The sequence below is a fragment of the Xenopus tropicalis genome, chromosome 10 (genome assembly GCF_000004195.4).
Source record: "Xenopus tropicalis strain Nigerian chromosome 10, UCB_Xtro_10.0, whole genome shotgun sequence".
Taxonomy (NCBI): Eukaryota; Metazoa; Chordata; class Amphibia; order Anura; family Pipidae; genus Xenopus; species Xenopus tropicalis.
Window position 1 is genome coordinate 3222214 of NC_030686.2, and position 144179 is coordinate 3366392.

The 144179-nt window shown below is 47.3% G+C and overlaps 3 protein-coding genes across 7 annotated transcripts in view; 1 reads left to right on the forward strand and 2 right to left on the reverse strand.

Moving 5' to 3' along the window:
• The first annotated feature begins 19464 nt into the window (after positions 1-19464).
• On the forward strand, positions 19465-79144 carry edn3 (endothelin-3). Of its 2 annotated transcripts, XM_031894663.1 has the most exons (6): positions 19467-19617; positions 22447-22853; positions 26706-27033; positions 73277-73423; positions 76290-76393; positions 77610-79144. In XM_031894663.1, exons 2-5 carry the CDS (start codon positions 22802-22804, stop codon positions 76360-76362), a joined length of 600 nt encoding a protein of 199 aa, XP_031750523.1. In that variant the 5' UTR covers positions 19467-19617; positions 22447-22801; the 3' UTR covers positions 76363-76393; positions 77610-79144. The 2 variants fall into 2 exon arrangements, with proteins under 2 accessions (XP_031750524.1, XP_031750523.1); XM_031894664.1 differs by lacking the exon at positions 76290-76393 and having other exon boundaries at positions 19465-19617.
• On the reverse strand, positions 19746-21721 carry LOC116407987 (involucrin-like; the record flags this gene model as incomplete). Its single annotated transcript, XM_031894590.1, is given in 8 exon segments — positions 19746-19768; positions 19826-19844; positions 20292-20412; positions 20555-20654; positions 20770-20886; positions 21204-21228; positions 21436-21494; positions 21697-21721. Coding segments are annotated over 8 exon segments (489 nt in total), but the record flags the coding sequence as incomplete, so codon positions are not given.
• Positions 79145-87723: 8579 nt separating the features above from the next.
• Positions 87724-144179, reverse strand: part of LOC116407958 (chloride channel CLIC-like protein 1) — a 68538-nt gene continuing 12082 nt past the window's right edge. Inside the window, exons 1-5 of one of the 4 annotated variants that reach the window (XM_031894436.1) lie at positions 144142-144179; positions 124146-124566; positions 102571-102723; positions 88643-88930; positions 87758-88052 (exon numbers count right to left, since the gene is read on the reverse strand). The exon at positions 144142-144179 is cut by the window's right edge and continues 68 nt beyond it. In XM_031894436.1, the coding sequence (XP_031750296.1) occupies positions 88682-88930; positions 102571-102723; positions 124146-124544 (801 nt within the window). In that variant the 5' untranslated portion in view covers positions 124545-124566; positions 144142-144179 and the 3' untranslated portion in view covers positions 87758-88052; positions 88643-88681. Of the gene's footprint in view, positions 88931-102570; positions 102724-124145; positions 124567-144141 lie in introns of all 4 variants that reach the window. The other 3 variants (XM_031894434.1, XR_004220640.1, XM_031894435.1) reach the window with 3 other exon arrangements.

Genomic DNA, 144179 nt, shown 5'->3' on the forward strand with positions numbered 1-144179 from the left:
TGCCTCAGAGGGGAAAAAATTCCTTCCTGACTCCAAGATGGCAATCGGACCAGTCCCTGTATCAACTTGTACTAAGAGCTATCTCCCATACCCCTGTATTCCCTCACTTGCTAAGAATCCATCCAGCCCCTATATAAAGTTATATAATGTATCAGCCAGTACGACTGATTCGGGGAGGGAATTCCACAACTTCACAGCTCTCACTGTAAAAAATCCTTTCCGAATATTTAAATGGAACCTCCCTTCTTCTAAACGGAGTGGGTGCCCTCGTGTCCGTTGGAAGGACCTACTGGTAAATAAAACATTAGAGAGGTTATTATATGATCCCCTTATATATTTATACATAGTTATCATGTCACCTCTTAAGCGCCTCTTCTCCAGTGTAAACAGACCCAACTTGGCCAGTCTTTCTTCATAACCGAGACTTTCCATACCCTTTACCAGCTTAGTTGCCCTTCTCTGGACCCTCTCTAGCTCAATAATGTCCCGTTTGAGCACTGGAGACCAAAACTGAACAGCATATTCTAGATGGGGCCTTACCAGTGCTCTGTAAAGGGGAAGAATAACCCCCTCCTCCCGTGAATCTATACCCCTTTTAATACAGCTCAGAACCTTGTTTGCCCTTGCAGCTGCTGCCTGGCATTGCTTGCTACAGCCAAGTTTATTATCTACAAGGACTCCAAGATCCTTCTCCATTATGGATTTGCCTAGTGCAGTCCCATTAAGGTTATACGGGGCTTGCATATTTTTACATCCCAGGTGCATTACCTTACATTTATCCACATTAAATCTCATCTGCCACTTAGCTGCCCAGATTGCCAGTTGGTCAAGATCCTGCTGCAGGGATGTCACATCCTGGATAGAATTGACTGGTCTGCAGAGTTTTGTGTCATCTGCAAACACTGATACATTACTCATAATACCCTCCCCTAAGTCATTTATGAACAAATTAAACAAAAGTGGACCCAGTACAGAACCCTGAGGGACCCCACTGAGAACCTTACTCCAAGTAGAGAATGTGCCATTAACAACCACCCTCTGTACCCGATCCTGTAGCCAGTTTTCTATCCATGTGCAAACGACTTCACTAAGACCAATAGACCTTAGCTTAGAAAGCAGTCGTTTGTGGGGAACGGTATCAAATGCTTTCGCAAAATCCAAATAGATTATATCTACTGCATCCCCACTGTCCAGCTTCTTACTTACCTCATCATAAAAAGCAATTAAATTGGTCTGACATGACCTGTCCTTCATAAAGCCATGCTGATTACTGCTCATAATGCCATTCTCCACTACATAATTTTGAATGTGATCCCTTAACAAGCCTTCAAATAACTTGCCCACCACGGATGTCAAACTTACAGGCCTATAATTGCCAGGCTGAGATCTTATTCCCTTTTTAAATATGGGAATGACATTCGCCTTCTTCCAATCACTAGGTACCATACCTGATGAAAGAGAGTCTGAGAATATCAGAAACAAGGGCCACTGCAATTCTGCCCCTAGCTCTCTCAGTACCCGAGGGTGTATTCCATCTGGCCCAGGTGCCTTGTTTACATTTATCGTGTGTAACCCTTTAAGCACCATATCCTGTGCCAACCACTGTGTAGTTGGAGCTGAGGCAACAGTGAAGCTATTGGGTGAGACTTGGCCCACTGGCTCCTCTACTGTATACACAGAAGAAAAGAACTGGTTAAGCACATCTGCCTTTTCTGTATCCGCTGTAACCATATTGTTACTATAACTCAATGGGGCCACACCCTCAACCTGCATCTTTTTACTATTAATATACTTAAAAAACTTTTTGGGGTTAGTCTTGGCCTCGGCCGCGATGCGCTCCTCATTTTCTATCTTTGCCTTCCGGATTGCTGTTTTACAACACTTGTTATAGTGTTTATATTCATTAAACGCAGCTACTGTCCCCTCTGACTTATATTTCTTAAAAGCTTTCCTTTTTTTCCCTATTAACTTCTTTACATCATCAAACCAACCCCCTTGCCCAACGTCATTCAAAGCAGATGTGACCAGGTTGATGGGAGGCCGACTACAGCGCAATTTTTCATCCTTTCAATTATCCAGGAGAATGATACTATAGAACATTCCCAGTCCCACCTCTGGCCCATGGTGTATCTCCGTCTCCTTATTATCTGCCGAGGGCCTGGGATGGAATTCAGCAGGCAGAGAGAAGCCATTTCTTTCTGTTTTGTTACTATAATTTACATGTTGAGGCCGAGCCACATGGGGGAGATGGGGCTTTGAGTTTGCCCTTTTCATTATACGCAGGAGGCATGATATATCAGCTCTCCCAATTACCCCTGACCCGGGATCGAGTCTAACGCCTGGAAATGGGGAGGAGAAGTGATGGTGACTGATTCCTATAGGGGTCCTCTCTGACATAAATCTCCCTCTATTTTCTGTTGAATCAGGAATCTGCAAGCTGCTGTTCTGATAAACGACGCATTGTTCTTGTCATTCCAGGATTCCAAAGGGAACAGATGGAACCATTCAGATGAAAGTGTAAATTGACCAGAGCTTGGCCATATTAAGAAATGCTATATCAATATTATTATTATTTATTAATGCACGTCCACCAATCATAATGCTGCTTATTTGTACCTGCTTTCAAAATCTCACAGACCACTTTATTTTTTAACTTTTCTCTGTAAGTGAAGGGATTAAACACTGACTGGGCACACAGGCAGCCAAATACCTGAATCTCCTGAATATTAGGTCTCGTCGCTGTGTGTGAGAGCAGTTTAGTATTCTCAGCGTGAGTCTTAGGTGGGAAAAACACTAATATTACTATAGGGCTCATTGTTAAAGCTACTGAGTAAGTGGTGCAGCTTCTGGCCTTTTTTTAGACTTTGCAAACTGAGTGGGGTATTGAGAATGTGCTGCAGCAAGAAATGATTGCACAGCTCCCTAAAACAGAATCTCATTCATTAACAAAAATAGCCCTACTGGCCATCCAGCCCTATTGACCATGCAGCCTACAGGCCATGCAGTCCTACTGGCCATCCAGCCTACTGAGCTTACAGTCCTATTGACCATGCAACCCTACTGGCCATCCAGCCTACTGAGCTTACAGTCCTATTGACCATGCAACCCTACTGGCCATCCAGCCCTATTGACCATGTAGCCTACTGAGCTTACAGTCCTATTGACCATGCAACCCTACTGGCCATCCAGCCCTATTGACCATGCAACCCTACAGGCCATCCAGCCTACTGAGCTTACAGTCCTATTGACCATGCAACCCTACTGGCCATCCAGCCCTATTGACCATGCAACCCTACAGGCCATCCAGCCTACTGAGCTTACAGTCCTATTGACCATGCAACCCTACTGGCCATCCAGCCCTATTGACCATGCAGCCTACTGAGCTTACAGTCCTATTGACCATGCAACCCTACAGGCCATCCAGCCTACTGAGCTTACAGTCCTATTGACCATGCAACCCTACTGGCCATCCAGCCCTATTGGCCATCCAGCCTACTGAGCTTACAGTCCTATTGACCATGCAACCCTACTGGCCATCCAGCCCTATTGGCCATCCAGCCTACTGAGCTTACAGTCCTATTGACCATGCAACCCTACTGGCCATCCAGCCCTATTGACCATGCAACCCTACAGGCCATCCAGCCTACTGAGCTTACAGTCCTATTGACCATGCAACCCTACTGGCCATCCAGCCCTATTGACCATGCAACCCTACAGGCCATCCAGCCTACTGAGCTTACAGTCCTATTGACCATGCAACCCTACTGGCCATCCAGCCCTATTGACCATGCAGCCTACTGAGCTTACAGTCCTATTGACCATGCAACCCTACAGGCCATCCAGCCTACTGAGCTTACAGTCCTATTGACCATGCAACCCTACTGGCCATCCAGCCCTATTGACCATCCAGCCTACTGAGCTTACAGTCCTATTGACCATGCAACCCTACTGGCCATCCAGCCTACTGAGCTTACAGTCCTATTGACCATGCAACCCTACTGGCCATCCAGCCCTATTGGCCATCCAGCCTACTGAGCTTACAGTCCTATTGACCATGCAACCCTACTGGCCATCCAGCCCTATTGACCATGCAACCCTACAGGCCATCCAGCCTACTGAGCTTACAGTCCTATTGACCATGCAACCCTACTGGCCATCCAGCCCTATTGACCATGCAACCCTACAGGCCATCCAGCCTACTGAGCTTACAGTCCTATTGACCATGCAACCCTACTGGCCATCCAGCCCTATTGACCATGCAGCCTACTGAGCTTACAGTCCTATTGACCATGCAACCCTACAGGCCATCCAGCCTACTGAGCTTACAGTCCTATTGACCATGCAACCCTACTGGCCATCCAGCCTACTGAGCTTACAGTCCTATTGACCATGCAACCCTACTGGCCATCCAGCCTACTGAGCTTACAGTCCTATTGACCATGCAACCCTACAGGCCATCCAGCCTACTGAGCTTACAGTCCTATTGACCATGCAACCCTACAGGCCATCCAGCCTACTGAGCTTACAGTCCTATTGACCATGCAACCCTACTGGCCATCCAGCCTACTGAGCTTACAGTCCTATTGACCATGCAACCCTACTGGCCATCCAGCCCTATTGACCATGCAGCCTACTGTACTGAGTGTACAGCCCTACTGGCCATGCAGTCCCACTGAGCTTAGTTGCAATGATGGGTAAGAGTTGCCAGTGTGAATTAGCCTCAAGCAAACCTAGAGCAGTGCAGAGAAGTCACTGGGGAGTTATCAAATCCTGTATAAACAGAAGCATGGCTAAATTTGGCACTCCCACAGGGACAAAAATCACTGTTGCCATGGTAAGTGACTGCAATTAGGTTCATAAGGGGATTTAAAATAAAAATAATTCCCAAAGAAAGGAATCTTTAACATGTGGTTCCTCTGCTATCACTGAAATGCAGTTCCCACCTTTTTGCTCTAATGGAGAACGTGGCCATTGTGTCAGCATTTCAGCTGCCTGTTTCAAGGCAGTAGCAGGTCATACTTGCCCAGAATATATAAGGACCTAATGAATTTGCCAACCCATCCTGCCAGAGCAGCCTCAGCCCTGTGACTTCTGCTAAACAATCCCCTAAATTCTGCTAAACAATCCCCTAAATTCTGCTAAACAATCATTATAATGTGTGTGCTGAAGATTGGTACTGGGCACACATGGCATGGCGACTCAGCATCTTAATGAATGTTAATCTTAATGGATGCGATTCTGTAGATAAGAAAGGCTGCCTGGAGATAAGTCCATCTTGCCCTACTGTCTCCATCTTGCCCTACTGTCTCCATCTTGCCCTACTGTCTCCATCTTGCCCTACTGTCTCCATCTTGCCCTACTGTCTCCATCTAGCCCCCCTGTCTCCATCTTGTCCCCCTGTCTCCATCTAGCCCCCCTGTCTCCATCTTGCCCCACTGTCTCCATCTTGCCCTACTGTCCCCATCTTGCCCTACTGTCTCCATCTTGCCCTACTGTCTCCATCCTGACCTACTGCCTCCATCTTGCCCTACTGTCCCCATCTTGCCCTACTGTCTCCATCTTGCCCTACTGTCTCCATCTTATCCAGGACCAGTAGGGCAGTCCGGGTCAAAACTGCCTGCCGCTTTTCCCAGTTTGGAAGACCAGGCAGGATTCTTGAAGATTGATGCAGCGATTAGCCAGTCGCCAAATCATAGCCCACCCCTATGACAGCAGCAGCCCGCACCCCTGCCCAGAGTTCCCAGGCACGAGAGGTGGCAACCCTAGGGTATGGAGGTCAGTGGGGAATCCCCCATGGGGATTGGGTCTTGAACGGAGCCCATAAGGGCTGGGGCCCAAAGATTTTCTTCCCCCGTGCCCCACCGGCAAAGTCTGACTCAGCCCAAGCACAACAGTGCCATGGCACCTCCCAAGAACGTCTGGGGAATCAGGTATGTCTGTGTAAAAAAATTAAATTTCTACATACTCCCCCCAACTGACTGAGCTCATGTCACACAGGGGAGGGATATTTCCCCTTTAATAATCACACAGAGTATCATGGTTCCGATCAATCTGAGGAATCAGCTGTGTGTGTGTGTAACAATAATACATGTATATTTACATCTGGCAGGTCAGGCAGTGTTTCTGCCCCTTTTCTACTTACCCCCCCCCCCAACTGACTGAGCTCATGTGACACGGAGGGGGTATTTTCTGTACTAGCGCTGGCGTTTTTCTCGGCGCGGCAGGTTTACTCATTGTAACCAGTATACACAGGGGGGTACACACATACCCCATTCCCGACACGCTTAGACCACCCCCCCCGCATCGATTTTGCTTATTTTTACTTCTGTTGGAAAAAAAACCCTCTGATTGAATGTATTTGTGTTGGATGGAGCTCGCTGAGAGATAGGAACCTGCCGGCCCTTTAATCAGCACAATTACACTCCGTAATTACTCAGCCGCACAATGGCCCCGCTACGTGTAGGCAAGCGTTCCGCCACTTACACTTCTAAACATTTCCAGGGCCCCTGTCATTGGGGGGGGCACATGAGAAACTGCAGTAGATGAAGGCATGTACCCCATGTTGAATGATGATGTTTAGAATAATGCAGTCATGCTTTAAGCCGCACTTTTAAATAATTATATTGTATTGTAAGTGTGTATGTGGGGGGGGGGGGTGAAAGTTCCCTATGCAATTGGTCAGGTTTTTTTTATTTTTTAAATTACTGGCAAGAAATCCAATAGACAGTTCAAACCAAGGACGGACCCTGGACAGTTGGTGACCCTTTAACTACGGGAATAGCGTGGGTTCTACATATCTGACACCATCAATATTTCCAATTTATAAAATATATTAACATTTCTACTTAGCTGACCTGCAGGGGAGCTGGCACTTACAGGGTTAAAACTGGCTATACGTGCCCAGGATTGGTCAGGAAGCTTGATCGCGTGCCAGAAACTGCCCCTTACTCATATAAATCCTAATACAAACTCTTTATATAAATTGTAAGCTCTGCAACACAGAAAAAAAAATGTTCAGTGCTGAATGGTTATATTAGCCAATTGGCAAGTGAATTTCACTCACTCTCTCTTACTCACCCTCTTACACTCTTGCTCTCACTCAATCACTCTCACCCTCTCATTCGCGCGCTCACTCTCTAACTCACCCTCTTACTCTCTCACTCAGGGTCGGACTGGGTCCCAGACTTGATGCCCGCTGGGTGCTCCTCCTGGTCACGGGTCTCGAGGGGTCAAGTGGGTGGTGGGGGCCCCTGCAGGGGGTGTGGAGGCTGTGGTGGGGGCCCCTGGGGAGGCAGCCCTGGTGAGCCCTGCACCCTCCAGTCCAACCCTGCTCTCACTCACCTCTCACTGTGCTCAGTCAAGGGAGAGAAAAACCTCAGCTGCTTAGGGCAAATTAATATATATATATAAATATATATATATATATATATATATATATATATATATATATATATTGTATATGGAACAATGTTATACAGAGGCAGCTGCTTGTATTATAGTTGGTCATGGTAACTCGTATATTGTAATATCCCTGTGATTGTTCTAGTGCTCTGATTGGATACAAATTAGTCCTTTGAATATTCTAAAGCTCCAGTTGGCTACAAGTTGTCCCGTACCTATGAATGGTCTATCAACATTTAGGTCCACCACCTAATTATCCACCGTACTAATTATGTAAATCTTGCCCTGATTGGCCCCAGCCCTGCTGTACAGTAAAGGTGGCCATACACGCTAAAATCCGCTCACTTGGCAACCTACGGGTGGGCGATATCCGGCTAATTCGGTCGTTTGTCCCTGGGGCCAAACAATTGGAATAAAACAATGGATATAGGCGTCCGTCGGTTCGGGGACTGCATCACTGAGCCGATGCGGTCCCTGATCAGACTAATTTTCAAACCTCGATCAAGATCTGCCCGATTTCAGGCCAAATGTCAGTCGGGCAGGCCCGAAGTTAGTGCCCATACACTGGCAGATAAGCTGCTGAATCAGCACCTTAATAGTACAAACATGGCAATAATAAGAATACCGTTGCAGCACTAGTGATAAATATTATTTTACCGAAATTAGCCCGGAATAAAGATCGCATATTTTTCCTCTGTGATCAGTTTTGGCAGAAATATTTCGGAAGCCAAATAAGTAGGTGCCTTTGCGTGTCGATCTCGGGAACAATATTTCTTCGGTTATTGTGCATCACAGGAGAGTTATGTTCTCTACCCTGACAAATTGAATGTTTTCCAGGCTAATACTGACCAGATGGCGACGCTCCCTGCCCAGGTTGGGCAATGTCTGTTTGTGATGATGCTCTTCCCACCTGTTCTCCGAGAACGCGTGTTTTTAAGAGGCTGTGTGTGGTCTGTAGGGTCTGCCCTGTACTAGTACCAACCTTGGGTTCCAGGAACAAGTGGTTTCAGAACCATTTCAGTCATTAGAAGAGTTGTTTTTCTTTGGTTGCCGCAATCTGTTGTCCTAATGATGATGAGAAGAAGTCATTATCAGCAGAGATTTGGAGGTCAGTGTGTAGCCCATAAATCTGTCAGCTCCTTTATCTCCTCTGAACAAGCACATGTTGATAAACCGTCAGATCCATCTGTTTTTGGTTGCCCTCCCTGCCAGACTCATCTTGTACCCAGGCATTATGACTGGACAATATTAATCCCCAGAAGATTCTGTTCTGCCCTAACAAGAGATGGTGTCATTTCCTACATGTTATCCCACACCCCTGTCCTGATAATAAGAGGATCATGGGATGTGCCCACCATATCAGAACATCGGTCTCGCCTCTACATCTCCAGCCTACAGTTGCCTATAGACCCTTTGGGACAATTCATCTGTCCTAAATGGTCAGTCTTAGTCTGTGACTCATCTAGGACCACACAATTTCAGATGATCCATTGCCTTTGGTGACTCTCAGTTTGGTTACTGTTAACCAACTACAATGTCCTCAAAGAGTCATCCATCAATACTCAGTGCGGGCAGCCAGCTAGGCACAGTAGGTCATCATTAGACATGCCCCTTGTCACCCCTCATCCTTCCCAAGTAAATAGGTCTTTACATCCATCACCTATTCTTCCAGACTGGGGCAAATAGTGTGGTGGCACAGGGGAGAAGATCGCCATCTTGGCCTTGGCTGCTGAAGCTACTTGGTCTGCCTCGACTAAAACATTGGATATCTTGCTAGGAAAGAATATATGTGATATGTGTTAATCCATTGCCTTGATGAATCTCAACATGGTTACTGTCAACCAACTACAATGTCCTCAAAGAGTCATCCTACAACACTGAAAGTGCTCAGGGTGGGCAGTCAGCTGGGCACAGTGGTCACAAGTGGGTCATCATTAGACATGCCCCTTGTCACCCCTCATCCTCCCCAAGTAAATTGGTCTTTACATCCAACATTATTCTTCCAGACTGGGGCAAACAGTGTGGTCGGACAGGGGAGAAGATCGCCATCTTGGCCTTGGCTGTTGAAGTTACTTGGTCTGGCTCAGCTAAAGCGAGGAGAGAATGTATTAATGATGTATTAATATATCAATGTACATAATGATACTGTAAGCCGTGTCCCATGACATGTACACAGTCTTTTTTACCCCGTAGTGCTCCATTTGTTGAGTGTGTTGGGCTCATAACTATCTGATAAATATCTGGATCTTCCAGTCGGGAATGCCACCAGTAGCCAATATACCGAGGTTAAATAGTAGACTGTATCCTTGGCTTTAGCCAGCAATACATAGAACCATAGAAGCCACTTCTGCTGACATGTAAAGCCGCATATTATCTACACAGTCATCAGTGTAACGTCCATTTAACATGACACCATTTACTGACAATTAATGGGAGTCCTGTGCCCCACGTGTGGCCAATAAATCAGTGCCAAGGGACTGATTTATCAGCTGCCCGATGGGCATAAATCTTCACAGAAGTCCCTTTCAAAATCTTGTTACATTGTGCATTTGGACCCCCGAGGGACCCAGTGGATCCGCAGGAAAGCAGTTTTACTCATGATAATGTCATTCACATGTTTCCCTCCCCTCACACTTTGAGTTTATAGGAGGAAAGGTTGGAGGTTAAGGATGAGGGCAAGGGGTCTGTTCAACATTACAGCTTTTTGCATCCGACTTAATGGATCCTTGTCGGGTTCTACTGGGTCGGACTGTGCCGGCGCGACACTGAGAAAGAACCTCTGTGGGCCCCATGGCCTCTGTGCCCCTAGGTCCAGAGGGGGTGTAGCAGCCCCGGACTGGGGTGAGGGCCCCCAAGCGGCAGCCCCGGTAAACCGCAGACACCACCAGTCCGACACTGGCCAAGGGCTTTAGATTTACCACTGACAGAAAGCGATGTACAACAAACCTTTATTACAATGTGCGCAATGAGGGTTAGGGCTCTTACACATGGGCGTTAGAGTGGCCACCAACTAGGGCTGGTACCGGTATTACAAATTATCCGGCATAAACAGCCGACGTAACGTTTCGGTCCCCATCGGGACCTTTCTCAGGGCATCCATGCCTTGTAACACACATCTTTAAATCACCAAAAACCAGTAAATCAATAGGAAGTGACCTCACAGTGTACTGTCAAAGTGGCTAAAGCCATAAAGCAAGTGAAAGTGCTGAAAAGTGCTGAAAAGTGTTCAGTGCTAGGCAACATTAGCCTAATAAAGTGTTAAGCAGCATAATAACATAAAGTGACTTAGTGAAGACTGTTAGTCCAAAAATCACAGGTATACATAATATCATATAAAAATTCATATAAAATTCCATACATTAAACATTTACAGTGAGAGGTTAATGTGCAACATAAAGTACTTTTTCAACCATGTATCGACATATATACAGAAAGTGCACGTGCAAAACCTGTTGCTACATTAAAATCCAAAGTTAAATACATCCCTTATTACGCTGCGCAAGCTGATCAACTAACCTCACTATCCTGGCAATTGGGGGCCCCCAATTTTATATAGTTCAACTACTTGTAGTTCAACTACTTAGTCTACACTAGTTGACACATATCTTAATATGCCAGGTACTAAATGACACTTATAAAGCAAGAAAATATTAATACGAAAAAACATACAATGCAAGTAGTTTAAAACAAACAGACCTAAAATCCATGGTCATCTTAAACGTTTGTAGGACAAATTGGTTCACAAAAAACAGCTTAAAGATAATGAGCAATTTAAACCTTTAGGGGCCACACAGTTCAGTTCATATGTCCAAAAGGATTCCTTTTGTAGTAAAATCCGATCTATGTCCCCACCTCTCGGTAGATCTGCAACACAGTCAATAGGCATACACTTAAATGCGGAGGCCGGATGTTTGGCCTGAAGCCAATGTTGTGCAACTGGCTGCTTAGAGATATCTTGTTTACCCTCTTTTTTCTCACTCTTCTTTATATTGGGGTCCAGGGCCGCCCTAATTGTTGCACGATGCATACTGACACTCTCTCTTAATTGCCTGCATGTCTTACCACAGTAGAGCAGTCCACATGGGCATTTGATAATGTACACTATGTTACGGGAGGTACATGTCAGCCTATGTCTAATGGAATAGCTCTTTCCCGTGTGCGGGTGAAAGAACTTGTCCCCAGTAATCAGTGTGTTGCACATGACGCAATTGCCACATTTATAAACCCCCATTTTGTTTACTCTTATCTGTGGGGTATATTTACTCACAGGGTCAGCCGGGGAGAGGAGTTCCTTGAGGTTCCTATTCCTCCTGTAACCAAACTTGATCCTTTTACGATTAATTGCTGTTAACTCAATGTCAGACTTCATGATTGGCCAATGCTGTAATATAGATTTTTTAATCAGCGGAGTACGCACATCATAGGTGGTCATATAAAACACTGTGGAGTCATCATTCCTGCTATCCTGAGCTTTACTTGTATTACTCATCAATGCTTCCCTGTCCAGGGATTTGGCCCAAATTTTAGTATCCGTGATCAGCTTGGTTGGATACCCCCTTTCCAGAAATCGTATTGCCATATTATGTAGAGCTCCCATTCTCTCATCCCTTTCACTTGTTAACCGGACCACCCGAAGCATCTGGGATTTAGGCAAAGAGTCCAACAGGTGCCGGGGATGGCTACTAGTATAGTGCAGCAAGGTATTTCTGTCCGTTGGCTTCTGATAAATCTTTGTGTGCAATTGCTCCAATGTCAAATCCTTATACACTGTGACATCCAGGAAGTTAACACTGTGAAAATCTCTATGTACTGTGAACCTGATCGTGGATGGCAACCTGTTCAGACCACAAAAGCTGTAAGGTCACCCTCAGAGCCATACCACAGATATATATATATATATCAAACTGCACTCACAGGACTTGTATGAAGCAAAAAAAAAAATGGTGTTTAATTCAATGTTTCGGCATATATATATATATATATACTGTATATATATATAACCTCAAGAGAGAAAGGTCCGCATTCAGAGTCGGACTGGCCAACCAGGATACCAGGGAAACTCCCGGTGGGCCCAGGTGTCAGTGGGCCCTCCTGCTCCTGACCATTTGGCCTGTTTCATGCTTATTACCCATTTCTGAATGGGAACAAAGAGGAGAAATAGATGCTAGCATGTAAATTAAAGAGACTTGGAGAATAAAGTGGTTTTAGTGAGGAAAATTAGTTTGGAGAGTGGGCCCATGGTCCGACACTGTCCGCATTTGCAGGTCTTACATAGAAACACTTTCATTTATAAGTGGAAACGGACGTTTCAGCTACAACAATAGCCTTTCTCAAAGTGAACGAACACAAAACAACCCCTGTCTAATAACATTGCAGTTACCCGCATACTGGCCTGCACCCAGTCACCCTACTCTCCAGTATACGTGAATGCCGGCTGCATTGATTGTGAGTTATATATATATGTAATTATGATCTGCAGAAATGTACATTATACACCGTATCAATATACTTAGTAGCTGCAATAAAATGACACCTATTAATGTAACAAAATGCTGCAACATGATAACGCGGAACTGTAGATGTACACATAATATTGATAATTTGTATTGAATTTGCACTGGTTGTTCCACATATTTTAAGTATTAATAATGACCTGTACCTGTGGGGTTGTGACATGTAAACTCACTGCAGAAATGCCAGAATGCATCCAGTAATAACATACTGGTTAGTTACAATATGGCCATAATGATGGACTGCACAAGACACACACTTAACTTACAAACCAAACATAGTAAAGATAATTTTAAGGAACGATACATGTTCCACTTTGTAACATTCCCCATGAGGAGCCTTGGTATTAGTATAATGGCGCAGATGAGGCCAGAGTATTCCAATATCCAGCCCAAGTTGCTTATGTGAGCCGTACAGGCAGCAGCCCAATAAAGCCCCGCAGGCTGTAACGGAGTCAGTAAAACCTCTCCTTGCACTGAGAGTTGTTCTCTGAGAAGCAAAGCATATTTAGCTACTTACCTGATTTTTCCCATCGCCCATGCTTATTGGTATGGCTGGCTATTTATTTGCTATTTCAGCTTGTGTATTTATACAGCCCAAGGGGTTGGGGTACGCACACTTTGTGTATTTATACAGCACAGGGGTTGGGGTACGCACACTTTGTGTATTTATACAGCACAGGGATTGGGGCACGCACACTTTGTGTATTTATACAGCACAGGGGTTGGGGCACCCACACTTTGTGTATTTATAAAGCACAGGGGTTGGGGTACGCACACTTTGTGTATTTATACAGCACAGGGGTTGGGGTACGCACACTTTGTGTATTTATACAGCACAGGTATTGGGGTACGCACACTTTGTGTATTTATACAGCACAGTGGTTGGGGTACGCACACTTTGTGTATTTATACAGCACAGGGATTGGGATACGCACACTTTGTGTATTTATACAGCACAGGGGTTGGGGTACGCACACTTTGTATTTATACAGCACAGGGGTTGGGATATTCACACTTTGTGTATTTATACAGCACAGGGGTTGGGGTACGCACACTTTGTGTATTTATACAGCACAGGGGTTGGGGTACGCACACTTTATACAGCACAGGGGTTGGGATACGCACACTTTGCAGGCTGCAGGTGAATCCAGTGAGGCCACTACAGGCTGAACAATAATTGGGCTGCATAGCCTCACCTTAACCGCATTATTTCTTAGAAAGTGGCTGGTTAGACAATTACTCGTTTTCCTCTTAACTGAAATGACAACTTACCTAATCCTTCTGGCACTTACATTCTTCTTAATGTAGCGAAATAATGTATTTGTTTTCCCAGCTTAAGAATGTCAATCCATAACGTAGCCGTGTCTCCCAGGCCGCAGGGGATCCCAATATAGCGATAACAGGCCGACCAGCAATTAGGCAGCACAGGCTTCACCTTCTATTGGGAACATTCCCCCCTTGCTTTGCTTCAGCCACTCATGCATTGGTTCAGCCCAGGGGTATGGCACGTGGGCCTTTCAACTACAGCCGGGCCCCACAATAATACATAATAAGCTGGGGGAGCCGGGCCCTTATACATAATAAGCTGGGGGAGCCGGGCCCTTATACATAATAAGCTGGGGGAGCCGGGCCCTTATACATAATAAGCTGGGGGAGCCGGGCCTTATACATAATAAGCTGGGGGAGCCGGGCCCTTATACATAATAAGCTGGGGGAGCCGGGCCCTTATACATAATAAGCTGGGGGAGCCGGGCCCTTATACATAATAAGCTGGGGGAGCCGGGCCCTTATACATAATAAGCTGGAGGAGCCGGGCCCTTATACATAATAAGCTGGGGGAGCCGGGCCCTTATACATAATAAGCTGGGGGAGCCGGGCCCTTATACATAATAAGCTGGGGGAGCCGGGCCCTTATACATAATAAGCTGGGGGAGCCGGGCCCTTATACATAATAAGCTGGGGGAGCCGGGCCCTTATACATAATAAGCTGGGGGAGCCGGGCCCTTATACATAATAAGCTGGGGAGCCGGGCCCTTATACATATAAGCTGGGGGAGCCGGGCCCTTATACATAATAAGCTGGGGGAGCCGGGCCCTTATACATAATAAGCTGGGGAGCCGGGCCCTTATACATAATAAGCTGGGGGAGCCGGGCCCTTATACATAATAAGCTGGGGGAGCCGGGCCCTTATACATAATAAGCTGGGGGAGCCGGGCCCTTATACATAATAAGCTGGGGGAGCCGGGCCTTATACATAATAAGCTGGGGGAGCCGGGCCCTTATACATAATAAGCTGGGGGAGCCGGGCCCTTATACATAATAAGCTGGGGAGCCGGGCCTTATACATAATAAGCTGGAGGAGCCGGGCCCTTATACATAATAAGCTGGGGGAGCCGGGCCCTTATACATAATAAGCTGGGGGAGCCGGGCCCTTATACATAATAAGCTGGGGGAGCCGGGCCCTTATACATAATAAGCTGGAGGAGCCGGGCCCTTATACATAATAAGCTGGAGGAGCCGGGCCCTTATACATAATAAGCTGGGGGAGCCGGGCCCTTATACATAATAAGCTGGGGAGCCGGGCCCTTATACATAATAAGCTGGAGGAGCCGGGCCCTTATACATAATAAGCTGGAGGAGCCGGGCCCTTATACATAATAAGCTGGAGGAGCCGGGCCCTTATACATAATAAGCTGGGGGAGCCGGGCCCTTATACATAATAAGCTGGAGGAGCCGGGCCCTTATACATAATAAGCTGGAGGAGCCGGGCCCTTATACATAATAAGCTGGGGGAGCCGGGCCCTTATACATAAGAAGTTGGGGGTTAATTAGACTGTATAAACCCCTTTTTGCATTGAAATAAATATTTAAATAACTTACCTGATCCTTAAGGCTCTTGCAGCTTTCAGTCTGAGCGCATATAACCACCAATACCTGCAGCACAATCTGCACGGCCCAAGCGCCCTGGTTGCGCAGCGCAGCCCTGTATAATACGGGTTGATAGAAAATGAGAGGTTGAACTTACAAACTCCTTTCCAACAGGCTCTGTTGCTCCTTTACTCGCCCACTTCTCCCCGCAGTAGCCATTACCTGAGGAGACAAATAAAGTAAATACACTCTGGGACATCACACACTTGCCCATGGGTAACTGATAGCTCGTGGTTTGTAGGTCACATGTTCAGAAATCCTCTCAGTAAAATGCTACAAAATGGAGGGCGTTGTAGGGAGAGCCCTTATATGTGTTTTTTACCTCATGGATGGAACATTGACTTGCAGGTAAATGTACCTGGAGCTTCAGCAGGTAGAGGCCAGAGACCCTGCTGGTTTTGGGGTGAGGTCACATGACAGGAAATGAGATGGTTTCTTGGGGGGTGTTGAGCCAAATGTATTGTTTACTTGTTAGATTACTGTCACCTGATATGGGGAGAACCATTTGTGCCCACTGACATGGAAAGTAACAGTAAAACCCATTTTCCATAACAAAAAGTAAAAAGGCCACTGTAAAAGCTAATTTTTATATATCTGAAGGGATGGGAGTGGCCTATTTTGAACCTGACACACTGAGAACTTCCTGTATCAAGTCCTGGCGTTGCCCTTACTTCTCTCCTATTGGACCATTTCATTGGTTGCTTGTGTGCTCTAACCAGTTGCATAAACTGATAGGTCATTGGTTAATTTCTCCCTTGCAAAGACATAGGTAAACAGATCTAACTTAATGTTATATTAGATTTACAGGCACCGGAAGCAGAGTCAGACTGACAAGAGGCACAGCCAATAGGAGTTAAGCTGCCAGTACTATGTTTGACATCATATAAGGAAGTAAAAAGCGACTGTAGTGATTATAGGGGTCACTGACCCCCCCAGCAATGGGTCTGGGCAGAAGTAAAGGATCAGCAGAGGGAGGATTCTGAGGGGAATATCTCTCCAGCTGCTCATTTATTGTTAACTATATGTATGGCAAAGATTATTCTATTAATGGGAACTATTAGATTTGTGAATGTTGTACAAGTGGGGGGGGGGGGGGTCACAACAACAACAACAACAACAAGGGTGTTGCTTTGCATTGTCCCTCCTTTATTGTGCCTGGGCCCCTGGTATTACTAGGAACGCCTGTTCATTGGCACCTGAAGTGTTAATTTTGCAGATGTTCCCGGAGCGACTTGGTGGTATGAAAGTATTCAGATAATCCCCCTGGGGGGCAATAAAGAGGCTGCTTTTTGGATATGTGGGGGGGAGTTACATAGGGTCTCAACCTGTGGGTTGCCAAAAAGGGGAATCAACGCTATACACTATGATAGAAAGTATATATCATATTCTAAGCAAGGGTTAACGCCTATCTACATACGCTTTTGCCTTCACCGCTTCAGTTGTACCATGTGACCTTATTCATAAAGCCTGAATGTTAGTGGGGTGCACAGTCAGCAGCGGGCCCCTGGGTGGAAAATGTACTGTATGACATCATCACGTCTGACCCGGTAACATGTGACATCATCAGTTCATCTGTTAATGACTGGCTACGTGTTTGACATGGGAGCTCTGTCAGTGTTTAAAGACACAGATGAAGTGCATCTGGTTGCATCTGCCCCCCCTCCCTTACATGGTACTTCCGTGTTGCTAGGAGCACGGTACCTAGCGTGGGAATAAAGTGGATTCAGTTCATTTTAACTGGAAATGATCCTAAAATACCACTGCTTTCATAATAATAATACAACTACTGCCTCTGGCTGTGGGAGGGGTGCTGGGAGGTGCATATCAAGCAGGTCAGACATATTTGATATCAGATTTTTACCCCATGGAGTCCCTACAATGCTGGGGGATGGGGCACAAATGCCCTCTTTACCCCACCAACCTTTAATGTATTTATAAATATCCATTTTAATGTTACTGCCCAGCAGTCTCCTCCAGCTGGAGAGCAACAACTTACCCTTTAATGCTGGAAACCCTGTGCCCACCCAACAGTGTGTGGCCCATGTGCCTACGACCACGGGTTCTATTGGGTTCTTTGCTTCAGCTGTAGCGCTGGGGTCTGACCCTGAGTGCAAGGAGATTTTAGCCTAAAATGAAGAAAGAACAATACAGAAGGTTGTGCCCCCAATGTGGCAGGGATCATTCCCCGGGGTAAATGGAGGAAGCAATGCCTCTAACAGGAGGGCAACAGGGTCACGGAGTAACAGTGATTGGTGGGTGTCAGGGCAGAACCAGCAAGATAAGAAGAGATAATGGGTCACGGTCATATAAACAGTCAGTCCCATGGAATTCACTGAAATAGCCCCCCAATTGGGTCAGGGAATCTCATTTCTGGGTGACACTATTCCTTATGGGAAATGCACTGTGCAGGGTTGTGCTGAAAGCTATGCCCCCCCCCCCACATTAGGTGTATCCCCCCAACATTCCCCTTTATATAGGGACTTATGGGAAATACACTGTGCAGGGCTGTGCTGAACATTCTGCCCCCCACATTAGGTGTATCCCCCCAACATTCCCCTTTATATAGGGACTTTTAAGAAATGCACTGTGCAGGGTTGTGCTGAAAGCTCTGCCCCCCATATTAGGTGTATCCCCCAACATTCCCCTTTATATAGGGACTTATGAGAAATGCACTGTGCAGGGTTGTGCTGAAAGCTCTGCCCCCCCACATAAGATGTATCCCCCAACATTCCCCTTTATATAGGGACTTATGGGAAATGCACTGTGCAGGGCTGTGCTAAACTCTCTGCCCCCCATATTAGGTGTATCCCCCCAACATTCCCCTTTATATAGGGACTTATGAGAAATGCACTGTGCAGGGCTGCACTGAACTCTCTAACCCCCACATTAGGGGGCTGATTTACTAAGACACGAATTCCGACCGAATTGGAAAAATTCCGATTGGAAAACGAACATTTTGCGTCTTTTTCGTATTTTTTGCGATTTTTTCGGCGCCTTTACGACTTTTCGGAAATTATTGCGACTTTTTCGTTACCAATACGATTTGCGCGAAAAAACGCGAGTTTTTCGTAGCCATTCCGAAAGTTGCGATTTTTTCGTAGCGTTAAAACTTAAAAGGCGCAACGTTTTGCACAAGTTTTAACACTACGAAAAAATCGCAACATTTTGCGCAAGTTTTAACGCTACGAAAAAATCGCAACTTTCGGAATGGCTACGAAAAACTCGCGTTTTTCCGCAAAAATCGTATTGGTAAACGAAAAAGTCGCGATAATTTTCCTGAAAAAATCGCAAAATACCGATCATTACGAAAAAAACGCAATCGGACGCATTCGGCCCGTTCGTGAGTAAGTAAATGGGCCCCTAGGTGTATCCCCCCCCCAACATTCCCCTTTATATAGGGAATTATGGGAAATGCACTGTGCAGGGCTGTGCTGAACTCTCTGCCCCCCACATTGGGTGTATCCCCCCGACATTCCCCTTTATATAGACATTATATAGAGCCTGTGTGTTTGAACATTACCCTACTGGTGCCTGTGTGGTTAGACTGTAAGCTCCTGTGCTTAGCATGTAGTATACTCAGTGCAGGGTGTTTGGGTTAATATAGTCCCAGCTGGAATAGTTTATGTATCAGTCACTGGGCCGGGGCTGTGTTTGTCTGTGAGATTTGTGCCTGGAGCAGCTGAGACTCTGGCAGGGGGCCCTTCCCTTCACACCTGCTCCATGTTCCTTGGCTTGTGCCTCACACCTCCACATTCCTCTTCCCGGAGCCAAGAAGGTGAGTGCGGGATCCTAAACAGCACTGTATCTGCCCTCCTGCTGTTTCTAGTGCTGTATCTGCCCTCCTGCTGTTTCTAGTGCTGTATCTGCCCTCCTGCTGATTCCAGTGCTGTATCTGCCCTCCTGCTGTTTCTAGTGCTGTATCTGCCCTCCTGCTGTTTCTAGTGCTGTATCTGCCCTCCTGCTGTTTCTAGTGCTGTATCTGCCCTCCTGCTGTTTCTAGTGCTGTATCTGCCCTCCTGCTGTTTCTAGTGCTGTATCTGCCCTCCTGCTGATTCCAGTGCTGTATCTGCCCTCCTGCTGTTTCTAGTGCTGTATCTGCCCTCCTGCTGTTTCTAGTGCTGTATCTGCCCTCCTGCTGTTTCTAGTGCTGTATCTGCCCTCCTGCTGTTTCTAGTGCTGTATCTGTCCTTCTGCTGTTTCCAGTGCTGTATCTGCCCTCCTGCTGATTCCAGTGCTGTATTTGCCCTCCTGTTGATTCCAGTGCTGTATTTGCCCCCCCTGCTGATTCCAGTGCTGTATCTGCCCTTCTGCTGTTTCCAGTGCTGTATTTGCCCTCCTGCTGTTTCCAGTGCTGTATTTGCCCTCCTGTTGATTCCAGTGCTGTATTTGCCCCCCCTGCTGATTCCAGTGCTGTATCTGCCCTTCTGCTGTTTCCAGTGCTGTATTTGCCCTCCTGCTGATTCCAGTGATGTATTTGCCCTCCTGCTGTTTCCAGTGCTGTATTTGCCCCCCCTGCTGATTCCAGTGCTGTATCTGCCCTCCTGCTGATTCCAGTGCTGTATTTGCCCTCCTGTTGATTCCAGTGCTGTATTTGCCCCCCCTGCTGATTCCAGTGCTGTATCTGCCCTTCTGCTGTTTCCAGTGCTGTATTTGCCCTCCTGCTGATTCCAGTGCTGTATTTGCCCTCCTGCTGATTTCAGTGCTGTAATTGCCCTCCTGCTGTTTCTAGTTCTGTATCTGCCCTCCTGCTGATTCCAGCGCTGTTTCTAGTGCCGTATTTGCCCTCCTGCTGTTTCTAGTGCTGTATCTGCCCTCCTGCTGTTTCCAGTGTTATATCTGCCCTCCTGCTGTTTCTAGTGCTGTATCTGCCCTCCTGCTGTTTCTAGTGCTGTATCTGCCCTCCTGCTGTTTCTAGTGCTGTATCTGCCCTCCTGCTGTTTCTAGTGCTGTATCTGCCCTCCTGCTGTTTCTAGTGCTGTATCTGCCCTCCTGCTGTTTCTAGTGCTGTATCTGCCCTCCTGCTGTTTCCAGTGTTGTATCTGCCCTCCTGCTGTTTCTAGTGCTGTATCTGCCCTCCTGCTGATTCTAGTGCTGTATCTGCCCTCCTGCTGATTCCAGTACTGTTTCTAGTGCTGTATTTGCCCTCCTGCTGATTCTAGCCCTGTTTCTAGTGCTGTATCTATCTGCCCTCCTGCTGATTCCAGGGCTGTATCTGCCCTCCTGCTGTTTCTAGTGCTGTATCTGCCCTCCTGCTGTTTCCAGTGTTATATCTGCCCTCCTGCTGTTTCCAGTGTTATATCTGCCCTCCTGCTGTTTCCAGTGTTATATCTGCCCTCCTGCTGTTTCCAGTGCTGTATCTGCCCTCCTGCTGTTTCTAGTGCTGTATCTGCCCTCCTGCTGTTTCTAGTGCTGTATCTGCCCTCCTGCTGTTTCTAGTGCTGTATCTGCCCTCCTGCTGTTTCTAGTGCTGTATCTGCCCTCCTGCTGTTTCTAGTGCTGTATCTGCCCTCCTGCTGTTTCTAGTGCTGTATCTGCCCTCCTGCTGTTTCTAGTGCTGTATCTGCCCTCCTGCTGTTTCTAGTGCTGTATCTGCCCTCCTGCTGTTTCCAGTGTTATATCTGCCCTCCTGCTGTTTCTAGAGCTGTATCTGCCCTCCTGCTGTTTCTAGTGCTGTATCTGCCCTCCTGCTGTTTCTAGTGCTGTATCTGCCCCCCTGCTGTTTCTAGTGCTGTATCTGCCCTCCTGCTGTTTCTAGTGCTGTATCTGCCCTCCTGCTGTTTCTAGTGCTGTATCTGCCCTCCTGCTGTTTCTAGTGCTGTATCTGCCCTCCTGCTGTTTCCAGTGTTATATCTGCCCTCCTGCTGTTTCTAGAGCTGTATCTGCCCTCCTGCTGTTTCTAGTGCTGTATCTGCCCTCCTGCTGTTTCCAGTGTTATATCTGCCCTCCTGCTGTTTCTAGAGCTGTATCTGCCCTCCTGCTGTTTCTAGTGCTGTATCTGCCCTCCTGCTGATTCCAGTGCTGTATCTGCCCTCCTGCTGTTTCTAGTGCTGTATCTGCCCTCCTGCTGTTTCTAGTGCTGTATCTGCCCTCCTGCTGTTTCTAGTGCTGTATCTGCCCTCCTGCTGTTTCTAGTGCTGTATCTGCCCTCCTGCTGTTTCTAGTGCTGTATCTGCCCTCCTGCTGTTTCTAGTGTTATATCTGCCCTCCTCATGTTCCCTTATGGCTGTAATACCATAAGGTAGGTAACTGTAGGTAACAGCTGGGGGGAGGGGGGCTCACAGTTGCTATAGGGGGGACTCTGGTATCTGTATAGTTTGGGGAGCTGGGGGTGCAACATGAGATGGGCTTACTAAGTGTAACAGTATTGAGTGGAACTTCTAGTCCCCCCTTTCCCCTTGTATAAAGGGATCTGCCTGCAATAATATTACCCCTATTTAGAGCCAATTGGGCCGGACCGTTCTGACAGAAGCAATTAAGGGCAATAGAATGTTCAGTTTGGGGGGGGGGTACAATGATGGACACTGCAGGGTTAATGGGAGCTGCTGGAGAATTCGGGGGGACAAACACATTTTTTACATATTTTCTCCTTCATTTTTTCCCCCAGAGAGAGAGCCAATCCTGCCCCAGGTGTCGGCCCGCAGTGATAACCCATTCGCCTCCCCGGGGAGGTGCTGAGCGCTCCGGCCGGTGGGTGGCGCCTCATTCCGCTGCGCTGTCACTTTAAAGCGGCCAATTGTGCGAGCGTTTGTCAGTCGGAGCTGCAGGATTATCGCCAAGCGTGTTCCCTCCGCTGCTCCGGGACTGTCAGCCCCAAACTGCCCCACATCGGCACCCCGGCAGGGATGTATCAGCCCTGCACCCCAAGGATTATCTGAGGGAGCCCCTTTATTTATTGGGGGGAAGGAGAAGGAAGTTTCTATTTGTTCTATGCAGAGTTTGCTGCTTCTCATTGGGGGTTCATGGAGCTCAGAGCACTGATTCTGCTGGGGATTATTGTTACATCCAACACAGGTAAGTGGAGCTGGATACCCTGTACCCCAGTACCCCAACTGCCTCTTGGGGGGGCATTCAGTTTTTTCATTCTGCATTATGTTAATCTTGCATGTCATTTTTTTTATTTGAGGGGGGTTAGGAGGTTTTCTTTAGGTGCGGATTAAATCTGGGGGGGACCTCATACTAAACTCTGGGGGGGACCTCATACTAAACTCTATATGTCCACATGATTGTGGGGTCTCCTTATTGTAGGTTGTTGGTCTAGGGGTGGGAAAAGGGGGTTTTGGTAGAAGAATTAGGAGATAAATTATCGTTAGGATAATCTTATCCCGGGGGGCTGTACAGAATAATCATCTGTGAGTAGCCCCCCAATACCAGGGTATGTTTCAGGGCACAGTAGGAAACTCTTGGAATATTACAGGTTGGGTCACTGTGTAGAAGATTTTATACAGGAGATATGGGTGCTGCTCCTACGGGGGGGGTACTTACCTGAGCTCACCCGTCTGATAAAAATAGTAACTTCACTGCTGAATTTGTTCTTTTTGGGGGGCAATATTGTTTATATTGGGAGCCAGCTGTCACATTTTATAAAGGGAAGGGGGCTGTACAGAATAATCATCTGTAAGTAGCCCCCCAATACCAGGGTGCTTACCCTATGGGCATGTTTCAGGGCAACTCTGAGTTGGAATATGACAGGTTGGGTCACTGTGTAGAAGATTTTATACAGGAGATATGGGTGCTGCTCCTACCGCGGGGGGGGGGGGGGTACTTACCTGAGCTCACCCGTCTGATAAAAATAGTAACTTCACTGCTGAATTTGTTCTTTTTGGGGGGCATTATTGTTTATATTGCGTGCCAGCTGCCTGTGTCCGGTCACATTTTATAAAGTAAAGGGGGGCTGTATATTTGGGGTCACTTGGCTTATTGTGAGCCCCCTGGCACGGAACCATGTGACTCTCAAGTAATAGATCCCAGCGTGGAGCCAGCAAGGTGCCGCTCCTGTGCCTTGTCATTCCTGTTTGGCACCCTGTACAGGGCAGGGTCACTTGTATATAAACAAGGGGAACCCGGAAATGAGATTTGGGGGGACCCTGGCGATAGAGACGGTACAGTTGTCAGGCACGTGCCCCTGTGTTTGTCCGGTACATTGGCATTTATATTGGCTGATTTTAGGGTCATACTAAGGAAGGAGGTTGTACCCCATAATTGAAGAGGGCAGAACCCACAAAAACAATAGATTTAATGTCAGCTTTTGCCGTGTATTAGCAGGGGAGGTCCGTGCACCCCAAGTGTAGAGGGGAATGTGGCACCCAAGGGTGCCCTACCTGCAGCAGCTACTCTTAAATAAGTACCTCATATATATCCATCAGTATGTACCCCCATATGCAAAGCACACACCCCCATTCCCAAACATGGGGGTATTTAGTAAAAGACATGAGTCATCAGGGCAATACATGTTGGAATCATGTAAGATCTGCAGGGAAGCGTAACGCATCTACATTTACATACCTCACCCCAATCTATTAGCACCCCTAGTTTTCTGGTCCTGGTTTGGGGTGATTGTGTTCATCTTGATTAATTCACAAGAAGTGAATATGGGGGGGGTAGGAATGTGATCTCCCCGGGGCTGTATATTTGCGTTGCTGGGATAGGTGTGAGGTGTGAGACTGCTAGGACCATAAGGTGTTTTTTTTTTAGACTTGGAATTGGGGTTGATTGAATGATCCGATTGGACGGAAACCCCCCCCTCTTTTTTTTTATATTAAAGTGTAAAATAAAGCCGTGAATGTTCATATGATCCAGAGGGGGCAGAAGCAACTAAACTGCCCCCAGACCCGACATAGTGTTGTTACCTGAGCTCAAAGGGCTTTGAAGACAAATCCAATAATATTCTAGAATAATTTCCGTCTGGAACAAGGGGGGAAAAAATAACATTTCACGTGTCAAAAATCATAACAATTTCTTAGAAGCAAAGTCATGAATTTGTCAAGTTCAGATAAAAGGAACTTTTTCCGAGTGGAGGGGAGTGAATGGGGGGAGAGGGCTCCACTGAGCCATATGGTATCTGTATCTATCCACAGGGGTCCGACACTGTACAAAACCATATACAGCTATGGGATCCCTTATCCGGAAACCCATTATCCAGAAAGCTCCAAATTATGGAAAGCCCGTCTGCCATAGACTCCATTTTAATCAAATAATTTAGAATTTTAAAACTGATTTCCTTTTTCTCTGTAATAATAAAACAGTACCTGTACTTGATCCCAACTAAGATATAATTACCCCTTATTGGGGCAGAACAGCCCTATTGGGTTTATTTAATGGTTAAATGATTCCCTTTTCTCTGTAATAATAAAACAGTACCTGTACTTGATCCCAACTAAGATATAATTACCCCTTATTGGGGGCAGAACAGCCCTATTGGGTTTATTTAATGGTTAAATGATTCCCTTTTCTCTGTAATAATAAAACAGTACCTGTACTTGATCCCAACTAAGATATAATTACCCCTTATTGGGGGCAGAACAGCCCTATTGGGTTTATTTCATGGTTAAATGATTCCCTTTTCTCTGTAATAATAAAACAGTACTTGTACTTGATCCCAACTAAGATATAATTACCCCTTATTGGGGCAGAACAGCCCTATTGGGTTTATTTAATGGTTAAATGATTCCCTTTTCTCTGTAATAATAAAACAGTACCTGTACTTGATCCCAACTAAGATATAATTACCCCTTACTGGGGCAGAACAGCCCTGTTGGGTTTATTTCATGGTTAAATGATTCCCTTTTCTCTGTAATAATAAAACAGTACCTGTACTTGATCCCAACTAAGATATAATTACCCCTTATTGGGGCAGAACAGCCCTATTGGGTTTATTTCATGGTTAAATGATTCCCTTTTCTCTGTAATAATAAAACAGTACCTGTACTTGATCCCAACTAAGATATAATTACCCCTTATTGGGGGCAGAACAGCCCTATTGGGTTTATTTCATGGTTAAATGATTCCCTTTTCTCTGTAATAATAAAACAGTACCTGTACTTGATCCCAACTAAGATATAATTACCCCTTATTGGGGGCAGAACAGCCCTATTGGGTTTATTTAATGGTTAAATGATTCCCTTTTCTCTGTAATAATAAAACAGTACCTGTACTTGATCCCAACTAAGATATAATTACCCCTTATTGGGGGCAGAACAGCCCTATTGGGTTTATTTAATGGTTAAATGATTCCCTTTTCTCTGTAATAATAAAACAGTACCTGTACTTGATCCCAACTAAGATATAATTACCCCTTATTGGGGGCAGAACAGCCCTATTGGGTTTATTTCATGGTTAAATGATTCCCTTTTCTCTGTAATAATAAAACAGTACCTGTACTTGATCCCAACTAAGATATAATTACCCCTTATTGGGGCAGAACAGCCCTATTGGGTTTATTTCATGTTTTATTGATTTTTTTTAGTAGACTTCAGGTATGTAGGTCCAAATTACAGAAAGACCCCTTATCCGGAATACCCTTGGTCCCGAGCATTCTGGATAACGGGTCCTATACCTGTACAGACAAACTGACACAGTAGGTAACACGGGAGCTGCCTTTAAGAGCCTTAAGAGCTTGCAATCTAACAGGAACAGGGAGAGGGCACATCTGGGCTTTTATTCTCCCTATAAAAGGGCAAGTATGAGATTGTGCCCCTAGTTCTGCATCAGCCAGAAGGTAGGAATTATTTGAGCAAAGGCTTGAATTTTATGCCTACGTCTAAAGGCTTTACTTGCCCTTTAAATATTCCTCGCTTGAGTGTTTGACTGTTGTTGCTTCAAACTCCAAAGGGTCGCAAACTAAAACGTTCTTTTCCCAAACTCCAGGTTTTGCCGTTGTATCTCTGCCCCAGCCACCGGGGGGCAAACTGTTAAACCACTTATTGAAGGAGGGGGCAAGGAAAGGCAGCAGAGGGGAGAAGGAATCCGGGACCAACCCCCTCCAGCCCACAGGGTCTCTGCCTTTGGCTACAGCCTCGCCGGGGCCCCAGGGGACCCCAATTCCTGGATATGAGCAGAGGAGCGGCACCTCGCACCTGGAGGGGGATTCTGGGGGTGCCCGCAGGAGGGACCGGCGCTGCACCTGTTACACCTACAAGGACAAGGAGTGCGTTTACTACTGTCACCTGGATATCATATGGATCAACACCCCAGAGTAAGAACCTTTTCTCTTATATACCCCCAGCTGCCCCTCAGTGTAAGTGCAAGCACCCCTGGGGGGCACTGGGGAGTCAATGCTGTAGTGCAAGGCTGGGACTGTACCCCTATAATGCATGTGGGAACCCCAGTATCTAGCTGACAAGCTACATACCTTCCCCCATCAATGTTTCCTCTATTTCCCACCCACTTTGCCCCCCAAATACCCCGCATTATCCCCCCCAAATGCTGCACTATTAACCCCATGAATACACTGCCTTATTGCTCTGTAGTTTTAAATGGGAGGTTCACCTTCAATTTAACTTTTATATATTATAGAATGAACAATTCTAAGCAACTTATCAATTGGTCTTCATTATTTTTCAATATTTTATTATTTGCCTTCTTCTGACTCATTCCAGCTTTCAAAATGGGGGTCACTGACCCCGGCAGCCAAACCCTATTGCTCTCTGCTCTTACAAATCTATTAACATTGTTACTTTTTATTACTTATCTTACTATTCAGTCCATCTCCTATTCATATTACAGTCTCTCATTTAACCCACTGCCTGGTTGCCAAGGTAAAGAAGACCCTAGCAACCAAATAGCTGCTAAAATTCCAAATTGCAGAGCAGATCAACAAAAAGCTACATAACTGAAAAAAACACAAAAAAATAAAAAATGAAGACCAATTGCAAATTGTCTCTAAATATTGGTGTCTACACTGTATCAGTTGTGGGGGGAAGGGGGGGGCGTATCTGGCAGCCATGAGATAGGGTTCATCTGGTGCTGAGGGTAACTGTACTGACCGGGGAAGGTTTATTTTCATAGAGACGGGGGGGCTTTTCTCTATCATGATTATATGTCGGCCTTTGGGCATGGAGTTACGAGCCCGTTGGAACCCCCGGAGCTGCCATGTCGCCATCCCATTCGCACTCAGGCTTTTTTGTGATGATCAAATTATTTACATTCCACTCTCTGGCACTTCTGAGAATTGAAGGAATATTATCGCGTTCCATTTGCTTTCAAAATTGTATGTTTGGGTTTACTTCCCCTTGAATTTCAGGGCACTAGGGGTAGGTCTGTGTCCATTCCCCATAATAGAGCAGTAGAACAATCTAATATAGTAATATGTGGAAATGCAATGTGGAGAGAGAAAACATTTATAGCCCCAAATAAGTATCTCCCCCCCCCCCCCCTACAAAAAAACAGTATAATTTGTTTGTATATTTGCAATTGGTCTTCATTTTTTATTGTTTGTAGTTTGTTAGTGATTTAACTTTTTGTTCCGCAGCTCTTTAGTTCATAGTTTCATGGTCCAATTGACCTTAGCAACCAGGGAGTGGTTTGAATGAGAGGCTGGTATATGAATAGGGGAGGGGCTGAATAGGAAAAATAACATATAAAAGTGACAATAACAATAAAACTGGAGCCTCACAGAGCAATAGGGTTTTGGCTGCCGGGGTCAGTGACCCCCATTTGATTGTTGGGAAGAGTCAGGAGAAGAAGGCAAATAAATAATTCAAAAACTATAAAAAAAATAAATAATGAAGACCAATTGAAAAGTTGCTAAGAATAGGCCATTCTATAACATACTAGCAGTTAATTTAAAGGTAAACCCACCCCTTTAAACAGAAGCTGTGCTGCCTTTCCTACTAGGGACCCCCCCTCACACCACCCACCCGCATACTGTATGAATGGAGCGGCTCACTGGCCGCCCCCCGTGCAACTAATGGACCGGTCCCGCTCTTTGTTCATTGGTGTTGAGTTTCCAGCCCTTTATTGTGGGAGAATCCAGCACAAAGGCCAAACTGTTCCTGCCCTTCGGTTCTGCGCCTTTAAAGCGACTTGTGATTTCATGCCCGGCGATTCCGGTGTCACTTTTGGCTCCGAGACGCAAATAGTTTTTTCCCCAGACTCCTAAGAGTATTATTAAATGGCTGAGAGAGGATTCTTTCCCACCGGCATGTGGGGGCCCAGTCAGGCCCAGTCACTTCTGCCCCAGTAAATCAGACGCTTGGTCTCCGTTTATTGGCTGCAGCGCCGACAGTGTGAGGTTTATAGGGGATATTATCAATTTTCACTGGTCTGTTTCTATGGAACTGGTCTGGCAGCTCCATTAGAAATAATGGTGAGAGGAAGAGACAGTCACCGGACCAGAATATGCTTTTAGCTGCTGTTCTGCGTTGCTGAGGGTTTTATTTGAAGCCACAAAGGCATTTTTTGACCAATCCTTTTCAATTGGTCTTCATTATTTATTTATTATAGTTTTTGATCTATTTGACTCTTTGCAGCTTTCAAATGGGGGTCACTGACCCCGGCAGCCAAAACCTATTGCTCTGTGAGGCTCCAGTTTTATTGTTATTGTTACTTTTTGTAACTTTATTTTCTATTCAGCTCCTCTCCTATTCATATACCAGCCTCTCATTCATACTGCTCCCTGGTTGCTAAGGTAATTTGGACCCTAGCAACCAAATAGCTTCTGAAACTCCGAGGACAAAAAGTGAAATAACTAGGTATGCACCGAACCCACTTTTTTGGGTTCAGCCGAACCCACGAACCCACCCTGACGGATTCTGCCGAATTGTGTCTGAATATTACTCTCTACATCATAATAAAAGTTAATGCAGGTGGGAAGGGGCCATAGTTCGACCCACGGAAGATCAGACGTTCCCTCCCATTGGCGGAGAGATGTCTTTTGGCGCTAAGATGGCTTCCGTTGAAATAAATGGCTACTGCCTGTGGTCTCCGGTGGTAACCGGCATTGTTTCACCAGCAGAGCAAGTACCGGGGGTGCTAGGGGCCTTAGTATTGCCCCCCAACATCAAGTAGGAGCAGAAATAAATTGTATTCTATGATGGGTCCCCAGATAGTATTTATTTGCCTATATAGCACCTCAATAAATGGAAACGGGGGGGGGGGGATTTTGTACAATTTGCTGTGATTGGCTGCGTTCAAATTAAAATGTGTCAATAGCTCTTGACAAGCCATAGGGGGCGCTGATTGGTCTACGGGGTCAAACTAGGAGCCCCAAAATGTGCTTTGCAGAATAGACAGTGGAAGTAGAAATTGGGGCTCATTAGTGAATCCCTCATACGTGGGGGGGGGGTTCTTGGTGAACATTTAGAGAGAATATTGGATATTTTCAATGTATAGAACTGGTATGTATGGCAGCCTGTTGCCCCCAGCTGCCCTACGGTACTGGAGATTAGTGATGAGCCAATCTGTCCCTTTTCGCTTTGCCGAAATTTTGCCCCTGTTTTGCGAAAAAATTTGCCAGTTCTGAAATGTGGAATTTTGCAGCAAATCCGTGCCTGTGAGTTATTTACTTGCCTTTTTCTGTTAAGCAAAATCCCCATATGTCGAAATTAATCTACAGAGTCATGTGTCAGGGGGTCTCGCTGTGGGCCCCCCCCACCAGCTACATTCGGCAGGGCGGCTGCTGCCTCAAAGCTCCCATTTTCCCATCTGAGAAACTCGTGTCCGGTGTCAGAGAAATAGAAATGATCATAAAATAATGTGGGGTCCTGGGGCCGGACAGCTGCGCCTTTGGGGGTTTGGCAGTCAGGGGCGGGGGGGCTCTGTGGGACTATTGCCAATGGGAATTACAGAGAAAAGGGAATCATTTAACCATGAAATAAACCCAATAGGGCTGTTCTGCCCCAATAAGGGGTAATTATATCTTAGTTGGGATCAAGTACAGGTACTGTTTTATTATTACAGAGAAAAGGGAATCATTTAACCATGAAATAAACCCAATAGGGCTGTTCTGCCCCAATAAGGGGTAATTATATCTTAGTTGGGATCAAGTACAGGTACTGTTTTATTATTACAGAGAAAAGGGAATCATTTAACCATTAAATAAACCCAATAGGGCTGTTCTGCCCCCAATAAGGGGTAATTATATCTTAGTTGGGATCAAGTACAGGTACTGTTTTATTATTACAGAGAAAAGGGAATCATTTAACCATGAAATAAACCCAATAGGGCTGTTCTGCCCCCAATAAGGGGTAATTATATCTTAGTTGGGATCAAGTACAGGTACTGTTTTATTATTACAGAGAAAAGGGAATCATTTAACCATTAAATAAACCCAATAGGGCTGTTCTGCCCCAATAAGGGGTAATTATATCTTAGTTGGGATCAAGTACAGGTACTGTTTTATTATTACAGAGAAAAGGGAATCATTTAACCATTAAATAAACCCAATAGGGCTGTTCTGCCTGTTGGTGGTCTAGATGGTCAAGCTCTGAGAATGTTCTAATGCTCTGATTGGCTACAGGATGGTCTAGTCATGGGAATGTTCTAATGCTCTGATTGGCTACAGGATGGTCTAGTCAAGGGAATGTTCTAATGCTCTGATTGGCTACAGGTTGGTCTAGTCATGGGAATGTTCTAATGCTCTGATTGGCTACAGGATGGTCTAGTCAAGGGAATGTTCTAATGCTCTGATTGGCTACAGGTTGGTCTAGTCATGGGAATGTTCTAATGCTCTGATTGGCCACAGGTTGGTCTAGTCATGGGAATGTTCTAATGCTCTGATGGGCTACAGGTTGGTCTAGTCATGGGAATGTTCTAATGCTCTGATGGGCTACAGGTTGGTCTAGCCTGGGGAGTGTTCTCATGTTTCGATTGGCTACAGGTGGGTGAAGCCCAGGGAATGTTCTAATGGTCTGATTGGCTACAGGTTGGTCTAGTCATGGGAATGTTCTAATGCTCTGATTGGCTACAGGTTGGTCTAGCCTGGGGAATGCTACAAGTAGGTCTAGTCCTGCTAGAAATTCTAGAAAAGAAATATAATTTAGTTGGAATTATAAAATTTTAAAGTAGCCTGGAGGCGTTGCAGGGGAGATAGTTTTCAGACCATTACATTACTGGAATATAGAAATAACACTTATTTTCTTTCCCTTGGAGTGTGGCCAATGGTAAGCGCCGGGCTCATAAATTTATAGAATATTTTCCCCCATTTGGGAAGCCAATAGGAGTCTGAATGGAAACTTATATTTATTATTTATTTTATTAAGTGGAGACTTCAGATCCGAGTTGCACCTCGTTCTCCCCCCGTTAGAGTTTAGTGACAGATCTTTTTGCCCCGAGCCCATTATCCAATATAATGATTTAACACGCACCACTGGGTGTATGTGAGAAATAATGGTTGTTTATTCCTGTACTTATATTAATCTGACACCTTCCTCTCGAAATGTGATGAATTAAATGATAAATTAGCTCCTTAATCTCTTTCTGTTAGAGAGGAATCCTATAAATATATTTATTTCTAATCCTTGGGTTGGAATGTGAGGACATTCTGTCTTTTCCTACATAGGGGCGTTTTTGGCCCCTGAGGCGACTCCTGTGATGCTGCCCCCCCGCACCCCCACGCTTATCTTTACAGCGCCAGATAACTACAGATATAGAAATACCTGAGATTCTATCTGTATAACAGAGCATTCTGTCACCGTGGCACAGATCCTATCTGATCCCCCCCATTGTAAGCAGCAGTCCTGCCCTGCTTTATGGCTGAGATTCTAGCTATCTGTATAACAGAGCATTCTGTCACAGTGGCACAGATCCTATCTGATCCCCCCATTGTAAGCAGCAGTCCTGCCCTGCTTTATGGCTGAGATTCTAGCTATCTGTATAACAGAGCATTCTGTCACAGTGGCACAGATCCTATCTGATCCCCCCATTGTAAGCAGCAGTCCTGCCCTGCTTTATGGCTGAGATTCTAGCTATCTGTATAACAGAGCATTCTGTCACAGTGGCACAGATCCTATCTGACCCCCCCCCCCATTGTAAGCAGCAGTCCTGCCCTGCTTTATGGCTGAGATTCTAGCTATCTGTATAACAGAGCATTCTGTCACAGTGGCACAGATCCTATCTGATCCCCCCATTGTAAGCAGCAGTCCTGCCCTGCTTTATGGCTGAGATTCTAGCTATCTGTATAACAGAGCATTCTGTCACAGTGGCACAGATCCTATCTGATCCCTCCCCCCATTGTAAGCAGCAGTCCTGCCCTGCTTTATGGCTGAGATTCTAGCTATCTGTATAACAGAGCATTCTGTCACAGTGGCACAGATCCTATCTGATCCCCCCATTGTAAGCAGCAGTCCTGCCCTGCTTTATGGCTGAGATTCTAGCTATCTGTATAACAGAGCATTCTGTCACAGTGGCACAGATCCTATCTGATCCCCCCCCCCATTGTAAGCAGCAGTCCTGCCCTGCTTTATGGCTGAGATTCTAGCTATCTGTATAACAGAGCATTCTGTCACAGTGGCACAGATCCTATCTGATCCCTCCCCCCATTGTAAGCAGCAGTCCTGCCCTGCTTTATGGCTGAGATTCTAGCTATCTGTATAACAGAGCATTCTGTCACAGTGGCACAGATCCTATCTGATCCCTCCCCCCATTGTAAGCAGCAGTCCTGCCCTGCTTTATGGCTGAGATTCTAGCTATCTGTATAACAGAGCATTCTGTCACAGTGGCACAGATCCTATCTGATCCCCCCATTGTAAGCAGCAGTCCTGCCCTGCTTTATGGCTGAGATTCTAGCTATCTGTATAACAGAGCATTCTGTCACAGTGGCACAGATCCTATCCCCCCCCCCCATTGTAAGCAGCAGTCCTGCCCTGCTTTATGGCTGAGATTCTAGCTATCTGTATAACAGAGCATTCTGTCACAGTGGCACAGATCCTATCTGATCCCCCCATTGTAAGCAGCAGTCCTGCCCTGCTTTATGGCTGAGATTCTAGCTATCTGTATAACAGAGCATTCTGTCACAGTGGCACAGATCCTATCTGATCCCCCCATTGTAAGCAGCAGTCCTGCCCTGCTTTATGGCTGAGATTCTAGCTATCTGTATAACAGAGCATTCTGTCACAGTGGCACAGATCCTATCTGATCCCCCCCATTGTAAGCAGCAGTCCTGCCCTGCTTTATGGCTGAGATTCTAGCTATCTGTATAACAGAGCATTCTGTCACAGTGGCACAGATCCTATCTGATCCCCCCCATTGTAAGCAGCAGTCCTGCCCTGCTTTATGGCTGAGATTCTAGCTATCTGTATAACAGAGCATTCTGTCACAGTGGCACAGATCCTATTCCCCCCCCCCCCCCCCATTGTAAGCAGCAGTCCTGCCCTGCTTTATGGCTGAGATTCTAGCTATCTGTATAACAGAGCATTCTGTCACAGTGGCACAGATCCTATCTGATCCCCCCATTGTAAGCAGCAGTCCTGCCCTGCTTTATGGCTGAGATTCTAGCTATCTGTATAACAGAGCATTCTGTCACAGTGGCACAGATCCTATCTGATCCCCCCATTGTAAGCAGCAGTCCTGCCCTGCTTTATGGCTGAGATTCTAGCTATCTGTATAACAGAGCATTCTGTCACTGGCACAGATCCCAATTCACGCCATGATTGTTCAGTCACATTAAAACCAGTTGGGAAGTAGAATGAGACAGAGAAATGGCAGGAAAGATCCTGGAAAGTTTTGAGATTAAATTGCAACTAATGAGGAGTCGGGTTTCTGGTTCTGCTGTGGAACAGCTGCGGGGCTGGCAATGAAATACTCTGGGGTTATTCTCCCAAGCACCCTCACTCAACCTGGAAGTGGAGGTTTTCCACTGAGAAAGAACATGGGAATATTCTAATTCTTAAAGTAAATCTGGTTCTTGTGAACTTTTTGCACCATCCTATAGTTATAGTAGATAAGGCTGAAAAAAGCGCATGTCTTACCCTTGGTTGGAAGGGTTACTGCTCTCATTTCCCTACAGAAATAGGGGTTGGTAGCACTAGGTAGGTACCTAATATATAGGGGCAGAGACAGGGGAAAGTGTTGGAAGGGTTACTGCCTGCCCTGCTCTCATTTCCCTACAGAAATAGGGGTTGGTAGCACTAGGTAGGTACCTAATATATAGGGGCAGAGACAGGGGAAAGTGTTGGAAGGGTTACTGCCTGCCCTGCTCTCATTTCCCTACAGAAATAGGGGTTGGTAGCACTAGGTAGGTACCTAATATATAGGGGCAGAGACAGGGGAAAGTGTTGGGAGGGTTACTGCCTGCCCTGCTCTCATTTCCCTACAGAAATAGGGGTTGGTAGCACTAGGTAGGTACCTAATATATAGGGGCAGAGACAGGGGAAAGTGTTGGAAGGGTTACTGCCTGCCCTGCTCTCATTTCCCTACAGAAATAGGGGTTGGTAGCACTAGGTAGGTACCTAATATATAGGGGCAGAGACAGGGGAAAGTGTTGGAAGGGTTACTGCCTGCCCTGCTCTCATTTCCCTACAGAAATAGGGGTTGGTAGCACTAGGTAGGTACATAATATATAGGGACAGAGACAGGGGAAAGTGTTGGAAGGGTTACTGCCTGCCCTGCTCTCATTTCCCTACAGAAATAGGGGTTGGTAGCACTAGGTAGGTACCTAATATATAGGGGCAGAGACAGGGGAAAGTGTGGGAAGGGTTACTGCCTGCCCTGCTCTCATTTCCCTACAGAAATAGGGGTTGGTAGCACTAGGTAGGTACCTAATATATAGGGGCAGAGACAGGGGTAAGTGTTCTCATTTGAAAAAATGTCAACAAAGTTCAATGCCAAATTGTTTTGACATAAGGAATTAAGGGCAATATGATAATTAATAATAAATAATTCCTTCATTAAGGGTGAGGCATACAGAGAGAGAATGCGCCGAAGGCACATTAGAAAGAAATGTATTTCCCAGGTTGGCTTAGAAGTCACTTTCTTTATTTGGCTTCTGGGAGAAACCGCAGCTGTGATAACCTTTTCTGTTTATATCCCATAATTAATTTGCCTCAATAAACACGAGGCCCAAACAACTTCAGCTCAGCAGGTTTGTTCTGATCATGGAAGTAATAAAATAAAGTCAATGCTCCGGCAGCCAAGGCTCCTATTCCCACAATGCCTTAATCAGCTGCCTCCTGCTACATTGTTTCTGTAGTCAGAACCTCAAGTGCAGAGCAGGGCAAGGGACAGACTAATACTGCTTTCAATAGCAATTACATATATGATATGGGGGGGGGGGGGGGCTGGGGGAAAGATGGGGGGTATATCTGTGCCTATATATTATACAGTTACATTATGTGCATATATGATATGGGGGTTACACTGTGACAGTGGGGGGGGGGGGGCTGGGGGAAAGATGGGGGGGTATATCTGTGCCTATATATTATACAGTTACATTATGTGCATATATGATATGGGGGTTACACTGTGACAGTGGGGGGGGGGGGCTGGGGGAAAGATGGGGGGTATATCTGTGCCTATATATTATACAGTTACATTATGTGCATATATGATATGGGGGTTACACTGTGACAGTGGGGGGGGGAAAGATGGGGGGTATATCTGTGCCTATATATTATACAGTTACATTATGTGCATATATGATATGGGGGTTACACTGTGACAGTGGGGGGGGGGGGGGGCTGGGGGAAAGATGGGGGTATATCTGTGCCTATATATTATACAGTTACATTATGTGCATATATGATATGGGGGTTACACTGTGACAGTGGGGGGGGGGGGCTGGGGGAAAGATGGGGGGTATATCTGTGCCTATATATTATACAGTTACATTATGTGCATATATGATATGGGGGTTACACTGTGACAGTGGGGGGGGGGGGGCTGGGGGAAAGATGGGGGGTATATCTGTGCCTATATATTATACAGTTACATTATGTGCATATATGATATGGGGGTTACACTGTGACAGTGGGGGGGGGGCTGGGGGAAAGATGGGGGGGTATATCTGTGCCTATATATTATACAGTTACATTATGTGCATATATGATATGGGGGTTACACTGTGACAGTGGGGGGGGGGGCTGGGGGAAAGATGGGGGGTATATCTGTGCCTATATATTATACAGTTACATTATGTGCATATATGATATGGGGGTTACACTGTGACAGTGGGGGGGGGGGGGCTGGGGGAAAGATGGGGGGTATATCTGTGCCTATATATTATACAGTTACATTATGTGCATATATGATATGGGGGTTACACTGTGACAGTGGGGGGGGGGAAAGATGGGGGGTATATCTGTGCCTATATATTATACAGTTACATTATGTGCATATATGATATGGGGGTTACACTGTGACAGTGGGGGGGGGGGGGCTGGGGGAAAGATGGGGGGTATATCTGTGCCTATATATTATACAGTTACATTATGTGCATATATGATATGGGGGTTACACTGTGACAGTGGGGGCTGGGGGAAAGATGGGGGGTATATCTGTGCCTATATATTATACAGTTACATTATGTGCATATATGATATGGGGGTTACACTGTGACAGTGGGGGGGGGCTGGGGGAAAGATGGGGGGTATATCGGTGCCTATATATTATACAGTTACATTATGTGCATATATGATATGGGGGTTACACTGTGACAGTGGGGGGGGGCTGGGGGAAAGATGGGGGGGTATATCTGTGCCTATATATTATACAGTTACATTATGTGCATATATGATATGGGGGTTACACTGTGACAGTGGGGGGGGGGGGGCTGGGGGAAAGATGGGGGGTATATCTGTGCCTATATATTATACAGTTACATTATGTGCATATATGATATGGGGGTTACACTGTGACAGTGGGGGGGGGGGAGGGCTGGGGGGAAAGATGGGGGGTATATCTGTGCCTATATATTATACAGTTACATTATGTGCATATATGATATGGGGGTTACACTGTGACAGTGGGGGGGGGGGGGGGAAAGATGGGGGGTATATCTGTGCCTATATATTATACAGTTACATTATGTGCATATATGATATGGGGGTTACACTGTGACAGTGGGGGGGGGGGGGGGGGGGAAAGATGGGGGGTATATCTGTGCCTATATATTACAGTTACAGTGTATGTTACACACGTGTTTGCCTCGGGCAGTGCTACATTCTCTGTCGGATGTGAATTCCATAGCACATTTCTTTGCTGCTTTGGAAACTCGGCACATTCAGATAAGGGGGGGCCGAGGCCGGTGAGAGGCTTATGGGGGAGACCTATCTACTCGCTGTCGGATCCCTGGTTGCTATAGAAGGTTCCAAGCGGTTTGTGTTGCTACAGAGCGGGGGCCGCTGGGGCCGAGGGGATGAAGGGGAAGCCGACATGCTCTGATCAATCCCATGTTTTGGGACGCATTTCCCCGAGTTTGGAGCAGCGAGTGCTTAATATTCTGGTTACTTGCCCAGCTATGTGGGGCCGGCTGGAACACGCCTGGAGTTTGGGCGTGCAAATCAAATTAATACAGTTTTTTTGCGGGGTGGGGAGGCATTTCTTAGAATGAAGTGTGATGTAGCACCCCTGCGCACAAACACAGGTAGCACGGCCCTGGGAGGTTTACTTGGCCTTTATTTACTGGAAATCTGTTAGATTTTCATGATTTCACCAAACTGGAGAGTAATTGGCAACTTGTGCTTGCATTGCAGGCGTCGGCAGAACGGCCCTGATCCTTTCCTTCTGTGTCAGTTGGTTGGATCCAGGCCTGTAGGAATTGTACAACTCCCGGGAAGCTTCCGGCGCAGGGTTTATATTTCCGCTTTCTGCACGTTTTATTGGTTACGCAGGACGTATAAATTAAATTCTGCTCAATGTCTTTTATTTTTCGCTCTCCCGCGAGAAAGAGACGGATCTATAAAGCAGCGCATCTTCTATTCCCGACGTGGCCCCTAGCGGGGGCTTCAAAGGGAGTCTTAGCGCCCGAGGGGGGGGCGGGAATCTTGAATTTGAATCACTGATTGGAACCATACTGACATTAATGCCTTCGTTGGCTCCCCCTTGGCTACTAACAAGGTTACTCAGATATATAAAACGCACGGCTGCGTCAGCGATCTGACCACAATTCCACGGCTTTCTAGGACAGCGGATAAACGTTTACCCTAAATTTCTTTATCACCAACCCCCCCCAGTTCATATAAAGGAGCAAATAGACTTTAGGGGTGGAACAGAGATCCCAGACAGAAGGAGAAGGTTTGGGGTCTGGCTGCACCGTATCCCTCCTCTCATGAATACAGTTCCACCACAAGCAGGTAGCACTGTATTCATGGAGGCAACTACAAGTCTCTGTACTCCTCAAAGGGTTATCAGTGACTCCTTTTGTCTCTAAGTCTTTTCCTTAGGGCAGAGACACACGGGGTGATTAGTCGCCGCAACGGGCATTATAGTCTATAGGCGAAAAATCACTGTGACTGTCTTAATTAAAAGTTGCAGCGACTAATTGCCCTGTGTGTCTTCGCCCTTAAAGGTGGCCATACACGTTAAGATCCACTTGCTTGCCGAAGTCGCCATTGAGTGGATCTTCTCCTGATATCCCCACCTACTGGTGGGCGATATCGGGCAAATTTAGGCTAATTCAAATTATAACAACGGCAATGGGCGCACTCGGTTCGGGGACCACATAAACGAGCAGATGTGGTCCCAGATCCGACTAAATTTTTTAACCAGTTTCAGGCCAGATATCGGTCGGTCAGGCCTGTCGTTGCTGCCCCTACACGGGCCGATAAGCTGCCAAAACGGTCTAAGGGACCAATATCAGCAGCTACAATCGGTCCGTGTATGGGGGCCTTAAGGGCTCTGGCACACGGGGAGATTAGTCGCCCGCGACAAAACTCCCTGTTCGCGGGCGACTAATCTCCCCGAGTTGCCTTCACCTGCCATCCCACAGGCGACAATGTAAGTCGGCGGTGGGATGGCACACGTGGCGGCGCGAAGAAAGCCTCGCGAGTCTTTTTCAGCGATTTCCCGAAATCGCGCCGCCGCGTGTGCCATCCCACCGGCGACTTACATTGTCGCCTGTGGGATGGCAGGTGAAGGCAACTCGGGGAGATTAGTCGCCCGCGAACAGGGAGTTTTGTCGCGGGCGACTAATCTCCCCGTGTGCCAGAGCCCTAAGGGGGAAGACACACGGAGCTACAAGTAGCAGCTACTTTTTGCGGCTACTAAAACAGACAATGCTGATTATTTACTGATAACTGTCTCCACGTGTGTTTTAGCCGAGGCAATTCTCAGTATTGTCTATGGCGTTTAGTAGCCGTGACAAGTAGCTGCTACTAAGTAGCTCTGTGTGTCTTCACCCTAAGAGTTTAAGCCCAACTCTAGGACCCCCTGGCAGACTAGGGCTGTTGTCATGTTTTTGTTATTGTTCTGCTTGGGCATGGGGAGGGTCGCGCTAGTCAACTGATCTAGAATGAATATTGATTGGATATAGATGGCAATCTGTGAAGTCTGCCAAATGCCAAAGGGGCCTGTTATTTGGGCCTCTGGGTATTTGCATTGCCTACTTTGGGTCCCAGTCCAGACCTGGGTCGGTACAGAGAGAATTCAAACTAAGTCAGGAGTCTATGGTGTAAGTTGGATTTTAAACCCAGACAAAGGGGAGGGAGTGATGATGTTGGCACCATGCATTGCTGACATCATCACGCAACCCACCAATGTCACCATGCTACAACATGACATGATGACGTTAGGGGCGGGGTTATGGTGTCCGTCGGACGCTGTTCCGAGGGTTTCTGCCTGGTTTTTAGTAAAACCAGGCAGAAGGTTTGAAGTTAAAAAGGCTGAATCCTGGCCAAATCCCGAACCCAATCCTGGATTTGGTGCATCCACTCTGCTTTAGGAGGAGACCAGAAGGACCAATCCAGATATGTATTTGCCAAATGTAATTGTGCCCGCACTGCCCGCTGGTATCTGTACCCCGCTCTGCCCCCTCCGTGTCTACATTTTACTAAAGAGACCACTCGCAGGGTAGGAAATTGCCTCCATGTAATAAAGGAAAGCGGCGGGGAGCCTGTAGGGGGTCGTTCCAGTAGCAGCCAAGAATAATTGCCCCGACAATAGCGAGATAAAGCTGTCAGCGCGGTGTTTAGTGAAGCAACAAGCGTTTCCTCCTTACGGCTCCAGCCACGGGGGCAACATCCTGACTATCTTTCAGCCCGACAGATATTTCTATAAACACTCACTGGAACCGTCTATGTTTCCCTCTCTCTGCCAAAAATCCCCCAGAAAATTGCCATATTATTAGCGGATTAATCACTTTATCCTTTAATGGCTTCAGTGTGCTGACTGGGCATAAACGCTTGGCTGGGAAATGTTCTAGAAAAGCAAAATATCATTACAGAATAAAGAAGATCTGGCTCGGGGGGGGGGGGGGGGTTCGTACAAATACCGAGGGTGCTGGGACCCAGTGGCCGGAAGGGGGTGCGGTATAATTGGCCGACTGAAGGACAGTTACCCAGTGTGGCCAAAGGGCAGTAGGACTAAGTGACAGAATCAGAGCCACAATACTTTGTATTGAGGGACAATCAGGACAATTGGCCAGAAAGTGAGGAGGTGCTGCTGAAATGATTCCTTTCTGTTTGGCTCAGTTTCTGGCTGTGCCACAGATCCCCCTCGCTGTCTGGCTTCCTTACAATAGAGATGAGCTGGGTGCCGGCCAAAATGAAATAAGATCTTCATAAACAAAGCACCCATGGGTGCCAACTGATAAAGTCCTCACTCTCCGGAACATGTTCTTCTAGTTACCTGACAAGTGTCTGTGTGCTGAACCTCCCCATGCCCTTCTGTAAATCCCACTTGCTTTAATCGCTGCCAACCTGTGCCAATGGCTCTGTCACTCACCATTGTTTCCTTGGGGAGCCCCGTAACACCAAAGGGAAATGTAAATTTCTCTTGAGATTGTGAGCTCTTCAGCTCTGTTTCCCTCTGACTGGATAATGTACCCCCTACTGTAAATGATAAGGATATTAGCAGTCACTGAGGGGTTCTGTGCCCCCCATATAAAGGCACAAGGCTGCAGGCTGAGTTATACAGGGAACTCTGAGTATCACTCATGTATTATAAGGGATAATGTACCCCCTACTGTAAATGATAAGGATATCAGCAGTCACTGAGGGGTTCTGTGCCCCCCATATAAAGGCACAAGGCTGCAGGCTGAGTTATACAGGGAACTCTGAGTATCACTCATGTATTATAAGGGATAATGTACCCCCTACTGTAAATGATAAGGATATTAGCAGTCACTGAGGGGTTCTGTGCCCCCCATATAAAGGCACAAGGCTGCAGGCTGAGTTATACAGGGAACTCTGAGTATCACTCATGTATTATAAGGGATAATGTACCCCCTACTGTAAATGATAAGGATATTAGCAGTCACTGAGGGGTTCTGTGCCCATATAAAGGCACAAGGCTGCAGGCTGAGTTATACAGGGAACTCTGAGTATCACTCATGTATTATAAGGGATAATGTACCCCCTACTGTAAATGATAAGGATATTAGCAGTCACTGAGGGGTTCTGTGCCGATATAAAGTTCCCTGCAACAAATCATTACTGGTGTAGGTTACCTATATATTCCGTGTTGGGGTCTATGGCTCATTCAGCAGGTTATCTCATTGGATATTAATAGTGGGCCTTATTCCAATTGGTTGTTCCCTGAGTATCTCTAGAGCCCAGTGCGTCTGTGTTTCCGACCCCTTGTACTTGCAAATACAGATCAATCTTCATTTTACTTTTCAATTAAACGTACAAATCACTGACCCCCCCCCAATAAATAGAATTTAATCCGAGTCCCCCAGAAAAGTGCATTTCCTCACCCTGTTGGGGGCTGCGCAGCGGTGGAACTTGTTCGCCACTGGGGACAGAGAAAGATCACTGGTTATTTATTGCTTTTGTAATTGGCCTCAATTGGTGCTTCTGCCGAGACTTTAAGGTATGTAATTAGCTGACTGACAGGTTATTAACTAGAATTCATTAGAGCGCAGATATATATGTCAGTCACTCAGAGACCCCTGCCTGCAGCACTGTCTGTATTCTGTGCTATGTGACCTCAGCCTGCCCCGAGACCCCCCCCCCCAGCCACAATCATACAAAAACAACTACACAAACCAAGGCCAACTGCAAGTACATACTATGCCCCCCCCCCCCCACTGCTACTATAGGCACCATCTCTCCCTACTATACCTGCTATCCCACAGCCCCAGTCCCTTCCCAGAGGCTATTATCCCCCCACTGCTACTATAGGCACCATCTCTCCCTACTATACCTGCTATCCCACAGCCCCAGTCCCTTCCCAGAGGCTATTATCCCCCACTGCTACTATAGGCACCATCTCTCCCTACTATACCTGCTATCCCACAGCCCCAGTCCCTTCCCAGAGGTTATTATCCCCCCCACTGCTACTATAGGCACCATCTCTCCCTACTATACCTGCTATCCCACAGCCCCAGTCCCTTCCCAGAGGCTATTATCCCACTGCTACTATAGGCACCATCTCTCCCTACTATACCTGCTATCCCACAGCCCCAGTCCCTTCCCAGAGGCTATTATCCCCCCCACTGCTACTATAGGCACCATCTCTCCCTACTATACCTGCTATCCCACAGCCCCAGTCCCTTCCCAGAGGCTATTATCCCACTGCTACTATAGGCACCATCTCTCCCTACTATACCTGCTATCCCACAGCCCCAGTCCCTTCCCAGAGGCTATTATCCCCCCCACTGCTACTATAGGCACCATCTCTCCCTACTATACCTGCTATCCCACAGCCCCAGTCCCTTCCCAGAGGCTATTATCCCCCCACTGCTACTATAGGCACCATCTCTCCCTACTATACCTGCTATCCCACAGCCCCAGTCCCTTCCCAGAGGCTATTATCCCCCACTGCTACTAAAGGCACCATCTCTCCCTACTATACCTGCTATCCCACAGCCCCAGTCCCTTCCCAGAGGCTATTATCCCCCACTGCTACTATAGGCACCATCTCTCCCTACTATACCTGCTATCCCACAGCCCCAGTCCCTTCCCAGAGGCTATTATCCCCCCACTGTTACTATAGGCACCATCTCTCCCTACTATACCTGCTATCCCACAGCCCCAGTCCCTTCCCAGAGGCTATTATCCCCCCACTGCTACTATAGGCACCATCTCTCCCTACTATACCTGCTATCCCACAGCCCCAGTCCCTTCCCAGAGGCTATTATCCCACTGCTACTATAGGCACCATCTCTCCCTACTATACCTGCTATCCCACAGCCCCAGTCCCTTCCCAGAGGCTATTATCCCCCCACTGCTACTATAGGCACCATCTCTCTGTGGAGTTGTAGGGAATTCCTGGGTGAGACTCAGGTTACGGTTACAGAAGGGGTGAGACAGAACATGAGACTCGTGGGGCCCCCGGAAGGCTGTGTCTTTTGCAAAAACAAATCAGGTTTCACTAAAGGGAAAGTATTCCTTCGGGCAATACCAAAGACTATGCCATTTCTTTAGGTTTATTCAACAATGACATGTAAAGTGTTACTGCCTATGGGCTCCATGTTGCCCCCTTGCCCCACTGTTGCCCCATTGCCCTGCTATTGCCTTTTGTCTTATTGTCATGATCTTGTCCCGCATTGCCCGCTATACTCCCATTGCACAACCTTTCTTGTGTGCTGCCTGTGCTCTCAGCATGGTTTATTCCTAGTAACTTTTTATTTAGTCTTCAATTGTTATTTTTTTTATAGTTTTTGAATTATTTGCCCTCCTCTTCTGACTCTTTGCAGCTTTCAAATGGGGTCACTGACCCCGGCAGCCAATAAACCTATTGCTCTGTGAGGCTCCAGTTTTATTGTTACTTTATATTACTTATCTTTCTATGCAGTCCCTTCTCTATTCATATCCCTGTGCCTTTTACAAGCCACTGCCGGGTTGCTAGGTTAAATTGGACCCTAGCAACCAGATAGCGAGAGAGCTAAATAGTTCAAATAATGAAAAAAAATATAAAAAAATATATATATTTTAATATTGCATTTTTGTGTTATTTTTACTTTAATTTGGATGAAGATTAAACAAAATAGATCACGAGGCAGGAGAATGGAAGCGAACGCAGATGTTGCCAAAATGGCACCGTGACCAACAGGAGCGTGTGATGTTCGGCCGCCTCTCGCGGTAATGGCTTCCATTTGCCTGATTTTACGGCCGTAGAACATTGGAACATTCCTTCTGCGGAAAGGAAGAGCTTTTCCCTGAAGCTAATGGTGCGGCCGTGCCAGGTTAAAGGCAAAGTCAAGGGTTCACATTGCTTTTTGCTACAAGTACTCAACAATGCGTATTGTGCAGTTAGCGGTACTGCGCTTTGGTGTGGGAGTCGTGGGTTCAATTCCGACCCAGGCAGAGTTGACTTTTTTTATTCCCTGTGTTTGTGTCGGGGGATCCTTTTCATAGTACAGGGATGGGACCCGCTATCCAGAATACTCTGGACCTGGGGTTTTCCCGGTTAGGGGTCTTTCTGTAATTCAAATCTCCTACCTTAAGTCTGCTAAAAAATTATTTAAACTGTAATTAAACCCAATAGGATTGTATTGGCTCCAGTAAGAATTAATGAAATTATATCTTAGTTGGGATCAAGTACAGGTACTGTTTTATTATTACAGAGAAAAGGGAATCATTTAACCATGAAATAAACCCAATAGGGCTGTTCTGCCCCAATAAGGGGTAATTATATCTTAGTTGGGATCAAGTACAGGTACTGTTTTATTATTACAGAGAAAAGGGAATCATTTAACCATGAAATAAACCCAATAGGGCTGTTCTGCCCCAATAAGGGGTAATTATATCTTAGTTGGGATCAAGTACAGGTACTGTTTTATTATTACAGAGAAAAGGGAATCATTTAACCATTAAATAAACCCAATAGGGCTGTTCTGCCCCAATAAGGGGTAATTATATCTTAGTTGGGATCAAGTACAGGTACTGTTTTATTATTACAGAGAAAAGGGAATCATTTAACCATTAAATAAACCCAATAGGGCTGTTCTGCCCCAATAAGGGGTAATTATATCTTAGTTGGGATCAAGTACAGGTACTGTTTTATTATTACAGAGAAAAGGGAATCATTTAACCATTAAATAAACCCAATAGGGCTGTTCTGCCCCAATAAGGGGTAATTATATCTTAGTTGGGATCAAGTACAGGTACTGTTTTATTATTACAGAGAAAAGGGAATCATTTAACCATTAAATAAACCCAATAGGGCTGTTCTGCCCCCAATAAGGGGTAATTATATCTTAGTTGGGATCAAGTACAGGTACTGTTTTATTATTACAGAGAAAAGGGAATCATTTAACCATGAAATAAACCCAATAGGGCTGTTCTGCCCCAATAAGGGGTAATTAAATCTTAGTTGGGATCAAGTACAGATACTGTTTTATTATTACAGAGAAAAGGGAAACCATTTTTAAAAATTGGAATTATTTTCTTATAAAGGAGTCTATGGGAGACGGTAGTGCTGGGCGGTATGACCAAAAATTTATATCACGGTATTTTTCAAAATTATATCGGTATCACGGTATTTGACGGTATTTTTTTTTCCCCATGCATGATTAGGTTACCACCCCAAACACCCACCACCCGCACCCCCCCCGCCACCCCAAACACCACCCCATCCGCACGCACCCCCCCCACCCCCCCATCCGCACGCACCCCCCCATCCGCACGCACCCCCCCCACCCCCCCATCCGCACGCACCCCCCCACCCCAAACACCCCCCCATCCACACACACCCCCCCACCCCAAACACCCCCCATCCGCACACACCCCCCCCCACCCCACCCCAAACACCCCCCCATCCCCTTCACATAAATATAGTAATAATAATGTAGAGTGTGCGCGCTGACGTCACGCGCGCACCCGGAAGTATTCAGCACACCGGTATGGGGGTATGTAGAAAATTCATATCGGTTTCAAAAAAAAAAACCGGTGATCGGTTTTTACCGGTATACCGCCCAGCACTAGGAGACGGCCTTTCCTTAATTCAATTCAGAACTTTCTGGATAAGGGGTCCAATACCTGTACAGTGTTCAGTGAGTCATGTGACAGAAATGACATCACCAAGCTCCCATTATAAGGATATAATTTACTGTTTGGTCCCATAGGGAAAAGAAAAATCTGTATATTTCCGGCGTTTAGTGATGTCATTTGCGTCACGACTCGCTGAAACTTTTGTTTTTATAAAATCTAATGTACCCCCTGCCCGGGCCGGAACTAGGGGTAGGCAGAAGAGACACTAGGGTGCAATGATGGGAGGGGCTATAGGCAGGTACCTGATTACTACTAGGAAGTCCCCACCCACTCCCTGCCTTTGACCCACCCACTTTCCACAGGTGGGGGGGTGGAGTTTGCCTTATTACCGCCAATAGATGACGCAGCCCCCGCGGGCCGATATAACACCTACAAGCTAAGGCATGAGTGATGGCTCTTAATTAGTATTTTCTCACCTACTTAAGGGCGGAGACACACATCTTAATTAATTATGTGACCGCCATGGAAACTTGTCAATCACACAGACCGGTTTGTAGATTATAAGCAGAGAATCATTTATATTCCAGCAGGGCGGGAGAAATCGACTGGGCCTCTTGTAGTATTCTCCTCCTCCTCCGAGAGATTGCAGAGACCAGCGAAACGCGTTGGAGGAGAATACTAACAAGGACTTTTCTCATGAATTTTGTTAAGTAAATGGCTGGATGTAGTTTACGCCATGGGAGCCACCCCTTCTTTTGCGCTTATATGTAGATTTCTACTTGATTGGACCACGCCCCCATGATATTACGGCCCACCCACTGACATCGCCTTTCCGCCCCCCAAACCCTTGGTTTGCTTGGCCTTTAATGGTTTTTGGGAGCAATTTGGTTGGCTGCTGCTGGTACTGATTGGGGGCAATATGGTTGGCTGTTGCTGGTACAGATTGGGACAATATGGTTGACTGCTGCTGGTACAGATTGGGGGCAATATGGTTTGGCTCCTGCTGGTACAGATTGGGGGCAATATGGTTGGCTGCTGCTGGTACAGATTGGGGGCAATATGGTTTGGCTCCTGCTGGTACTGATTGGGGGCAATATGGTTGGCTGCTGCTGGTACAGATTGGGGCAATATGGTTTGGCTCCTGCTGGTACAGATTGGGGGCAATATGGTTGGTTGCTGCTGGTACAGATTGGGGGTAATATGGTTGGGCTGCTGCTGTTACAGATTGGGGCAATATAGTTTGGCTCCTGCTGGTACAGATTGGGGCAATATGGTTGGGCTGCTGCTGTTACAGATTGGGGCAATATGGTTTGGCTCCTGCTGGTACAGATTGGGGAGCAATATGGTTGGCTGCTGCTGGTACAGATTGGGGAGCAATATGGTTGGCTGCTGCTGGTACAGATTGGGGGCAATATGATTGGCTGCTGCTGGTACAGATTGGGGCAATATGGTTGGGCTGCTGCTGGTACAGATTGGGGCAATATGGTTGGCTGCTGCTGGTACAGATTGGGGGGCAATATGGTTGGCTGCTGCTGGTACAGATTGGGGGGCAATATGGTTGGCTGCTGCTGGTACAGATAGGGAAAATATGATTGGATGCTGCTGGTACAGATTGGGGCAATATGGTTGGCTGCTGCTGGTACAGATAGGGAAAATATGATTGGATGCTGCTGGTACATTACATTACATTACATTAACATTTATTTATAAAGCGCCAACATATTCCGCAGCGCTGTACAATAAGTGGGTTACATACATTGGGCATACAGAGTAACATATAAAGCAATCAGTAACCGATACAAGAGGTGAAGAGGGCCCTGCCCAAAAGAGCTTACAATCAGATAGGGACAATATGATTGGATGCTGCTGGTACAGATAGGGACAATATGATTGGATGCTGCTGGTACAGGTACAGAAACCCTTGCCTAGGGTGCCTGGTGTAGTTGGACTGGCGAATACAGAGGAGAGGGACTCATTTCATCGTTACTAATGCGCAGAGACAGTATATCCATCCGCTTGTTATATTGGGGCAGAGACAATACCCAAGCGCTGGGACATTGATATCCTCATTTACTGCCCAAATTCCTTACGGGGTAACGTGTAGCGACCGCTTAAAGTCGATTTGCCAACAAAACCCCCTTGAAATTGCCCTGGAACAGCCGAGGGGATAACTGCGAAGCGGATACCAGCAGGGCGTAAATCTAAATTAAGCATTTTACTGCCCCCCAGGGGCCCGTGCAGCCGCAGCCTGTAATTACTGCATTTTCTATGGCTGCAGCCTCACTGGGACCCAGGAATGTGGGGTGTATATATATATATATATATATATCTGTGAATTCTGTTTGGCTTCTACTCATTGGCTCCGAGCGCCCTCTGGCCATGGGGGGGGGGCACAGAGAAATCTGCTAAAGTGATAAAATATACGGATTGTGCATGGAAATGATCTCTATTCCTAGGCAGGTGGGCTACTCCAAAAGATGTCATTTTTGAAGGCCAAGGGTTTGGCGCTTGTGGCTAAAAATATGCCTTTCCCGCATCTGACTGTGCTTATAAATAAATATATATATATATATTTATATTAAAACCACACATTAGTCTTCTGTTCCTTTGGTGCCTGGGGTCCCATTGCCGACACTCGGCGGCGGATTTATTGCCCTGTATAAACATAGGGACTTGGTAACTGAGCTTGAAACAAACCCACATTTGCTCTAGTAAGTGTAGCAGAGGGAATTCTGGGAAAAGGGCACAATAGCCCTTCCCAAATATCCACTTTTATGGGCCTTTTTTCTAGAATTCCTTTTGCTTCGGATACAGATAAGGAGGGTATCTCCCCAGCTTGTGGGCTTACTTGGGGTAGGCAACCTAGGGTGCAAGAGTGGAAGAGGTGCACTTATTGGGGACTTAGGTTGGGCAAGTAAATGGCATCAGGGGCAAATCAATGTCCAGCAGGGGTTGGGGTTAATTAAGGGAGAGAGTGAGGGGAATGGAAAGTGATTTGGGGCACTGGCCAAGTACCATTGCCTTGAATGCAACTACTTCCCGGCCCGGCTCTGGGATGGGTGCAAAGCCAAGTAGGGTTCCCTTGGGTGCCAATACCTAATGCAAACAACTTACTAACAATTCTCCTTACGTATTTAATATTTGGATGATTGACAGCTCTGATAAAGGGCTTATAAGTGTAACATGATGGCTAGAGAGGCGCCTGATTGGATCCTTACCTGTCCATATGATGAGGAAAAACGGTGCAAAGACTTTAGGAACATTGGGCTCAGTGGGGTGGGAGCTTGGAGAAGACCATTTCAGTTGCGTATCTATGGTTGGCAGTTTTAAAAGTGTAATGATTGCCACTTCCCAAGGAATGATCTGATTGGCTGCTCACTCCAACCTTATGGCTGTGCCAGTGCGGTACTTTGTTGGTACAATTAAGATTCACTTGTCTGTGGGAACATTGGGGACAGGGCATGGGCACCCTTAATCCCAATCAGTGATAATTTCCATTTTTATCTATGGCATATGATGATAACGGAGATCTCTGACATTTGGAAAGTAACATCCAACTGGAGGAGAGATTCACTTCTGTGGCCAATCACACGCATGTTTGGGCAAAGATTCCTATTTGTCTTCCCATGAGGTTCGGTGAATACTCAGCTAATTTAATGGCTAATATTAAATAGTACATGGGAATTATGAGTAATATTTAATAGTACAAGGGAATTATGGGTAATATTAAATAGTACAAGGGAATTATGGGTAATATTAAGGCTCACCGATCAACCTGCTCTGTCCAAAAATCATCCCAATATCTTCTGGGCAGGAAAATAAGAGTCAAATGTGCTGTTGTGCGTAGGCCCCTCTGTATGATCCGGTTGGAACCACTTGGCATGGGGGTAGCCAAATTTAATAGAGTGTAATGGAAAATCTCTGGGGCAAGAACCGCCCATACCCATTGTTACAGGAGGTTGGTTGGTTTCAGAGGTTTATCTATTGGTGGAATAGAGATCTAGGACATTAGTGGGTTCTGCTGCCCTAGAGAACATACAGTCTGGAACCAAAGGTGGTTGAACATCGATATTAACTTGCAATTGCCCCAAAGGAAATAACCACCACTATTCCACTCATTATTGGGCAATGTCCCCTCATATTGGGGCATAGTGTCCCTATAGTATCCATGACAATTTGGGACAGAACATTAGTATTTTGGGGGCGGCTCTGGGCAATGGAAACCCTCATTAACCGTGTCCTCCAGTGCTCTTTCCTCTGCACATTCCAGACAGGAGAGTGAATACTTGTCAAGATGATGAGTTAAGGCTTCTGCCTGTTATTGGTTTGACTCTCTGATCATTAATCTTAGAGCGGTACCAAAAGCCTCTCTGAGCTGTCAGACACCTTGTCAAATAAATCACTTATAGACAGGTCCATCTCCCCGCAGTGCAAGGCACAGACTGAGCTCCGACATCGTTAAACTCAAACCCGTCAGCGTTTGGGGAAAGTTACGGTTTGTGCTTCAATCTTCTCCAGATCTTTTCCATTCAGTTCCACGGAACCGACCCGGGGCTCGGCTGAAACCCATTAGCGGCCTTCAGTTAGGGGTGCAAAGCCTCTCCCAAGAGCTGACAGTCGGTTAAGCAACAAACAAAACCTTATTTGCCTGGAAACAAGAAGGTATTCTATGAGCCTATTCTACCCAACGACAATATTCACTTGGGAGAACTTTTTGGACAAATTCCAAATTCTAATTGTCAAATTATTTTGAAATAGTTCGGAAAGAAGGAAAATTCCAGCCATTCTTTATGGTTCCGCTGAGTCACATGACTCAAAGACCCGCCATAATGTTGCCAAAGGCAAGCGAGCCTCAATTCAACCTACTTATGTACAGTATATCTCATATTTACCAGTACAGTGTGTTCTATCCTGGGAGTGGATTTGTTTATGTTCTTTATCTCCCTTATCTTGATTAAATGATTAACAGATAATAAAAATACCGACGGGGACACCGGGTCGCGGCTACAGGACCCTAATGAGCTGCGACATAAGTACCGGCTGTGAAATGCGCTGTGAGTACAGACTATAGGAAATGCCATCAAACTAATAACAGAAATGCCTTGAAAAGGTGGAATGTTAGTGGAAGTCAATGGGTGCAGTGACTTTTTTATCTCGGCTAATTTTTGCGTTGGCAAAATACGGAAAAATTCGCTCATTGCTATAAATGTTGCCCCATTCTGTTGGCACCAGTACATAGGGCTGTAAAACGTTGGCCCGTGCCAGGCGCTGATAAAAGCCTCGATTTCAGACCCGGGCAAAGTTCACGGACTCTGCACCGATGGCTGTAGCCGGTCGGCGTGGGAAAGAAATATGTTCTTGCCCAATAAATGGCATTTTATTGGAAAGGTTTAGTGCCCCGGTGAGTCAGCGAAAACGGCGATAAAACCCCCTAGGTGGCGACGGTTACATTCTTGTCCTTGGTGATGGGCGGAGTCTCCGGGGGACCGGCGTCGTCAGAAATAAAACTGATGCCTGATGATTATAAATGTATTGTAATGGATAGAAAGGGGGGTGTAAGGGGGGTTCTGTAAGGGGGACCCGGTCATGTTGCAAAAGTTACGTAATGTGCGTAAGATACACATAAAGTTACGCCAAAACTTACGTAAGATCCGCAAAAACTCCCTAGAAACGTAAGTTGCGGAGAAGCTTTGCAGGGAACAAACCCCACTGCCCCCCAATGGATTAACCAACTGAAGGAAAACCCCACTGCCCCCCAATGGATTAACCAACTGAAGGGAAACCCCACTGCCCCCCAATGTATTAACCAACTGAAGGAAAACCCCACTGACCCCCAATGGATTAACCAACTGAAGGGAAACCCCACTGCCCCCCAATGGATTAACCAACTGAAGGAAAACCCCACTGCCCCCCAATGGATTAACCAACTGAAGGGAAACCCCACTGCCCCCCAATGGATTAACCAACTGAAGGGAAAGCCCACTGCCCCCCAATGGATTAACCAACTGAAGGGAAAGCCCACTGCCCCCCAATGGATTAACCAACTGAAGGGAAACCCCACTGCCCCCCAATGGATTAACCAACTGAAGGGAAACCCCACTGCCCCCCCAATGGATTAACCAACTGAAGGGAAACCCCACTGCCCCCCAATGGTTTAACCAACTGAAGGGAAACCCCACTTCCCCCCAATGGATTAACCAACTGAAGGGAAACCCCACTGCCCCCCAATGGTTTAACCAACTGAAGGGAAACCCCACTGCCCCCCAATGGATTAACCAACTGAAGGGAAACCCCACTGCCCCCCAATGGATTAACCAACTGAAGGGAAACCCCACTGCCCCCCAATGGATTAACCAACTGAAGGGAAACCCCACTGCCCCCCCAATGGATTAACCAACTGAAGGGAAACCCCACTGACCCCCAATGGATTAACCAACTGAAGGGAAACCCCACTGACCCCCAATGGATTAACCAACTGAAGGGAAACCCCACTGACCCCCAATGGATTAACCAATTGAAGGGAAACCCCACTGACCCCCAATGGATTAACCAACTGAAGGGAAAGCCCACTGCCCCCCAATGGATTAACCAACTGAAGGGAAACCCCACTGCCCCCCAATGGACTAACCAACTGAAGGGAAACCCCACTGCCCCCCCAATGGATTAACCAACCGAAGGGAAACCCCACTGCCCCCCAATGGATTAACCAACCGAAGGGAAACCCCACTGACCCCCAATGGATTAACCAACTGAAGGGAAACCCCACTGACCCCCAATGGATTAACCAACCGAAGGGAAACCCCACTGCCCCCCAATGGATTAACCAACCGAAGGGAAACCCCACTGACCCCCAATGGATTAACCAACCGAAGGGAAACCCCACTGCCCCCCAATGGATTAACCAACCGAAGGGAAACCCCACTGACCCCCAATGGACTAACCAACTGAAGGGAAACCCCACTGCCCCCCCAATGGATTAACCAACTGAAGGGAAACCCCACTGCCCCCCCAATGGATTAACCAACTGAAGGGAAACCCCACTGCCCCCCCAATGGATTAACCAACCGAAGGGAAACCCCACTGCCCCCCAATGGATTAACCAACCGAAGGGAAACCCCACTGACCCCCAATGGATTAACCAACCGAAGGGAAACCCCACTGCCCCCCAATGGATTAACCAACTGAAGGGAAACCCCACTGCCCCCCAATGGATTAACCAACTGAAGGGAAACCCCACTGACCCCCAATGGATTAACCAACCGAAGGGAAACCCCACTGACCCCCAATGGATTAACCAACTGAAGGGAAACCCCACTGCCCCCCAATGGACTAACCAACTGAAGGGAAACCCCACTGCCCCCCAATGGACTAACCAACTGAAGGGAAACCCCACTGCCCCCCAATGGACTAACCAACTGAAGGGAAACCCCACTGACCCCCAATGGACTAACCAACTGAAGGGAAACCCCACTGACCCCCAATAAACTGAATGAATCAGTGGAACAGTGGATCAGATATCGGTCCTGTAGGCCCATTGGGGTGCCCATACTGCCCGTGTAAGGCCGCCTTCCCATGTACCAAGTCCAGTTCTGCAACAGCCGTTCCAGTTCTTCCCAGAATCCCTTTCTTGCTTGTGACTCCCCCCCAGTCATTTTCACATGACTCCTGAGCTTATATTGCGCAGTCTGGAAGGGACCGGAACATATAATTATGTATTGCGTTACACTAACGAGCTGTGTTTGTGAAGCCGATCCAGTAGAACTCGAGGATCCATTCCCCCAAGCTGTTTTTGTTTATCGATCGTTTACCTTCCTCCTATCTCTGTGGGTTTCACTTGGCGCCGGGTCCAACCACGAGACCGGGCCAAGCGCATTGAAACCTTCAAGCAAATAAATGCGGCGACGGAAATTTCCGTGTGAGACTTTGTGGAGCAGAAGTAGCAGCGGCAGAACGTTCTGGAAGGGTTTCTTGGTTGCGACACGGGCTGGGCTTTTGGCGCCGATTCTCCAAATTTGGTTCCAAGAATTTCTTTTTTTGGATTTTGTTTTTCCCATTAGATCATAGAGCTCCATCTTTCCACCTCGGAGGGACAAACGGCCTGTGAGTGCCAGACATTCCTCCTCCTTCCTATTTGGAGCCAACGTTGTTTGCTTTTGAGGTCTTGAGTTTCTCAATGGGTCGTTGGCAAGGAGTTCTGGTTGGTTTCCAGCACCAATCAGGAGGGAGCTTGATAAGATGGCGGCAACTGGTGTCTTATCTTCCCCATCAGTCTTATCTGTCAGTCATTGTTCCTTCAATGTTTCACTTTATTCGTCTTTGAAATAGAAATTATTATATGATTTGTGCGGCACAGCAGCCCATTGGTTACACATGTTCTACTGTATTGTCTAAGGGAAACACTATGGCACCTCCTACCCATATGTATAAATACAAATATACAGAGAGGGAATGTTCTGGGCACACAATAAGCTGTACCCCCATACTGTACTGTCTAAGGGAAACACTATGGCACCCCCTACCCATATGTATAAATACAAATATACAGAGAAGGAATGTTCTGGGCACACAATAAGCTGTACCCCCATACTGTACTGTCTAAGGGAAACACTATGGCACCTCCCTCCCATATGTATAAATACAAATATACAGAGAAGGAATGTTCTGGGCACACAATAAGCTGTACCCCCATACTGTACTGTCTAAGGGAAACACTATGGCACCCCCTACCCATATGTATAAATACAAATATACAGAGAAGGAATGTTCTGGGCACACAATAAGCTGTACCCCCATACTGTACTGTCTAAGGGAAACACTATGGCACCCCCTACCCATATGTATAAATACAAATATACAGAGAAGGAATGTTCTGGGCACACAATAAGCTGTACCCCCATACTGTACTGTCTAAGGGAAACACTATGGCACGCCCTACCCATATGTATAAATACAAATATACAGAAAAGGAATGTTCTGGGCACACAATAAGCTGTACCCCCATACTGTACTGTCTAAGGGAAACACTATGGCACCCCCTACCCATATGTATAAATACAAATATACAGAGAAGGAATGTTCTGGGCACACAATAAGCTGTACCCCCATACTGTACTGTCTAAGGGAAACACTATGGCACCCCCTACCCATATGTATAAATACAAATATACAGAGAAGGAATGTTCTGGGCACACAATAAGCTGTACCCCCATACTGTACTGTCTAAGGGAAACACTATGGCACCCCCTACCCATATGTATAAATACAAATATACAGAGAAGGAATGTTCTGGGCACACAATAAGCTGTACCCCCATACTGTACTGTCTAAGGGAAACACTATGGCACCCCTTACCCATATGTATAAATACAAATATACAGAGAAGGAATGTTCTGGGCACACAATAAGCTGTACCCCCATACTGTACTGTCTAAGGGAAACACTATGGCACCCCCTACCCATATGTATAAATACAAATATACAGAGAAGGAATGTTCTGGGCACACAATAAGCTGTACCCCCATACTGTACTGTCTAAGGGAAACACTATGGCACCCCCTACCCATATGTATAAATACAAATATACAGAGAAGGAATGTTCTGGGCACACAATAAGCTGTACCCCCATACTGTACTGTCTAAGGGAAACACTATGGCACCCCCTACCCATATGTATAAATACAAATATACAGAGAAGGAATGTTCTGGGCACACAATAAGCTGTACCCCCATACTGTACTGTCTAAGGGAAACACTATGGCACCCCCTACCCATATGTATAAATACAAATATACAGAGAAGGAATGTTCTGGGCACAGTCTGTACCTTTATACCAGGCAGTGCATTTAGGATATTGGTGTAAGAATCAGTGAGATCTCCTCGGCTGCGCCTGCTCAGGACTATTGGGCCCCTCTGGGGGCTCTGACATTATTAGCGCTAATGATGGGCCAATTAAATGCAGTTTACAGCAGGAGAGGATTAAAGGGATTTGCAGAGTTTTAGGCTTTGTGGGAAGCCGAGCTAATTCGTTGCATCTCATAGCCAAGATCTGTATCAGAACAAGCTTGTTAAATGTATCGGAGGAAGTGATTGGCTGGAAAAAGTCGGACTTGTGCCAAGATCTTTAATAGGCTCTTTAAATAGACATGAATGCGGAATGTGAATAGGCACCAACCGTACGGGCTGCAGAACGTATAGCACTTAGTGGTGAGGTTACCAGCTCAGGCCTTGGTTTGAAAGGGCAAGTTAAACCAAACCTTTTAACGGTTGCTATGGTAGGTGCCTTGGAAACCGTGAAGCAGACTGAGGCTTTATTTATAATTACTTTTTAAGCCCTTTCTCTTCATCTCTTAGGGACCACCGCCCGGTTGCTAATGTCAGTGATTCTAACAACCAGATAACAATTTATTATGCATTTACCTGCACAGGGATCTCTGTGGTTGTTTGTATTGATGTGCGGGAGCTTCCATACTGATTCCTCGGCCGTGTTATTCATAGTCAGTGATGTTTAAATTCGTTTTATATCCCCCCACTGCATCTCAATGGTATCCAACATTGACTTGCCCATTTTAACATTGACTTGCCCATTCCAACATTGACTTGCCCATTCCAACATTGACTTGCCCATTTTAACATTGACTTGCCCATTCCAACATTGACTTGCCCATTCCAACATTGACTTGCCCATTCCAACATTGACTTGCCCATTTTAACATTGACTTGCCCATTCCAACATTGACTTGTCCATTCCAGAACCCTCTATTTCTGTTTCCAGCTATTACTGGGTGGATTTGCCAAATGTATTGGGTCACTGTTATGTTGTAAGATTGACTTTGGGTTGAGCCTCAATCTCCTGGCAGATGCCTTCACCTTATCTTAAAGCCCCTCGGGTACAATAAAGATTTCCTATTGATTCTATGATTGTGAGCTCCCAGGCCCAGATGGAGCAAAGCAGCTCCATGACATATCAGCCACCAAGCTTTTCAGTTGGTACCAGGTTCTTCTAGTGAAACATTGTCTTATGGTTCTGTTGGCAAATAACTCAGTATTTGGATTTGCCTGCCCAAAGCTCATTGGTCTGGGAGTCCAGCTCTTTGCCCAAGTGGTCCTGGGAAAACTTTTAAGTCTTGTCTTGATGATCTTATTGGGCATTGAAGGTTTCCTCCTGGCACCGCTTCCATGTGGAGTCACTTGTGTCTCTCTACTGGTAGCACCATGAGCTTTGGCATCAGTAGAGGAAGGAGTTGCCATGAAATTCTTGGGTTCTGAGAAATTCATTTTATCATCTTGTGTTCTGCTCTTGGGCCGAACTTGCTGGGACGTCCATGCCCGACCACACTGGCAACATGTAGATCAGTGATCCCCCACCAGTGGCTCGGGGGCAACACGTTGCTCTCCAAACCCTTTGATGTTGCTCCCGGTAACCTCAAAGTAGGTGCCATTTTTACTTTTCTGGCTTGGAGGCAGTTTTGGAAGCCAAAACTCCAAGCAGAATCTCATGTAGTCTAGCAGTCCCCATTGGGCTACCAAATTGCCAATCACGGAGCTTATTTGTCGCCCCCAAAGAACTTTCTTCATGCTTGTGTGGCTCCCCAACACTTTTTACATCTGAGTGTGGCTCACAAATAAGAAAGGTTGGGGATCCTTGATGTAGATGATCTTCTAGACCAGTGGTTCTCAACCTTCCTAATGCCACAACCCTTTGTAGTAACCCCCCAACCATAAAATTATTCCTAAGACCATCGGAAATATGTGTTTTCCGATGGTCTTAGGCGGCCCCTGTTAAAGGGTTGTTCGACCCCCAAAGGGGTCCCGACCCACAGGTTGAGAACCGCTGTTCTAGACAGTGGGGATCATTTATGTCCAATTGTTTGGGGATCTGTTCATATTCCTCCCAGGCTCCTCGGCATTGACCCTTCTTTCTAAGGGCCCCGGAGATCTCCATCATTCCAGGCACCGCGACCCAACTCACCCCAGCAACCAACTCGCCATTAAATAAGGTTCCTCCAAGGTCCTCTCCAACCAACGTCAGTGGCCCCTGATCTTAGCTTCGTCAGCTAATGATAAATGTAGGGGGGCACTTACCTTTTCCATTTGCATTTGTTTATTGAAATTAACATTGAATTTAAGTCTGTACCTTTCAGAATTGCTTCGACTCATCAATATGTATTGTGTACCGTCCCTTTAAACACAATAGACAGGGCGGGGCCAGATTAAAAGATGGCCGAACTCCAATTTTACCCAGGATTTCTGCTCTAAAGAGCAAATTTCTACATAAAATTCAAATGTACTTTTCTGGTTCGTTGAGTGGAGGGTTTGGGAGTCGCTGGTGAGTCGAGAACAATTCCCAGTATGGCCGGTGGGGGTCTGACTTTAAGTGGATCCCCCCAGACGGCCAGAAAGCAGAAGAAAACTTCTGGAAACACTTCGGTATCTGTCTTGGTAAATGATTGTGTCGTTAAGTTTATTGCCCCAGCAGAAGCCTCTCCCGCAGCTCCAATATAACCCAGCTGAGCGCTCTGCAGCCCGCATAGTTGTGTCTGGGAAATATGGCCGCCCCGGTGTGTCTGGGAAATATGGCCGCCCGGTGTGTCTGGGAAATATGGCTGCTCCGGTGGGCCTGACAAAGGGCACTTAAACGCACTCTTTTTATTAGGGGGAACACATATTTATTGGGCATTTAAGTCTTGACAGGTCTTGGATATGTCTTGTCTGGGGCCCCCCATCTCTCTGTGCTATATCGGGCCTGGGGGTTAATGGGGCATGAAGTACCTCTCCTGCTGTGCTACAAGCTGATTGGTTACATAGAATGCCCTTGGGTGCCATTTCCTGCTGTGCTGCAGTGTATATATATATATTTGTGCTGTCTGGAAATATCATATAAAACTATTAATGGGATTAATGGTACATCTGCTGTACGATATCCTGACTGTAGGTGCTCTGGGGGTCCATCTCCTCTTGTGCTAAATGTGCTGCCTGGAAAGTACATATAATGCTAGAACTATCAGCTCCAGCTGTGATATATGCTGCCTGGGGGTTAAATGTCATACTGTAGGTTTCTGGGAGCATTGGGGATAATGCACAGAGCAATATTAGGGTTAGGAGGTATTTATATAGCACCAACGTATTCTGTAGCGCTGTACAATAAATGGGCAGACATTGAACATACAGCTTCTGTATATAACGACCGGTATAGGGGTCGTTAGCCTTTATAATTAACTTAAGTGATATTCTGAAACAACTTGCAATTGGTCTTCATTTTTTATTGTGTGTGGTCTTAGAATTATTTTGAATTTAGTTCAGCAGCTCTCAAGTTTGCAATTTTAGTGGCTATCTGGTTGCTAGGGTCCAGATGGCCTTAGCAACCAAGGAGCGGTGTGAGCGAGGCACTGCAGTATAAATAGGAGAGGGGCTGAATAGAAAGATAAGTACAGGTATCAGACCCCTTATTGGGTTTATTTAATGGTTAAATGATTCCCTTTTCTCTGTAATAATAAAACAGTACCTGTACTTGATCCCAACTAAGATATAATTACCCCTTATTGGGGCAGAACAGCCCTATTGGGTTTATTTCATGGTTAAATGATTCCCTTTTCTCTGTAATAATAAAACAGTACCTGTACTTGATCCCAACTAAGATATAATTACCCCTTATTGGGGCAGAACAGCCCTATTGGGTTTATTTAATGGTTAAATGATTCCCTTTTCTCTGTAATAATAAAACAGTACCTGTACTTGATCCCAACTAAGATATAATTACCCCTTATTGGGGGCAGAACAGCCCTATTGGGTTTATTTAATGGTTAAATGATTCCCTTTTCTCTGTAATAATAAAACAGTACCTGTACTTGATCCCAACTAAGATATAATTACCCCTTATTGGGGCAGAACAGCCCTATTGGGTTTATTTAATGGTTAAATGATTCCCTTTTCTCTGTAATAATAAAACAGTACCTGTACTTGATCCCAACTAAGATATAATTACCCTTATTGGGGCAGAACAGCCCTATTGGGTTTATTTAATGGTTAAATGATTCCCTTTTCTCTGTAATAATAAAACAGTACCTGTACTTGATCCCAACTAAGATATAATTACCCCTTATTGGGGGCAGAACAGCCCTATTGGGTTTATTTCATGGTTAAATGATTCCCTTTTCTCTGTAATAATAAAACAGTACCTGTACTTGATCCCAACTAAGATATAATTACCCCTTATTGGGGCAGAACAGCCCTATTGGGTTTAATTACTGTTAAAAAAAGACCAATTGAAAAGTTGCTAAGAACTGGCCATTCTATAACGTACTAAAAGGTAATTTGAAGGTGAATTTGTGTGTGGGCAGTGAGTACTGGGAAATACTGGCAGCCTCTCTGGTATTTGGGTGATTAAATATAAATTTGCCTTTTTTTTTGGCGACTTCCTACCGGGTCTGGATCAGCGGCGCCAGCGCCAAAATAACCGCCAAACCCAGCGCCGAACAGCTGCTCCTGTTTGATAGGAAGCTCTCTGGCCCAGATCCGGTCACGTCGGCTCAGAAATAATATTTATATAGTCTCTTAACTTTCCCTTGTTAATATAAAGCAGGAGGGGCCCCGGGGACCCAGGGAAACTCATTGCACTCGCCCTGTAGGAAATGAGCCCCCGGCACAGACTCCCCCCCCCGGCACAGACTCCCCCCCCCGGCACAGACTCCCCCCCCCGGCAACCGGCACAGACTCCCCCTCGGGCCCCTCACTGGGCTGTATTTATGGGTCACATTACGGGGAGCCCCTCTCTCTCTCCATTGTGTCCTCATTAGAACCAAGCGCTCTTGCTCCTCATTGGTTCCCCGGTATCCGGGTTCCATTTATAGCAACCGGCACCAGTAACATTAATCTTCCCTCTAAATATATCAAATCATTAATTACCCTCTGCCCTAAATAGTCTAACGACTTATAAACTATAAACTGGGTTATGAGCTAAGGGGGCCCAGCCTGAAGGCCAGTTAGGGGGGGATTTGGGGTGAGTGCTTATTTGTGCCCTGGGTACCCCTGGAACTATAGCAGGGTGACTGTTACCCCAATGTTTCTATATATCTGTAACCTTGTTATGGGCTAAGGGGGCCCAGCCTGAAGGCCAGTTAGGGGGGGATTTGGGGTGAGTGCTTATTTGTGCCCTGGGTACCCCTGGAACTATAGTGGGGTGACTGTTACCCCAATGTTTCTATATATCTGTAACCTTGTTATGGGCTAAGGGGGCCCAGCCTGAAGGCCAGTTAGGGGGGGATTTGGGGTGAGTGCTTATTTGTGCCCTGGGTACCCCTGGAACTATAGCAGGGTGACTGTTACCCCAATGTTTCTATATATCTGTAACCTTGTTATGGGCTAAGGGGGCCCAGCCTGAAGGCCAGTTAGGGGGGGATTTGGGGTGAGTGCTTATTTGTGCCCTGGGTACCCCTGGAACTATAGTGGGGTGACTGTTACCCCAATGTTTCTATATATCTGTAACCTTGTTATGGGCTAAGGGGGCCCAGCCTGAAGGCCAGTTAGGGGGGGATTTGGGGTGAGTGCCTATTTGTGCCCTGGGTACCCCTGGAACTATAACAGGGTGACTGTTACCCCAATGTTTCTATATATCTGTAACCTTGTTATGGGCTAAGGGGGCCCAGCCTGAAGGCCAGTTAGGGGGGGATTTGGGGTGAGTGCTTATTTGTGCCCTGGGTACCCCTGGAACTATAGCGGGGTGATTGTTACCCCAATGTTTCTATATATCTGTAACCTTGTTATGGGCTAAGGGGGCCCAGCCTGAAGGCCAGTTAGGGGGGGATTTGGGGTGAGTGCTTATTTGTGCCCTGGGTACCCCTGGAACTATAGCGGGGTGACTGTTACCCCAATGTTTCTATATATCTGTAACCTTGTTATGGGCTAAGGGGGCCCAGCCTGAAGGCCAGTTAGGGGGGGGATTTGGGGTGAGTGCTTGTGCCCTGGGTACCCCTGGAACTATAGCGGGGTGACTGTTACCCCAATACTGTTGAGGCTGAAGGCCAGTGAGGGGAATGGAAGAACAAAGGAATAAAACAGACTATTTAGTTGCCCATTTTCGTTTTTCTTTCATTCTTTCTTCAAAGCTGTTCCGTGGATTCTCCGCAGATCCCGGCCCTTTATTCACAGCAGGGAACTATATGGAATCTGGTGAATACGAGTGGGTGACAGATTATTAAAAACCTGCTTTTCCTGTAATAAACGAGTTGCCTGCATCTGAAGGTTATTTTGGGCTAAAAGAGATGAATTTGGCTCACTAGGGGGGCTGCAGATATTGCCTGAGAATACTTTACTTTTCTAATAGATTCTGACCTCAAAGCATAAGGAGCCCAGCCTTCAGCCTTGGGCTACGTACAGTGGCTATTGATCTACCCCCCCCCCCCTTGGGCCCCTTACATTGATCTCATAGGGAGACTGTTCTGCCCCAAACTTATAGTGTTTTAAAGAAAAAAACATTTGGTAACTGAATCTGAAAACTTGTTCTGCCTTGTAAAATTCAATTCATCTTCCTCCAGCATCGCTCTTATGTTTGCTGCACTCCATAGGCCAGTTCTTTGTGTGCTGTTTGATTGGGGGCTGGGGGGGTATATCTGTGCCTATATATTATACAGTTACATTATGTGCATATATGATATGGGGGTTACACTGTGACAGTGGGGGGGGGGGGGGGGCTGGGGGAAAGATGGGGGTATATCTGTGCCTATATATTATACAGTTACATTATGTGCATATATGATATGGGGGTTACACTGTGACAGTGGGGGGGGGGCTGGGGGAAAGATGGGGGTATATCTGTGCCTATATATTATACAGTTACATTATGTGCATATATGATATGGGGGTTACACTGTTGACAGTGGGGGGGGGGGGGCTGGGGGAAAGATGGGGGTATATCTGTGCCTATATATTATACAGTTACATTATGTGCATATATGATATGGGGGTTACACTGTGACAGTGGGGGGGGGGAAAGATGGGGGTATATCTGTGCCTATATATTATACAGTTACATTATGTGCATATATGATATGGGGTTACACTGTGACAGTGGGGGGGGGGGGGCTGGGGGAAAGATGGGGGTATATCTGTGCCTATATATTATACAGTTACATTATGTGCATATATGATATGGGGGTTACACTGTGACAGTGGGGGGGGGGCTGGGGGAAAGATGGGGGGTATATCTGTGCCTATATATTATACAGTTACATTATGTGCATATATGATATGGGGGTTACACTGTGACAGTGGGGGGGGGGGGGGGGGGGGGCTGGGGGAAAGATGGGGGGTATATCTGTGCCTATATATTATACAGTTACATTATGTGCATATATGATATGGGGGGTTACACTGTGACAGTGGGGGGGGCTGGGGGAAAGATGGGGGGTATATCTGTGCCTATATATTATACAGTTACATTATGTGCATATATGATATGGGGGTTACACTGTGACAGTGGGGGGGGCTGGGGGAAAGATGGGGGGTATATCTGTGCCTATATATTATACAGTTACATTATGTGCATATATGATATGGGGGTTACACTGTGACAGTGGGGGGGGGGGCTGGGGGAAAGATGGGGGGTATATCTGTGCCTATATATTATACAGTTCCCAGGGTCCCAGCACATAGTTAGTTGATGGTGGGTGTCGGGGGGCTGCAGATTTTCCAGCCAATAGAGGAAATACATCTGGACAGAAGGCCTGAGAGTACAGAACCAGAGCCACTTGTTCCCTTTGTAGTGAATATCAGAATCTCCCATAAGAAGAAGTGTAAATGTTGAATAGATGGAGCCAAAGGGAAGAGCAGCTGGTTCTTCTCATGGTCAGTGGGAGCCGTTTTGTTCCTATGAGTCTGTTATGAGTCCGTGTAGGAGATTCATACGTTTGGGCAGTGGGGGTCATTCTCCGGGGACTTTCCCTCGTGTCACTGTAACCTCTGAGCCGTCCTGGTAGCAATTTTAAGGGAAAACATCCTGTTTTTATAAGTGAAATAAACCCAAATGTGTCAGTTTAATAAAATAAATCTCTCGAAACAGGGTCGACCCAATGAGATTTAATGGGAATATTCCTTCCCTGTAGGGGCAGAAGTAGCGTTTACCCCTGGTCCTTATGTCACCACCCCACCCTTGGCACAGGGGGGGGTTTATTACCTGGGGTGGTTGGCTGGGGGCAGTTATTTACACTGACATGTTTATTAGGAATAGGGTCCAAACTCTCTGCTTGGGGGGGGTAATAAATAGAAGGCTTAGTGGGCTCCTAAATAACCTCAGTAACATGGGGGGGGGGGCAAAACTGGTGCATTTTGTTGGGTATTTAACTTCATTATATGATGTTACCCATGGCAACGCACCCACATGTAGAAGAATCTGGACCCTAATGAAGACGTCCCTGTAATAATGTTAATTACTGTGGCCCCCCCCCTCAGCCAATCAGACCCACCCTGCAAGGCTGACACTTGGCCTGATCCCGAGACCCACACTTCATATTTACGTGCGAGTGTTGGAATTTCAGGATCACTAGTGTTTTTGTAGCCTAGAGACTGGTGTCACAGGTCACCCCCCCCCCCGTCTGCCATTTGTCCCCGGGAGGCAGTTATTTTACTTTGGTTCAAGAGAGGATGGGGTGGGGGGGGGGTAATAAAAACAGAGTTAGAATAATGATTTGGGAACCTGCTGGCTATTAATTATGAAGAGAAGCCGCCCGGAAAGCAGAGATTGGGGTTTATGGTTCAGCAGAAATGTTTCCGAATCTAATCAGGACCCTAAGTAGTGGGGGGGGGGGGGGGGCAGGGACTCTGCTCTGATGTTTTGCCTTTAGTATATCAATATATAGTCCCAAAGGGGGAGAACTGACACAGACATACACTGACTGCGGGGTGTTAGTTTATTTGCTACTATCTTTTTATGTCTCAATCTTATCCTACTGTCCCCATCTCGCCCTACTCTCTCCATCTCGCCCTACTGTCTCCATCTCGTCCTGCTGTCTCCATCTTGCCCTACTGTCCCCATCTTGCCCTACTGTCTCCATCTTGCCCTGCTGTCTCCATCTCGTCCTGCTGTCTCCATCTCGTCCTGCTGTCTCCATCTTGCCCTACTGTCCCCATCTTGCCCTACTGTCTCCATCTTGCCCTGCTGTCTCCATCTCGTCCTGCTGTCTCCATCTTGCCCTACTGTCTCCATCTTGCCCTACTGTCTCCATCTTGCCTTCCTATCTCCATCTTGCCCTACTGTCTCCATCTTGCCCTACTGTCTCCATCTTGCCCTACTGTCTCCATCTTGCCCTACTGTCTCCATCTTGCCCTACTGTCTCCATCTTGCCTTCCTATCTCCATCTTGCCCTACTGTCTCCATCTTGCCCTACTGTCTCCATCTTGCCCTACTGTCTCCATCTTGCCCTACTGTCTCCATCTTGCCTCCTTCTCGCCCTTCTCTCTCCTCCCCATCTTGCCCCTCCATCTTGCCCTACTGTCTCCATCTCGCCCCTACTGTCTCCATCTCGCCCTACTGTCTCCATCTCTACCTCACTGTCTCCATACTTGCCTTCCTATCTCCATCTTGCCCTACTGTCTCCATCTTGCCTTCCTATCTCCATCTTGCCCTACTGTCTCCATCTTGCTCTACTGTCTCCATCTTGCCTTCCTATCTCCATCTTGCCCTACTGTCCCCATCTGGCTTCCTATCTCCATCTTGCCTTCCTATCTCCATCTTGCCCTACTGTCTCCATCTTGCCCTACTGTCTCCATCTTGCCCTACTGTCTCCATCTTGCCTTCCTATCTCCATCTTGCCTTCCTATCTCCATCTTGCCCTACTGTCTCCATCTTGCCCTACTGTCTCCATCTTGCCCTACTGTCTCCATCTTGCCTTCCTATCTCCATCTCGCCCTACTGTCTCCATCTCGCCCTACTGTCTCCATCTCGCCCTACTGTCTCCATCTCGCCTTCCTATCTCCATCTTGCCCTACTGTCTCCATCTTGCCCTACTGTCCCCATCTCACACTCTCTAATATCCCACATAATTACTACCTGTGACTGTTGCTCTGTTGTTGCCTCAGTCAGGGCACTGAGTGATTACCCCTAACACTAACCAATAAAGCTTGGGTGCCCACAACCTACTGTCGCTGTATTGGCTGAAGGCTGGCTGGGGATGCTGGGAACAGTAGATACACAACAGCTGAAGACCTGGGTTGGAAGGGCAAATACTCTGCCTTGAGATATGCAAAGAATGTCCCTTGTGGCCCAGATGAGTGGCCGGCGGGTGAGGGGGGATTCAGACTAAGTGGTACCTGGTAAATGAGCTCGTTACACCGATTAACCCTGGACAATTACACCCCTGTCTATTGGTCAGAGTGACGGCACAACGTTGGGCCATTCGATATGGAGATTATTAAATATGGGATTTAACGTCTGGGTCAGGAGTTTAATTGAACAGAAAGACGAGACAATTTCCAGTTTCAAAAACGTCAAGATTTTTCCAGGGGCAACGAGTAACCAATCAGTAAGTCTGTAATGTGTATGGGGGGTGGGGGGTCCCAGGGGCCCCAGAGCTGCTCTGGTCCAAACAGAACCAAATAACACCACCAGCAGTTCAGCGACTTTCCCTCTCCCTGAGCCTGAAACCGACCCAATTATAGGGAACGGGCCCCATGGACTGATTGGCAGCGGTTTTCATTCCAGATTGAAGCAGATTTTCAGATCCAAGTCCCGTGAGTCAGATTAGAGATCATGAGTCTGGCATTTAGCGCTCGGGTTTAGTATGGGACGTCGGTACCGGGATATAAAATGATTTCATTAATTAACTGAAATAACTTTATCAGTCTGAGATGGAATGTTCTGGGCACACAATAAGCTGTATCCCCATACTGTACTGTCTAAGGGAAACACTATGGCACCCCCTACCCATATGTATAAATACAAATATACAGAGAAGGAATGCTCTGGGCACACAATAAGCTGTACCCCCATACTGTACTGTCTAAGGGAAACACTATGGCACCCCCTACCCATATGTATAAATACAAATATACAGAGAAGGAATGTTCTGGGCACATAATAAGCTGTACCCCCATACTGTACTGTCTAAGGGAACACTATGGCACCTCCTACCCTATGTATAAATACAAATATACAGAGAAGGAATGTTCTGGGCACACAATAAGCTGTACCCCATACTGTACTGTCTAAGGGAAAACTATGGCACCCCCTACCCATATGTATAAATACAAATATACAGAGAAGGAATGCTCTGGGCACACAATAAGCTGTACCCCCATACTGTACTGTCTAAGGGAAACACTATGGCACCCCCTACCCATATGTATAAATACAAATATACAGAGAAGGAATGTTCTGGGGCACACAATAAGCTGTTACCCCCATACTGTACTGTCTAAGGGAAACACTATGGCACCCCCTACCCATATGTATAAATACAAATATACAGAGAAGGAATGTTCTGGGCACACAATAAGCTGTACCCCCATACTGTACTGTCTAAGGGAAACACTATGGCACCCCCTACCCATATGTATAAATACAAATATACAGAGAGGGAATGTTCTGGGCACACAATAAGCTGTACCCCCATACTGAGGAAGGAGTCCCTGTAGCGGTGCATGTGGATGACAGGAGGAGCCGGTGGAACAGGAGGAACAGATGCAATAGTTGCAGTGAGACAGAAATAGCTGTTTTCCCAGTAATGATGATCCCCCCCCATTGCGTTTGCATGACATTCCCCGAGTGGAACAGTTGTGGGCAGTAGCGAGCGCCGGGGGGGGGCGCCATATGAACCCCAGAGCTCACCCTTGTTCTCCGTTTAATGTTCGGAACTACTGTCTCTGCGCCTGGGGTTATTTATTGGCCTCAGCTGGATGAAGTATTTCACTTGAAAGATTGATGATTAAAGGGAGTATCTGGGGTAAGTGGGTCTCACATGAAAGCGCCAATGCGAAGAATGTAAATAAAAGCCGCTTTTTATTAATGTATTTGTCAGAAAGTGGAATCTTTTCATTCCCCGCGCGCCCGCCCCACCCAGGACCCTGTTTCCATTACAAGCGCAATGGGATTAAAGGGCAAGCGGCACCACGAGTGGACACGCTCCCACTGCTTTCACAGATATCCGGGGGGGGGGGGGGGTTAATTGGGAGGAAGGGGGCTGGGTATTGAAGCTATTACAATTACATTTTCTTTCATTATTAAAAAAAAGAAGCAATTATTGGGTTAAGTTCCCCTTTAAAGTGAACTTATGCTGACAGGGTCTGGAAGACTTGCTCCTTGTATGTGGGGGTTTAATTAAATGATCTCGGGGTGGTGGCGTTGGATCAAGCCATGGGAAGACCAGGGATGGAGGAAAGTGCCCCAGGGGTATATAGTCAGGTCTGTAGGAAGGTAAGAAATGATGTGGCCTGGGGGTTCTGCTCTCCCCTGCTCCATCTTGGGTCTATAACAGCCATATTCAATGTTCTGCATCTCCCCACATCTGCCCCTTACATAGTTACATAGTTACATAGTTACATAGGGTTGAAAAAAAAAGACCAGTGTCCATCAAGTTCAACCCATCCAAGTAAACCCAGCACCCACACCTACCAATCTATACACTCACCTACCAATCTATACACTCACCTACCAATCTATACACTCACCTACCAATCTATACACTCACCTACCAATCTATACACTCACCTACCAATCTATACACACACCTACCAATCTATACACTCACCTACCAATCTATACACTCACATACATAAACTATAAATACACCCACTAGTACTAACTGTAGATATTAGTATCACAATAGCCTTGGGTATTCTGATTGATCAAGAACTCATCCAGGCCCCTCTTATAGGCATTAACAGAATCTGCCATTACCACATCACTAGGGGCATTCCATAACCTCACTGCCCTCACCGTGAGGAACCCCCTACCCAACATCCCCCGGCAGGGCATTCCCCAACCCCCTCACTGCCCTCACCGTGAGGAACCCCCTACCACATTCCCCCGGCAGGGCATTCCCCAACCCCCTCACTGCCCTCACCGTGAGGAACCCCCTACCCAACATCCCCCGGCAGGGCATTCCCCAACCCCCTCACTGCCCTCACCGTGAGGAACCCCCTACCCAACATCCCCCGGCAGGGCATTCCCCAACCCCCTCACTGCCCTCACCGTGAGGAACCCCCTACCCAACATCCCCCGGCAGGGCATTCCCCAACCCCCTCACTGCCCTCACCGTGAGGAACCCCCTACCCAACATCCCCCGGCAGGGCATTCCCCAACCCCCTCACTGCCCTCACCGTGAGGAACCCCCTACCCAACATCCCCGGCAGGGCATTCCCCAACCCCCTCACTGCCCTCACTGTGAGGAACCCCCTACCCAACATCCCCGGCAGGGCATTCCCCAACCCCCTCATCCCTTGCCCCTCAACCCCGTGAGGGCAACCCCTTGCCTCGGACCTACCCAACATCCCCCGGCAGGGCATTCCCCAACCCCCTCACTGCCCTCACCGTGAGGAACCCCCTACCCAACATCCCCCGGCAGGGCATTCCCCAACCCCCTCACTGCCCTCACCGTGAGGAACCCCCTACCCAACATCCCCCGGCAGGGCATTCCCCAACCCCCTCACTGCCCTCACCGTGAGGAACCCCCTACCCAACATCCCCCGGCAGGGCATTCCCCAACCCCCTCACTGCCCTCACCGTGAGGAACCCCCTACGCTGCTTCAAATGGAAGCTCCTTTCCTCTAATCTAAAGGGGGGGCCTCTGGTGCGCTGATTGTTTTTATGGGAAAAAAGAACATCCCCCAACTGCCTATAATCCCCTCTAATGTACTTGTACAGAGTAATCATGTCCCCTCGCAAGCGCCTCTTTTCCAGAGAAAACAACCCCAACCCTGACAGTCTCACCCCATAGTTTAACCCTTCCATCCCCTTTACCAGTTTAGTTGCAGTCTCTGCACTCTCTCCAGCTCATTAATATCCTTCTTAAGGACTGGAGCCCAAAACTGCCCCCCATACTCACTGTTACTGCCCCCCATACTCACTGTTACTGCCCCCCATACTCACTGTTACTGCCCCCCCATACTCACTGTTACTGCCCCCCCATACTCAAGGTGAGGCCTTACCAGGGACCTATAAAGGGGCAAAATTATGTTCTCACCCCTTGAGTCAATGCCCTGTTTATACAAGACAGCACTTTATTTGCTTTAGTAGCCACAGAATGACACTGCCTGGAATTAGACAACTTGTTATTAACAAAAAAACCCCCAGATCCTTCTCCATTAAGGATCCCCCAACACACTCCCATTCAGTAGATAGTTTGCGTTTATATTATTTCTACCAAAATGCATAACTTTGCACTTATCAACATTGAACCTCATTTCCCAGTTTGCTGCCCAGTTTCCCAGTCAAATCGCTCTGCAAAGCGGCACATCCTGCATGGAACTTATAGTTTTGCACAATTTAGTGTCATCAGCAAAAATAGAAACAGTACTCTCTATGCCCCCCCCCAGGGCATTAATAAACAAGTTAAACAGCAAAGGCCCAAGGACTGACCCCTGCGGTACCCACTAACCACACTGGCCCAATTAGAAAATGTTCCATTTACCCCCACTCTGTGTACTCTATCCTTCAGCCAGTTCTCTATCCAATTACAAATATTATGTTCTAGGCCAATATTCCTTAATTTGATCATTAACCTTCTGTGAGGTACTGTATCAAACGCTTTAGCAAAGTCCAAGTAGATCCCATCCACTGCCATTCCAGCATCAAGGTTCCTGCTCACCTCCTCATAAAAGGCAACTAAATTAGTCTGGCAAGATCGGTTACCCATAAACCCATGTGGCACAAACTAATAGTATTGTGAACTGCAATGTATTCAAGTACCCTATCCCTTATTACCCCTTCCAGAAGCTTTCCTACTACTGATGTCAGACTAACAGGCCTATAGTTTTCAGGCTGAGAACGGGATCCCTGTTTAAATAACGGCACCACATTAGCAATCCGCCAGTCTCTCGGCACCATGCCAGGCCCCAATGAATCCTGGGAAATTAAGTGAAGAGGCTTGGCAATCACAGCGCTCAGCTCATTTAATACCCTGGGATGAATCCCATCCGGCCCTGGACCTTTGTTTACCTTTACATGTTCAAGTCTCTTTTGAATTTCCTCCCGAGTGACCCATGCGTCAGTAGCAAAATTACTAGAACTGGGCATATTACAAGGGAAGCCTTCATTATCTGGCTCCTCAGATGTATAGACAGATGAAAAATAAGAGTTCAAAATTTCAGCTTTTTCCCCGTTCTCATCAACCAACGTACCCCCCCGGGATAATAAAGTTCCCACCCCTTCTTGCTTCATTTTTTTACTATTCACATAATTAAAAAATCATTTTGGATTCTTTTTACTCCTAGCTGCAATATCCCTTTCCATCTCTATTTTAGCTGCCTGATAGCTGTTTTGCTGCTTTATTTGCCCCCCTGTACCTGATGAAAGCCCCCGCTGCCCCAGCTAACTTGAATGCCCTAAAAGCAGGTCTTTTCTTACCAACCCCGACAATAACACTTTTATTCAGCCATAAAGGTTTTGCTTTGCGATGCCTCTCCTTGCTTACAAGGGGGATATACTGTTGTGTATACCTACAAAGCAATGTTTTAAAGATGTTCCATTTTCCTTCTGTGCCTAACCCCATGAAAAGCCTTTCCCAGTTGACACATTGCAGAGATGCCCTTATACTGGCAAAGTCTGAGCGTATTAGTTACTCCCTTATAGAGCTGTCTCTGCAGCATTATCTCAAAGGAGACCATGTTGGGATCACTGTTCCCCAAATGCTCACCCACACAAATGTTAGAGATGAGTTCATTATTATTAGAAATCACCAGGTCCAAAATAGACTCATTCCTAGTGGGTTCTTGAACTGCCTGAAATACAAAGTTGTCATTTAGCATAGTTACAAACCTACTAGCTGTTTCTGACTTAGCCCCCCCATTACTCCAGTCAGTGTCCGGATAATTAAAGTCCCCCATAATAACAACGTGACCCAGTTTTGAAGCCTCCTCCATTTGCAACAATAGCTGGGCCTCATCCCCCTCATCTATACGGGGGGTTTATAACATACACCAATGATCATTTTCTTTGTGACCTTCAGCCCTACTGACATTTCTACCCAAAGGGATTCAACGTTTTCATTGGTAATGTCTTTATTACATGGCTTTAAGTCTGACTTTACGTAAAGACAAACCCCTCCCCCTTTTTAATCTCTCTGTCCCTCCTAAAAAGTGTATAACCATTTAAATTCACAGCCCAGTCGCATTTATCATCCCACCAGGTCTCGGTGATACCTATTAAATCATAATTATCAATACATGCAATAGCTTGCAGCTCCCCTAATTTACGGTGTCTGTCTATAGGTTCCTATTGATGATAACATGGCTACTAACTCCCATCGTGGTCTCCATTGGCTTTTGCAGGCGGGTAGTTCCTTATGGACTTTCCAACTACAGAGGGAAGCGCTCGGCAGGGAGTTGGAGCTCCAAGCCCAGGTCAAGATGTTCATGTGAAGACATCAGTGACCGCCAATGTGTCCACTTCTGCTCCACCACCGAGAACAGGAGAAGGTGAGTTGCCTTAGCCATGGAGTAGCCGAGAACATCCAACCCTAACCCCAACTCCAACCCTAACTCCAACCCTAACTCCAACCCTAACTCCAACCCTAACTCCAACCCTAACTCCAACCCTAACTCCAACCCTAACTCCAACCCTAACTCCAACCCTAACTCCAACCCCAACCCTAACTCCAACCCTAACTCCAACTCCAACCCTAACTCCAACCCTAACTCCAACCCTAACTCCAACCCTAACTCCAACCCCAACCCTAACTCCAACCCTAACTCCAACCCTAACTCCAACCCTAACTCCAACCCCAACCCTAACTCCAACCCTAACTCCAACTCCAACCCTAACTCCAACTCCAACCCTAACTCCAACTCCAACCCTAACTCCAACTCCAACCCTAACTCCAACTCCAACCCTAACTCCAACTCCAACCCTAACTCCAACTCCAACCCTAACTCCAACTCCAACCCTAACTCCAACTCCAACCCTAACTCCAACTCCAACCCTAACTCCAACTCCAACCCTAACTCCAACTCCAACCCTAACTCCAACTCCAACCCTAACTCCAACTCCAACCCTAACTCCAACTCCAACCCTAACTCCAACTCCAACCCTAACTCCAACTCCAACTCCAACCCTAACTTTAACCCCAGCCTGCAAATAACTGGGAGTCAGTACAGCCCAATACACAGTATGGATTCACTGACCCAGTATGTAGGATTTATAGCATCATAGTAAGAGTACACACAGGGTACATCTAAGGGGGCCCAGTCATTACCGGGGCCTCAAATACATTTACTATTGTATAGTTAGGCTCAGGATGCTGGGAGTATGCTCAGTGCAATGTGAGTGCCCCAATCAATGGACTTCACACGTCCTAATCAAAAGTACAAACAATAATATTACCAGTTGAGCAGAATTCCAAATTGACCCATCAGTCCAAAAACAGTGACAAATTTTTCAAGATAAACTGAATCACCTTTTACAATACATGAGTGAGCTCTTTCTATAACTCAGCCTGCAGCCTTGTGCCTTTATATGGGGGGCACAGAACCCCTCAGTGACTGCTAATATCCTTATCATTTACAGTAGGGGGTACATTATCCCTTATAATACATGAGTGATACTCAGAGTTCCCTGTATAACTCAGCCTGCAGCCTTGTGCCTTTATATGGGGGGCACAGAACCCCTCAGTGACTGCTAATATCCTTATCATTTACAGTAGGGGGTACATTATCCCTTATAATACATGAGTGATACTCAGAGTTCCCTGTATAACTCAGCCTGCAGCCTTGTGCCTTTATATGGGGGGCACAGAACCCCTCAGTGACTGCTATTATCCTTATCATTTACAGTAGGGGGTACATTATCCCTTATAATACATGAGTGATACTCAGAGTTCCCTGTATAACTCAGCCTGCAGCCTTGTGCCTTTATATGGGGGGCACAGAACCCCTCAGTGACTGCTAATATCCTTATCATTTACAGTAGGGGGTACAGTATCCCTTATAATACATGAGTGATACTCAGAGTTCCCTGTATAACTCAGCCTGCAGCCTTGTGCCTTTATATGGGGGGGCACAGAACCCCTCAGTGACTGCTAATATCCTTATCATTTACAGTAGGGGGTACAGTATCCCCTATAATACATGAGTGATACTCAGAGTTCCCTGTATAACTCAGCCTGCAGCCTTGTGCCTTTATATGGGGGGCACAGAACCCCTCAGTGACTGCTAATATCCTTATCATTTACAGTAGGGGGTACATTATCCCTTATAATACATGAGTGATACTCAGAGTTCCCTGTATAACTCAGCCTGCAGCCTTGTGCCTTTATATGGGGGGCACAGAACCCCTCAGTGACTGCTAATATCCTTATCATTTACAGTAGGGGGTACATTATCCCTTATAATACATGAGTGATACTCAGAGTTCCCTGTATAACTCAGCCTGCAGCCTTGTGCCTTTATATGGGCACAGAACCCCTCAGTGACTGCTAATATCCTTATCATTTACAGTAGGGGTACATTATCCCTTATAATACATGAGCGATACTCAGAGTTCCCTGTATAACTCAGCCTGCAGCCTTGTGCCTTTATATGGGGGGCACAGAACCCCTCAGTGACTGCTAATATCCTTATCATTTACAGTAGGGGGTACATTATCCCTTATAATACATGAGTGATACTCAGAGTTCCCTGTATAACTCAGCCTGCAGCCTTGTGCCTTTATATGGGGGGCACAGAACCCCTCAGTGACTGCTAATATCCTTATCATTTACAGTAGGGGGTACATTATCCCTTATAATACATGAGTGATACTCAGAGTTCCCTGTATAACTCAGCCTGCAGCCTTGTGCCTTTATATGGGGGGCACAGAACCCCTCAGTGACTGCTAATATCCTTATCATTTACAGTAGGGGGTACATTATCCCTTATAATACATGAGTGATACTCAGAGTTCCCTGTATAACTCAGCCTGCAGCCTTGTGCCTTTATATGGGGGGCACAGAACCCCTCAGTGACTGCTAATATCCTTATCATTTACAGTAGGGGGTACAGTATCCCTTATAATACATGAGCGATACTCAGAGTTCCCTGTATAACTCAGCCTGCAGCCTTGTGCCTTTATATGGGGGGCACAGAACCCCTCAGTGACTGCTAATATCCTTATCATTTACAGTAGGGGGTACATTATCCCTTATAATACATGAGTGATACTCAGAGTTCCCTGTATAACTCAGCCTGCAGCCTTGTGCCTTTATATGGGGGGCACAGAACCCCTCAGTGACTGCTAATATCCTTATCATTTACAGTAGGGGGTACATTATCCCTTATAATACATGATAAAGCTTTTCCTTGCCCCCAGGGATCAGGCCTCGGCAGTTCGGATGCAGAATGAGAGAGTATTAGAGCAGAAGAGGTTACTTGCAGAAGCCTGAGAGCCAGAGACAGATGGAGCCTACAGTACAGGTACCCGGTGTATAGAGAGTAAATAGTAGAGTTTACTATTCGCTTCTGTTTCATTCATGGCAGAATTTGGGGCAAAATAGGGAAAAAAATTTCATTACAAGAATCATAGATAGAACCGACTGTCCCAAGTCCATAGCTCCCAACTGGGCCCATTCTCCCGGGACAGTCCCGGATTCTACCTGAAAAGTCCCTTATTTCCCTTTGATCTCCCGCAATGAGCACCAAAAAAGATACAAAGTTTCCCAATTGTAATTAGATAAGGGGGCTTTTGGCAGACTCAGCCCCTGCACTGAGATACAATTGTAACTAATAAGCTAAACAGGGCAACTTCACCTTCATTGGCAAAACTATAATAACACATAAAACAAGACCCAAAAACCACCAGAAATGTGTTCAAACTTTACATAACCTGTAAAATGGGAGTGGTATTTAGGGGGTGTGGTCAAAAAAGTGGGTGTAGTCAATATTTTTGTCCCTTTTTGTCCAACCTCCAACCTTAGCCCAACCCCATCCCTAGCCTTAACTTTAGCCCAACCCCATCCCTAGCGTTAACTTTGGCCCAACCCCATCCCTAACCTTAACTTTAGCCCAACCCCAACCTTAGCCCAACCCCAACCCTAACCTTAACTTTAGCCCAACCCTAACCTTAACTTTAGCCCAACCCTAACCTTAACTTTGGCCCAACCCCATCCCTAGCCTTAACGTTGGCCCAACCCTAACCGTAACTTTACCCCAACCCTAGCCTTAACTTTAGCCCAACCCCATCTCTAACCTTAACCTTAGCCCAACCCTAACCTTAGCCCCACCCCAACCCTAACCTTAGCCCAACCTTAAGCTTAGCCCAACTCCAACCTTAAGCTTAGCCCAAACCAACCCTAACCTTAGCCCCACCCCAACCTTAACTTTAGCCCAACCCCAACCTTAGCCCAACCCTAACCTTAGCCCAACTCCAGGCAGATCACCAGATCATAAATGGCGGCCCAAATCCTGAGCAGACAGCAAGTAGACCCCTAGTACTGCCCTGAGTTGCCAGGCAACGATTGCCCGTGTTTGGGCAGCTTTAGCCGGTCCCTTGCAGGTACAAAGCTGAGGCTCAATCCCTACTAATCCCTGGTTGGTTCCTCAGCGTCACATGAATTCTCCCATCAATCTCCCCGGACAGAGAGAACAGCTGGGAGTGTGATTGATTCTAATTGTTCCCTTCTCTCTCCGGAAGGTTTGGCGCAGTCACCCCGGGGCGGTGATTTACAGAGACACTTGTGATTAACGTTGCAGAGCGGCCGGTAGGCTGAGACGCGCACAGACCCTGCTTAACCGTCCGGCGTCGGGCGCAAAGGCCTGCGAGGCGGCAACGCAAATATATATTTGTACCACTATGTCCTTACCTCATATACGGGATTTCTGTACAGGAATAAAAACTTGATTTATTAGAGAAAATCTATATAAATAAATATATATATAAATATATATAATACGTTCTGGGACCTAAAACAATTGTTGGTTCCCGGTGAAAATAAAGGACTGAGCCCCTGGGTGGCGAAGGGGGGTGATCTTATACCCCAAGAACCCCTTTTCCAAACTTACGTCAACGGAGCCCAATCAGGCGGCTCATTCATGTTGGAAATGGATCTTCTACCCGGCCCCGCCCAAAGGGTCAGTGCACATAACCACCAACCCTCTGCCTGACTCCTCCCACTGCGGCTAAAGAAATATAACTACTTCCTGAACTTTATACCAAGGTAACTTACCTTCCATTCCAAGGCAACCTACCTTCCACTCCGAGGCAACCTACCTTCCATTCCGAGGCAACCTACCTTCCATTCCGAGGCAACCCACCTTCCACTCCGAGGCAACCCACCTTCCACTCCGAGGCAACCTACCTTCCACTCCGAGGCAACCCACCTTCCATTCCGAGGCAACCCACCTTCCATTCCGAGGCAACCCACCTTCCACTCCGAGGCAACCCACCTTCCACTCAGAGGCAACCCACCTTCCACTCAGAGGCAACCCACCTTCCACTCAGAGGCAACCCACCTTCCACTCAGAGGCAACCTACCTTCCACTCAGAGGCAACCTACCTTCCACTCAGAGGCAACCTACCTTCCACTCAGAGGCAACCTACCTTCCACTCAGAGGCAACCTACCTTCCACTCAGAGGCAACCTACCTTCCACTCAGAGGCAACCTACCTTCCACTCCGAGGCAACCTACCTTCCACTCAGAGGCAACCTACCTTCACTCCGAGGCAACCTACCTTCCACTCCGAGGCAACCTACCTTCCACTCCGAGGCAACCTACCTTCCACTCCGAGGCAACCTACCTTCCATTCCGAGGCAACCTACCTTCCACTCCGAGGCAACCTACCTTCCACTCCGAGGCAACCTACCTTCCACTCCGAGGCAACCTACCTTCCACTCCGAGGCAACCTACCTTCCATTCCGAGGCAACCTACCTTCCACTCCGAGGCAACCTACCTTCCACTCCGAGGCAACCTACCTTCCATTCCGAGGCAACCTACCTTCCATTCTTCAGTAACCATCATGAACAAAAAGGCTCAGACCAAAACTGGACCCCCAATGAAAGCCAGAAGACCCCTTTCATTTGCCAGACTCGAACAGTAATTGGTTTTGCTTTGGGGCCACCGAGCCGACATGACCGCCCAACGGGCAAAATGTGGGTAACGAGAAGTCCTGATCCAATAACTGAACATTGAGTAAAAAAAACTATTAATAAAGTGTTAGAATTATTATTATAGGGGAAATGCAGCAAATCCACCTGTATGTACCCAGCGTTTATTGGTTTATACTAACGTTATATTCCCGGGGTTCAGCCCAACACCCCCCCCAGATATACAGATACAGCTTTCCCAAGAGATTTAAACATGAACCCAACCATAACGCTGCCCCACGGCGCCCCCTGGTTTTGCTATAGAAGTTGCCAAAAAACGTAATTATAGATGCAAGAAAATTCACCAATGAGAATTCTACTGATCAAAAACTTCATTATAAATGCAGGAGAACTGACCAATGAGAATGCCGATTCCCAGCACTGTGTCAGGCCCCTTGCTGGTACCTTACATATAGAGATAATGATGGCATTTTCCCGTCATTATATGGCACAGGAATCAGACATGGGGATAAAGGGACAGACTTGTTCAGTGCTGGGAAACTGTGCTTATTGCTCCCAACTCCAATTGCAGGAACAGAGAACAGGGAGCCGGATTTACTCACATCAGCTGGGATTCTCATTGGGGGATTTCTTGCATTTTAATGCAGTTTTATTGGGCAATATTGCTTTAAGAATACAACCCTGATGTTGCTGGACTACAGCTCCCAGCATGCCTCACCCTTCATTATATGTTACATTATTCTGGGATTTGTAGTCCGGCAACAGCTGATATTGGTTTGTCCGGGGATCAATGTGATTCGGTAGAAACCCAAAAACGTTAGATTCCCCCCAATAAACTGCAGTCGGACTGGGAATATATTTACCCAACATTCATTGGCCGAATACAAAATAACGATTCTATAACTTCTCTGTGTATTTTATACGGAATTACGTTTCCCCCGTCAGTGAATTTCATACATTTATGGGCGGATTTATCAACGGCCACGGGTTTCTCCAAATTTAAAAAAAAAAAAAATTCTCAGAAATTTTCAGATTTTTTTTTTGAATATTTATCAAATTTCTGACGTCTTCTTCAGGAGTTCAGAGATTTAATTTCTTGAGAATTCTCTAGTGGCGCTGCCATTGGGCGGCACTTCATGGTCTAGAATAAAGGGGATTGTGGGAAAATAAACTGGGGAAAGGGGAACGTTCCTTGGTTTTTGATGAATCTGCCCCTAAGTGAATAAAGGGTTAATCAGTCAGAATGAAAGGCCAAGATGGCGGCGTTGCGGTTTCCCTGCTTGAGAGAAGCGACAGAATGAGAGGAATAAATATTCACATTAAAAATCACGTTATTTCTCCCCAATTCTGTCGGTTCTCCCCCCGCAGGCAGCGCGGCCCTTGTACAGACGCAGAAATGCGGATTATTTATTGTGCAGAAACACTTCCAATACTTTGTCTGGATTCTTTGTTTTGTAGTAAATAAATCACCTCAATGAGCGGCTGATTGTGGGGTTATTGGGGGGCGACGGCGCTCACCCCGAGGGTCCGACCAGGAGTTTCATTCAGAAAAACTCACCCGCCGGTCTGTTCATTCCTATGGGGTTGGCAGAAGCGGATTTATTAATGGGGGAAAGTTAGATAAATGATAGTTTGATGGATGGACAGACAGACACAGACAGACAGATATACAGATAGATATAGACAGAGAGATATAGACACAGACAGATATAGACAGACAGATACAGACATATAGATATAGACACACAGATAGATATAGACTGACAGACAGAGAGATATAGACACAGACAGATATAGACAGACAGATACAGACATATAGATATAGACAGATATACAGATAGATATAGACAGAGAGATATAGACACAGACAGATATAGACAGACAGATACAGACATATAGATATAGACAGACAGACAGATATAGACAGACACACAGATAGATATAGACTGACAGACAGAGAGATATAGACACAGACAGATATAGACAGACAGATACAGACATATAGACAGACAGACAGATATAGACAGACACACAGATATAGACTGACAGACAGAGAGATATAGACACAGACAGATATAGACAGACAGATACAGACATATAGATATAGACAGACAGACAGATATAGACAGACACACAGATAGATATAGACTGACAGAGAGATATAGACACAGACAGATATAGACAGACAGATACAGACATATAGACAGACAGACAGATATAGACAGACACACAGATATAGACTGACAGACAGAGAGATATAGACACAGACAGATATAGACAGACAGATACAGACATATAGATATAGACAGACACAGACAGACAGATATACAGATAGATATAGACAGATATAGACAGACACACAGATAGATATAGACTGACAGACAGAGAGATATAGACACAGACAGATATAGACAGACAGATACAGACATATAGACAGACAGACAGATATAGACAGACACACAGATATAGACTGACAGACAGAGAGATATAGACACAGACAGATATAGACAGACAGATACAGACATATAGATATAGACAGACAGACAGATATAGACAGACACACAGATAGATATAGACTGACAGACAGAGAGATATAGACACAGACAGATATAGACAGACAGATACAGACATATAGACAGACAGACAGATATAGACAGACACACAGATATAGACTGACAGACAGAGAGATATAGACACAGACAGATATAGACAGACAGATACAGACATATAGATATAGACAGACACAGACAGACAGATATACAGATAGATATAGACAGACAGATAGATATAGACAGACAGATATAGACAGACACACAGATAGATATAGACTGACAGACAGAGAGATATAGACACAGACAGATATAGACATATAGATATAGACAGACACAGACAGACAGATATACAGATAGATATAGACAGACAGATAGATATAGACAGACAGATATAGACAGACACACAGATAGATATAGACTGACAGACAGAGAGATATAGACACAGACAGATATAGACAGATAGACAGACAGATACAGACATATAGACAGACACAGATAGACAGACAGACAGATATAGACAGACACACAGATAGATATAGACTGACAGACAGAGAGATATAGACACAGACAGATATAGACAGATATACAGACATATACAGACAGACAGATATACAGACAGACAGATATACAGACAGATAAAAAGACAGATCTACAGACAGATATAGACAGACACACAGATAGATATAGACAGAGAGATATAGACACAGACAGATATACAGACCGAGAGATAGACAGGCAGACAGATAGATACAGACACAGATATACAGATACAGAAATATTAAATAAATTAAAAGAAGTGCTACAAGTGACAGCACCCAGCCCGGGGCAGGACCCTGGTTGTCTCCAGCAACAGACTATTTCCCTATTGCCCCTACCCATGTGGGTACCTATGGAGTTGCCCCATCCAGGTGAGGGTGGGACGGGGCATTACAGGGCGTAATGGTGCCTTTAGCCTCTTCTTAAAGAACTGACCTCTGCCACTTGCCCACTGAGAGTCTATTGCAGGGACCCAGAGAGAGCGGAACTGTGGGGCAGAACCTAAGGTACCACGTGGGTCAGGGAGAACCGAGAGCGGTCGGGTTCTTGTTAAGCTGTAAGGGCAAAGCTGATCTTGATAAAGGGGAAGCCATTGAGTCCATCAAGTTCAACCCTTCCAAGTAAACCCAGCACCCACACACCTATACTTACCTACATATACACTCACATACATAAACTATATATACACCCACTAGTACTAACTGTAGGTATTAGTATCACAATAGCCTTGGGTACTATGTGTCAGACTGAAACTGACAAAACAGATTTGAGACAAGTGAAGGATAAATGGGGCCTGAAATAAATCACTGCCCCCAGTTACTGGGAAAGGGCCCGGCCCCATCACTAGCAACAGGGGCCGTTTTAATAGGAAGAAGATTCTGCGAATCCTGCCTAATACTCACTCACATTGGCTCCGACTAAATGGCGATTTTTTTAAAGATAAAAACGACTCCCATCGCTATCAAGAGCCATGGAAACCAGGGGTACCCAGGGCACAAATAAGCACTCACCCCAAATCCCCCCTAACTGGCCTTCAGGCTGGGCCCCCTTAGCCCATAACAAGGTTACAGATATATAGAAACATTGGGGTAACAGTCACCCTGCTATAGTTCCAGGGGTACCCAGGGCACAAATAAGCACTCACCCCAAATCCCCCCTAACTGGCCTTCAGGCTGGGCCCCCTTAGCCCATAACAAGGTTACAGATATATAGAAACATTGGGGTAACAGTCACCCCGCTATAGTTCCAGGGGTACCCAGGGCACAAATAAGCACTCACCCCAAATCCCCCCCCCTAACTGGCCTTCAGGCTGGGCCCCCTTAGCCCATAACAAGGTTACAGATATATAGAAACATTGGGGTAACAGTCACCCCGCTATAGTTCCAGGGGTACCCAGGGCACAAATAAGCACTCACCCCAAATCCCCCCTAACTGGCCTTCAGGCTGGGCCCCCTTAGCCCATAACAAGGTTACAGATATATAGAAACATTGGGTAACAGTCACCCCCGCTATAGTTCCAGGGGTACCCAGGGCACAAATAAGCACTCACCCCAAATCCCCCCTAACTGGCCTTCAGGCTGGGCCCCCTTAGCCCATAACAAGGTTACAGATATATAGAAACATTGGGGTAACAGTCACCCCGCTATAGTTCCAGGGGTACCCAGGGCACAAATAAGCACTCACCCCAAATCCCCCCTAACTGGCCTTCAGGCTGGGCCCCCTTAGCCCATAACAAGGTTACAGATATATAGAAAACATTGGGGTAACAGTCACCCTGCTATAGTTCCAGGGGTACCCAGGGCACAAATAAGCACTCACCCCAAATCCCCCCCTAACTGGCCTTCAGGCTGGGCCCCTTAGCCATAACAAGGTTACAGATATATAGAAACATTGGGGTGACAGTCACCCCGCTATAGTTCCAGGGGTACCCAGGGCACAAATAAGCACTCACCCCAAATCCCCCCTAACTGGCCTTCAGGCTGGGCCCCTTAGCCCATAACAAGGTTACAGATATATAGAAACATTGGGGTAACAGTCACCCCGCTATAGTTCCAGGGGTACCCAGGGCACAAATAAGCACTCACCCCAAATCCCCCCTAACTGGCCTTCAGGCTGGGCCCCCTTAGCCCATAACAAGGTTACAGATATATAGAAACATTGGGGTAACAGTCACCCCGCTATAGTTCCAGGGGTACCCAGGGCACAAATAAGCACTCACCCCAAATCCCCCCCTAACTGGCCTTCAGGCTGGGCCCCCTTAGCCCATAACAAGGTTACAGATATATAGAAACATTGGGGTAACAGTCACCCTGCTATAGTTCCAGGGGTACCCAGGGCACAAATAAGCACTCACCCCAAATCCCCCCTAACTGGCCTTCAGGCTGGGCCCCCTTAGCCCATAACAAGGTTACAGATATATAGAAACATTGGGGTAACAGTCACCCCACTATAGTTCCAGGGGTACCCAGGGTTCCTATAGGCCCATACAGTGGCACAGTAGGACGGAACCCGGAACATGTATAATATATAATGGGCCCCTCACACCTGGCTGTATCCGCTCCGCTGCGCAAGGGGAGTCAACTCCTCGGTTTCCCAGAATTCTCTCCGGGGTCCCCTTTAATTCCATGAAAGCTGCTGCGACGCCCGGAGGGAGAGAATGGGGAGAAATTCCAGGATGAAATGAATAACAGAATGATCCCCTGTTGCTGACACAGCCGGACGGAAATCCCGCGTTGGATAAACAGAGGCGCGAAACCTTCCAAGATAAAGTCCCGGCGCTTATTGCGTTTGGGATGAAACGGAATTTATTTTTAGACGCAATGAATTCTTTCCGAGTAAACGGATTGGACTGAGTTTTAGGGAAATAATCAGTCGAGATCCTACTGGGGGGCGACGCGGGGACCCCGTTTGCTCTTCCAAAGCGACTTTAGGGGTTTAGCGTTAGAGTTTGTGGGATTAAATAGGAGAAGCCGCGTTTCCGCCATTGTATTCGCTGCCTAATGCTCTGAGCTTGGCCAATGGTTCCGGGGGGCTTATCCTGTAAGAACTGAATGTTCTATTAATCATATTGTCTGCTGCACCGACACGGGAACAAGATGGAGGCGGCAGTAGACGATTAGCGAGAACCGGATGGACCCATGTGGTTAGGACCAGCAAGTGAAAAAGATGGCACTGGAACAGTATGGGACAGACAGATATGGGACAGACAATGGACAGAGGGCAGATGTGGGGACAAGATGGGGACGTGATGGGACAGCATGGGAAGATGAGGGACAGGGGCGAGATGGGGCAGTCGGCGAGATGGGAAGATAGGGGAGATGGAGCGACAGTAGGCGTGTGAGACGTGGGCAGATGGGACAGTAGCCGGCAATAGGGACAGTAAGGCAAGATTAGGACAGTAGGCAAGATGTAAGGACAGATAGCGGCAATTGAAACATACGGCAGAATGGGACTGTAGGCAAAGATGGGACAGCTTAGGGCAAGATTGAACGAATAGGCAAGATGGGAATAGGCAAGATGGGACTGTAGCAGTGTGGGACTGTAGGCAAGATTGGGGCAGTAGAGCGAGATTTGGAACATTTAGCGGACAAACGATAGGCAAATGAACAGGTAGGCACGATAGGAAAGTTATGGCGAGATGGACAGTAGGGCAAGATGTAGCAAGATGGGACAGTAGGGCAAGATGACAGCTAGGGCGAGATGGGGACAGTAGGCGAGATGGACAGTGCGAGATGGGACAGCTAGGCGACGTATGGCAGCTAGGCAAGATGGGACAGTAGACAAGGTAGCGGGAGAGACTAGGGCAGATGGAACTAGGCAAGATGGGGACAGATAGGCAAGATGGAGCAGTTCATAGACAAAATGGGACTGTAGGCAGATGGGACAGTAGCGGCAAGATGAGACAGTAGCAAGATGGACAGATAGGAATTCTTTTAGGGCACTGGAACTGATGCGAATGGGACAGTAGGCGAGATGGACAGTAGGGCGAGATGGACAGCTAGGCGGATGAGACGATAGACAAGAATGGGCAGGTAGGGCAAGTGGACAGTAGGCAAGATGGGACAGTAAGGGCAAGATAGGGGATGGACAGTTAGGACAAGATGGGCTGTAGGCAGAAAATGGGACAGTTGTAGGCAAGATAGAGCGTAGAGCAAATGGGACTGTAAGCAAATGGTGTGTAGGCAAGTGACGATGCAGCGCAAGATGGGACAGCTTAGGGCGAGATGGCGACGCATAGGGCGGAATCAAGTGGGGGGCAGATGGAGACAGTAGGGCAAGATGGGGACAGTAGGGCAAGATGGGGACAGTAGGGCAAGATGGGGCTGTAGGGCAAGATGGGGACAGTAGGGCAAGATGGAGACAGTAGGGCAAGATGGAGACAGTAGGGCAAGATGGAGACAAGGTTAGGGCAAGATGGGGACAGTAGGGCAAGATGGGGGACAGTAGGGCAAGATGGAGACAGTAGGGCAAGATGGAGACAGTAGGGCAAGATGGAGGCAGTAGGGCAAGATGGAGACAGTAGGGCAAGATGGAGACAGTAGGGCAAGATGGAGACAGTAGGGCAAGATGGAGACAGTAGGGCAAGATGGAGACAGTAGGGCAAGATGGGGACGAAGTAGAATAGTAGAAGTATAAAATAGAAAGGGCAGGACAAGGAGGCCATGATTGCCAGTAACCTATCAGAGTTCCACAACCTGTCGCGTTAGATACACATCATATGATTGAAGCTGCTAATGGGCCACATTCCGCTAACATCTGTTTGATTGGACCCCGGACTCCTGGAAGGTGAGGGTTAAACATCAAAGGCAACATAAAGCCATATGCAGTACTGTATATCTCTAGTAAAAACGTCTGACCCCATTTCCCCTGCAGCTCTGACTGACAGTTACAGCAGGCATTTAAGCACTAGACATGTCATGTGACCTAGTCATGTGATATGGTATCTCCCATTACACAGAGCGAATAAAGGCCAGTTTGAATTAGGTACCATTATATCCTATGGGAAAAGCCAGACATGTACAATACCATGTGTAAAAATGAAACTGGGTACAATAGACAGAGTGCGCAAAATAAAAAATGTTTTCCATATAGTTTGTGCGGTAAAAAGTTCATCTATAAAGGCTGAAGTGGGCAGATGTCTAACATAATAGCCAGAACACTACTTCCTGCTTTCAGCTCTTTAAGCTGTTAGTAGTCAGTAACCAATCAAACCATATGGGCCCTCCCTAATGTCACTGATTGGTTACTGACTCCTAACAGCTTAGAGAGCTACAAAGCAGGAAGTAGTGTTCTGGCTATTATGTTAGACACCTGCCCACTCCAGCCTTTATCGATGACATTTTTGCCCCATTAACTATATGGAAATGTTTTATTGTGCCCAGTCCGTCTGTTGTACCCAGTTTCATTTCTACACTGAACTTTCCCTTTAAAGCAACTGTCAGTCAGTGAAAGGGGGCGGATCCTTACCAAATATTAATGGTGCCCGCCAGACATTTTTTTATGGGATGAATCATTTGTAATAAATGTGCATTCCATAACCTGTGAGTATATATATATATATATGTGCCGACAATAACTCAGGGCTTTACTACATTAATAAAATCCATTTCTTTTCATAAATCTTTTCTTGTATTTTTTGACTCCGTGAATAACAATGTAAGTTTTGGTTTTATTCAAGTAGAAAATCTAACAGTCTAAAACAACCCCCCCATAATGGTAGGACCCAACACCCCCCTCCCCCATAATGGTAGGACCCCCATCACCCCCATTGCCCTAAAACCTCCCGTTGCTATGAACCAATTCCATGGAGCTGAACATCTCTAGGGACTTTCTTATCCTTGAAGACCATGGAGTTGACCTTCAGGTCAGTACAGTGGGAAATCTGGTACCCATGATGCTCTTTGTTCCTTAATAAGTAGTGTCCCTATGTACAAGAAGGGGCCCCTTTAGCCCCCGCGCCCAATGCTGAGGGGCAACTTCCTGTTCCTATGAGCCAATTCCATGGAGCTGAACATCACAAGGGGGTTTCTTGTCCTTGAAGACCATGGAGTTGACCTTCAGGTCAGTACGGTGGGAAATCTGGTACCCATGATGCTCTTTGTTCCACAATAAGTAGTGTCCCTATGTACAAGAAGGGGCCCCTTTAGCCCCCGCACCCAATGCTGAGGGGCAACTTCCCGTTGCTATGAGCCAATTCCATGGAGCTGAACATCTCTAGGGGGTTTCTTGTCCTTGAAGACCATGGAGTTGACCTTCAGGTCAGTACGGTGGGAAATCTGGTACCCATGATGCTCTTTGTTCCACAATAAGTAGTGTCCCTATGTACAAGCAGGGGCCCCTTTATCCCCCACGTCCAAAGCTGAGGGGCAACTTCCCGTTGCTATGAGCCAATTCCATGGAGCTGAACATCTCTAGGGACTTTCTTGTACTTGAAGACCATGGAGTTGACCTTCAGGTCAGTACGGGGGAAATCTAGTACCCATGATGCTCTTTGTTCCTTAATAAGTAGTGTCCCTATGTACAAGAAGGGGCCCCTATAGCCCCCGCGCCCAAGGCTGAGGGGCAACAGGACCCTACGAAGCTTTTATGCTCTTTGACTTGGGCTTCACGGTTGGTGGTTGACAAGTGACCTGGATCGAGCGGTTTCTTCCCAAATAGACGGTCAGAAGAACTGTCACCAGCGCCAGTGGGAGCAAAAGGAAAACGGGCAACTGCCATTGGCTGGGAACCTCTTTCATGACGTTGCGGAGACTCCGCCCCAGTACGTGGCTAAGGAGCTCCATTGGGTGGACGATGGTTCTGGTGACTGCAGAGCCGATAGCCTGGAACGAGAGATTGATGGATAAGGACAATATTCACTTATGTTATAGAATGGCCAATTCTACACGACTTTTCAATTGGTCTTCATTGTTTATTTTATTATAGTTTTTGAATTATTTGCCTTCTTAGTCTCTGAAGTTTTTCAATGGGGGTCACTGACCCCGGCAGCCAAACCCTATTGCTCTGTGAGGCTCCAGTTTTATTGTTATTGTTACTTTTTATTCCTTATCTTTCTATTCAGCCCCTCCCCTATTCATATGTCAGTCTTTCATTCAACTCACACGCTCGTTGCTAAGGTCATTTGGACCCTAGCAACCAGATAGTTGTTATAACTCCAAACTGGAGAGCTGCTGAATGAAAACGGAAATAATTAAAAAACTACAAATGATAAAAAATGAAGACCAATTGCAAATTGTCTCAGAATATCCCTCTCTACATTATACTAAAATACAAAGTACGTATACGCACTCCGATGATCCATATCCCGGAATAACGAGTGGTACCACTGGGAAATGGCCCCCGAACGTCTGGAAATGGACAAGATCAACTTCCCAACCCCAGTTTGGCTGTAAATCACATTTATGGGAAAATAATGACTTCTGGCGCAAAGGTACAAATCTTACTAAATGCCACTGGGGGTCAGTTTGTAACAGAAGTTTGACACTTGGTGACCCCCCTATGTCAGAGCCGTGACAGCTGCACAGTAAAATACACTTATTCCTGCAGATCCCATTGTCATTATCTGCCTGCCGGGGGGGGGGGAACTCTGAGTATCACTCATGTATTATAAGGGATAATGTACCCCCTACTGTAAATGATAAGGATATTAGCAGTCACTGAGGGGTTCTGTGCCCCCCATATAAAGGCACAAGGCTGCAGGCTGAGTTATACAGGGAACTCTGAGTATCACTCATGTATTATAAGGGATAATGTACCCCCTACTGTAAATGATAAGGATATTAGCAGTCACTGAGGGGTTCTGTGCCCATATAAAGGCACAAGGCTGCAGGCTGAGTTATACAGGGAACTCTGAGTATCACTCATGTATTATAAGGGATAATGTACCCCCTACTGTAAATGATAAGGATATTAGCAGTCACTGAGGGGTTCTGTGCCCCCCATATAAAGGCACAAGGCTGCAGGCTGAGTTATACAGGGAACTCTGAGTATCACTCATGTATTATAAGGGATAGTGTACCCCCTACTGTAAATGATAAGGATATTAGCAGTCACTGAGGGGCTCTGTGCCCCCCATATAAAGGCACAAGGCTGCAGGCTGAGTTATACAGGGAACTCTGAGTATCACTCATGTATTATAAGGGATAGTGTACCCCCTACTGTAAATGATAAGGATATTAGCAGTCACTGAGGGGTTCTGTGCCCCCCATATAAAGGCACAAGGCTGCAGGCTGAGTTATACAGGGAACTCTGAGTATCACTCATGTATTATAAGGGATAATGTACCCCCTACTGTAAATGATAAGGATATTAGCAGTCACTGAGGGGTTCTGTGCCCCCCATATAAAGGCACAAGGCTGCAGGCTGAGTTATACAGGGAACTCTGAGTATCACTCATGTATTATAAGGGATAATGTACCCCCTACTGTAAATGATAAGGATATTAGCAGTCACTGAGGGGTTCTGTGCCCCCCATATAAAGGCACAAGGCTGCAGGCTGAGTTATACAGGGAACTCTGAGTATCACTCATGTATTATAAGGGATAATGTACCCCCTACTGTAAATGATAAGGATATTAGCAGTCACTGAGGGGTTCTGTGCCCATATAAAGGCACAAGGCTGCAGGCTGAGTTATACAGGGAACTCATATACTATAAGGGGTAACCGTAACTAGGGGAGGGGCACATAGATATTTAGAGAGATACAAAACATACAGTAAATCTATTACACAGATATTTCCATGGGGGCCACATGTTTTTCATCCACCGTCGGGTTCTTGGTTCCTATCTCATCTCTATAAAACATATCAGTTAATGGGGAGGATTAAGGGCTCCGGAGATTCACAATGTTTCCTTCTCCCCATTAAACCCACGGGGTGGGGGGGGGGCAATAGATCTGCCTTTCCCACCTGATTTATTGCAGGGATCACCCCACAGATGCACAGATACAGATCAGAGCAATATTGCGGCTCCACTTGATGGAATAATCCCTGGGGGGATATATATAATATCTATATATAAAATATACAGTATATATGTAATATATATATAGGGGGGGGCAACAGGAATACGAGGTGAAGTCATTACCCCCCACCCCAAATCCTTTGGAATTAGGGCCCCCCCTCTGCTCCAATGGGGTTGGATACGACGCAATTCAATTAATGAGTGACGCCCCCCTCCGCTTACTAATATCCCGCGCCCCTTTTCCATGATAAATTCCAGCCTCAATGGGGGGGGGGGGGAGAGGTTAAAGGTACAGAGCGCAGAAAACATTCATAATAATTGGTGGATGGAGCAGCTACACTCAGTAGGCCAGTTGTTTAATGAAATATATAGGACAATATCCTGCATATTCTGACCAATTCAGTTGCTGCAATCAATAGGCCAGTTTTGACGTGACTTAAAAGCCCCCATATAGAATCATCATCCTTCCATTTGTTTAGTTGCCATGGTCACCAAACTAAACCAGCTTGAGTCTTATATCAACCTGAGGTTCTATTCTCTGACACCTTGTCCGGCGCAGCCAGGGAGCAGCTCCAGCAGAGAATTAATGTACTTTCCCTCCCTTAGCAATACATAAAGGCCACGCTGAACCAATTACATGCCGGGATTTGATCAGATTACTGGGATAAAGAGCTCCATGGGGATAGATGGGATTTGTACAATTGAATGTAACAGGGGATCCTCTCTTCTTCCTATAGCCTACAGGGAAACTAATACTCTGTTATAAAGATAGAATCTCAGCCATAAAGCAGGGCAGGACTGCTGCTTACAATGGGGGGATCAGATAGGATCTGTGCCACTGTGACAGAATGCTCTGTTATACAGATAGCTAGAATCTCAGCCATAAAGCAGGGCAGGACTGCTGCTTACAATGGGGGGATCAGATAGGATCTGTGCCACTGTGACAGAATGCTCTGTTATACAGATAGCTAGAATCTCAGCCATAAAGCAGGGCAGGACTGCTGCTTACAATGGGGGGATCAGATAGGATCTGTGCCACTGTGACAGAATGCTCTGTTATACAGATAGCTAGAATCTCAGCCATAAAGCAGGGCAGGACTGCTGCTTACAATGGGGGGGGGATCAGATAGGATCTGTGCCACTGTGACAGAATGCTCTGTTATACAGATAGCTAGAATCTCAGCCATAAAGCAGGGCAGGACTGCTGCTTACAATGGGGGGATCAGATAGGATCTGTGCCACTGTGACAGAATGCTCTGTTATACAGATAGCTAGAATCTCAGCCATAAAGCAGGGCAGGACTGCTGCTTACAATGGGGGGGATCAGATAGGATCTGTGCCACTGTGACAGAATGCTCTGTTATACAGATAGCTAGAATCTCAGCCATAAAGCAGGGCAGGACTGCTGCTTACAATGGGGGGATCAGATAGGATCTGTGCCACTGTGACAGAATGCTCTGTTATACAGATAGCTAGAATCTCAGCCATAAAGCAGGGCAGGACTGCTGCTTACAATGGGGGGGATCAGATAGGATCTGTGCCACTGTGACAGAATGCTCTGTTATACAGATAGCTAGAATCTCAGCCATAAAGCAGGGCAGGGCTGCTGTTAAACAGTAGCATCACTATAACCAAAAATATTTTTGAGGAGCGGTGAATCCCCGGGTTGGAAATAACAGGCAAAATCCCATCCTTTCAGCCCAGTGAGACTGGAGGCCGCGCGGCACAGCTGGAATCTGCCGATTAATTACCTGCAGAACAGGAAACCTGAGCCCGATGGGTCTGTAACAGTTCTGGCACCGGATCAAATGAGAAGCAATAAAAGTGTTTATTTAACATCACTTTAGGGGATGAGATTATCACTAATGGTTTCCGGGGGGGGGGGGGGGGGGGGGTGGGGGGGGTATCACATTGCCCCGTACTAATGAGGCCTCCGTGAATGGCAGGGGGATTAGAGAATATACTGAGGCTGAGAGAGAAGGAGAGAATATACTGAGGAAGGAGAGAGAAGGAGAGAATATACTGAGGAAGGAGAGAATATACTGAGGAAGGAGAGAATATACTGAGGCTGAGAGAGAAGGAGAGAATATACTGAGGCTGAGAGAGAAGGAGAGAATATACTGAGGCTGAGATAGAAGGAGAGAATATACTGAGGGAGGGAGAATATACTGAGGGAGGGAGAATATACTGAGAAGGGGAGAATATAATGAGGCTGAGATAGAAGGAGAGAATATACTGAGGGAGGGAGAATATACTGAGGGAGGGAGAATATACTGAGAAGGGGAGAATATAATGAGGCTGAGATAGAAGGAGAGAATATACTGAGGATGAGATAGAAGGAGAGAATATACTAAGGAAGGAGAGAATATACTGAGGATGAGATAGAAGGAGAGAATATACTAAGGAAGGAGAGAATATACTGAGGCTGAAATAGAAGGAGAGAATATACTAAGGAAGGAGAGAATATACTGAGGCTGAGATAGAAGGAGAGAATATACTGAGGGAGGGAGAATATACTGAGCAGGGGAGATTATAATGAGGCTGAGATAGGAGAGAATATACTGAGGATGAGATAGAAGGAGAGAATATACTGAGGGAGGAGAGAATATACTGAGAAAGGGTATAATATACAGAGAAAGAGAGAATATACTGAGGCTGAGAAGGAGAGAATAGACTGAGGCTGAGAAGGAGAGAATATACTGAGGCTGAGAAGGAGAGAATATACTGAGGATGAGAGAGAAGGAGAGAATATACTGAGGGAGGGAGAATATACTGAGGATGAGATAGAAGGAGAGAATACACTGAGGGAGGGAGAATATACTGAGAAGGAGAGAATATACAGGGGGGAGAATATACTGATGAGGGAGAATATACGGAGGACAGAGAAGGAGAGAATATATTGAGAGAGGGAGAATATACTGAGATAGCTCCCATCTGCCCTGCCCATTGGCTCCCATCTGCCCGGCCCGTTGGCTCCCATCTGCCCTGCCCGTTGGCTCCCATCTGCCCGGCCCGTTGGCTCCCATCTGCCCGGCCCGTTGGCTCCCATCTGCCCGGCCCGTTGGCTCCCATCTGCCCTGCCCGTTGGCTCCCATCTGCCCGGCCCGTTGGCTCCCATCTGCCCGCCGTTGGCTCCCATCTGCCCGGCCCGTTGGCTCCCATCTGCCCGGCCCGTTGGCTCCCATCTGCCCGGCCCGTTGGCTCCCATCTGCCCGGCCCGTTGGCTCCCATCTGCCCGGCCCGTTGGCTCCCATCTGCCCGGCCCGTTGGCTCCCATCTGCCCTGCCCGTTGGCTCCCATCTGCCCGGCCCGTTGGCTCCCATCTGCCCTGCCCGTTGGCTCCCATCTGCCCTGCCCGTTGGCTCCCATCTGCCCGGCCCGTTGGCTCCCATCTGCCCGGCCCGTTGGCTCCCATCTGCCCGGCCCGTTGGCTCCCATCTGCCCTGCCCATTGGCTCCCATCTGCCCTGCCCATTGGCTCCCATCTGCCCTGCCCATTGGCTCCCATCTGCCCTGCTGGGCCCAGTTATTGGCGGCTCCGTGAATCGGGTTTTTATGTAACTTTTTGCAATAATAATATTTCCTTTATTCTCACTAAGTGGCGATTTCCTCTCATTCCCCACATGTCTGGCGCCCGGCGAGTATCACTCCATCTCTGGCCCTCGGCCCAAAGTGCTGCTAATTCTACGGTTCTGGTTCAGAACTGGGGCAGATCCCTGGCCCCGAGGCGCAGGCCCATCAGTGCTTCTCATACAAACAGCCCCGGCCTGGGGGATTTACTGGCTCTGCTGTATTCATGGGGTGCAGGTAGGGAGTTACTGGAGGCCCCCCCCCCCAACAACCCCCCCACCCCAAAACTTGGGCCTCAGTCGGGGGTTTATATAAATGACCCCCATGGGGTTTAGTGGGAGTCCGTATAAGGACTCAGTGGCGCCGCCGGACGGGCCGGACATTGGAATCAGAACAACCCAAAGCCACGGGCTGATTTATTCCTGTAACCCACCCAAGCCCCCCCGGCCTGGGCACAATAACAGTCACTCATTTAATCCAGTCTCTTTGGGAATTATCCTGGGACCGGGGTCGGAGCGGGAGGGACTGGGGTCGGAGCGGGAGGGACTGGGGTCGGAGCGAGTGGGACTGGGGTCGGAGCGGATGGGACTGCGGTGGGAGCGGGTGGGACTGGGGTGGGAGAGGGTGGGACTGGGGTCGGAGCGAGTGGGACCGGGGTCGGAGCGGGTGGGACCGGGGTCGGAGCGGGAGGGACTGGGGTCGGAGAGGATGGGACCGGGGTCGGAGAGGGTGGGACCGGGGTCGGAGAGGGTGGGACTGGGGTCGGAGAGGGTGGGACTGGGGTGGGACTGGGGTGGGAGAGGATGGGATTGGGGTGGGAGAGGGTGGGACTGGGGTGGGAGAGGGTGGGACTGGGGTGGGAGAGGGTGGGACCGGGGTCGGAGCGGGTGGGACTGGGGTCGGAGCGGGAGGGACTGGGGTCGGAGAGGGTGGGACCGGGGTCGGAGAGGGTGGGACTGGGGGTGGAGCGGATGGGACTGGGGTCGGAGAGGGTGGGACTGGGGTCGGAGAGGGTGGGACTGGGGTCGGAGCGGGAGGGACTGGGGTCGGAGGGGATGGGACTGGGGTCGGAGAGGGTGGGACTGGGGTCGGAGCAGGTGGGACTGGGGTCGGAGCGGGAGGGACTGGGGTCGGAGCGGGTGGGACTGGGGTCGGAGCGGGTGGGACTGGGGTCGGAGAGGGTGGGACTGGGGTCGGAGCGGGAGGGACTGGGGTCGGAGCGGGAGGGACTGGGGTCGGAGCGGGAGGGACTGGGGTCGGAGCGGGACTGGGTTGGGCACAATAGCACCTTATAGTCCCAGCCACGCACAGGGATAAACCCAACCCAAGCTCTACCAGCGGCTCAGACCCGGTGCTGTTCTACTGACACTACTGGGGCAGCTGAATACGGGTCACGCCCATAGGTGATCCTCACTTACACCCAAAGCTTTTGTGCCCATTGGTCACTCAGGACCCAGTCAGACCCAATCAACCCAAAACTAGTGGCGTCGGTGCATCGCTAACATTAACATCCAGAACCCAGAAGGATTATGACCTAATCAAGCCACAGGGTGACTCCATCGAAGGTTGAATGGGCGTGGCTTGTCAGAAAGTGGGAGGGGCTTGAGCTTGTTCCACATTTTAATATTCAGATTTCCTTATGGGCAGAACCACCTGAGAGAATATTGGGGGGGTGTGAGTTCCAAACACATGCCCCTAGCTGCCCATGTCATTGTGCCCCTCTTACAGAAGGGCCGGGGGGCTTGTGGGCCGGGGGAATGACAGGGTCCGCCTTTCCCGGGTCGAATTTCCAGAACATACTTTGCGCTCAGCACTTAATCTTCCATCAACATTTGGGATCCGCTCGCTGCCAAACTTCCCCTCGTCGGGTTCCACACGAGTCTCGTTCCCATAGGAAAATCGTCAAGGGAAAGAAAAGCTTCAGTGGCCACCGGGCCGGGGAGAGACATTAAAGGGAAAGTTCTGCTTAGAATGGACTCTAACCCCGGGGGGTAGATAACGGCTGTAGCAACGGCTCTGGGTCCATATTCTGCAGAACTCCAGCATTTTAGATTTTGCTATAGAAGTTGCCTAAAAATGTAATTATAGATGCAAGAAAATTCACCAATGAGAATTCTACTGATCAATAACTTCATTATAAATGCAGGAGAAGTGACCAATGAGAATGCCGATTCCCTCTGTGCCTGTCGAAGAAATTCCCCCATTCCTATACAGCACTTACTCCACTGTGTAACCCCCCCCCCATCCCTTCCTCCAACTCCCAGCACCCCAGCGCCATGAGCGAGAGCGGGGAAATGACAGAACCGCCAGTTGGAGGGAATTGGACGCCATATAGATACAGTATAGCCGCCATTAGCCACGAGACTGGCGCTGATTATCCGAGACCGACGCGCTGCGGAATTTCAAAAAGAAGGTTAAAATGTTGAAATGTACAAAGTGAGAGCGAGGGATTGGGAGTGTAAGTGCCAATAAATGGGCTTATCGGATTTAGTGGAAATATGCGCCTGTCTGCGCTCTAGCTCCTCCCCCTATCCGCATCAATCATTTCACTTTTGCTCAGATTCCCATTTGTTTCCCCAGTTCCTTAGCAGCCCCCGACACTGAGCTGTAATTCCCGGGGCCCTGTACTCCCTGCTCAAGGGCCGGACTAACCTGCCTGCCCAACAGTAAACGGGTTAAAGAGTTGCACTTACCCTGCCACAGTCATGTGACCTTTACTGCTGTGCTGCAAGTTGGAGTGATATCCCCCCCGCCCCTCACCCCCAGCAGCCAATCAGCAGAACAATGGGAAGGGAGCAAGATAGCAGCTCCCAGTAGGTATCAGAATAGCACTCAATAGTAAGAAATCCAAGTCCGGCTTGGGACTCCTCCAGTTACATGGGAGTAGGAGAAACAATAGGTTAGCTGAAAGCAGTTCTAATGTGTAGCGCTGGCTCCTTCTGAAAGCTCAGACTCAGGCACACTTTACTGCTGCGCTGCAAGTTGGAGTGATATCCCCCCCCCCCTCACCCCCAGCAGCCGATCAGCAGAACAATGGGAAGGGAGCAAGATAGCAGCTCCCAGTAGGTATCAGAATAGCACTCAATAGTAAGAAATCCAAGTCCGGCTTGGGACTCCTCCAGTTACATGGGAGTAGGAGAAACAATAGGTTAGCTGAAAGCAGTTCTAATGTGTAGCGCTGGCTGAAAGCTCAGACTCAGGCACACTTTACTGCTGCGCTGCAAGTTGGAGTGATATCCCCCCCCTCACCCCCAGCAGCCGATCAGCAGAACAATGGGAAGGGAGCAAGATAGCAGCTCCCAGTAGGTATCAGAATAGCACTCAATAGTAAGAAATCCAAGTCCGGCTTGGGACTCCTCCAGTTACATGGGAGTAGGAGAAACAATAGGTTAGCTGAAAGCAGGTCTAATGTGTAGCGCTGGCTGAAAGCGCAGACTCAGGCACACTTTACTGCTGCGCTGCAAGTATTCGTTTTTAACTTCAAATGGGGGTCACTGACCCCGGCAGCCAAACCCTATTGCTCTGTGAGGCTCCAGTTTTATGGTTATTGTTACTTTTTATTCCTTATCTTTCTATTCAGCCCCTCCCCTATTCATATACCAGCCTCTCATTCAACCCCTCTTTGGTTGCCAAGGTAATTTGGACCCTAGCAACCAGCTGAACTGAAATAACTAAAAAACTACAAATAATAAAAAATGAAGACCAATTGCAAATTGTCTCAGAATATCACTCTCTCAAAGGTGAACAACCCACAATTTGAGGCACCTGAAGACAGGGAGTTTCATTGGCCGCCCCGGTCCCATCATTCCCACCGCACCAACCCCAGTTCCATCCCATTAAGATATTAGTATAAAATCAAATTTCAGCATTATATTTCCTTGAGAAAGACCCCCCTCTCTGCTTCCCATGGGTCCGGACCCCCCACTCTGTAGGAAGCCGCCGATCCCCGACCCACATTGTCACTTTGTGACTCCTCGGATGAGACGTTGGGCGACTTAATCCTCTGAAAACACATGGGGGGGGGATTAAGGGAGCTCTGGAGAGATTAACCAGCCCACGTAATTGCTCAGTATAAATATTCAAGCGGACGCAGAATTAATCCGCCGGCGGCTCAACAACCCAAACATTCGCTTCCGCCCTGCACTGCGCGACCCCGGGAATGTGCGGATTTGGTTACAAAATAAAACATTTATTTATGAGTTACAATAAAAAAATGTTCTTTCCCGTTTAATGAGATTATATGATCCTAAGAGCGTAACCCTGAACTCGTGGGAACGGGGGGCTGGTCGTGACGCCAATGGAAGGCCCCCAAAAGCCGGGGACCGTGGGGAATTTAGCTTTGTGGCTTCTGGAAAGAACACGTTTTTGTTCCAAATTCACACACATTAGAACTGCTTTCAGATAACCTATTGTTTCTCCTACTCCCATGTAACTGGAGGAGTCCCAAGCCGGACTTGGATTTCTTACTATTCTGATACCTACTGGGAGCTGCTATCTTGCTCCCTTCCCATTGTTCTGCTGATCGGCTGCTGGGGGTGAGGGGGGGGGGGGGGATATGACTTCAACTTGCAGCGCAGCAGTAAAGTGTGCCTGAGTCTGAGCTTTCAGCCAGCGCTACACATTAGAAATGCTTTCAGCTAACCTATTGTTTCTCCTACTCCCATGTAACTGGAGGAGTCCCAAGCCGGACTTGGATTTCTTACTATTGAGTGCTATTCTGATACCTACTGGGAGCTGCTATCTTGCTCCCTTCCCATTGTTCTGCTGATCGGCTGCTGGGGGTGAGGGGGGGGATATCACTCCAACTTGCAGCGCAGCAGTAAAGTGTGCCTGAGTCTGAGCTTTCAGCCAGCGCTACACATTAGAACTGCTTTCAGCTAACCTATTGTTTCTCCTACTCCCATGTAACTGGAGGAGTCCCAAGCCGGACTTGGATTTCTTACTATTGAGTGCTATTCTGATACCTACTGGGAGCTGCTATCTTGCTCCCTTCCCATTGTTCTGCTGATCGGCTGCTGGGGGTGAGTGGGGGGGATATCACTCCAACTTGCAGCGCAGCAGTAAAGTGTGCCTGAGTCTGAGCTTTCAGAAGGAGCCAGCGCTACACATTAGACACACTTCACACTTTTACATGATGCCAACCAATTCCAAATTCTTTCAACAAATAGTCTGAAAATAGCTGAACTGTATAAGATGCCGGGGCAGTGGGTGCTGACGTACTCCCCGTACCCTGCAGGTGTCTATGGGAGAGACGGGGAGTTGCCCGATGTGATTGATTATACGACTTTTATACTGTCAGCAAACTGTCAGTTTCTCCCGAAATGTAACATTTTTTACATATTAAACATGATCTGCTGCAGACTGACACGGCGCAGAACTGCCCCGTTACACTACTGGGGATAGATAGACAGACAGACAGAGACAGACTGGGAGTGTTACATGGGGATTTACTGGCAGTTACACACTCCCCTTTGGGTTACGGATCAAACAGCAGCGTCTGCCATTAACCCCAAAGGGATTATGGGATTAGGGACCTTGCCAGGTGCCCAGGAAGCTGACTGACGGGGTTTGAAGGGAAGTGACATCACAGGGGAAGGGGTTGCACTTCCTTTTTCCCAAAACCGCCAGGGGCAGCAATATGAAAAGTAAAATGGGTGACAAAATGATCTGGGGATATGGAAACCAAAAGGAAAGAACAATCGAGATATTAAAAGACCGAGATGGGGGAGACCAGGCAGGGATAAGCTGAAACATAGACTTACTAATATCTGTGGGTATAAATCCCATATAATAAATAATAACACACCGATAGGGAGGGGCCTATTACAGCTAGATCTGTAACATACACTAGGAACCAACCCAACAAGGGATACACTGGTTCAATAAAAAGACTCAAGGTATCGACCCAGATAAAGAAACACTGAGCACCCACCCAACCAAAGACACACTAGGCACCCACCCAACCAAAGACACACTAGGCACCCACCCAACCAAAAGACACACTAGGAACCCACCCAACCAAAAGACACACTAGGAACCCACCCAACCAAAAGACACACTAGGAACCCACCCAACCAAAAGACACACTAGGAACCCACCCAACCAAAAGACACACTAGGAACCCACCCAACCAAAAGACACACTAGGAACCCACCCAACCAAAGATACACTAGGCACCCACCCAACCAAAGACACACTAGGAACGCAACCAACCAAAGACACACTAGGAACGCAACCAACCAAAGAAACACTAGGCACCCACCCAACCAAAAGACACACTAGGCACCCACCCAACCAAAAGACACACTAGGAACCCACCCAACCAAAAGACACACTAGGAACCCACCCAACCAAAGAAACACTAGGCACCCACCCAACCAAAAGACACACTAGGCACCCACCCAACCAAAGACAAACTAGGAACGCAACCAACCAAAGACACACTAGGAACGCAACCAACCAAAGACACACTAGGAACGCAACCAACCAAAGAAACACTAGGCACCCAACCAACCAAAAGACACACTAGGAACCCACTCAACCAAAAGACACACTAGGAACCCACTCAACCAAAAGACACACTAGGAACCCACCCAAACAAAGACACACTAGGAACGCAACCAACCAAAGTTACTCTAGGCACCCACCCAACCAAACATACACTAGGCACCCACCCAACCAAAGACACACTAGGCACCCACCTAACCAAAGACACACTAGGAACCCACCCAACAAAAGAAAAACTGGGCACCCACCCAACCAAAGACACACTAGGAACTCACCACAACCTACAAAAGATAAACCATGCAGCCAGACAACAAGAGATACACTAGTTCAGTAAAAAGACTCAAGGTATCGACCCAAGAAAAAATACAAAAAATAAACTGGGCATCGTCCCAACCCATAAAAATAAACACGAGGCACTAAAGAAAGATACTCTGGGCATCAACTCCACAAAAGATACACTAGACACCCAGCCAACAAAACATAAACTAGGCAGCCAGCCAACAAAAGATTTATTAGGCACCAACCCAATAAAAGATACACTAGGCACCAACCCAATAAAAGATACACTAGGCACCAACCCAATAAAAGATACACTAGGCACCAACCCAACATAAGATACACTAGGCACCAACCCAACATAAGATACACTTGGCACCAACCCAACAAGAGATACACTAGGCACCAACCCAACAAGAGATACACTAGGCACCAACCCAACAAAAGATACACTAGGCACCAACCCAACATAAGATACACTAGGCACCAACCCAACAAGAGATACACTAGGCACCAACCCAACAAGAGATACACTAGGCACCAACCCAACAAGAGATACACTAGGCACCAACCCAACAAAAGATACACTAGGCACCAACCCAACAAGAGATACACTAGGCACCAACCCAACAAGAGATACACTAGGCACCAACCCAACAAAAGATACACTAGGCACCAACCCAACATAAGAAACACTAGGCACCAACCCAACAAGAGATACACTAGGCACCAACCCAACAAGAGATACACTAGGCACTAACCCAACAAGAGATACACTAGGCACCAACCCAACAAGAGATACACTAGGCACTCACCCAACAAGAGATACACTAGGCACCAACCCAACAAGAGATACACTAGGCACTCACCCAACAAGAGATACACTAGGCACCAACCCAACAAGAGATACACTAGGCACCAACCCAACAAGAGATACACTAGGCACCAACCCAACAAGAGATACAGAAGAGAAGTGAAGCACTAACCAGAGGCACGTTGAACGTATTTCCCCAATGAAGATACACTTGGACCAGTTTGACCAAACCCATGAACAAAGCACCAGCCCAAAGACCAAGAGCAATAGATAAAGACAAAGATGTATAACAAGAATTAACGAAGAGACCATAATGCCCAACGGAATTACTCACCATGAGAGGAGTCACTTCCCAGAATGGATCCACGATGATGGCTTTGTAGTAATCCTCACAGGAGTTGCTGGCCCAGGAAAAGTTCCAAGAAAGCAGAACCTTGATTGTTTCCCACAGGGAGAGGTCTTGCCTGTCACATTGCCTCCTGTTTCCCTGATCAGAAAGACAATGGAACAGTTAATCTCCGCAGACCAGTAGAACATCTCCCCCCTACCATTAACTCTACGGGCACCACCAGTTTGGGACTCAGCACTAGGAAAGACATGTGGCAACAGCCGGATCACATGACATAATTACATACTTGCTGCATGTACCTTGTTTCATAACGAGGCAGGTCCTCACTCCCAGCCAAACTGCTGATATGTAATTCATATTTAGATTATTAAGCAGATGACATTGGCAATAATAACTCTTCAAGGTGTGACTATTACAGTACAGCAGAGATCATTTCATTGGTGGAGCAAGGTCCTTCTCCCCTTGTGGGACAGAGACCACGTTATAGAGTCCTCTGATTGTGAGACTGGGATCCAACAGATGTGCAATTGGTCTTTGAGGTTCATTATGGCTGCTTCTCTGCATGGAACTACATATGAGCTGGGTGCAGAAGAGCAGATAATTTGGCCACCATTTGTACTCACCACTGGCCACTATGTATCTCCGTCTAAATAAATGGTTGTGTCTGATAGGATCACATGATGGTTTGTAGAACCATTCTCCTGATAATGACCACAGTAGTCCAACCAGTTGTGATGGGAAGGTTGGCTGGGTTTGAGTGGAACCCCCTGTTGGGGTTGGGTTGGGTGCAGTGGAATTATGGAGGACTTTGGCCATGCAATATGGGTGCATTGTAGCAAGCAGCAGGTTAGGGCAGGGTGTGTATTGGATTAAACTGACAATTTCTCAAACAGAAAGCTCGGCTTTAGAGTCGGGATGAGCAAATCCAAGTCTGGAAGACATATGAAGACAAAGCATTGCGTGCAATCTGAGCTGCTTCACCCGGGAGTTGCCAGCAGTCTGGCCGAGATCTAATTTGTCAGGGTCAGACAGACACATATGAGCCCAGCAGGAGCAGCACATGGACTGTTTGTGCATCGGCCTGGAATCCGCTCCGATTGTTTGTCTCGGCCGTTCCACAAACCCTGGAAAGATGCCCCGTGCCCATGTCGGGCTGTTCCTGCTGGGGATTCGGGGCCTCTGGATGAAATAATATTATGAAATTAAACAATGGCACCGCCGAGTCCGCCTTAGGGCTTGTGGCCCTACAACTCAACCTGAATGAAATGAATGTAGGGAAGGGGAATCTCTATAATTCCTGCACATCCAATGTTGTTGCTTCATATCAATCTGCACCATATTCATGATCAGTTAAACCGTATATACATAGAGGATTTACACTTGCCCCACCAAGTGCAACTGCCATTCTGCCCACTAATATTATACATTATGTGTTTTTATGAATTAGGTCAAATTAGCAGCACTCTAAATAAATATAAATTAAAAGATGTATGTAAGGTTGGCTTGGGGTGCTGGACACTGGCTGGAATGTGCCAATAGGAGGCCAAAATGATGACAGCAGGGCAAGACAAGTGGTAACAATGGTGACAGTAGGGTGTCCATAAGGCAGTAGGACAATATGTTGGACAGGTTAGAGGTAAGATGGAGATAGAAGGGTAAGATGGAGGCAGCATCATAAGATGCAGACAGTAGGGCAAGATGGAGACAGTAAAACAAGGTGGAGACAGTAGGACAGGATGGAGGCAGTAGGACAAGACGGAGACAGTAGGGCAAGATGGAGACAGTAGGGCAAGATGGAGACAGTAGGGCAAGATGGAGACAGTAAAACAAGGTGGAGACAGTAAAACAAGGTGGAGACAGTAAAACAAGGTGGAGACAGTAGGACAAGATGGAGACAGTAGGGCAAGATGGAGACAGTAGGGCAAGATGGAGACAGTAGGGCAAGATGGAGACAGTAGGGCAAGACGGAGACAGTAGGACAAGACGGAGACAGTAGGACAAGACGGAGACAGTAGGGCAAGACGGAGACAGTAGGGCAAGACGGAGACAGTAGGGCAAGATGGAGACAGTAGGACAAGACAGAGACAGTAGGGTAAGATGGAGGCAGTAGAACAAGATGGAGGCAGTAGAACAAGATGGAGACAGTAGAGCAAGATGGAGGCCGTAGACGAATATGGAGACAGTAGGGCAAGACAGACACAGTAGGGCAAGATGGAGACAGCGGAGCAAGATGGAGACAGCGGGGCAAGATGGAGACAGCGGGGCAAGATGGAGACAGCGGGGCAAGATGGAGACAGCGGGGCAAGATGGAGACAGCGGGGCAAGATGGAGACAGCGGGGCAAGATGGAGACAGCGGGGCAAGATGGAGACAGCGGGGCAAGATGGAGACAGCGGGGCAAGATGGAGACAGCGGGGCAAGATGGAGACAGTAGTAGGGCAAGATGAAGACAGTGGGGCAAGATGGAGACAGTAGGGCAAGATGGAGACAGTAGGGCAAGATGGAGACAGTGGGGCAAGATGGAGACAGTAGGGCAAGATGGAGACAGTACGGTAAGATAAAGATATAGGGTAAGATGGAAACAGTATCAATATTACCAAACCTACAGCCCTTCAGTTTTTGCTAAAGTGCAAATTCAAGACAACTCCCAAATATACGGATATAGATTAATATATTGATATAAATGAGTTAATTCATTCATCAAAATGGGATCCACCAAACTACTCCAACCATCTCACCCATCTCCGTAAAACTGGCGCCTTCTGTCGGCTATCAAAAACTTTGCTTAGTATTACTATGGGGGGTACCACCCAGCCTTCCACCCCCTTTGTAGTATCCATGTTTATCCATAAGGAACTGTGGGTTATACTGTCGGTGCCTTCACCCTCCCTGACTGCTCACTAAGTGTTAACAGGTTCATGTTTGGCCGTTTATCTGCTTCACAGCTGAAACTCCAACTCAGGCCTCCTGCGGTGCAGCCATGGTACTAATTTAGGGACTTAAAGTGAATTCCAAATATAATAAATGACAAGTGAACAGATGCAAATCCTGCGCGGCACGAAGGCACAAACAGATATTTCCCCTTAATGTAGGATTTGGGGGGCTCCAAAATAGCAGCACTTCCCCCGGCCCTGAATGAGGGAGAGTTTACTGCATTGGTCTCTATAATACCCCAGAACCCACAGCAGGATAAATACAGTGCCAATTCCATGTATAATACCCCAGAACCCACAGCAGGATAAATACAGTGCCAATTCCATGTATAATACCCCAGAACCCACAGCAGGATAAATACAGTGCCAATTCCATGTATAATACCCCAGAACCCACAGCAGGATAAATACAGTGCCAATTCCATGTATAATACCCCAGAACCCACAGCAGGATAAATACAGTGCCAATTCCATGTATAATACCCCAGAACCCACAGCAGGATAAATACAGTGCCAATTCCATGTATAATACCCCAGAACCCACAGCAGGATAAACGTCATTCCATTATACCCAAACCACAGCGGAAATACAGTGCCAATTCCATGTATAATACCCCAGAACCCACAGCAGGGATAAATACAGTGCCAATTCCATGTATAATACCCCAGAACCCACAGCAGGATAAATACAGTGCCAATTCCATGTATAATACCCCAGAACCCACAGCAGGATAAATACAGTGCCAATTCCATGTATAATACCCCAGCACACCCAGCAGATAAATACAGCGCCAATTCCATGTATAATACCCCAGAACCCACAGCGGGATAAATACAGTGCCAATTCCATGTATAATACCCCAGAACCCACAGCAGGATAAATACAGGCCAATTCCATGTATAATACCCAGAACCACAGCAGATAAATACAGTGCCAATTCCATGTATAATACCCCAGAACCCACAGCAGATAAATACAGTGCCAATTCCATGTATAATACCCCAGAACCCACAGCAGGAATAAATACAGTGCCAATTCCATGTATAATACCCCAGAACCCACAGCAGGATAAATACAGTGCCAATTCCATGTATAATACCCCAGAACACACAGCAGATAGATACAGTGCCAATTCCATGTATAATACCCAGAACCCACAGCAGATAAATACAGTGCCAATTCCATGTATAATACCCAGACCACAGCAGAAAATACAGGCCAATTCCATGTATAATACCCCAGACCCACAGCAGGATAAATACAGTGCCAATTCCATGTATAATACCCCAGAACCCACAGCAGGATAAATACAGTGCCAATTCCATGTATAATACCCCAGAACCCACAGTAGGATAAATACAGTGCCATTCCATGTATAATACCCCAGAACCCACAGTAGGATAAATACAGTGCCAATTCCATGTATAATACCCCAGAACCCACAACAGGATAAATACAGCGCCAATTCCATGTATAATACCCCAGAACCCACAGCAGGATAAATACAGTGCCAATTCCATGTATAATACCCCAGAACCCACAGCAGATAAATACAGTGCCAATTCCATGTATAATACCCCAGAACCGGCCACAGCAGATAAATACAGTGCCAATTCCATGTATAATACCCCAGAAACCCACAGCGGGATAAATACAGGGCCAATTCCATGTATAATACCCCAGAACCCACAGCAGATAAATACAGTGCCAATTCCATGTATAATACCCCAGAACCCACAGCAGGATAAATACAGTGCCAATTCCATGTATAATACCCCAGAACCCACAGCAGATAAATACAGTGCCAATTCCATGTATAATACGCCAGAACCCACAGCGGGATAAATACAGTGCCAATTCCTTGTATAATACCCCAGAACCCACAGCAGGATAAATACAGGGCCAATTCCATGTATAATACCCCAGAACCCACAGCAGGATAAATACAGTGCCAATTCCATGTATAATACACAGCAACACTGTTCCACCATCTAGTGGGAACCTTCCCAGAAGGGCAGGGGCAGTTATAGCAGCAAAGGGAGGGGCAACTTCAAATTACCCCCCTTAATATAGGAATGAGATGTTGGGGGGCAGGGTCCCCCATACTTTCGGCCATAAAGTGTTTAATGAAGAGTCGTTTAGAATCGTTTATTATACAGAATGTTATATTTGGGCTCATTTAAGGCTGAAGCCAGAAGATGAAATGCACCAAATACTCAATACAATTTACTATCTGGATGACACACTCTGTACATGGAGCTGAAAGGTCGTATATTTGGGGTTTATGTTGGTTACAGATTTATACATAAGGATGGAGGATATATGAAGGTGTCAGACGGTACAGAGCCCATAATGAGTTGGGCGCGAGGCCAGGGCACCTGAATGAGCCGGGGAGACGCCCAACGTGATAAGAAGATTTGCTGCAAATTCCACAGCTGATAAGTTAATTTGGAGCATATGGCTGCGCCGGGGCTGCTGGGAAACGGAGTGTTAATCACATAATCATCCAGTTAATCATTGCAAATACAGGAATAACTGCCTTGTATGCGCTGGACCCGCAGCCTCGCACCCTAATGACTTCATGAACCAATCAGAACTAGAGACAAAGCCATTTCTATTCCCCAATGAGGTTTATGATAGAGTCCAACTTCCTGTTATAGACTGAACCCACCAGCACTTCCTTTCTGGCAAAAGAATAGCAGCTCAGCTACGCTTTATGGCAGCAGTTCCATATTGGCCTCATAACAAAGATAATGAGCAAATCATTAGTAATTGGGTTTCATTTTGTGGGGACATTCAAAGTACAACAAAGAAAGAAAGGACAGTAGGGCAAGATGGAGACAGTAGGGCAAGATGGAGACAGTAGGGCAAGATGGAGACAGTAGGGCAAGATGGAGACAGTAGGGCAAGATGGAGACAGTAGGGCAAGATGGAGACAGTAGGGTAAGATAGGGACAGTAGGACAAGATGGAGACAGTAGTGCAAGATGGAGACAGTAGTGCAAGATGGAGACAGTAGGGCAAGATGGAGACAGTAGGGTAAGATGGGGACAGTAGGGCAAGATGGAGACAGTAGGGCAAGATGGAGACAGTAGGGTAAGATGGGGACAGTAGGACAAGATGGAGACAGTAGTGCAAGATGGAGACAGTAGGGCAAGATGGAGACAGTAGGGCAAGATGGAGACAGTAGGGCAAGATGGGGACAGTAGGGCAAGATGGAGACAGTAGGGCAAGATGGAGACAGTAGGGCAAGATGGAGACAGTAGGGCAAGATGGAGACAGTAGGGCAAGATGGAGACAGTAGGGCAAGATGGAGACAGTAGGGCAAGATGGAGACAGTAGGGCAAGGAGACAGGGCAAGATGGAGACAGTAGGGCAAGATGGAGACAGTAGGGCAAGATGGAGACAGAAGGGCAAGATGGAGACAGAAGGGCAAGATGGAGACAGAAGGGCAAGATGAAGACAGTAGGGCGAGATGGAGACAGTAGGGCGAGATGGGGACAGTAGGGCGAGATGGGGACAGTAGGGCGAGATGGAGACAGTAGGACAAGATGGAGACAGTAGGACAAGATGGAGACAGTAGGGCAAGATGGAGACAGTAGGGCAAGATGGAGACAGTAGGGCAAGATGGAGACAGTAGGGCAAGATGGAGACAGTAGGGCAAGATGGAGACAGTAGGGCAAGATGGAGACGGTAGGACAAGATGGAGACAGTAGGGCAAGATGGAGACGGTAGGACAAGATGGAGACAGTAGGACAAGATGGAGACAGTAGGGCAAGATGGAGACAGTAGGGCAAGATGGAGACAGTAGGGCAAGATGGAGACAGTAGGGCAAGATGGAGACAGTAGGGCAAGATGGAGACAGAAGGGCAAGATGGAGACAGAAGGGCAAGATGGAGACAGAAGGGCAAGATGGAGACAGAAGGGCAAGATGGAGACAGTAGGGCAAGATGGAGACAGTAGGACAAGATGGAGACAGTAGGACAAGATGGAGACAGTAGGACAAGATGGAGGCAGGGGAACAAGATGGAGACAGTAGGACAAGATGGAGACAGTAGGACAAGATGGAGGCAGGGCAACAAGATGGAGGCAGGGCAACAAGATGGAGACAGTAGGACAAGATGGAGGCAGGGGAACAAGATGGAGACACTAGGACAAGATGGAGACAGCAGGACAAGATGGAGACAGCAGGACAAGATGGAGACAGCAGGACAAGATGGAGACAGCAGGACAAGATGGAGACAGCAGGACAAGATGGAAACAGCAGGACAAGATGGAGACAGCAGGACAAGATGGAGACAGCAGGACAAGATGGAGACAGCAGGACAAGATGGAGACAGTAGGACAAGGTGGAGACAGTAGGGCAAGATGGAGGCAGTGGAACAAGATGGAGACAGTAGGGCAAGATGGAGACAGTAGGGCAAGATGGGGACAGTAGGGCAAGAAGTAGACAGTAGGACAAGAAGGAGACAGTAGGACAAGATGGAGACAGTAGGACAAGATGGAGACAGTAGGGCAAGATGGAGACAGTAGGACAAGATGGAGACAGTAGGACAAGATGGGGACAGTAGGACAAGATGGGGACAGTAGGACAAGATGGAGACAGTAGGACAAGATGGAGACAGTAGGACAAGAAGGAGACAGTAGGACAAGAAGGAGACAGTAGGACAAGATAGAGGACAGGAGGCCACTAATTGCACCTTAAACTGAGGGAGGTTGAGTAAATGCTTGGCTGAAACTACAGCTCCCAGCAGCCCCAGCGAGCAGGAAGCTGCTCCTCCAATAAATGGGGACGGGGTTAGACACACCTGGAATAAAGTACAGAACCGATTAGAGAGGAATGTTGGGTTGATGTCAGCAAATCACCTTGATGGGGCTGAATTTATGTTCGTTGTCAAAATGTTGGCAGCCGAGGGAATGTCTGTCATTGAGTTATGCAGGAAACATTCCTATTGGGGCTGCGGGTTCCAATGCCCCTAAGGGTGCAAATCTCTCCTCTGCAAAGTCACAGAAACATCGCAAAGCCAAGAGCGGGGTTTGTTTTAACCAATAGGGTTACTGATCCCACCATGACACAAACTCTGACCCAGGGGGAGGAGCCTGACCCTGCCCAGACAGAGGGGGGGGGGGCACATACAGAATGGGGAGACACAGAGGGACCCTGCCCAGACAGAGGGGGGGGGCACATACAGAATGGGGAGACACAGAGGGACCCTGCCCAGACAGAGGGGGGGCACATACAGAATGGGGAGCCACAGAGGGACCCTGCCCAGACAGAGGGGGGGGGGCACATACAGAACTGCTTCCCTCAACCCGGTTACAGAAAATAAAAGAAAGGTAAATATCATAGCGCCAACCCCTACATTTTATTTAGCCAATCCAGTGTCCCAGTATTGGTCTCCATCCCTTCTGCCTCAGCATTATTATATGGCTGCTGGTAATTAGATGTCAATGTGGAATTTTATAAGAAAAAGATTTGCCCCCGGGGGAAATAATATCTGTCTCTCTGAGCTGTCACCGACCCTTCATAAATTAAAGCGTTCAATAGGTCATAGGAGGCCCCGCCCATTAGTGACATGAACTGTACCTGCAACTGGTGTAAATAATGGTTCAACATTCAGCGCTGAAAGGGTTACTGCCTGCTCTGCTCTCATTTCCCTACAGAAATAGGGGTTGGTAGCACTAGGTAGGTACCTAATATATAGGGGCAGAGACAGGGGAAAGTGTTGGAAGGGTTACTGCCTGCTCTGCTCTCATTTCCCTACAGAAATAGGGGTTGGTAGCACTAGGTAGGTACCTAATATATAGGGGCAGAGACAGGGGAAAGTGTTGGAAGGGTTACTGCCTGCTCTGCTCTCATTTCCCTACAGAAATAGGGGTTGGTAGCACTAGGTAGGTACCTAATATATAGGGGCAGAGACAGGGGAAAGTGTTGGGAGGGTTACTGCCTGCCCTGCTCTCATGTCCCTACAGAAATAGGGGTTGGTAGCACTAGGTAGGTACCTAATATATAGGGGCAGAGACAGGGGAAAGTGTTGGAAGGGTTACTGCCTGCCCTGCTCTCATTTCCCTACAGAAATAGGGGTTGGTAGCACTAGGTAGGTACCTAATATATAGGGGCAGAGACAGGGGAAAGTGTTGGAAGGGTTACTGCCTGCCCTGCTCTCATTTCCCTACAGAAATAGGGGTTGGTAGCACTAGGTAGGTACCTAATATATAGGGGCAGAGACAGGGGAAAGTGTTGGAAGGGTTACTGCCTGCCCTGCTCTCATTTCCCTACAGAAATAGGGGTTGGTAGCACTAGGTAGGTACCTAATATATAGGGGCAGAGACAGGGGAAAGTGTTGGAAGGGTTACTGCCTGCCCTGCTCTCATTTCCCTACAGAAATAGGGGTTGGTAGCACTAGGTAGGTACCTAATATATAGGGGCAGAGACAGGGGAAAGTGTTGGAAGGGTTACTGCCTGCTCCCATTTACTGGGCAGGAAAGCCAGTGGGGGGGGGGGGGGGGTAATGACACCCTGTAGTGGCGGAAACATCTCCCAGGCACTTTTCACACCTTGCTATCGGAGTGGGGGTTCCAGGAAGACGTTGGGGGGCGAGACGGGACTTGCTGCTCAGACAGAGATATAAGTGGATTCGCCTTTGATCCGAGCAGCTCGAGGGAAAGCAGAATTTTTTCAGTATCCAAAGCAAAGGGGAACCAGTCTGCACTTGTCCCATCGCTGCTTATTAATTAACACCCCCAATACCCCCAACACGTGCGCTGCTCCCAGACTTACCCCAATACCCCCAACACGTGCGCTGCTCCCAGACTTACCCCAATACCCCCAACACGTGCGCTGCTCCCAGACTTACCCGAATACCCCCGACACGTGCGCTGCTCCCACACTTACCCCAATACCCCCGACACGTGCGCTGCTCCCAGACTTACCCCAATACCCCCGACACGTGCGCTGCTCCCACACTTACCCCAATACCCCCAACACGTGCGCTGCTCCCAGACTTACCCCAATACCCCCGACACGTGCGCTGCTCCCAGACTTACCCCAATACCCCCGACACGTGCGCTGCTCCCAGACTTACCCCGATACCCCCGACACGTGCGCTGCTCCCAGACTTACCCCGATACCCCCGACACGTGCGCTGGCTCCCAGACTTACCCCGGATACCCCCCGACACGTGCGCTGCTCCCAGACTTACCCCGATACCCCCGACACGTGCGCTGCTCCAGACTTACCCCGATACCCCCCGACACGTGCGCTGCTCCAGACTTACCCCGATACCCCCGACACGTGCGCTGCTCCAGACTTACCCCAATACCCCCGACACGTGCGCTGCTCCCAGACTTACCCCGATACCCCCGACACGTGCGCTGCTCCCAGACTTACCCCGATACCCCGACACGTGCGCTGCTCCCAGATTACCCGATACCCCGACACGTGCGCTGCCCACACTTACCCGATCCCCCGACGTGCGCTGCTCCCACACTTACCCCGATACCCCCGACACATGCGCTGCTCCCAGACTTACCCGATACCCCCGACACGTGCGCTGCTCCAGACTTACCCCGACAGACTTACCCGATACCCCCGACACGTGCGCTGCCCCCGACCCGACAGTGCGCTGCTCCCACACTTACCCGATACCCCCGACACGTGCGCTGCTCCACCACTTACCCCGATACCCCGACACGTGCGCTGCTCCCAGACTTACCCCGATACCCCCGACACGTGCGCTGCTCCCAGACTTACCCCGATACCCCCGACACGTGCGCTGCTCCCAGACTTACCCCGATACCCCCGACACGTGCGCTGCTCCCAGACTTATCCGCTCCATCAAGATTTATGCAACAAAATATATGTCTCGTCACTGGGGGCGCCCCAGGCAACCCGGCGCGGTTAAAGAGTGCAGACTAGGGGTACCCCGAGTTCCGGCCCTGTACATTCCAGCTGAATTACTCAACAGATCCAATATGTAAAGGGGAACATAACCTATTTATAAAATCTAATTTCTCATTTACATTATAGGGGTTCAGGGTGAATATATTTATATATTTTATAATTCGCCTTCTTCCAAGGTTTTTACTGGGATCCATTCCCTCAAGTCTCTTGTTGATCTACCAAATGCCGAGAGTAGTCACTTCAAATTAAAGGGTAAGTAAGACACCCCCCTCCATCCCATTTTACACCGCCAATGGCACCCCAACAGAATTCCCTTCACAACCAATGGCACAAACTACCCGCCAACATGATTGGCCAGAACAGGAACATGTGACCATATCTAGCTCTCCAGCCAAGGGATTATATAACCTGCGGATGGAAGTTTTGCCAACATGGTAAATATTTGGTGAAGGTGAAATAATAACAGACTCATTTCCGTTCCATTACACCCCAACTGGGAGCTGCACCCAAAGCTCAGATCTCTAGTAACTAATTAAAGCAAAATCTCTAATCCGTAGGCATTAAATTTACACACTACATGGCCAGTAAGGGGCCTCTGCCCCCCAACATTTCATTCCAAAACCAAGGGCATTAATATGAAGTTGCCCCTCCCTTCGCTGCTATAACTGCCCCTGCCCTTCTGGGAAGGTTCCCACTAGATGGTGGAACAGTGTTGCTGGGAGTTGCTCCCATTCAGCCACAAGGGCATTAGTGAGGTTGGGCAGTGATGTTGGGGATCAGGCTCACAGTCGGGGTTCCATCCCACAGGGGTTCAGTTGGGTTGCCCCTCCCCTTGCCGCTATAACTGCCCCTGCCCTTCTGGGAAGGTTCCCACTAGATGTTGGAACAGTGTTGCTGGGAGTTGCTCCCATTCAGCCACAAGAGCATTAGTGAGGTTGGGCAGTGATGTTGGGGGTCAGGCTCACAGTCGGGGTTCCATCCCACAGGGGTTCAGTTGGGTTGCCCCTCCCCTTGCTGCTATAACTGCCCCTGCCCTTCTGGGAAGGTTCCCACTAGATGGTGGAACAGTGTTGCTGGGAGTTGCTCCCATTCAGCCACAAGAGCATTAGTGAGGTTGGGCAGTGATGTTGGGGATCAGGCTCACAGTCGGGGTTCCTTCCCACAGGGGGTCAGTTGGGTTGCCCCTCCCCTTGCTGCTATAACTGCCCCTGCCCTTCTGGGAAGGTTCCCACTAGATGTTGGAACAGTGTTGCTGGGAGTTGCTCCCATTCAGCCACAAAAGCATTAGTGAGGTTGGGCAGTGATGTTGGGGGTCAGGCTCACAGTCGGGGTTCCATCCCACAGGGGGTCAGTTGGCGCTGGGCATTACTAGAAGCTTCTAGGGGGTTGATTTTCTCTATTACTGGAACAATGCCTATAGGATCCGGATCTCTGCGAAGCTGAAGTCCCGCCATAAAGCACAATAGGAAATCTGCTTCCAATCAGGGGCAAGTTGCAGGGTTCCACTCTATTAATGAGCCCCCCCGTCCCCGAAGTCGCGATTCTCCTAATTGCTTCAATTTAGTGCAAATGGGGCAGCGCTAATTACCCCGGCTCTGCCTTCTATCACTCGCAGGAACTATTTCTTCCATGACACTCGGTTTAGGGTTCTGACCCAGACGCCGAGGAGAAGCGGCAGAAAAGATAATTCATTCCAGGCCCAATAATGAAAGCGTGTCAGTGGAACGATCTGTGGGTGATTACTGTAATTACCCCCCATTTATACCCCATTACTGGGACGTTCTGAGCCGCAAACACAAAAACGTGGCATTTAGCACAAATTTCATGGCCCAATGGACTTAATCCTTCATCTCCCGGCGCAGGGGCAACAGCGGGGCAAATACACGGGGTTGGATGTAAATATCTGCCCTGGATTAGAAACTGATCCCATTAACACTACGGAACATTCCCGGCATTCTATGGATTCTGAGAGGGGACACATTTCATCCTCTATGGGAAAACTGTCAGCTCTAAGTGCCGGCTGCCTGTTTGCTGCTCCTTACAAATATACACAGAGTTTCCCCCAAATCCTTCTCTGTATATTTGTATTTAAACATATGGGTAGGAGGTGCCATAGTGTTTCCCTTAGACAGTACAGTATGGGGGTACAGCTTATTGTGTGCCCAGAACATTCCTTCTCTGTATATTTGTATTTATACCTATGGGTAGGAGGTGCCATAGTGTTTCCCTTAGACAGTACAGTATGGGGGTACAGCTTATTGTGTGCCCAGAACATTCCTTCTCTGTATATTTGTATTTATACATATGGGTAGGGGGTGCCATAGTGTTTCCCTTAGACAGTACAGTATGGGGTACAGCTTATTGTGTGCCCAGAACATTCCTTCTCTGTATATTTGTATTTATACATATGGGTAGGGGGTGCCATAGTGTTTCCCTTAGACAGTACAGTATGGGGGTACAGCTTATTGTGTGCCCAGAACATTCCCTCTCTGTATATTTGTATTTATACATATGGGTAGGAGGTGCCATAGTGTTTCCCTTAGACAGTACAGTATGGGGTACAGCTTATTGTGTGCCCAGAACATTCCCTCTCTGTATATTTGTATTTATACATATGGGTAGGAGGTGCCATAGTGATTCCCTTAGACAGTACAGTATGGGGGTACAGCTTATTGTGTGCCCAGAACATTCCTTCTCTGTATATTTGTATTTATACATATGGGTAGGGGGTGCCATAGTGTTTCCCTTAGACAGTACAGTATGGGGGTACAGCTTATTGTGTGCCCAGAACATTCCCTCTCTGTATATTTGTATTTATACATATGGGTAGGGGGTGCCATAGTGTTTCCCTTAGACAGTACAGTATGGGGGTACAGCTTATTGTGTGCCCAGAACATTCCTTCTCTGTATATTTGTATTTATACATATGGGTAGGAGGTGCCATAGTGTTTCCCTTAGACAGTACAGTATGGGGGTACAGCTTATTGTGTGCCCAGAACATTCCTTCTCTGTATATTTGTATTTATACATATGGGTAGGAGGTGCCATAGTGTTTCCCTTAGACAGTACAGTATGGGGGTACAGCTTATTGTGTGCCCAGAACATTCCTTCTCTGTATATTTGTATTTATACATATGGGTAGGGGGTGCCATAGTGTTTCCCTTAGACAGTACAGTATGGGGGTACAGCTTATTGTGTGCCCAGAACATTCCTTCTCTGTATATTTGTATTTATACATATGGGTAGGGGGTGCCATAGTGTTTCCCTTAGACAGTACAGTATGGGGGTACAGCTTATTGTGTGCCCAGAACATTCCTTCTCTGTATATTTGTATTTATACATATGGGTAGGGGGTGCCATAGTGTTTCCCTTAGACAGTACAGTATGGGGGTACAGCTTATTGTGTGCCCAGAACATTCCCTCTCTGTATATTTGTATTTATACATATGGGTAGGAGGTGCCATAGTGTTTCCCTTAGACAGTACAGTATGGGGGTACAGCTTATTGTGTGTCCAGAACATTCCTTCTCTGTATATTTGTATTTATACATATGGGTAGGGGGTGCCATAGTGTTTTCCTTAGACAGTACAGTATGGGGGTACAGCTTATTGTGTGCCCAGAACATTCCCTCTCTGTATATTTGTATTTATACATATGGGTAGGGGGTGCCATAGTGTTTCCCTTAGACAGTACAGTATGGGGGTACAGCTTATTGTGTGCCCAGAACATTCCTTCTCTGTATATTTGTATTTATACATATGGGTAGGGGGTGCCATAGTGTTTCCCTTAGACAGTACAGTATGGGGGTACAGCTTATTGTGTGCCCAGAACATTCCTTCTCTGTATATTTGTATTTATACATATGGGTAGGGGGTGCCATAGTGTTTCCCTTAGACAGTACAGTATGGGGGTACAGCTTATTGTGTGCCCAGAACATTCCTTCTCTGTATATTTGTATTTATACATATGGGTAGGGGGTGCCATAGTGTTTCCCTTAGACAGTACAGTATGGGGGTACAGCTTATTGTGTGCCCAGAACATTCCTTCTCTGTATATTTGTATTTATACATATGGGTAGGGGGTGCCATAGTGTTTCCCTTAGACAGTACAGTATGGGGGTACAGCTTATTGTGTGCCCAGAACATTCCTTCTCTGTATATTTGTATTTATAGTGATGGGAGGGGCAGTGAAGGGGAGGATAAAGGATATATATACACACACACCGGAGCCCTAATTAAACAGTGATGAGAAGGTACAAGCCCCCCCGCCCCCCCCCCCCAGCGCCTGCAGCTCAGACTCGGATGATTTATGAATAATTTGAAATTACATTTTCAGCTCATCGCTCATTCAGTGCCTCCTCCTTGCCATTCACAAACACAAACCGTTGCCAATAATAACTCATTGGGCGCTGGGGGCTGCGGGGAACACGGCCGGGGGAGGGCCCCGGATCAGGTGCAAATCATTCTAATTGGGCCCATTTGGCACCGGAACATTCTGGGCTGAAATAACACGGAGAACCGCAGGGACATCAAAGGATCAATGACAAACAAACATCAAAGGGAAGTGAAAGTGGGAAGAATATTGTTTCTCATTCACTTTCCTCTACTGGAATCGCTTGAGGCCTCTCCGGCCTGCAGTGCTGCAAATGGAACCGGCTGATGATTGGACTGAGGATCATCGACAGGGGGCTCAGTTTTCATATGTTATAGAATGGCCAATTCCGAGCAACTTTTCAATTGGTCTTCATTATTCATTTGCTATAGTTTTTGAATTATTTGCTTTCTTCAGACTCTTTGCAGCTTTCAAATGGGGGTCACTGACCCCGGCAGCCAAACCCTATTGCTCTGTGAGGCTCCAGTTTTATTCTTATTGTTACTTTTTATTACTTATCTTTTTATTCAGCCCCTCCCCTATTCATATACCAGTCTCTCATCCAAACCACTCCCTGGTTGCTAAGGTAATTGGAGCCCTAGCAACAGGATAACTGACCCCAGCAGCCCAAACCTATTGCTCTGTGAGGCTCCAGTTTTATTGTTACTTTTTATTTCTTTTCTTTCTATTCAGCCCCTCCCCTATTCATATACCCGTCTCTCATTTAAACCACTGCCTGGTTGCTAAGGTAAACAAGACTGTAGCAACCAGAGAGCTGCTATAATACCAAATGGAGAGCGGCTGAACAAAAAGCTAAATATCTGAAAAACCATAAAAAATGAAGACCAATTGCAAAATTGTCTCAAACTATCAATGTCTACATTGTATTAAAAGGTAATTTGAAGGGGAACTAACCCCTTGAACAGCTCTGAAATTCTGCTGGCAGACTGGTTGCTAGGGGTCATGGCAGTGGCGTTGCTATGCAGCAAACAAACCACATAAGATTCTCTAATAGGAGTTTTGGGGGAATCTGGGTCGGAAGCCAAAGGCAAAATGACTCACTCGGGTTCTACAGAGTCTCCCAGTCAGTTCTGTATTTTTAGTATTAAATAAAAAACAAATGGAATTGGAAGTAAATATGAGGTTTCTCCTTAATCCAAACTGGCAACGTAACGAGGCCGAGGGGGAAACGGGCGATTAGCAAGTAAAATAGAATTTATTCTAAATAATCAGATTAGTGGTAGGGGAGCCGAGAGGCAGCGCCGGGTCTGGTTGCCTGATCCCCCCTCCCCTGCACAATGGGCTCTCCCTGTGTCCCAAGTGAAACTGTCAGCTATAGAAACTGCCCCAGTCCCTTCCCAGGGGCTATTATCCCCCCACTGCTACTATAGGCACCATCTCTCCCTACTATACCTGCTATCCCACAGCCCCAGTCCCTTCCCAGAGGCTATTATCCCCCCACTGTTACTATAGGCACCATCTCTCCCTACTATACCTGCTATCCCACAGCCCCAGTCCCTTCCCAGAGGCTATTATCCCACTGCTACTATAGGCACCATCTCTCCCTACTATACCTGCTATCCCCCAGCCCCAGTCCCTTCCCAGAGGCTATTATCCCCCCACTGCTACTATAGGCACCATCTCTCCCTACTATACCTGCTATCCCCCAGCCCCAGTCCCTTCCCAGAGGCTATTATCCCCCCACTGCTACTATAGGCACCATCTCTCCCTACTATACCTGCTATCCCACAGCCCCAGTCCCTTCCCAGAGGCTATTATCCCACTGCTACTATAGGCACCATCTCTCCCTACTATACCTGCTATCCCACAGCCCCAGTCCCTTCCCAGAGGCTATTATCCCCCACTGCTACTATAGGCACCATCTCTCCCTACTATACCTGCTATCCCACAGCCCCAGTCCCTTCCCAGAGGCTATTATCCCCCACTGCTACTATAGGCACCATCTCTCCCTACTATACCTGCTATCCCACAGCCCCAGTCCCTTCCCAGAGGCTATTATCCCCCCACTGCTACTATAGGCACCATCTCTCCCTACTATACCTGCTATCCCACAGCCCCAGTCCCTTCCCAGAGGCTATTATCCCCCCACTGCTACTATAGGCACCATCTCTCCCTACTATACCTGCTATCCCACAGCCCCAGTCCCTTCCCAGAGGCTATTATCCCCCCACTGCTACTATAGGCACCATCTCTCCCTACTATACCTGCTATCCCACAGCCCCAGTCCCTTCCCAGAGGCTATTATCCCCCCACTGCTACTATAGGCACCATCTCTCCCTACTATACCTGCTATCCCACAGCCCCAGTCCCTTCCCAGAGGCTATTATCCCCCCACTGCTACTATAGGCACCATCTCTCCCTACTATACCTGCTATCCCACAGCCCCAGTCCCTTCCCAGGGGCTATTATCCCCCCACTGCTACTATAGGCACCATCTCTCCCTACTATACCTGCTATCCCACAGCCCCAGTCCCTTCCCAGAGGCTATTATCCCACTGCTACTATAGGCACCATCTCTCCCTACTATACCTGCTATCCCACAGCCCCAGTCCCTTCCCAGAGGCTATTATCCCCCCACTGCTACTATAGGCACCATCTCTCCCTACTATACCTGCTATCCCCCAGCCCCAGTCCCTTCCCAGAGGCTATTATCCCACTGTTACTATAGGCACCATCTCTCCCTACTATACCTGCTATCCCACAGCCCCAGTCCCTTCCCAGAGGCTATTATCCCCCCACTGCTACTATAGGCACCATCTCTCCCTACTATACCTGCTATCCCCCAGCCCCAGTCCCTTCCCAGAGGCTATTATCCCACTGTTACTATAGGCACCATCTCTCCCTACTATACCTGCTATCCCACAGCCCCAGTCCCTTCCCAGAGGCTATTATCCCCCCACTGTTACTATAGGCACCATCTCTCCCTACTATACCTGCTATCCCCCAGCCCCAGTCCCTTCCCAGAGGCTATTATCCCCCCACTGCTACTATAGGCACCATCTCTCCCTACTATAACAGCCAATAGACTGCGTTTTTTTGGGGGGGGGGGGGAGTAGGAGGGAAATGTTTGTGTCTCATCTCATTCCAAAATGTCACCATCGATGAAGAGAGCTCTCTTGTCACATTGTAGGAAGGGGGGGGAGTTGTTGTTATTAAAGAGAAAGAAGTAAAGTGGTTTTATTTGCAACGTTGGTGCCGAGCGTTAGAGCCAAACTCTTTAATCTGCAGCCCAGTAACAGTTACTCACGGCCCAATCTGCCGGAATATTAACTCTGTAGGGGCTGTAGAAAAGGCAGAAAGAACCCGGGACACTTGGACTCTCTTTAGTGAGGCTGAGCTAGAGTCACATGATTGGAAGAAAGGCCCAGGAGCACCAATCAGGAGAGAGATTTAATGAGAATGGATAATGAATGGATAGCGGCTTACTTCCCCTTTAAATTATATATCAGTCTCACAGAAAAAAAAGAAACAAGGCCCCTGGGTAAATTTGCTCATATACAGTCATTGGGGGCAGAACTGGGGGCAGAACTGGGGGCAGTTACTGCCTGAACTCATCTGCTTTACAATCAGAACAGCTGCTCCGCATTTCAGAAAATAAAGTTTTATGGGGGGGGGGGGGATTTGGTGCAAAGTCAAATTTAATACAAGTTGTCGTTTTATTTGTTCCTTTCATGTACAAAAAAAAAAAAAGAAAAGAAAAAGTCCAATAAAAATATGGGAAAGAGATTATTTTTACAGAGTGTCAGAAACTGGGTCAAATCCCTTTTTTTAGGGTTTCTATTTATTTCTTTTTAATGAATCTGGGAATTATGTTTAGTAACTACAAAGCATTCTCATACTGGGACTGGGGAACGGTATCATTAAAGGGGAAGTAAATTATATGAATTGTTTTGTTTGGAGTTTCAGCAGCTATCTGGTTGCTAGGGTTTTAATCACCCTAGCAACCAGCCAGTGGTTTAAATAAGAAACTGGAAGATGAATAAAAAATATAAGTGATCAAAAGTAACAATAAGAATAAAACTGGAGCCTCACAGAGCAATAGGGTTTGGCTGCCGGGGTCAGTGACCCCCATTTGAAATGGTTTTTGGAAAGACTTGGTCATTCTATAAAAAGCTAAAAGTTAACAAAGGTGAACCCCCCCTCGAGGGTTTATTTAATTTGTAAATCGGGGTGCAACTCCTCATGCCTGTGGGTCACATCGTCTGTATAACAGAGAGCTTTGTTTATACACTAACTGGGGGTCTGGGGGGGTCTCGCTGACAGTAATAATTGGCTAATAAATAGCTGCCCCCAGATATAAACTGAATTTGTTCAGCGAATGAGTGATGTGTTTATAAGAACTGGCCTCTATGCACAGGGCCCCTCCGTTACGCCAGGGCCCCTCCGTTACGCCAGGGCCCCTCTGTTAACATGGCATATTGTGTCCAAAACTCTACTTCACACACTGCACTTGTGGTTGTGAATGAGCCCAAATGAGTAAGAAAGTGTGGCCCTCCAGCTGTGGCTGATCTAGAGCCTCCCCCCATACCCAATGAGCCCTCCAGCTGATCTAGAGCCTCCCCCCATGCCCAATGAGCCCTCCAGCTGATCTAGAGCCTCCCCCCACACCCAATGAGCCCTCCAGCTGATCTAGAGCCTCCCCCCACGCCCAATGAGCCCTCCAGCTGATCTAGAGCTTCCCCCCACTCCCAATGAGCCCTCCAGCTGATCTAGAGCTTCCCCCCACTCCCAATGAGCCCTCCAGCTGATCTAGAGCCTCCCCACATGCCCAATGATCCCTCCAGCTGATCTAGAGCCTCCCCACACGCCCAATGATCCCTCCAGCTGATCTAGAGCCTCCCCCCACGCCCAATGAGCCCTCCAGCAGATCTAGAGCCTCCCCCCATTCCCAATGAGCCCTCCAGCTGATCTAGAGCCTCCCCCATTCCCAATGAGCCCTCCAGCTGATCTAGAGCCTCCCCCCACGCCCAATGAGCCCTCCCTGTGGGCAAGTTCTATGCACACCCCCGGGTTCCCCTGCTACTGTCCATAGGACAAACTGCCTACAGCCACCAAGGCCTGTAACTGCCAGCTGCACTCAATACGCCAGCGAATCCGTCACCGCCCCAGGAAGACTATTTGATGTTCGGCTCAACCTGGGATGTTATTTCCAGGAAACCAGAGCATCTTGTTCCAATCAGGAATATCTGCAACTTCTGTTTCCCTTTAAGAAAAAAATAAAAGACAAATTGCCTTTCCGCAGAGCGCCATTAGCGGCCCGGACTTCAAATGCCGGGCAGAGAGCCCCCGATCAATAAAAGCTGCAGCAGGAGTTGGTGGGGGCCCAAAGCAGCCGGCCGGGACTCACGGCACAGAATAAAAACACACAAGTGGGAACCGCGGGCGATAAAATGAATAATGCGACCGCCTGGTTTCCATTTTGGGGAGGGAAAAAGGAAATTCAAGTTTTAAAGGATCCACTGAAACCAAAAATGACAGATATGACTTTACCCCATTACCCGGGGCCGGTCTTACACCTGTATTTGTTGTCTACACCAAGCCCCGCCCACTCCGGTGTGCCCAATGGAATGCAAGCATGTTTATGAGCTGCCGAACGGCGAGGTGAGATAATGGCAGTAGAAAGTTACCCTATTGAGTCTCCCCTGCCTCACCGGGGCAATTGGGGAGTTACCCTATTGAGTCTCCCCTGCCTCACCGGGGCTATCGGGGAGTTACCCTTTTGAGTCTCCCCTACCTCACCGGGGCAATCTGGGAGTTACCCTATTGAGTCTCTCCTACCTCGCCGGGGCTATCGGGGAATTACCCTGTTGAGTCTCCCCTGCCTCACCGGGGCAATCTGGGAGTTACCCTATTGAGTCTCTCCTACCTCACCGGGGCTATTCGGGGAGTTACCCTATTGAGTCTCCCCTACCTCGCCGGGGCTATCGGGGAATTACCCTGTTGAGTCTCCCCTGCCTCACCGGGGCAATCTGGGAGTTACCCTATTGAGTCTCTCCTACCTCGCCGGGGCTATTCGGGGAGTTACCCTTTTGAGTCTCCCCTACCTCGCCGGGGCTATCGGGGAATTACCCTGTTGAGTCTCCCCTGCCTCACCGGGGCAATCTGGGAGTTACCCTATTGAGTCTCTCGCTACCTCGCCGGGGCTATCGGGGAATTACCCTGTTGAGTCTCCCCTACCTCAATGAGACTATTGGGGAGATACCCTGTTGAGTCTCCCCTGCCTCGCCGGGGCAATTGGGGAGTTACCCTATTAAGTCTCACTTCCCTCACCGGGGCTCTCAGGGAGTTACCCCACTGAGGCAATCGGGAGTTACCCTGTTGAGTATGACTTACCTCACTGAGAACTGATGTTTTCTTGGCCACTTCCATCTGGTACAATCGCACCCACTCCCACGGGACGGAAAGGAACAGGCAGAGGACGAGGAACAGAGCGAACATTTGAATCCAAGAGGCCAGCAGGGGGCGGTGCCACTCAGCCGGGGCATTTAACACAGGGGCAGATACTCCCCTTGCAGAGGTTTTTGCCCCCCGGCAGAAGCGCATGGAGAAAGCCACCAGGTAGCACATTAGGGAGGTGACCAGGAAAGCCTTGGAGTAAATGTTCCACGTGGGAAATGGCGACTGCAGGGACCACGGGGGCGGAAATTCATCCTCAGCTTCAGGGAAACCAACAATAACGTATCGAATAAATGTAATTTGGTTTGAAATCCATAGAGAGATTGTGCCCATCATTCTGCCCTCCTACCCAGCGTTCCTGCAGGAACAGAAAGTGAGGGGCATTAATGGGGGGAATATAGGGGCAACTTCAGTGGCAGCAAGGCCTGAGGGGCAAAACACGAGGGGCTCATTCACTTGCATCGCAGGCAACTGCACTCGGTACCAAGTGTCACATTCACATCTAATGGGAGGGGTGCAGGGAAAGGTGGGTGCGGCCTGTACTTACTGTGTAACTGCAACACTCAACACGCTACTTAGGGGGCAGGTAGGGAACAGCATGGGGATAAACTGTGCGGAGCAAGTGGTGTTGGGGGGGGGGAGGTGAGTAAATGGTGGGACAGAAGGGAGGGTGTCCAAGAAGGATTTGCCCTGGGTGCCAATATATAGCCTCGGGGAAGGGACTGGGGCTGTGGGATAGCAGGTATAGTAGGGAGAGATGGTGCCTATAGTAGCAGTGGGGGGATAATAGCCTCTGGGAAGGGACTGGGGCTGTGGGATAGCAGGTATAGTAGGGAGAGATGGTGCCTATAGTAGCAGTGGGGGCATAATAACCTCTGGGAAGGGACTGGGGCTGTGGGATAGCAGGTATAGTAGGGAGAGATGGTGCCTATAGTAGCAGTGGGGGGATAATAGCCTCTGGGAAGGGACTGGGGCTGTGGGATAGCAGGTATAGTAGGGAGAGATGGTGCCTATAGTAGCAGTGGGGGGATAATAGCCTCTGGGAAGGGACTGGGGCTGTGGGATAGCAGGTATAGTAGGGAGAGATGGTGCCTATAGTAGCAGTGGGGGGATAATAGCCTCTGGGAAGGGACTGGGGCTGTGGGATAGCAGGTATAGTAGGGAGAGATGGTGCCTATAGTAGCAGTGGGGGGGGATAATAGCCTCTGGGAAGGGACTGGGGCTGTGGGATAGCAGGTATAGTAGGGAGAGATGGTGCCTATAGTAGCAGTGGGGGGATAATAGCCTCTGGGAAGGGACTGGGGCTGTGGGATAGCAGGTATAGTAGGGAGAGATGGTGCCTATAGTAACAGTGGGGGGATAATAGCCTCTGGGAAGGGACTGGGGCTGTGGGATAGCAGGTATAGTAGGGAGAGATGGTGCCTATAGTAGCAGTGGGGGGATAATAGCCTCTGGGAAGGGACTGGGGCTGTGGGATAGCAGGTATAGTAGGGAGAGATGGTGCCTATAGTAACAGTGGGGGGATAATAGCCTCTGGGAAGGGACTGGGGCTGTGGGATAGCAGGTATAGTAGGGAGAGATGGTGCCTATAGTAGGGGGGGGGGATAATAGCCTCTGGGAAGGGACTGTGGCTGTGGGATAGCAGGTATAGTAGGGAGAGATGGTGCCTATAGTAGCAGTGGGGGGATAATAGCCTCTGGGAAGGGACTGGGGCTGTGGGATAGCAGGTATAGTAGGGAGAGATGGTGCCTATAGTAGCAGTGGGGGGATAATAGCCTCTGGGAAGGGACTGGGGCTGTGGGATAGCAGGTATAGTAGGGAGAGATGGTGCCTATAGTAGCAGTGGGGGATAATAGCCTCTGGGAAGGGACTGGGGCTGTGGGATAGCAGGTATAGTAGGGAGAGATGGTGCCTATAGTAGCAGTGGGGGGATAATAGCCTCTGGGAAGGGACTGGGGCTGGGGATAGCAGGTATAGTAGGGAGAGATGGTGCCTATAGTAGCAGTGGGGGGATAATAGCCTCTGGGAAGGGACTGGGGCTGTGGGATAGCAGGTATAGTAGGGAGAGATGGTGCCTATAGTAGCAGTGGGGGGATAATAGCCTCTGGGAAGGGACTGGGGCTGTGGGATAGCAGGTATAGTAGGGAGAGATGGTGCCTATAGTAGCAGTGGGGGATAATAGCCTCTGGGAAGGGACTGGGGCTGTGGGATAGCAGGTATAGTAGGGAGAGATGGTGCCTATAGTAGCAGTGGGGGGATAATAGCCTCTGGGAAGGGACTGGGGCTGTGGGATAGCAGGTATAGTAGGGAGAGATGGTGCCTATAGTAACAGTGGGGGGATAATAGCCTCTGGGAAGGGACTGGGGCTGTGGGATAGCAGGTATAGTAGGGAGAGATGGTGCCTATAGTAGCAGTGGGATAATAGCCTCTGGGAAGGGACTGGGGCTGTGGGATAGCAGGTATAGTAGGGAGAGATGGTGCCTATAGTAGCAGTGGGGGGATAATAGCCTCTGGGAAGGGACTGGGGCTGTGGGATAGCAGGTATAGTAGTAACTATAGGCCCTGCTTTCTATCCCCCAAGCTGCCAGACCATAATAAGTTTCACATGTCCCCCCACCTGTTATGTGTTTGTAGCGATTACAGTGTCAGTACAATAAACACATGAGTGCAGATCTGCGCTGCGGAGGATACAGTAACATTATATATATATATATAGGATATAAGTGACAGTCAGGATTGCAGGAAAGAGGGAACAAGATACAAACTAAGAATTATCCATTAGGGGAATGAGCCCGTGAGTAAATGGGAATCAGGAGTACAAACCTGGCTTTATAAAAAGTATTGGGGCCTTTGAGTTAAGGTTTAGTATGATGCTGCTGAGCGGGGGGTCCTTGTTTAAACAGGGGGGCAGTTCCTGGTCCCTCAGACTGTTGGGGGCCGGACTATAGTTTATAAGATACTCGGCTCAGCGCGTCCTCGCAGTTTGCAATTGGTCTTTATTGTTTATTATTTGTAGTTTTTTAGTTATTTTATTTTCAGTTCAGCAGCTCTCCAGTGTGGAGTTTCAGCAGCTATTTGGTTGCTAAGGTTCAAGTGACCTTAGCAACCAGGGAGTGGCTTGGATGAGACACTTGTATATGAATAGGGGAGGGGCTGAATAGAAAGATAAGGAATAAAAAGTAACCATAATAATAAAACTGGAGCCTCACAGCCAGATAGTTTTTTGGTTGCCGGGGTCAGTGACCCCAATTTGAAAACTGCAAAGAGTTGGAAGAAGAAGTAATTTAAAAACTATAACAAATAAATAATGAAGACTGACCATGGCAACCAAGAAACTGACACTCTGTTTACTCTATTACTTGGTCTTGTTGACTTTTTCCTATTCATTCTCCATTCTGACTCCCAAACCACTGGTTTCTAGGGTGACTGAAACCCTAGCAACTGGACAGCTGTTTAAATGCCCAACAGAATAGCTTCAAAACATGAGACTTGCAGAAGGCTGCCCGGGTCCGGTAACCCATAGCAACCAGAGGTTTGCTTTCAAACAGATGCACGCTAATGACTGCCTGCTGATTGGTTGCCACCGATTACTTAAAAATCATTGCAGATGGAGCCATTTTGATTACGTTAGCTCAAAAGAATTGAAATGAATGGCAATCAGCACATATTTTATATTTAAAGTTAAAGCCAATCACAGGTGCTCGGAGCCAGGGGAGTTCTGGGGGTTCCACTTGTCGGCTGAAATATTGAGTGAGGGTTGTGGGCACCGGCGCCACCTGGTGGGTAACAAGAAGCAAGCGCCGTCTTTACAGGCAGAGGATCCCCCGCGGCGCAACAATGTTACATGGGAACAACGTCCCACATCAATGAGCGCAGAGTCGCGTGCGATGCAACAGGGCGGCGCCGTCCCAGGATTCTTATGCAACTTCCATATCTCTGCTCTCCAGAACCCTCATAGGGACAAACAGTGTGTAAAGGGGCCGTATAGGGGCAATCAAACAGCCCCCCCAGCCCAATAAATAGTGACTGTCTGTGGCACCTTACAGCCCCCCTGGCATTCCCAGTACCCAGAGGCACAAACATCCCCCCCCCCAGCCCAATAAATAGTGACTGTCTGTGGCACCTTAAGCCCCCCTGGCATTCCAGTACCCAGAGGCAACAAACAGCCCCCCAGCCCAATAAATAGTGACTGTCTGTGGCACCTTTACAGCCCCCTGGCATTCCAGTACCCAGAGGCACAAACATGCCCCCCCGCCAGCAATAAATAGTGACTGTCTGTGGCACCTTACAGCGCCCCCTGGGTCACTGGCATTTCCAGTACCAGAGGCACAACAGCCCCCCCAGCCCAATAAATAGTGACTGTTCTGTGGCACCTTACAGCCCCCTGGCATTCCAGTAAGAGGCAACAGAATAGTGACTGTCTGTGGCACCTTACAGCCCCCCTGGCATTCCTTCAGTACCCGAGGCACAAACACACCCCCCAGCCCAATAAATAGTGACTGTCTGTGGCACCTTACAGCCCCCTGGCATTCCCAGTACCCAGAGGCACAAACAGCCCCCACGCCCAATAATAGTGACCTGTTCCTGTGGCACCTTAACAGCCCCCCTGGCATTCCAGTACCCAGAGGCACAAACAGACCCCCCCCAGCCATATAACCACTTACAGCCCCCTGGCATTCCCAGTACCCGAGGACAAACACCCCCCCAGCCCAATAAATAGTGACTGTCTGTGGCACCTTACAGCCCCCCTGGCATTCCCATACCCAGAGCACAAACAGCCCCCCCCCAAGCCCCAATAAAATAGTGACTGTCTGTGGGCACCTTACAGCCCCCCTGGCATTCCCAGTACCCAGAGGCACAAACAGCCCCCCCAGCCCAATAAATAGTGACTGTCTGTGGCACCTTACAGCCCCCCCTGGGCATTCCCAGTACCCAGAGGCACAAACAGCCCCCCCAGCCCAATAAATAGTGACTGTTTGTGGGACCTTACAGCAGCCCTCCCCTGCAGACCTGGGCCCTCCCCTGCAGACCTGGGCCCTCCCCCGCAGACCTGGGCCCTCCCCCGCAGACCTGAGCCCCATTGAGAAGCACAAAGCCCAGTTCAGCCCATTAAACCATTATGAAGCCACAGGGTTATGCCAGTTATTAGTGACAGTTACATAAACTGCCCCCGGGCAAATGGGCCGGAGCCGCCATAAAAGCGCAGTTTGGGGATTTTCCCACACAGATTCCCGACACCTGTTCTTCATTTAGAGGCTGGAACCTGTAAATCCCGGGATCCGTCGCTCTGAACTCAAAGCAAAAACATGGATTCCTTTCCCTCCATCTGGGAAACAAAAATGTGGATCTTTTCCATCTGTCAGAGAGTTGTGTCTGCGCCAATAAATCTGTTATGTAAAGATTATACTTGGCCCCAACCCAACCCAACCCGGCCCAGAACCCCCCGGCAGCACCGCCCATTTAATAACGTGCCGATCTGCCCCCCCCTATTTATTTATTCATTGTCCCCCCCTTCCCACTTCCAGAAACATCCATCCCAGCAACATAACCCCACACTGATACCCCCCAACATCATCCCCCCCCCACTGTCACAGTGTAACCCCCATATCATATATGCACATTAATGTAACTGTATAATAATATAGGCACAGATATACCCCCCCCATCTTTCCCCAGCCCCCCCCCCCACTGTCACAGTGTACCCCATATCATATATTGCACATAATGTACTGTATAATATATAGGCACAGATATACCCCCATCTTTCCCCCAGCCCCCCCCCCCCACTGTCACAGTGTAACCCCCATATCATATATTTGCACATAATGTAACTGTATAATATATAGGCACAGATATACCCCCCCATCTTTCCCCAGCCCCCCCCTCCACTGTCACAGTGTAACCCCCATATCATATATGCACATAATGTAACTGTATAATAATAGGCACAGATATACCCCCATCTTTCCCCCAGCCCCCCCCCCCCACTGTCACAGTGTAACCCCATATCATATATGCACATAATGTAACTGTATAATATATAGGCACAGATATACCCCCCCATCTTTCCCCCAGCCCCCCCCCCCCCCACTGTCACAGTGTAACCCCATATCATATATGCAGCATAATGTAACTGTATAATATATAGGCACAGATCATACCCCCATCTTTCCCCCAGCCCCCCCCCCCACTGTCACAGTGTAACCCCCATATCATATATGCACATAATGTAACTGTATAATATATAGGCACAGATATACCCCCATCTTTCCCCCAGCCCCCCCCCCCCCACTGTCACAGTGTAACCCCCATATCATATATGCACATAAGTAACTGTTATAATATATAGGGCACAGATATACCCCCCATCTTTCCCCCAGCCCCCCCCCCCCCCCACTGTCACAGTGTAACCCCCATATCATATATGCACATAATGTAACTGTATAATATATAGGCACAGATATACCCCCCATCTTTCCCCCAGCCCCCCCCCCCCCACTGTCACAGTGTAACCCCCATATCATATATTGCACATAATGTAACTGTATAATATATAGGCACAGATATACCCCCATCTTTCCCCAGCCCCCCCCCCCCACTGTCACAGTGTAACCCCCATATCATATATGCACATAATGTAACTGTATAATATATAGGCACAGATATACCCCCATCTTTCCCCCAGCCCCCCCCCCCCCCACTGTCACAGTGTAACCCCATATCTATATGCACATAATTGTAACTGTATAATATATAGGCACAGATATACCCCCATCTTTTCCCCCCCCCCCCCCCACTGTCAAGTGTAACCCATATCATATATGCACATAATGTAACTGTAATAATATATAGGCAAGATATTAGCCCCCATCTTTCCCAGCCCCCCCCCCCCGTCACAGTGTAACCCCACCATATATATGCACATAATGTAACTGTATATATATAGGCACAGATATATACTACAGCACATAATGTAACTGTATAATATATAGGCACAGATATAGGTACTTTGGACCCCCCAATACCTAAGCTCAGTAAGTCAGGCCTATCAGTATATATATAATAGTGGCTTGCCAAGAAGATAAGGGGAGCACTCACCAGGATAGCACCACGTATAGACACCTGTGCTGCCACGCCTCCAAACGCCCCCGATCCAGGCAAATTTTAGCAGCAGAAGAAAGGTAGGACGGAGCACTGTGTCTTTTCCAATTAAAAGTGAATCTTTATTATTTCCATATTAAAAACATAACATAGAGTCTAGCTTGATGCGTTTCGTGACAACACTTTGTGACATGTTGTCACGAAACGCATCAAGCTAGACTCTATGTTATGTTTTTAATATGGAAATAATAAAGATTCACTTTTAATTGGAAAAGACACAGTGCTCCGTCCTACCTTTCTTCTGCTGTAATATATAATAATGGGGGGGGGGGGGGGGGATTTATTACCCCAGGGAGATGTAACACGTTGGCACCAGTGGAATCCCATGTCCCTTGGCACTACCTTTACAGGGAAAGTTCCAACCTTATTAAATTATATTCAGGAAAATAACATGAACCTTTGGGGAATCTCTTTACCTTTAATTGTCATTAACCCCATAATGTGAGAAAGGAATTTAAAAAACCAAGGAATAAATGCACCGAGCGCCCAAACTTGTATAATATGTACTAAACTCTATGGTGCAGTCTTACATTGCGTGATGTTACAGCAACCTTGGATTGTCCTATCTGTCTCATCTTGCGGCAACTATGGCTGTCTCCATCTTGCCCTACTGATACTGTCTACCGTCGCATTGTCTACTGTCTCCACTACGTGTCTGCTGTCTCCATCTTGTCCTATGTGCTGTCTCCATCTTGTCCTACGTGTCTCCATCTTGTATGCTAGTGTCTCCATCTTGCCTGATTGTTCCGATCTTGCCTACTGTCTCATCTTGTCCAATGTCTACATCTTGTCTACGGTCTCCATCTTGCCTACTGTCTCCACGCTTGTCTCTGCTGTCCCCATTTGACCGCTGTCTGATCTTGCCTAATTGTGTCTATGTGGCCTTACTGTGTCCCCATCTTGCGCTAGGGGGGTGTAACTTGTCTCATCTTGCGATGGCTGTCCCATCTTGCCCGCGCGTCTCAGTCTTGCACGCTGCGTGTCCCATCTTGGCCCGTAACTGTCTCCATCTTGCCCTACTGTCCCATCTTGCCTACTGTCTCCATCTTGCCTAACTGACTCCATCTTAGCCCTATGTTCCATTTGCCTACTGTCCCCATCTTGCCTGCTGTCCCCATCTTGCCCTACTGTCTCCATCTTGTCCTACTGTCTCCATCTTGCCCTACTGTCTCCATCTTGCCCTACTGTCTCCATCTTGCCTACTGTCTCCATCTTGCCTAACTGTCTCCATCTTGCCCTACTGTCCCCATCTTGCCCTACTGTCTCCATCTTGCCCTACTGTCCCCATCTTGTCCTACTGTCTCCATCTTGTCCTACTGTCTCCATCTTGTCCTACTGTCTCCATCTTGTCCTACTGTCTCCATCTTGCCCCACTGCCCCATGGGAAACAGATTAGAATGCAGGAGAAGCTCTATTACCTGATGTTTCCCATGATTCCTTTAATCAATACACTAATTCCCCCAATCATCTGAATGGAATTGAGCCCAAGAGCTTTGCCATACCCAGGGATGAGTTTGCCGCCAGACAAGGACATTTTTGGGGACTTTTCTGCTTCCAGAGAGAGAATTTGGTTTAATTTCTGGGGCACTCGGATTACTTTTCAGCCTCTGTCGCTTCTACTTTTCAACAAAACTCAACTTTTAATCCTTTAATCACCCCCCCCCCCCCGTGACACCCCAATTAGGCAACAAGCGGATTAATGGGGACACGGATCCTTCAGTGAGATTTATACTCCGTGCCGGGGTTTCCTCCTACCTGTAACTGAAAGAACGTAATCCCCCTGCAGCCTCCGCGCCCCCCCGTGTCTGCATCTTGTGCGTCATGTAAATAATGTCACAAGTCGCCCCCCCCTCCTTCCCAGTCCCCCCTTTATCCACTTGTTCTTCTCTCCTTTTTCTATTATTCTCCCTTCCTGGCTGGTATTACTCTTTGACCAACTCTCCCCCCATTTGTCTCTCTACTCCCCGAACCCCCTTTCCCTTCCCCTCTCTCCTTCTGTCTCTCATCCCCTCTCCTTTCCTTTTCTATTGCCCCCCCCCAACTGTTTGGCCTTACTCCCCCCCCATCCTCCCTCTTCTCCCCCCTTCTATATTTCCCCTCTTCCCCCATTTGTCTCTCTACTCCCCGAACCCCCTTTCCCTTCCCCTCTCTCCTTTCTGTCCTCATCCCCTCTCCTTTCTTTTCTATTCCCCCCCCAACTGTTTGGCCTTACTCCCCCCCATCCTCCCTCTCTCCCCCCTTCTATATTTCCCCTCTCCCCCCATTTGTCTCTCTACTCCCCGAACCCCCTTTCCCTTCCCCTCTCTCCTTCTGTCTCTCATCCCCTCTCCTTTCCTTTTCTATTGCCCCCCCCAACTGTTTGGCCTTACTCCCCCCCATCCTCCCTCTTCTCCCCCCTTCTATATTTCCCCTCTCCCCCCATTTGTCTCTCTACTCCCCGAACCCCTTTCCCTTCCCTCTCTCCTTCTGTCTCTCATCCCCTCTCCTTTCCTTTTCTATTCCCCCCCCCAACTGTTTGGCCTTACTCCCCCCATCCTCCCTCTTCTCCCCCCTTCTATATTTCCCCTCTCCCCCCATTTGTCTCTCTACTCCCCGAACCCCCCTTTCCCTTCCCCTCTCTCCTTCTGTCTCTCATCCCCTCTCCTTTACTTTTCTATTCCCCCCCCCCCCCGTTTGGCCTTACTCCCCCCATCCTCCCTCTTCTCCCCCCTTCTATATTTCCCCCTCTCCCCCATTTGTCTCTCTACTCCCCGAACCCCTTTTCCCTTGCTCTCAAAACTTTCCCCACCCCCCATTGGGCTTTATAAAGCAGCCGGTTAGACCCCCCCATGGGAGCCATGTACAGGGGATGAGCCCCACAGGCACCGGTAGGTACATTTATCCATAGGGCACTTAAGTCTGGCCTCTTTGGACTCAATTAGCCCCTTTAACCCATCACAGCCTGGATGGACTCCCACTATTAGACTGAGGGCGCGTGGGGCATTTAATCCACCAGTCGCCAGAGAACCTCCCCTGATTGGCTCCTTACAGCCAGTGGTATGTGGCACGGGGGGCAGCTTGGGGGGCTCTGGGGGAGGATTAATGTACCTGCAGATAAAGTGACCCGTGTGCCTTCAACCCAAAACCTCTGGAATCACTAGAATATCTGATAAAATTCCTCTCTAATTGTTCCATTGTCCTAATTGCCCCCGCCCGGCCCCCGCCCCCCCCGCCCGCACCTAACGGCTAAAAATCCCGTAATTCAATATTCTGAATAACTTACTTTGCCATCGCCCTCCGTTTAACAACAACGGATAAAGGTGGAATCAATGGGCTGAAAAATGTCAAAATAATCCCTTTGTTATTAATTTGTGTTAAAAATCTAATTTCAAAAGAAATATTCTGGGGGTCTCCTGTATCAGTCGTTACCCCCCTGTATAGAGAATACAGAGAAAGACCAGTATTTATCGTAACAATTTGCTAAAAAGAATATTTTCCTTCTGGAGAGCTTTCCCACAGAGACTCAGAGCTTTTTATTGGAAAAAAATCCGATCGCCTAAAGTCTGGCGCGGAGCTTTCTGCCTACGGAACAGGTGTCTGGCCCCCCCGTCATGTAATCAGGGGAGCCCCCCCTCACTGTCACAGTGTAACCCCCATATCATATATGCACATAATGTAACTGTATAATATATAGGCACAGATATACCCCCCATCTTCCCCCCCCCACTGTCACAGTGTAACCCCCATATCATATATGCAGCATAATGTAACTGTATAATATATAGGCACAGATATACCCCCCATCTTTCCCCAGCCCCCCCCCCACTGTCACAGTGTAACCCCCATATCATATATGCACATAATGTAACTGTATAATATATAGGCACAGATATACCCCCCATCTTTCCCCCAGCCCCCCCCCAACTGTCACAGTGTAACCCCCATATCATATATGCACATAATGTAACTGTATAATATATAGGCAGCAGATATACCCCCCATCTTTCCCCCAGCCCCCCCCCCACTGTCAGCAGTGTAACCCCCATATCATATATGCACATAATGTAACTGTATAATATATAGGCACAGATATACCCCCCATCTTTCCCCCAGCCCCCCCCCCCCACTGTCACAGTGTAACCCCCATATCATATATGCAACATAATGTAACTGTATAATATATAGGCACAGATATGCCCCCATCTTTCCCCCAGCCCCCCACTGTCACAGTGTAAGCCCCCATACATATATGCACATAATGGTAACTGTATAATTATTAGGCACAAGATTACCCCCCATCTTTCCCCCCAGCCCCCCCCCCCCACTGTCACAGTGTAACCCCCATATCATATTATGCACATAATGTAAACTGTATAATATATAGGCACAGATATACCCCATCTTTCCCCAGCCCCCCCCCCACTGGTCACAGTGTAACCCCCATATCATATATGCACATAATGTAACTGTATAATACATAGCACAGATATACCCCCCATCTTTCCCCCAGCCCCCCCACTGTCACAGTGTACCCCCATATCATATATGCACATAATGTAACTGTATAATATATAGGCACAGATATACCCCCATTCTTTCCCCCAGCCCCCCCCCCACTGTCACAATTGTAACCCCCATATCATATATGCACATAATGTAACTGTATAATATATAGGCACAGATATACCCCCCATCTTTCCCCCAGCCCCCCCCACTGTCACAGTGTAACCCCCATATCATATATGCACATAATGTAACTGTATAATATATAGGCACAGATATACCCCCATCTTTCCCCCAGCCCCCCCCACTGTCACAGTGTAACCCCCATATCATATATGCACATAATGTAACTGTATAATATATAGGCACAGATATACCCCCCATCTTTTCCCCCAGCCCCCCCCCACTGTCACAGTGTAACCCCCATATCATATATGCACATAATGTAACTGTATAATATATAGGCACAGATATACCCCCCATCTTTCCCCCCCCCCCACTGTCACAGTGTAACCCCCATATCATATATGCACATAATGTAACTGTATAATATATAGGCACAGATATACCCCCATCTTTCCCCCCCCCCACTGTCACAGTGTAACCCCCATATCATATATGCACATAATGTAAACTGTATAATATATAGGCACAGATATACCCCCCATCTTTCCCCCAGCCCCCCCCCCCCACTGTCACAGTGTAACCCCCATATCATATATGCACATAATGTAACTGTATAATATATAGGCACAGATATACCCCCCATCTTTCCCCCAGCCCCCCCCCCACTGTCACAGTGTAACCCCCATATCATATATGGCACATAATGTAACTGTATATATATAGGCACAGGTATACCCCCCATCTTTCCCCCAGCCCCCCCCCCACTGTCACAGTGTAACCCCCATATCATATATGCACATAATGTAACTGTATAATATATAGGCACAGATATACCCCCCATCTTTCCCCCAGCCCCCCCCCACTGTCACAGTGTAACCCCATATCATATATGCCACATAATGTAACTGTATAATATATAGGCACAGATATACCCCCCATCTTTCCCCCCCCCCCATGTCACAGTGTAACCCCCATATCATATATGCACATAATGTAACTGTATAATATATAGGCACAGATATACCCCCCATCTTTCCCCCCCCCCCCACTGTCACAGTGTAACCCCATATCATATATGCACATAATGTAACTGTATAATATATAGGCACAGATATACCCCCCCATCTTTCCCCAGCCCCCCCCCCACTGTCACAGTGTAACCCCCATATCATATATGCACATAATGTAACTGTATAATATATAGGCACAGATATACCCCCCATCTTTCCCCAGCCCCCCCCACTGTCACAGTGTAACCCCCATATCATATATGCACATAATGTAACTGTATAATATATAGGCACAGATATACCCCCATCTTTCCCCAGCCCCCCCCCACTGTCACAGTGTAACCCCCATATCATATATGCACATAATGTAACTGTATAATATATAGGCACAGATATACCCCCCATCTTTCTCCCAGCCCCCCCACTGTCACAGTGTAACCCCCATATCATATATGCACATAATGTAACTGTATAATATATAGGCACAGATATACCCCCCATCTTTCTCCCAGCCCCCCACTGTCACAGTGTAACCCCCATATCATATATTGCACATAATGTAACTGTATAATATATAGGCACAGATATACCCCCCATCTTTCCCCCCAGCCCCCCCCCCCACTGTCACAGTGTAACCCCCATATCATATATGCACATAATGTAACTGTATAATATATAGGACAGATATACCCCCCATCTTTCCCCCCCCCCCCACTGTCACAGTGTAACCCCCCATATCATATATGCACATAATGTAACTGTATAATATATAGGCACAATATACCCCCCCTAGTTTGGGGCACAAGTGAGGGCAATTAGATGAAAGAAACACAATTACTAGGGAAGTTAAGGAACACACAGTTGAATAAAACTTTCATCTTGTTGCTGATAACAGAGATGAATGAGACAGCTCTCTGGCTCCCTCTAGAGCTGCAGTGTATAGTGCAAGACACTCCTTAGTTCTACTTATAAAGGAGGCTGCTCGGTGGTATAAGGGTGAAGACACACAGAGCTACTTAGTAGCAGTACTTGTCATGGCTACTAAACTCCAGAAAATCCCCCCCATAGACAATACTGACAATTCCCTCTGCTAAACACATATAGGGGGACAGTTATCAGTAAATGATCAGCATTGTCTGTTTTAGTAGCTGCTACTAGTAGTTCCTTGTGTCTTAACCCTTAGGACGAAGACACATGGGGTGATTAGTTGCAGCAGTGGTTGCGGTGACTAATTGCAAGGACTTTCCCTGCATAGGTTTTACTGTTTAAGTAACTGCAACTCATTGCGCGTGGGTTTTATTAGTGCAAATTAGTTGCCGCAACTTTTTCCCCGAGGAATTCAAGTTTTTCAAAAATAACTCTCATAATTTGTGGTTTAATTGGCAGGTTTGGCCTGTCGAGTCCTACGGAGGGTTAGAATAGTCAGCCACGGCCTTATTGACTTATTTCACCCACTTTCAAGGGGAAGTTATCCCATCACTTGTTTTCTATTTCAACCAGTTTCAAGGGGAATTAATTCCATCATTGTTTTCTATTTCACCCAGTTTCAAGGGGAAGTTAATCCATCATGTTTTCTATTTCACCCAGTTTCAAGGGGAAGTTAATCCATCATTGTTTTCTATTTCACCCAGTTCAAGGGAAGTTAATCCCATCATGTTTTCTATTTCACCCAGTTTAAGGGAAGTTTTCCATATTGTTTTCTATTCACCCAGTTTCAAGGGGAACTTAATCCATCATTGTTTTCTATTTCACCCAGTTTCAAGGGGAACTTAATCCCATCATTGTTTTCCTCACCCAGTTTCAAGGGGGAAATCCATCATTGTTTTTCATTTCCCAGTTTCAAGGGGAAGTTAATCCCATCATTGTTTTTATTTCACCCAGTTTCAAGGGAAGTTAATCCATCATTGTTTTCTATTTCACCCAGTTTCAAGGGGTTAATCCATCATTGTTTTAGCACCAGTTTCAAGGGGAAGTTAATCATCATTGTTTTCTATTTCACCCACTTTCAAGGGAAGTTAATCCCATCATTGTTTTCTATTTCCACTTTCAGTTTCAAGGGGAAGTTAATCCATCATTGTTTTTATTTCACCCATTTCAGGGGAAGTTAATCCCATCATGTTTTCTATTTCACCCATTTCAAGGGGAAGTTAATCCCATCATTGTTTTCTATTTCACCCAGTTTCAAGGGGAAGTTAATCCCATCATTGTTTTCTATTTCACCCAGTTTGAACTTAATCCATCATTTTTCTATTTCACCCAGTTTCTTAACATCTTTCAAGGGGAAGTTAATCCCATCATTGTTTTCTATTTCACCCAGTTTTCAAGGGGAACTTAATCCCACATCATTGTTTTCTATTTCACCCAGTTTCAAGGGGAGTTAATCCCATCATTGTTTTGTATTTCACCAGTTTCAAGGGAACTTAATCCCATCATTGTTTTCTATTTCCACCCACTTTCAAGGGCGGCCGGAAGAAATTCCAGTTTGGGAAACATAAAGAGGATTCGTGGAAACGAACGTCTCAAATTTTTTGAGTTTTAACGATACTTTCGGCTTGAAAAATTTGGGATTTTTGAATGTAAACTCGTACGAATGATTGAAGCATTATGGTGACATTTTATAAATACGACAATTGTGGGGTTTCATTTGAATTTATACCGTTTATACGGGAAAGTAATCAAATCAGACCCCGGCCAAGGAGGCAACAGGGGTATAAATGTTAAGGGCAAGATAACCCCCCCTTGGGGACAACAGGAAGAGTAAAATAAATAGACACATATAAATATAGAAGGAGGAAGGGGTAAGGGGGGGGGGGGAAGGAATGCCTGGGGGGGGGTCGTAGGAAGGTAAAGGAAAGCTCTGATTGGGGGTCTGACTACCTGACTGTGACTGTACCTGAGCCAAAGGCACATTCCTCGCACAAAGGCCTCACAATGGCCCCATTCACACGCGGCGTCGGGCAGTGACCCCCGGCAGGTACGGACCAATCAGAGCCAATGTGAGAGTTGACTTGGGGGTCAGTGGTGTTGAATTTGATGGGAAAGGTATAAAGCCGCTCAGCCCGTGGAAACTACGACCCCCCTGAAACACCCCCCGTGGCCTCACTCAGGTTCCGGAAGCCTTCTATCCCCACACACCCTGTATAAACTGCTCCGGGACTTGGGTGTTAATGTGTTCAAACGAATGACCAATTCGTAGCAACTTTTCAATTGGTCTTCATTTTTTTATTTTGTACAGTTGCAAGTCCCTAGCAACCAGACAGCTGCTGAAAATTCTGGAGAGCTGCTGAGCAAAAAGATAAATTATTTACAATCCACAAATAATAAAAAATGAAGACCAATTGCAAATTGTCTCAGAATAGCATACTAAAGGTTAATTTAAAGGGGAACTTCCCCTTTAATGCCCTAGGCAGTAAGTGATCGATACATAATCCCTTATCCAGGATACAGACTAGCGGCCCCGGGGATGAATATCAGTATAATCATATCACTCTGAGCTGCTCTAATCCGGGCCAGATTTGTCCCTAACGGGATTTACAGAAGGAATAATCCCGAGTTTCCTGCGCCCCTATGGCCTGATGGGATTCCAGCCGTTCCAACAGTCGCCAATATTCCATTATTGCCATTGCTCATTATCTCGACTTCTGTTTTTGCAGCAGCCCTATCCTTACTTTATGGCAGGGATTTATATTTACTTTAATGGGTCCATTACAGCCCCGCTGCCTGGAGAGAACAAACATACTAGATTGCACTGATATCACTGTTTTACCCCCACAGGTACCTCTCCTGCCAGTGTTGGACTGGGGGGGGGGGGGCAAGGCTCACCGGGGATACTGCACCCATGGGCCCACACTGTAGCCCCCACAACCCCTGCAGGGGCCCCGCCACCTGCCTGACCCCATCCCCCGAGCACATATTATTATACTTACCTTCAGAGCCTCGGAGAGGGATGCGATTGGCCGGCAGGGCCCACTGGGTTTTTGTTGCCCAGTCCTGCCCACCCTAGTCCTCGCTCCCTTGTCACTCGCAACGGGTGGGGGGGGGGGGGAAGTTGGTCGATTGGGCGCCCTAGGGGAGAACGTCAGACGGGGGGGAGGTTTAGGGGTGCGCAGCTGGAGGAGGCACCTTGGGGGTGTGTGGGGCCCCTGGGGCAGTAGCCACAGTGTTCCCCTGCACCCCCAGTCCGACCCTGTGCGAGACTTGGCATCTGGGGACTGTTGAGCAGAAACGGCATAACGTTGGCCCTGCCCATCACTAAGTCTATGTGGCCCCTGAGCCCCCTGGCTTAGGGCACCCTGCTGCCTTGGCCCCAATATGTCACCCCCTTTATAAAGTAATGTATCTGCCAGCGCAGCAGCTTCAGGGAGAAATTCCCATAACGTCCCACCAATCAAAGTCTCAGGATTTAATGCTCCCAAAGCCTTTATTATATTGTATTATTGCACAGTGTCTATATATATATTGTATTATTGTACAGTGTCATATATATATATATATATAATATATATTGTATTATTGCACAGTGTCTATATATATATATTGTATATTGTACAGTGTCTATATATATATATTATTATATATATATTATATATAATATTATATATATATATTGTAATTATTGCACAGTGTCTATATATATATATTGTATTATTGCACAGTGTCTATATATATATATATATATATAGTATTATTATTGTACAGTGTCTATATATATATTGTATATAATTGTACAGTGTATTATATATATATATATATATTTATTGTATTATTGCACAGTGTCTATATATACAGTGGTGTGAAAAAACTATTTGCCCCCTTCCTGATTTCTTATTCTTTTGCATGTTTGTCACACAAATGTTTCTGCTCATCAAAAACCGTCCATTAACTATTAGTCAAAGATAACATAATTGAACACAAAATGCAGTTTTAAATGAAGGTTTACGTTATTAAGGAGAAAAAAACTCCAAATCTACATGGCCCTGTGTGAAAAAGTGATTGCCCCCTTGTTAAAAAATAACTAAACTGTGGTTTATCACACCTGAGTTCAATTTGTGTAGTCACCCCCAGGCCTGATTACTGCCACACCTGTTTCAATCAAGAAATCACTTAAATAGGAGCTACCTGACACAGAGAAGTAGCCCAAAAGCACCTCAAAAGCTACACATCATGCCAAGATCCAAAGAAATTGAGGAACAAATGAGAACAAAAGTAATTGAGATCTATCAGTCTGGTAAAGGTTATAAAGCCATTTCTAAAGCTTTGGGACTCCAGCGAACCACAGTGAGAGCCATTATCCACAAATGGCAAAAACATGGAACAGTGGTGAACCTTCCCAGGAGTGGCCGGCCGAACAAAATTACCCCAAGAGCGCAGAGACAACTCATCCGAGAGGCAACAAAAGACCCCAGGACAACATCTAAAGAACTGCAGGCCTCACTTGCCTCAATTAAGGTCAGTGTTCACGACTCCACCATAAGAAAGAGACTGGGCAAAAACGGCCTGCATGGCAGATTTCCAAGGCGCAAACCACTTTTAAGCAAAAAGAACATTAAGGCTCGTCTCAATTTTGCTAAAAAACATCTCAATGATTGCCAAGACTTTTGGGAAAATACCTTGTGGACCGACGAGACAAAAGTTGAACTTTTTGGAAGGTGCGTGTCCCGTTACATCTGGCGTAAAAGTAACACAGCATTTCAGAAAAAGAAACATCATACCAACAGTAAAATATGGTGGTGGTAGTGTGATGGTCTGGGGTTGTTTTGCTGCTTCAGGACCTGGAAGGCTTGCTGTGATAGATGGAACCATGAATTCTACTGTTCTACCAAAAAATCCTGAAGGAGAATGTCCGGCCATCTGTTCGTCAACTCAAGCTGAAGCGATCTTGGGTGCTGCAGCAGGACAATGACCCAAAACACACCAGCAAATCCACCTCTGAATGGCTGAAGAAAAGCAAAATGAAGACTTTGGAGTGGCCTAGTCAGAGTCCTGACCTGAATCCTATTGAGATGTTGTGGCATGACCTTAAAAAGGCGGTTCATGCTAGAAAACCCTCAAATAAAGCTGAATTACAACAATTCTGCAAAGATGAGTGGGAATTCCTCCAGAGCGCTGTAAAAGACTCGTTGCAAGTTATCGCAAACACTTGATTGCAGTTATTGCTGCTAAGGGTGGCCCAACCAGTTATTAGGTTCAGGGGGCAATTACTTTTTCACACAGGGCCATGTAGGTTTGGATTTTTTTCTCCCTAAATAATAAAAACCCTCATTTAAAAACTGCATTTTGTGTTTACTTGTGTTATCTTTGACTAATAGTTACATGTGTTTGATGATCAGAAACATTTTGTGTGACAAACATGCAAAAGAATAAGAAATCACGAAGGGGGCAAATAGTTTTTCACACCACTGTATATTGTATTATTGCACAGTGTCTATATATATTGTACTGCGCCCACATATACTGTATTATTGTACAGTGTCTATATATATATATATTGTGTATAGATTGGTAGGTGTGTGTATAGATGGTAGGTGAGTGTATAGATTGGTAGGTGAGTGTATAGATTGGTAGGTGAGTGTGTATAGATTGGTGTGTATGTAGGTGATGTGTATAGATTGGTAGGTGAGTGTATAGATGGTAGGTGAGTGTATAAGATTGGTAGGTGAGTGTATAGATTGGTAGGTGAGTGTGTATAGATTGGTAGGTGAGTGTGTGATAGATTGGTAGGTGAGGTGGATTGGTATGTGTATAGATTGGTAGGTGAGTGTATAGATTGGTAGGTGAGTGGTATGATTGGTAGGTGTGTGTATAGATTGGTAGGTGGTGTATAGATTGGTAGGTGGGTGCTGGTTTACTTGGATGGGTTGAACTTGATGGACACTGGTCTTTTTTCAACCCTATGTAACTAATACTAATGTAACCCCCCCATGAGCAGGTAATGCCAGCAAGGTAAAACACCTCCACCTCAGGCACCGCCCTCTCTAAACAAGCTCCTCCCTCTGCCCAGGCACACGCACAGAATGCTGGGATTGGGGGTCGGGTGACAATGTGGGGGTTACAATATATAAAGGCTAATGGGGGGGGACTGATACACACACGTTACGGTAACACAGCGCCCTGTGGGGAGGAATAAAGGGAATTAGACACAAAGTATCACTCACCGGAGTCTGTGCGTCCCCCGACTGTTCAAATCCAGCGC

Bases quoted from the DNA above. Each gene is read 5' to 3' on its own strand.
- edn3 (XM_031894663.1), top strand. From the start codon at position 22,802: ATGGAGCTCAGAGCACTGATTCTGCTGGGGATTATTGTTACATCCAAC. The intron at 22,854-26,705 runs GTAAGTGGAGCT...CCCAAACTCCAG, and splicing joins TATTGTTACATCCAACACAG to GTTTTGCCGTTGTATCTCTG. The intron at 27,034-73,276 runs GTAAGAACCTTT...TGGCTTTTGCAG, and splicing joins ATATGGATCAACACCCCAGA to GCGGGTAGTTCCTTATGGAC.